The sequence below is a fragment of the Papio anubis genome, chromosome 6 (genome assembly GCF_008728515.1).
Source record: "Papio anubis isolate 15944 chromosome 6, Panubis1.0, whole genome shotgun sequence".
Taxonomy (NCBI): Eukaryota; Metazoa; Chordata; class Mammalia; order Primates; family Cercopithecidae; genus Papio; species Papio anubis.
Window position 1 is genome coordinate 26,636,577 of NC_044981.1, and position 144,179 is coordinate 26,780,755.

A 144,179-nucleotide genomic window follows, 5' to 3' on the forward strand; every position below is an offset into this window, starting at 1 on the left:
ATGCTTTTATCTAGAGGCATGTTTTTATCTAGAGGCATTTTTGTCTTCTATGAAATTTTTGTCCCAAGACAGGCAGGATTACATTTTTTTTTTTTAACAGATTGAGTTGGTGTAGTGTATTCTTGGTTATCAAAATACTCGCATAGCTTTGGGATTTTGAAAAATATTCATGATGTGTGAAAAATCATGATACATACTGTACGATCTCAGTCCCGTAAGATTGGATGTTGTGCCTACACACGCAAAGGACCTAGAAGAACATGTCAAACAATAAACTGCTTGTGATTGTGAATGACTTTGTTCTTTGCTTCTTGTGGTTTTCAGTTTCCTATAATGCACATATTAACATATTAACTTTTAAAAATACAGGTTGTTTTAAAAGCCTGTTTAAAAGAAAAAAGAAATCACTGGAAAAGGCATCCTTTTCTTTGTATATGCTTTTGTAGAACAGTTATGATTGGTTTGGGTGAATGTGTTTTTAATTTACATAAGTGGTACTATGTCATAGATCTCTTTCTTATTCCATTAGTACTGCAGTTTTGAGTTATGTTGCTGCGTGTACATCTAAACCAATTATTTTAATTGCTGCATAGAGGTCTGCAATGTGAAGTCACCTACTCTCCCACTTTGCCACTACAAATAAGGGTTCCATCAATGAACATCTTCGTACATTTCAATTATGAGGCTGTGTAAGATTTTCCTTGAGATACAGCAGGAACACATTGCAGGTCATGAGATCTGACAATCTACTAATTTTGCAGTTCAGAACAGGACCTGGGACCCAGGGAGCATGATGTAGACACACAGAAGTTCATGTTTAATGACATCTCCAGAAATATTCCTCAAATTCAAGTTTCCTGATGTTCAGCCTGATTATCTTGAGCATTAATAGCTACCATTAGAAACATGAATAGGCAATGTTTCTATTTTGAGCTCATAATTTACTGCAAAGCTTCAATCAAAAACCTCAGATGACTGGAATTTTCTCTTCATCATTCCTTTTTAAAAAAGAAATTCAATCTGATTACCAAGTTACCAAAGCAGAATATAGAGTGAATCTGTTTTATGATCATTGATATTCAAAATTTTTCTGCTAAAATTTCTCTCCTAAAACTCTCAAAATTCACAAAAAGATTCAAGCATGCACTAAAAGAAAAATGAATTGATATGTGTTAGAAAGATCATCATCAACAAGGCTAGAAAAGAATAAAGTTCCCCCTTATTGCCCAAGTATTCACTCCACATATTCACTCCATTTCTGCCTACCCTGACATTCTGATCAAACATGGCTTTGAATCCCTCCTTCAGAGGTGGCAACATAAGACAGAGGAAGAAATGGCAAATAGGTGTACCACCTAGGGTAGCAGAAAAAACACTTAAAGGTGCTTGGAAGGCCAGCAGATTAGTCAAATTCAATTCAGGCTGCCTAGGCCCATCTCTGGATGCTGCCACTTGTCACCTACTTACCTTCCAGGAAAGTGACTTTGCATCCTTGTGCCTCAGTGCCCTTCTCTTTAAAACAGAGGAAATAATTGCACCTTTCCTTATAACTATGCAGTAAGGATTACATGACTTGGAATATGTAAAAAGCTTAGAAGAGTATCTGGCAAATAACAAATGCCTGCTACATTGTATTTTTTTTTTCATAATTGAGTACCTGCTTGTATTAGGGTCCTTCAGAAATACCAAACTAATAGTCTATCTATCTATTAACTATGTATGTATGTATGTATGTATGTATGTATGTATCTATCTATCTATCTATCTATCTATCTATCTATCTATCTATGCCTGTCTATCGAGAGAGAGACAGTAATTTATGATAAAGAATTGGTTCACACAATTATGGAGGAGGCTGAGAAGTCCCACAGTCTGCCATTTGCTAGCTGGAGTCCCAGAAAAGCAGGTCATATAATTCAGTCTGGATCTGAAGGCCCGAAAGCCCCAGGAGTCAATGATGTAAATCCCAATCCCAATCCAAGAGCAGGAGGAAAAAAATGAGATGTCAAGCAGTGGGATAAGGGGAGAAGGGGCGAATTCCTCCTTCCTCAACCTTTGTTCTATTAAGGCCCTCAGCGAATGGGAGGGATCATACCAGGGAGGGCAATCTAGTTTACTGAGTCCCGATTCAAATGATAATCTCATCCAGAAACACCCTGAGATAAGTTCTCGCTCTGTCACCTAGGCTAGAGTGCAGTGGCGCAACCAGGGCTCACTGCAGCCTCGATCTTCTGGGCTTAAGCATTCCTCCCACCTCAGTCTCATGAGTAGCTGGGACTACAGGTGTGTACCACCACACCTAGCTAATTTTTTTTTTTTTTTTTTTTGTAGCGACATGAGGGTCTCACTATGTTGACCAGGCTGGTCTCAAACTCCTGGGCTCAAGCGATCCTCCTATCTTGGCCTCCTCCCAAAGTGCTGGGAGTACGGGCATGAGCCACCAAGCCCAGCCAGAAACAATGTGTAATCTGAGTATCTAATGGACCACTCTAATTGACACATAATATTAATCAACACACTGCTGTTGGCCAGGCCCTGTGCTGGTCTCTGGAGATACAGCAGTGAAGAAGACAGGCACAGCCCCTGCCTTGAGAAGTAAACAGGCTAGCTCAGATAGATATGAAGCAAGTAGATGAGCATTGCTGCTTAGAATGCAATGGGAAACACAGTCCCTTCTAGTTCCACCTGCCCATAGGAGAACCTCAGCAGCCGAGCTAGAGGCCCTACTTAATCCACAACTTGTAAATTCAAATGCTATCCAAACTGCTTCGGTAAGGCATTGTCTTTTTAAAAGAAAGCATGAAACACCTGACACTTATCAACTGCCAAGTCCAATGTTCTCTAGCTATCTCCAGACAAAAAACAGTTTTAAGACTTGCACATACCCTCACGTAACTACCTTCCACTTATCTGAACTGCGCATTCTCTTCCTCACCTTTAGTTACACAGTATTTCCTTTGCCCAGAGCGTCTATTCCACTCCTTCTCCCACATCTACCCTCTTGCCTTGATAAGTTCTGTGTCTCCCTCGTGGCTCAGTGCGGGTATCACTTCTTCCATAAAGTCTTCCTTCCACCTTCGCCCAATCAAGGTTTTTGTTTGTTTTTCTGCTTTGTTTTGAATTTTTCAGCCTCAACCTCCTGAGCTCCAGAGATCCTTCCGCTTCAGCCTCCCGAGTAGCTAGGGCTACAGGTACACACCATTATGCCAGGCTAATTTATTTTATTTTATGTAGAGATGGTGTCTTGCTGTGGACTATGTTGCCCAAGCTAGTCGTGAGCTCCTGGCTTCAAGTGATCCTCCTACCGTAGCATCCCAAAGTGCTGAGACTACAGAGGTGATCCCCACTGCACCCAGCCCCAACACAGGTTTGTTTCCAAATGTAACTGCAGGCCTGAGCAGTGGCCCACGCCTGTAATCCCAACACTCTGGAAGACCTAGGCCAGAGTATGGCTGGAGCCCAGGAGTTGGAGAAGAGCCTGGACAATATTATGAAACCTTATCTCTATAAACAAAACACAAAAATCACCTGGACGTGGTGGCAAACACGTAGTGGCACACACTGGTAGGCCTAGCTATTCAGGAGACTGAAGCAGGAGGATTTCTTGAGACCAGGAGTTCAAGACTGCAGTGAGTTAGGATTGTGCTATTGTACCCGAGCCTGGGCAACTGACCCAAACCCTGTCCCTAAAAAATAAATAAATAAATAAGCAAATGTGCGGCTGAGTGTAGTGGCTCATGCCTGTAATCCCAGCACTTTGGGAGGCCGAGGCAGGTGGATCACTTGAGGTCAGGAGTTCGAGACCAGCCTGGCCAACATGGGGAAGCCCGTCTCTACTAAAAATACAAAAAGTAGCCGGGCGTGGTGGTGGGTGCCTGTAGTACCAGCTACTCGGGAGGCTGAGGCAGGAGAATCGCTTGAACCTGGGAGACAGAGGTTGCAGTGAGTCGAGATCACGCCATTGCACTCCAGCCTGGGCAACAGAGAGAGACTCCATCTCTAAATAAATAAACAAATAAATAAGCAAATGTGGCTCAAAGCACCCTGTACTCCCAATGGTATTACATCCCACTATACTATAACTGCCATTAAATTGTTTTCCCCTCCCATTAGCCTCTTCACCCATGTGTGATCAGCATGGTAACTGCCACATAATTGGTCATTGACAAATAGCCACTCACTAGACAAACAAGCATCTGATTGCAAACCGTTTCCACTTTTACATATAAATTGTTTCCATGGTTTATCCATTTATGGAGAGCTAGGAAGACATAGGCTTTTGGGAAAGATGGTGAGACTCATCACCTGGAATATTCAATAGCTTCAGTAGCCAGTACCACTACTGCCAACTCAGTAGTACAGACCATGCAATCTGTTGAGGGCCACTTGGCTACAAGCCTCCTATGAAGGTATTTCTGGAGGTGACAGAGCAGGAGAGTGGAAATGAGGCAGGGTTGGTAAGGGAATGAATTAGTGATTTAGTGTTGACATCTGCACCAGTGATCCAGCCTGTCTTATCATTTGAGGGAAGTTTGTATCTGGGCCTAGGGAAAAAGAACAGAAGATGGAAGGCTCTAGTGAAAAAAAAAAGAGTCTGCCTTTCCATTGCTGCTTGATGTTTGTAAAGAAAAGTGGGGAATTGGCCGGGTGCGGTGGCTCAGGCCTGTAATCCCAGCACTTTGGGAGGCCAAGGAGGGCAGATCACTTGAGGTCAGGAGTTCGAGACCAGCCTGACCAACATGGTGAAACCCCATCTCTACCAAAAATACAAAAATTATCTGGGCATGATGGTGGGTGCCTGTAATCCCAACTACTCAGGTGGCTGAGGCAGGAGAATCACTTGAACCCTAGAGGCAGAGTTTGCAGTGAGCCGAGATCACACCATTGCATTCCAGCCTGGGTGACAGAGCGAGGCTCGGTCTCAAAAAAAAAAAACCACAAAAAAGAAAAGTGGGGAATTAAGCTGCAGAATGGGAGTAGAAAGTCTCCATAAAAGTAGAGTTGCTTCTGAGCTGTTCCTCCAAGTGTTGGGATTTTGTCTCCAGAGCTAGAACAGGAAATCATATTTCAAGCTTTGACAATCTACACAAAATAATATGCTCTGAAGGCAAAAGCCAAAGAAGTGGAACTTTCTGTGCCAGGTGAGCTGGGGGCTGGGTTTTGGGAGATGGGTAAGAGGGTTGGTAATAGTTACAGTGAACTTCCATTTTCTTGTGTTCCTATGTGGAGAACTTCTTCTAAGAGTAAAACTGACTTCTTTCCTACTTCTCAATTTCTCTTTCTTCCTCTTGGAGAATTTGGGAGAAGGCATCTCAACCCTTCCTGGACTTCTTCAGGTCAGCCTGTTCTAGTGGGCTCCATAAGCAAATGGAGGCTTCTCTCTGACAGCTTCTTTTCTCAAGTCTCGGTGACAAATATTTGTTTTTGCTTTGATTTGTTCCTTTCCAAAAAAACTCTGAGTACAATGCAATCTTTTAAAATAGCGAATCACAACTTGTTTTATGTGGCCAGATCTTACTGTCTGCTGTGAATTTTCAGAGATGCTACAGCTTTCTCAACAACAGATTATCAATCATTCCAAAGATTGACCTTCCAAAAACATTACCTGCAGATTCTAACAATGAATCTGTTTAGGATGTCCCCAGGAAAGAAAAAAGAATGACCAAAGATTGTGATGTTGCTTGTAGTTTAAATTTGGTGTTTACCTTCGGCTTTCCCTCGTTCTTCTCGTACATGTTGTAAGAATACAACATGTGGAAGAAAAATGTAAGAAAAACAAGAAATTCACAATTTCATTATTCTGAAAGAAAGCCAAATTGATGTTTGCTTTTTTCATAAACAAGTTGGTTTCACACCGGACGCATATAAAACACTTCGAAGGAGCCCCACAGCGGAAAATAACCTTCCACGTTACATTTCAACGGTTCCATGAGTACTTCGAAGGCAGGAAAACTACGACAGGCCCCGCTGGGATTCGAACCCAGGATCTCCTGTTTACTAGACAGGCGCTTTAACCAGCTAAGCCACGGAGCCACCATGCCTACTTTGCTGCAAATGAGCATAGAAAAGAGATGATCTTTGCCTTTGTTCTGTGCATTGATTTACTTTCTTGTTACTGAGGTTTGAAAGTACCCAGACACTTCTTCAGACACTGAAGATTAACCTTGGCTTCGCCCCAAAAGACCTAAGAAACCGCTCAGTTGCAGGATAACGAAGTTTTTCGCGCGGGGGAGGTGAGAGGTGAGGAAAACACTGGCGATAGCCTGACCCCCGCCCCGGGGCGAAACAGCAAGCAGCTCATCCTAACGTGGGTGGGTAAAGTATGACCTCGGGCTTCAGTGAGAAGAGGGTAGGAAAGCGGGTAGCCCGCCACCTTTACAGAACACTCCTCCGAGTCGTGTAATACATTTACACCAGAGCACTTACGGCACCAAGAACTGATCCTAGCAGGAAGCAAGCTATTTGTTTCTTATTTCATGGCTTTTAAATTAAACTAGAATTAGATTAAAATTCCAGTCATTCCTTACCCCATTTCTTTCCGTTAAAATTGGGCTCCCCCCACCTGCTTAAAGATAACTAATGGAGTTCCAGAGTTGCTTCTTCAAAACGCAAGATTTGGCCGGGCGCGGTGGCTCACGCCTGTAATCCCAGCACTTTGGGAGGCCGAGGCAGGTGGATCACGAGGTCAGCAGATCGAGGCCATCCTGGCTAACACGGTGAAACCCCGTCTCTACTAAAAATACAAAAAATTAGCCGGGCGTGGTGGTGGGCGCCTGTAGTCCCAGCTACTCGGGAGACTGAGGCAGGAGAATGGCGTGAACCCCGGAGGCGGAGCTTGCAGTGAGCCGAGATCGCGCCACTGCACTACAGCCTAGGCGACAAAGCGAGACTCCGCCTCAAAAAAAAAAAACAAAAACAAAAACAGAAAAAAAACAAAAAAACCCGGCAAGATTTAAGAATTAACAACTTAATCTTGGAAAGAGATAAAGAAGTTCCCTTCCCGGTATAGCTACACAGAAAGAGAAGCTTTCTTGTCCTGATACTTGACCAAAGGATCTGATTTGATGTGTCAAATTATCATTATATATATGTGTGTGTGTGTGTGTGTGTGTGTGTGTGTGTGTGTGTGTGTGTGTGTGTACATAGAGAGAGAAAAAAAAATTCTATATCGTCATGGGGGCTTATGTGTTCCCAACTTATTCTGTTCTCTATTAAAAATAAATCTGATCTTGGGAGTATAATTTGAACAAAGGGGTTTAATGAAATTCTGAAGAGTATCCAAATTGTTGGCACAGCTGTGAAAGTAACTTCCCAAATGAAACCTGTAATTATATTTGGCTTTTTTACTTGAAATCTGTTGTCCTGGTGATTATGCTGAAACAGACATTTCAGTATTTCTTAGCTGTATCAATATTTGGAGGATTTCTCTGTCACAATCTAAGGCAGACACTGGCATGTACCTTTGCCTATATATGTGATGGGGGGAACAGTAAAAGGCCACACCAACTAGAGTTTTCATTTTTATAAAAAGATGCAAGTCTATGAACTCAGCACTCACTTTGATTGAGACTCATGGAATAAGCACTTATTACTTCATTATTATACGATTAGCCATCATATTATGAGTGTGCTTGGAGCCAATATAATCATCATAAATAGCACAGTCACACCTAAAATGGCTTTAACCCAACTCTGGCAGGCACTAGACAGCAGAGCCAATAGTATTTTATTTTGGTTTTTCCTTTGACTGGCAGCTGACGAAGTTTGCACATAATTTCTAGGATGTCAAAGGAGTTGTTTAGCCAGAGATAAGCCTTGGAAGCAAATTGAGACTTTGAGCAATCATTTACAGAACTCTTGGTGTGAACCGTATCTTCTATTCAGTTCCCACTGTGATTAGGATGAACCGTGGAACTCTCACGTTGGCTCCGCTCCACACATCTGAAATTGGAGAGGATGCAGGTGGCTGTGTCACAGCCTGCTGACAGTCATGTAAAACAATGTGAGAGTGGCAGATGGTGCAGTTTTCCATATGCCTGGGAGTGAAACTGAAAAAAACTGTGCACTGAAACACAGAGGAGAAGAGTCCACCACTGTGATAGTTGTATGTGTCAACTTAGCTAGGCTATATAGTACCCAGTTATTCAATTAAACGCTAATCTACATGTTTCTGTGAAGTTATTTTGTAAATGTGGTCAACAATCAGTTAACCTTAAATAAAGATTTTCCTTTATGTAGATGGGCCTTATCCAGTTAAAAGGCTTTGAGAGCAAAACAAAGACTTCCCTAAGGAAGAAGAAATTCTGTTTCAAGACTTCAGCGTCAGTTTCTGCCTGAGTTTCCAGCCTGCCCTACAACCCTACAGGTTTCAGACTTGCCAGTCCTCACCCTAGATATATATAAATATATACCTAGATTTATATATCTGCACTGTTTCTCCGATATATGCTGAAGAAAAGACTGGAAGTTGAAACTGGAACTGTCAGAAAAGACGTAGAAAGATTTTCAAAAACAAAGCGAAAGCATTTTTTTTTTCTTTTTTTTTGAGACAGACTCTCGCTCTGTCGCCTAGGCTGGACTGCAGTAAGTGGCGCGATCTCGGCTCACTGCAACCTCCGCCTCCCGGATACAAGCAATTATCCTGCCTCTCGAGTAGCTGGGACCCACGCCAGGCTAATTTTTTGTGTTTTTAGTAGAGACGAGGGTTCACGATGTTGGCCAGGCTGGTCTCGATCTGCTGACCTCGTGATCCGCCCACCTCGGGCTCCCAAACTGCTGGGATTACAGGCATGAGCCGCCGCGCCCAGCCGAAAGCATTTCCTGTAGTGAATATAGCTAAGAAATTTGAGGTACCCAAGGGAGGTCTTCAAAGCCTGCAAAACACAGATAAATTTTTATAGACAAACACTGAGGAGAGTGAATGTGGACAGAGCCTACAACCAGCTGGGTTAAAGTCCATTTTTAAAGTGCTAGGTGGGACCTGTGACTTCCAGGGATACTCTAGCCCCACCAACATGGAGAAACCCCGTCTCTACTAAAAACACAAAATTAGCCGAACGTGGTGGCACATGCCTGTAATTTCAGCTACTTGAGAGGCTGAGGCATGAGAATCACTTGAACCCGGGAGGTAGAGGTTGCGGTGAGCCGAGATCGCGCCATTGCACTGCGGCCTGGGCAATAAGAGCAAAATTCTGTCTCAAAAAAAAAAAAAGTTTTGGTAACCTATTTTAACATAATTAGTTTTCTTTTGAAATCTTACATATTTATTTTTTCTTTCGTATATTCAGAAGTATTATTCTGAGATAGAGTCCAGAATCGCCAAGCTGTCCTTGGGGTCCATCGTACAAAACCTAACGAGAAGATCCCTATGCTACTGCCTAGGGAGGAATCCATAACCTAGGCCTACCTTAACGCTTATGCAGAAAGAGCAGAATATTTTTTGTAAGGGCTGTTGAAACCTTATGAACTGAAAACAAATATTTTCTAATCTCAATGTGTATATTCTCAATATCAGGCAGTTTTACTCCTGTGTAGTAGACCTCAACTTACTTAAAATGCTCACCAGGCGTGGGGATGATTTATTCTCAGAAATATGGACAAACCAAAACACACACATATGAGACGTTTGTTTGCTTCCAAAGTGAACAAGTGAACATTCATATGTGTGTCCGGGTTGATGCTCCTTATAAAGCTGTCAAATTCTGAGATCAAGGCCCTGCAGTAGAAGCAGCATGCAGTGAGGAGACCTAGCAGTTTTGCTTAGTAAAATATTTGAAGAAAAAAAAAAAAGAACCACAGAGAGACAAATAAAAACTCAGACCATGTCACTGTACAACGGCTTCCAGTTTCCTACAGAATACCAGCCAGAGTCCTTACAAGGGCCTGTAAAGTTGGCCAGAGTCCTTACAAGAGCCTATAAAGCCGGAGGTGGTCTCCCAGGATCTCCTATTCCTCTCCACTGAGCACCGGACTCCTCAACATAACTCCCAAGCCTGCTCCCACCTCCAGGCCTTTTTCCTAGCGATTTTTTCCCTGTTCCAGATCACTCTTTTCCCCTGATATCAGCATTTATCTCTCGTTCATCGCTTTCACTGCTGGCCTTTCCTATCCTCTTTCCCTGTTTTATTATTTTTTTTCTCCAATCGCTTATCACTATTATTTCGTTTATTTAGTGCTTTATTATCCGCTTCCGCCACTGCCATGTAATCTTAAGGGCAAGGGTCTCTCATGTTTTCTTCACCGTTATCTACAATGCCGTGAACACTAATACTGGTTGAATGAACGAACGTATTAATGGAGCGGTGATACTGGGGCAGAGAGGATGCAGGGCATGCTTTTCACCGCCATCTTTCAGCCGGCAGAGACAGACCGAGAAAGGAATGAAGGCTACGGGGTGTGTGCAGAAGTAGCCACCAGGGAGTCCGTGCGCTGCGAGCCTGGACCAGCGGGCTTACAGGCCGTCGCCCAGACATTACGGGTACAACCTAGTTTCTTATGAAATACCCTGCTATCGACCAACGTGTGGGGCCAGTGGCGCAATGGATAACGCGTCTGACTACGGATCAGAAGATTCCAGGTTCGACTCCTGGCTGGCTCGTATATATACAGGTTTATTTTTACAACTTTCCTATTCCGCCGGAGTAAGCGACTTCGTGCAAGGTAAATTTGCCTGGAAGTCTCAGAAGCGAGAGGGGCCGCTTTCGACAAGAGATGGGGTTATCATTTCTCTGGGGAGCAAATTCTGCCACTGACCACGTGGTAACGCCAACTACGTCATAGAAACGCTCGCCCTACCCAAGTCGTGCCCAGCCTCGCCTGACCATTTTGGCCGAAGAACGAAGGACCGTTCAGAGATATTAAAGTCTCTATCGTGTTCTTCCCTATTCAGTCGTTTGAAATGACTGCATGTGGCTTCAGTTTTAACACTGGGGAGGCTAGGTCTGAGCTGTTCATTGGTTTTTCTGGTTTGAGAGTTCAGTACAGAGACGCATGCGCACATCAGCAAAACTCGCACTTGAACGAAGAAACACCAAGTGTATTTACTATGCAGATAGAACTGCTTGCTCTGGGAAAACAGCCCACGGTGAGTTTCCGTAGTGTAGTGGTTATCACGTTCGCCTCACACGCGAAAGGTCCCCGGTTCGAAACCGGGCGGAAACAAGTTTTTTTTTTTTTTTTCCCCCTTCCTACTACGAAATTCTTACAGTCTGTATCTTTTAACGATTTTTCAGGCCATCATAAATTTCCTGTCTTCCTGTCTTACGAGGTCGGGGCAGCGGTGCTTAGGGCGGGCCTCAGAGGCTCACACACATACCGCCACGGGGAGAACCGGCTCTCTCCGGCTTGAACTCGGGGCGGCTCCCCGCCTGCAGCCCCGGAAGCGCATCCTCACCTTCCTTCGCCTTCCTGTTCCTGGCAGTGCCGGGCTCCCCTCGTCTTCTCTATCTTGGGGCTGGTGCTGGCCCTGCCCACGCCTAGGGCTCCGGCGCGTCAAGGGCCTCAGCTGGGATTCCCGCGCCCCTCGGACGGCCACGAAACTCGGGTAAGTGCCTCACAGACTTTAGTACGCTCCCCGGGAAAATGAGGGGCGGGGTGGGGGGTCCCGCCGCCCTCCATATACTTAGGACCCTCCTGCCAGCTGGCCCCGGTCATGATTAAGGGCCTTGGGCCCCGTGAGCCCCGCCTGTCTTCCCGTCTCCAGAGTAATCGCAGCATCTCTCCTGAGCTCCGAGTGTGAATCCCTGGGAAAAGCTGAATCCAGAGGTGGGGTCACAGAGAGCCGCAGGCCCGACAGGGATGAGAAGTCCTAATCGGCGCTCTAGGGCCAATAAAAGAAGGAAAGAAGGGGATTTGAAAGGATTGCTCCCGCAGGGCTGTGGCCTTGAAGAGGTGGTGACTGGCAGGTTGGACTGACCTGCCGTGGGCTCTCCTTTCCTACCCAATTTACCTTCGAGAAACCCTCGTTGAGGAGACACCCAAGGGCTGAGTCTTCCTCCACTTTGACCTTTCGCTATCCCATCACAAAGAAAAAATGGATCCCAAGCTTAAGAAATGGACCAGCACTTGTTTAGAATCAGGACTTGTGCCTTGGTGTTTGGCCTCTTACCTCTGCCTGCCACATGGCTTGCTTACAAGTTAATTGGATTAATCAAACGCTTTTATGAGAAAGTTTTGTTGTGCCACCTGGCAGCCTGGGGTGTACCCTCAGAGAGATTTCTTTCTTAGATGTATTACTACTTTTTCTAGGGATTAGCCAAGCCTAGCCTCTCAGATCACATTGCTGCAGGTTCCCTCAAATGACTGATAAGAATGCGATGTGTTTGTTTTTGTTTGTTTTTGAGACGGAGTCTCACTGTATCTCCCAGGCTGGAGTGTAATGGTGCGATCTCTCTCACTGCAACCTGCACCTCCCTCTACCTCCCGAGTTCAAGCGATTTTTGTGCCTCAGACTCCTGAGCAGCTGGGACTACAGGCGTGCAATACCACGTCCGGATAATTTTTGTATTTTAGTTAGAGACGGGGTTTCACCATATTGGCCAGGCTGGTCTCAGACTCCTGACCTCAAGTGATCCGCCTGCTTCGGCCTCCCAAAGTGAGATAACAGGCGTGAGCCACCGCGCCTGACCGAATGTGGTATTTTTATGACCACGACAAAAGAAGGGCTGCATTCTTTGGTGGGTCTGCAAAATTAAAAAATAAAAAGAAAGAAAGAAAGAAAGAAAAGGACAATGTTTAATGAGCTGTTTTCTTTTTACCATTTTCTTAAACAGGCTGCTTGGCTGGATGTTGACTTGAAAGGTCCATTCTTTGTTATCTTGCTGTTTCCCTTAACAAGACAACATCTTGGCTAGCAAGATAATATCTTGGTTAGCAAGACAATAAACTTGGCCATGTGCTCAACAGCAATCTGTCTAATACATTTTCATTTAAAATCCCCTCTCTACTACCCAGAAATATAAGCAAGTTATTGTGGTGCCCTGAAAGGGGGCAGAGGTTCCAGGGTCCTGGGAGATGACAAGAATTTATCCTCTTCATCTCTCTCTGATGCCAGCTAGCAGGAATACTTTAGCCTGGAAGCTGAGTGTGCCTCTAACCAACCTTTACAGATGGGTGACTGGTAGCTTATGGCTCACTCCTTCTCTTTAAACCAAATGCATTCTGGCAAGCTGCAACAGCAAACCTACCGTTTTAGACACCCTGCCTTTTCTCATCTTTCCTTTCTACCCCTGCATCTCCCAGTCTCTCTCACTTAACTCCCATGGAAACTCATGCTGCGTCTCTAATACTTTGGAAGATGAAGAACAAACAGGCCCTGGAGAGTGACTGACACCATGTGACCTCTTGCTTCTGTAGCACACAGCATCTTGCCTGTTAATCTTTTTATTTTTTATTTTTTATTGAGACAGAGTCTCGCTCTGTCACCCAGGCTGGAATGCAGTGGCTCAATCTTGGCTCACTGCAACCTCCGCCTCCCGGGCTCAAGTGATTCTCCTGCCTCAACCTCCCAAGTAGCTGGGACTATAGGCATGTGCCACCACACCCAGCTAATTTTTGCATTTTTAGTAGAGATGGGTTTCACCATGTTGGCCAGGCTGGTCTTGAACTCCTGACCTCAAGTGATCCACCTGCCTCCACCTCCCAAAGTGCTGGGATTACAGGCGTGAGCCACTGAGCCCAGCATTGCCTGTGATTTTTTATTGTATATTAATTATATCCTTTATTCTCTCCTTCCTAAGCTTGGTGTTCATAACTTTCTTCCACATCTTCCTTCCAACCCCCAAACATGATCTTTCCTTAAGTAAGAGGCAGGGAAGAAGAGGGGAGCCTTCTGATTTTGGGGTGGGATTGAGGCTAAAACCCAAATTAGAACTACCTCCCAGAAACACAGTTCTGTATCCATTGAAAGAGCAAAAAGATGCTGCTAAAATGTGCCTTGTGTTTGCTAGGGATGAGGTGAAAATGAGTATTGAATGAGGTGGCATTTTGGTCCATGGATTTGCTTGCTATGAAAGAGAAAAAACATGGAAAAATATATTTTGAGGGCTGGGTGAGACCCCCAAATTAATCTAATCCAAGATGTTTCCCTAGTCACTAAATTATTTATTTATTTATTTTTTAATAGAGTCTCACTCTATTGCCCAGGCTGGAGTGCAATGGCGCAGTCTCGGCTCACTGCAACCTCTGCCTCCCAGGTTCAAGCAGTTCTCCTGCCTCAGCATCCTGAGGAGCTGGGATTACAGGCACGTACCACCACCCCTGGCTAATTTTTGTATTTTTTAGTAGAGCCAGGGTTTCACCATGTTGGCCAGGCTGGTGTTGAACTCCTGACCTCGTGATCTTCCCACCTTGGCCTCCCAAAGTTCTGGGATCACAGGCGTGAGCCACCACGCTCTACCGAAGTCACTAAATTCTTACACTGTTCCCTCTTATGTTAGTCCGTTAGGGCTACCAAAACAAGGTACCACAGGCTGGGTGGCTTAAACAACAAAAATTAATTTTCTTTGACTTCTGGAGGGTAGAAGTCCAAGATCAAGATGTCGGCAGGTTTGGTTTCTTCTGAGGCCTCTCTTTGACTTGCAGATGGCTGCCTCCCACTATGTCCTTAGATGTGTTCCTCTATGTTGTCTGTATCCTAATCTCCCCTTCCTATAAGTACACCAGTCATTTGAATTAGGGCCCACCCATAAGACCCTATTTTGCTTTTTATTTCACTATTAGTTTTTTTTTTTTTAAGCTATTTCTGCCAGTTAATTTAAACATCATGATCTTTTTCTGATGATAAAAATGCAAGTCTTCATGCTAACAAAAGGATTGGAAGAAGGATGAAGCAGATGTTCCTTCTCTCCTACAGCAATCTCATTAAATGAGGAGTTAAATTGAGAACGTTCATGAGAATTTCAGTCCAGTTCTGTGCAATGAAGAGGAGTGATTCAAAACTTTCACTAACTTGCTCTGTTGTTTGTTAATACAATGTTATTGGAAGAGTTATTTTAACAAAGGGGAATTGTTATATTTCTAAAACTTTTTAAATTGTTGCCATGTCTTGGGAAAATAACTTCAGTATGTGTCTTGATAATTTCTTGCCCTGAGGATACCACTGAAAGTCATTTCTCTCTATTTCCAAAAGTTACACAGTTACTAGTAAGATTTATCTGCCAGTTAATATTCTTTTCTTCCACATGCATGAAGGAGTATTTGTAATGACTTTTATATTTTATCATTAACATTATTTTTTTGAACTCTTAAAATGTGTATTGTTTTTACATTAATAGACTTCCTTTTTTTAGAGCAATTTTTGGTTTACAGAAAATTGAACAGAGAGTTCCCACATACTTCCTTTCCCCCACCTCAGTTTCTCCTAAGTTATTAACAACTTGCACTGGTGTGGTACATTTGTTACAAATGATTAACTAATATTGACAGCTTATTATTAACTAAAATATATAGTTTACATCAGGGTTCACTCACTGTATGAAGTTCTGTGGGTTTTGTCAAATTCATAACATCTACCATTATATAACATATGCCATTACAGTAGCATACAAAAGAGTTTCATTTACCTAAAAATCCCTTCCGTGCCACCTCAGATAATTTCTTCTAAGTTAAAACCACTGTGTGGTGAGAGCTCCTTCCTTTTCAAACCTCCTTGTCCTTTATGGAAATGGTAAGGGCTTTTACCCATCTCTCTGGCCCCTTTTCATTATATGTGTATCTATCTCCTACATTTGTAAGTTCTCTATAGAGTCGGTGACCTGCTCTCCTAATCAGCTTCCTAAAGGTGAGTTTCAAGAATTAAATCGTTATTTATATACTCAGATACAGCATCCAGACAGTAGCCTATTTTTCCTGATTTTATTTTGTCACCTGCTGTATTTTGGCCTTTGACATGTGGAGATAATGGCCCCCCTACTTGGGATGGACTGCAATGGATCTAACTTGAAGAAAACTGAACGCAGGAAAAGAGGTTGTGTGAGCATTCCCACACCAGGAAATGGGCTGAGAAACAATTTTGAAGTGAGATGGAAGGGGAATGGTACGGGGTATCCATTCTTAGAGAAATGTGTGCTAGGCCAAAAGCTCACTCTTTGGTTAAACACTCTCATTCTCTGGTAACATAAAGGTCTCTAAAAATATATGCAGAATATTTGGGATAACCTTCTTTATTATTCATTGCCCAAGTTGGGTCACTTTTCAAAGTAAAAGGTAACATTATGAATAATTATACTAGGGCAACAGGTATAAATCAAGTCACCCTACTATTAGACCAAGTGATTTTCACTAGTTCCTTCATTGTAAGAGTAGCTCCTTTTGTTTCCTAAAAATTGTTAAAATGATTCCTTAATGTTGCATTTGAAAGAAAGGGAAAAGGACAAAAATTAGCAATAAATTTATGTAATGGCAAGGATTTCTTCAGAAGAGAGCAGGTCAGGTGTAGTTAGATCAGTAGAACTGTATGTCTCAGTGGCACCATTACTTTTTTATTTTATTTTATTTTTTGAGGCAGGCTCTCACTCTGTCCCCCAGGCTGGAGTGCAGTGGCACAATCTCGGCTCACTGCAACCTCTGCCTCCCGGTTTCAAGCAATTCTCAGGTGGATCACCTGAGGTCAGGAGTTTGAGACCAGCCTGGCCAGCATGGTGAAACCCCATCTCTAATAAAAATACAAAAATTAGCTGAGTGTGATGGTGGGCATCTGTAATCCCAGCTACCTGGGAGGCTGAGGCAGGAGAATTGCTTGAACCTGGGAGGCAGAGGTTGCAGTGAGATGCGATCACACCACTGTACTCCAGCCTGGGTGACAGAGGGAGACTCTGAGACTCCATCTAAAAAAACAAAACAAAACAAAAAAATTCAAAACTGGAGCAATTTGGAGATAAGATTAAAAAAATAATAATAACATTGTAGAATGGGGCCACTCACAAGGTTACAGAATTTCCCAGAAAATGTTTTCAAGGGTGGGGCAGAAGGTATGATAGACAAAAGCTTTAAAAAAGTTACACAGTGCCTGTGAGTGCCAGCCCTAGGCCTAAGTCCTAATTACCCAAACTCAGACTCTTCTCTATTTCCTACCTGTGTGGCTCTCAATCTGTGCTCTGGGCTACCCACATTTTTTAGTATTTTTATTAATTCTTGAGCAGGCACATACAATTTTTCTGTGTAAGACAGATAATACTCCACCCATGTGCTTCCCCTACAGCTTAAAGAAGAGAACTCAACGTCCCCTATCTCTGGACTAACCTACATGCCTTCTCCAACCACATCCCTTTCCCAACTCCCAAGAGATAACCACCGGCCAATTTTTATTTATCCCCTTTTTTTTTTTTCAAGTTTTGCTATATGTTTGTGGCCTCAACATGTCATAGTTTTACATGTGTAAATGGATCTATAGTGTACCTATTCTTCTGCAACTTGCTATTTTTGTTTGTCATTATATTCTTGAGATTGATCCTTGTTTTTGAACCTAGCTGTAATGTATTTGTTTCTGCTGCTGAATAGTATTCCCTTTTATAGATACTACCAAAATATATATATATCCCTTCTACTATTGAAGGACATTTGGCATTTGGGTGATTTACAGGTTTTTGAAATTACAGTGTTGCTGGAAACATTCTTGTGGAGATCTCCTGTCCACACCTCCAAGAATCCCTCTAAGTAAACACCTAGACATAAAATTGCTTTACATAATACCACTGTTTCCAGCGTGCTTTACAAATAACCACTGTTTCCTGAAGCAAATACACTAATTTGCACACACACACGGCAGTACGTAAGGGTTTTGATTGCTCCCTATCAGTTGAGTCCTTGATATTGTCAGACAACTTGGTTTTCTTCAATTTGATAGATATGAAATGTTATATCCTATGCTTTTAATATGTACTTCTTATCTATTTTTAGGTGCTTATTCCTCACTCATGCTTCCAAGAAGTACTTGTTAACATTTTTTGCCATAGTTTTAAAATTTTCATTTTGTCCTTTTCTCATGGATCTGTAGGAATGCTTTATGTATTCAGGATTCTATCATTTTGTCCATTATATGTGTTACACATATCTTTGCCGAGCTGGTAACTTATTGTTTTACTTTTACTGTGCTATCTTTTTTGATATACACAAATTATTAACAATATAGTCAAATTTGATTTTTAATGTTTACATTGGTCAGTCTTTCCCTTTGTGGTTTACACTTTTTGTGTCTTGTTAAAGACATCTTTCCAGGAGCAGTGTGAGGAGGACAGAAACACCCACCAGGACTGCTCAAGCCGCCTGCCAACACTGCTGCCACCATGCCGAAGAGAAAGGCAAAAGGAGATGCTAAAGGTGATAAAGCAAAGGTGAAGGATGAGCCACAGAGGAGATCAGCGCGGTTATCTGCTAAACCAGCTCCTCCAAAACCAGAGCCCAGGCCTAAAAAGGCCTCTGCAAAGAAGGGAGAGAAGCTTCCCAAAGGGAGAAAGGGGAAAGCAGATGCTGGCAAGGATGGGAACAACCCTGCAAAAAACCGAGATGCCTCTACACTCCAGTCCCAGAAAGCAGAAGGCACTGGGGATGCCAAGTGAAATGTACATTTTTGATAGCTCTGTCTTATAGTGATTCTACTGTTTGAAATACTATTTTTTTAAATCAAGTTTTATAAAACCGTAGAATTTTGGCTCTCTTTTTTAAGTTATGTTGTTAGCACATAGGACACTTCCTTGTTGTCTTTTGTGGAAAGGGCAAATACCACTAATAGGGTGTATCTCAGAAACTGAATTGAAATAGGGGAAAATAGGATTTTCTGTCCTGTTTGAAGATTATTCTTGATTCCCTTGATTCCCAGGAGAGATTCTCTGACATTCACATGTCAGCCACTTTGGCACAGAAGCCTTACAGTGTGGGGAACCAAAACTTCGTGTCTCCTCTTTCCCTGATGCCATCAGCATAGACTTGACTTCCTTAAACCAAGAGTCTTGATGTGGCCTTGGCAATCCTAAAATCAACTGTGTTAGGTAACAAAACTCAGGCTTTCTGTTGATAACATCGAGATGGTGTCACTCAAAAGAGCCAAGATTCCTGTTTTCAGTTTGTGGATCCATCCTGCTAGTTTTACTGTATTCCCTCCATGTCGAAGTGGGCCTGTGAAAAGCTCATACAGGCCTCATGTGAAGTGTCCACCCTTTCTGAAAATCTTTCTTGTTCAAAACAGCAACAACCTATGTTGTTAACTTTTACAGTGACTTTTAGAGGAGGGGAGTTTGGAAATTGTAAAATGTTATAGATTGTTGCCTATTTCCTGCTGAAAGTAAATGTTTTTAAAAAGTATCATATAAAGCTGAATACAAGTTAGTTTGGGGGGAGATCCTTTCCTACCCAAAGTCATAAATATATTCTTTACTGCCTTGTAGAAATTTTATACTTTTGCCTTTCACGTTTGTCTTTAGTCTGTCCTGAACTGATTTTTGTGAAAATTATGAGTTAGAAATTCAATTTAACATTTTTCATATTTCAAAGTGGTTGTCTCTGCACTATTTACTGAAAAGTTCATCCTTTCCCCAGTGATTTGTAACACTGCCTCTTTCATAAATTAAATTTTTGTGTACGTGTGTGGGTCTTTTGATGGTTTCTATTCTGACTGACATCAATTTGTCTAATCTTATAGCAGTACAATACAGTCCTGATTATTGCAACTTTAGGAAAAGGTCTGATAAAAACCAAGATGCCTCCACATTTTGTCATAATTTTAGCCAATTTCACCTCTGTGTCCAATATCACCACAAAATTTTTCTTCCTTGGAGTGTCTTGGCTATTCTTAGCCAACTGTTCCTCCATATTACTTCTTTTTTTTTTTTTTTTTGAGACGGAGTCTCGCTCTGTAGCCCGGGCTGGAGTGCAGTGGCCGGATCTCAGCTCACTGCAAGCTCCGCCTCCCAGGTTTACGCCATTCTCCTGCCTCAGCCTCCCGAGTAGCTGGGACTACAGGCACCCACCACCTCGCCCGGCTAGTTTTTTGTGTTTTTTTAGTAGAGACGGGGTTTCACGGTGTTCGCCAGGATGGTCTCGATCTCCTGACCTCGTGATCCGCCCGTCTCGGCCTCCCAAAGTGCTGGGATTACAGGCTTGAGCCACCGCGCCCGGCCTCCTCCATATTACTTCTAGAATTAGATCAACAATTTGTAAATCAAACAAACCCAAGAACATTGAAATTTTGATTGGATTTGTATTGAATTTATACATTAATCTGGTAAGCCAAGTCATCTTTACAATGTTGTCTTCCAATACATGAATATGGTTCAGCTCTCCATTTACTTAGGCCTTTGAAATATCTTTCAGTAAAGTTTATAATTTTCTCCATAAAGGTCTTCTTGTTAATATTTCCTGGGAACTTTATGCTTTTTAACACTACTTTCTATGGCATATTTTTAGTTATTACATTTTCTGGTTTTAGCTAATGTTGATTTCAATTTTTGTATCCAGCAACCTTGCTACCTTTCATTCTTGTATCTGCATATTCTTGTGGGGTTTTTGTTTTTTCCATAGACAACCATATATTCTGTGTATACAAACTATTTTGTTTCTTTTTAGTCCTTATACCTATAATTTCTTTTTCTAATGCTCAGTGTAGTCTAGGTGTTGGTGTCTGCTTTTTTTTTTTTTTTTCCCCCCCACCCAGAGCCTCACTCTGTCTCCCAGGCTGGAGTGCAGTGATGCGATCTCAGCTCGCCGCAACCTCCGCCTCCCGGGTTCAAGCGATTCTTCTGCCTCACCTTCCAAATACGTGGGACTGCAGGCGTGCACCACCACACCCGACTAATGTTTGTATTTTTAGTTAGTAGAGACGGAGTTTCACCATGTTGGCCATGCTGGTTTCGAACTCCTGACCTCAGGTGATCCACCCGCCTCAGCTTCCCAAAGTGCTGGGATTACAGACGTGCGCGACCATGCCCGGCCGCGTCTCTCCTTTTTTGTTTCTTTTTTTTGTTTGTTTTTTGAAATGGAGCCTCACTCTGTCACCCAGGCTGGAGTGCAGTGACGCGATCTCTGCTCACTGCAACCTCCGCCCCCGATTCTCCTGCCTCAGCCTCCCGAGTAGCTGGTATTACAGGCACCTACCACCAGGCCTGGCTAATTTTTTTATTTTTGTTGTTATTATTTGTATTTTTAGAAGAGACGGGTTTTTGCCATATTGGTCAGGCTGGTCTCAACCTCCTGGCCTCAAGTGAACAGCCCGCCTTGGCCTCCCAAAGTGCTGGGATTACAGGCATGAGCCACCATGCCCAGTGCCGTTAGAGTTTTGAGCAAAGAAATGGCACAGTCTAAGGTGTTTCATATATGCGTGTATGTGTATGGCTGCTGCATGAGCAATAGACTGTAAGCTGTCACAGCAATCTAGGCAAAACATGTTGATGATTTGTAACTAGTATGGAACCGTGAAGAGGTCTGAGAGAGTTGGCAGTAAATAATGCCAAGTTTGGATGATTGCTTAGCCTTTCTAAGCCACAGTTTCCTCTGTAGCAAAGCAAGAACTAATACTTATTTTGCAAGGTTTTGAAAAGAATTTGAGACACTTTATGGAAATGACTAATATTGCAGTTTACCTAATTAGCATATTGATGCATAAAGCTCTGTTGGAGATTTGAAAAAAAATTAATATTTCCCAGAATCTTACATCGCCACTGAAAAACAGAAGGAAAAAAGACGATTCGATTACTCCACAAAACTGAGGCCCCGGACACTCCATATGGAGCCCTTACTAAAACCAATAAGTAGCATATATAGTAAAATTGGAATTACATAATAGCATTTTTTCCTTTGTAATAGTGAATTGCTGGCATTTCTACTTTGTCATGCTGTATTACCATCCTTCATCTGCTCAACTATTCCCACTCCATTTTATTTGTTAAACAACACTTATCTGCACTTTATGCCTGACAACAGATTAGGATCAAGGATAAAAGAAATATTTCCTGTTCTCAGCTCAAAGTTGAATGAGAGCCGGGTGCAGTGGCTCACCCCTGTAATCTCAGCACTTTGGGAGGCCAAGGCAGGCAGATCATTGGAGGTCAAGAGTTCGAGACCAGCCTGACCAATATAGTCAAACTCTGTCTCCTACTACAAATACCAAAATATTAGCCAGGCATGGTGGCGCATCCCTGCAGTCCCAGCTACTCAGGAGGCTGAGACAGGAGAATTGCTTGAACAGGGGAGGCGGAGGTTGCAGTGAGCCGAGATGGCGCCATTGCACTCCAGCCTGGGTGACAGAGTGAAACTCCATCTCAAAAAAACAAAACAAAACAAAACAAAACGTTGAATGGGATAGAGAGATAGGTCACCATGCAGTAGTGTGCTCTCTGTTATAACACAGCAAGAGACCCAAACCCCGATGCCAGGGCATGAAGAGGCCTTAGGGAAGACTTCCTGTAGTATGTTGACACATGACCAACAAAATGAAAACAGAAAGGAGCTGGTCAAGCAAGAAGTGAGAAAAAGCCTTCTAGTAAGAACAATACGTTTACAAAGATGTTAAGAGAATGGTGCATAGATGTTTACTTTTATTCTTTTTTCCCCCTCTTGCTGTCATCTTAGGTGCACAGATGTTCAATAAATTATTGTTGGATCAAAAAATAATTAAGATGAATAACCAAATTATATCAGGTTTCCGACTATAATAAAAGAGAATTATTAAGTGTTGTTTGCCCAGCTGCCCAGTGATTTATATGAATAATTTTATTTCGAAAACTCTATGAGCTGAGTAGAATTGTTCTCATTAAACTTTACATTTAGACAAACATAAATTTAGACATATATCAGCCTGAGTGATCTAGAGTATTTTGTTTGTTTTGTTTTTTTGAGACGGAGTTCCACTCTTGTCGCCCAGGCTGGAGTGCAATGGCACAATCTCAGCTCACTGCAACCGCCGCCTCCCGGGTTCAAGCGATTCTCTTGCCTCAGCCTCCCGAGTAGCTGGAATTACAGGCGCCTGCCACCGTGCCCGGCTACTTTTTTGTGTTTGTTTTAGTAGAGACAGGGTTTCACCGTGTTTGCCAGGCTGGTCTCGAATTCCTGACCTCGTGATCCGCCCGCCTTGGCCTCCCAAAGTGCTGGGATTACAGGCGTGAGCCACCACGCCCGGCCTAGAACTTTTAATAACCAAATTTCTGACCCTCACATCTGAGGAACTGAGCATGGAAGAGTTGGAAAGAAGAGGAAGGGAAACTCATTTTTCTGTATCCGTCCTTGCACCACTACCTTCTTTTCTCAGTAGTAGTTGTGTTACAGGAAAGGGCCCCCGATCCAGACCCCAAGGGAGGGTTCTTGGCTTTCACGAAAGAAAGAATTCAGGGCGAGTGCGCAGTGCAAAGTAAGAGCAAGTTTAATAAGAAAGTTAAGTAGTGAAAGTACAGCTACTCCATAGACAAGAGTAGGGTGTTCCTGAAACACTGAGGAACGCATCCACCCTAGGTACAATACTTATATATATGGGGAGATGTGCTCTGCTACAAGGGTTTGTGATAAAGGATTAATTTTCTTATTATATTTTGTAAGAACCGATAATATTATATTTAAAGCAAATATTGTTCTCCAGATGTGGGGACATCTGGACACTCCCAAGTCTGGGTCTGTTTACTAAACATTATTAATTTGTTTCCTTAACCATAAATATCTAGAGGCTAGGAATGCCTGACTTTCTGGGAATGCAGCCCAGCAAAAGTTCCAGCCTCGTTTTCCTAGCCCTCACTCAAAATGGAGTCGCTCTGGTTCGAATGCCTCTGACACAGATACTGGTAAAATGTACCTCCCTCGGTTGCAGTGAGCCGTGATCGCTCCCCTGAACTCCATCCGGTCTGGGAGATAGAGTGAGACTCCGTTTCAAAAAACAAAAAAGAAAAAGAAAAAAAAATTACTTCCTGCTTCTCTCAAAACTCTCCAATGGCTTTCAGCCTGGGTCATCAACATGGCCTGGAAGAGCCCTACTCGGGGTACTCAAGAGCGCGGCCCAAGCGCCGCGACGCCCCGCCCCTCTGGCCGCTCTGCTCTGGGACGCACTTCCGACGCCCTCGAGGCCTGGGAGGTCAGCGCCTCTTGGTGTCGCCCTGCGGGGCCGGCTCTGGTTGGCTCACTGATTCCCAGTTGGGTAGGGGAGGCTTAGACTGAGCTCCCACCCGGAATTTCACCTTAGACCTTTAAAGACCTTGTTCCGGCCTCAGGAGCCAGCGCTAACCTCTAGTCCTCATTAGTGGAGTTGCGGCGGAAGGGGATGGCAGGCACCCGACAGTGGTCTCCTCAAAAATGGCGAGTTTCTGCGGGGATTCATCTTTTAGCTCCCAGGGAGCCCTCTGACCCCAACAGGAAGCCCATGGAGCCCTTTTCAAAAATTGTAGTTTTGAAAAATTAAAAAAATACACAGGATTTCAAAGAAAGCCAATTATACTACAAAACACTTATCAAACGATTAAAATAATTTCAGAGTAATGTGTGCTTCTCATTAAGGCATTAAATATTAAACTTCAAGACTCGTCTTATGACTGCTGTAATTTTGAAACAGTTGTCATGGGTATTTGTAACAAATGTATTTATATTGTATACAGAAATATGTGATTTTTCTTGGTGACAGAGTCACAGTTACTTCTCTTTCAATTGTATTAGCAAGTGAAAGATACGTTAAATTTCAGTTAGAATAGACTAGAATCAGAAATAATCAGAACGCAGTGTCTGTGGTAAAAGGAACAGTTCATGCAACTTTTGTTTCTGTTACTTATGTATGACTGACGATGTACACTAAACTTCAAATTGTAGGTCACTACCAAAAACATGAAAGCTACTGCCACTAGGCCCAAGTTCTGAGTGAGGAACCACGTCTGTTTACCTAGGCAGCCCCAGGGCTCAGCAAAACAGGGGATCAGAAAGGAGCACACTAATGGAGAAAACAGGGAGCCTTTGCATTTTTGTTGCTTTTCAAGAAAGAGTTTAACCTTTAACAACTTGTAACCACTGTTATTGCAACTTTATTCCTATTCCAGATGAAAAACTTTGTGCACTGAGGCTCCCTTTCCAAAAGGCCCATCTATTTTCTAAACAGCTCCTAGGTTATGAGATCTATGGTCAGCTCAAGAGTCCTTCATTTATTCGGGGATATCAGCCTGTGACTTGACCTTACCTTCCTCCCTCTAACTGCAGTAACCTCTCTCGCCTTGTCCGTAGTTTCCCTTCCGCTGTCTCAGTTACCTCCTTCAACCGTGGTCCAAAATATTAAATGAAACTTCCAGAAATAAAAAATGCATAAGTTTCAAATAACTCCCCTTTCTCAGTAGCGTCATGAAATCTCCCACCCGCCCGAGGATCATCACTTTGTTCAGAGTATCCACGGGGTATGCGCTCCCCACACGTTAATCACTTAGTACTCATCCTGGTTATCAGATCGAAAAAACATAGTATACTATGGTACTATCCGAGGTTTCAGGCATTCACTGGGTGTCTTGGAACATATCTCCCGTTGATAAAGAAAGAATACTGTACATATTGGGTTAAAAATGAAGAAATGGAAAGAAAAAAGGAGAAACACAGCGACACCTGAACAGGGATTTGAAACCTGGGCCCTCAAATTAAAAGTTCGTGGCCATACTGACTGAGCTACCAAGGTTCGTACAAAACGTCCAAACCACATCAACCCTGGTATATTAATCTATATATCTGACCTAGAACGTGATTGTAGAAGGTTCAGCTGTGATTTTAATAAGGTGCTGGTAATTTAGAAATTCTTGCTAATGACAGCACAGAAACTCAGCCACAACGAGGGTCCGTTTTAAGACCGAGGTCTAACCATATTACAAATTAATACTAATATCCTCTAAAATCTCCCACCCACCCACCTACCCATCCATTCCATTCATTCATCTACTCATCTATCTACTATCCATTCATCTATCTACCTACCTACCTAACTACCTATCTACCTATCTTTCTACACGCATATATATGTATTCATGTAATTCAGTCCAGTCACTAATCAGAATGCTCTCGGCTCTCAGTTCCTAGGGCTCCTAGATAAATATCCTTCAACCTTCCTCTCCAAACTTGAGCCCAAACAAAACATTTTCAAAAGTAGCCTGATCTGACGCTGGTGCACGTAAAGGGGAGTAATTGAATCACCTTTTCGGCGACATACTTAGGGAAGCTGATGTGAGACGAAGGATAGAGAAAACTGATTTAGCAGTGCTTGGTTTCACCTGCCTTGGTTTTCAGTGTTCAGTTTCTTTGAAAAAAGGAAAAAGAAATTAAAGAAGTTTGTAAAGAAGCGTCCTCACTCTCCTTTTTCTTCTCAGATTTCCAGGTAGTTATTAATAGTTCTATCCCTGGGTCTGTAGGTTAAGTATTTGACGAGTGTGTCTGATGCCTGGAAGGTTTTACACACTTTGAAAACTGATGGATGCTGCCCCATTAACCATTTCAGGATTTTGTTCGACAAATAAAAGAGAATTTAACTTCAGCAGTCAGCAAATCTTAGAATTTGGGGACCGAGACGGGGACGGGGGCAGATATGGGAGGACGAAGGCGCGGGGGTAGGGAACAGAAATCTCTTACAAACAACTAGGGAGAGCCACAAAGAACGGGCTTGCAAGGATGGGGATGTAGCTCAGTGGTAGAGCGCATGCTTCGCATGTATGAGGCCCCGGGTTCGATCCCCGGCATCTCCAAGTCCTTTTATCCTATCCGCCCAATACTATTAGAAAGTATATTTCAAAATGTCAAATAACTATATTTTGTATCCTCCACTTCTTTAACTTTTTATGGCGTTCTTTTAGCCACTGTGTGTAGAATTGTATATGGAGTACGGGGAACAAGGTTGCTTTGAGCTATTTTGAACTATGTGAAACAAATCGAATTGAGAACACAGGAAAACATGCCCAATGGAGAGATGACAGAAGAGGAGCAACCTGGAAAGTTGCCCGGAACCCATTAATGAGCCCTATTTGTGGTATATAGTTTGCCTTTAGGGCAAAAATAATCTTGGCTTGAGAACACGGAAAGGGGAGGGAGGACGGGCTATTGTTAGTCCTGTGCGTCATAGGATGATAAAAATAGGACAAATATCGGGAGAAGGATGAATCTCAGCTAGCTCAGCACGGGCGAATTTGACTGCTCTAGTGCACCATTCTCCCGTAGGGGAATAACGAAAACGAAAACAATCCGAAACACTGATGAAATTCTTAATGCAGTTTTTAAAACTTTCGAGACGTAGGTGGCCGGTTAGCTCAGTTGGTTAGAGCGTGGTGCTAATAACGCCAAGGTCGCGGGTTCGATCCCCGTACGGGCCACAGCTCTTTTCTTCCATCACGTAACTTACACAAAGATAAGGAAAAACCAGTTGTTTGAGGGCTGTTACTACAAGAAAGACTGTGCTAACCTCTACAACTAACGCTTTGCCAGAAGTCCAAACATTTGTAGTGAGTTCAGAGGTCCTGTTTTCTTAAGTCATGGTGCTGAAAATGTTTGCTCATGAGAAGCAGAAAAGCAGCAGGATATTTTACGAGATTTAAATTCAATATAGGGCAAAACAATGACACCAATTTGTTTAGTGCTCCAACACTGTCCTTGAAATAGTCTGAAAACAGATAAATCTTCACATACTGAAATGCGGGGCAAGTGTGAGAAGGCAGTGTTCATTATCTCTGATTGCCCAGTTAAGGATCCCTACTTGGGAAGCTCAAGACTCACACATCAAGACAGAAATTCCATTCCGAGAGAAACATTTTCTTGTTACTTTGATTTCCCAAGAAAGGACTAAGCCCCTTTCCAAAAATCTACCTTTTCCACATCAGCAACCTGGACCCTTTGGTCCAGGTTGGCCAACTCCAGGAATAACAGTTCAGTCCACTTCTTGATGTTAAATATCTCCCGTTCCTTGTACAACGAATGTCCTCTGTTTATTTAAGACCTCAAAGCTGTATATCCTGTCGAGTGAATTTTCACGTGTTTTACTATTTTCTATGGAAAATGCTGATCTCAAATCGCGAGCTCCACGTGGGCTTTGTTAGCCCCATACCTGTGGGTGAGCTCGAGCGCTTGTCAAAAACGAAACTTATTGGGCCTCGCCTCCAGACACTTTGACTCAGATTTGAGAAGGAACCCAGATTTCTGCGTTTTAAACAAACGCCACAGTTGTTTCTTTTAGAAAGGATGGGTCAAGAGCCCTTTGAGATAACAGTCCTTAGGATTGGATTGAGGGGAAATTCTGAGAGTCTCGTTGACCTGATAATTTTTTAATAAAGTTAATTAAAGGTATTATAAATTATAGTTGCATATAGCTACATGTACTTTTTTAAAAAATTAGTAAATATTAAACATATTTAAAAGAGGTCATGTTCAGGCGGCTCGTTGGTCTAGGGGTATGATTCTCGCTTAGGGTGCGAGAGGTCCCGGGTTCAAATCCCGGACGAGCCCAAGTTTTGTTTCTTGCTTTTTAATCTAGCTGCCTTCACCTAACCTTAGTCTCTAAGTTAAAACTTCCCAGTTAGAAGTGCCAGTAATCGGCCGGGCGCGGTGGCTCAAGCCTGTAATCCCAGCACTTTGGGAGGCCGAGACGGGCGGATCATGAGGTCAGGAGATCGAGACCATCCTGGCTAACACGGTGAAACCCCGCCTCTACTAAAAAATACAAAAAACTAGCCGGGCGAAGTGGCGGGCGCCTGTGGTCCCAGCTACTCGGGAGGCTGAGGCAGGAGAATGGCGTGAACCCGGGAGGCGGAGCTTGCAGTGAGCTGAGATCCGGCCACCGCACTCCAGCCTGGGCGACAGAGCCAGACTCAGTCTCAAAAAAAAAGTGCCAGTAATCGTGGCATCGATATGCATTCAAACCCAACAAGTGAGTTGCGATCTCTAGTTAAGGGCTTCTTTTTTTTTTTTTTTTTTTTTAGTTTTCCATCCGCTCTACAGACTTTTGCAAGGGCAAACGTTTCCGATCTTCTAGAACTTCCGACTCCACGATTGTGTTCATGTGAAATATGTTAGAAATAAAATGGCCACATCTTAATTCAATGCTGCTTATTATTGATTCATTACATCAAAGGATGGATTTAAATGGGAAGATTAAGAGTCAACGTGTCAGGAACCTTTGAGTTATTTCGACTTTCCTCATTGCTACAGCGTCAAGTACTACCTTGTCATACATATCAGGGTTCTGCTTTCTTCTGAGAAGGAGCATTTTTTCTCTCCTCCTGGAGCGTACGGTTGGTATACTCATTTGTCCGGAGCTGTGTGGCCCCGCCATAGCGATAATAATTGACAACTGATGCCTGAGCTCTATAAGTTTCTACTCTATGCCTCCTCCCTAGATTTACTTTCTTCCCTGTACTGATATCTCATACGCCAGTACAAAATGGCGCTCTTCCGGGTTCATCACCCATCTTCCCGCGCCCGGGAAGATGATCAACTTACAGCCCAGGCGCCATTCCGCGCCCAGAAAATTACCAACCCACGGCGCAGTCGCAACATGACTTCCGACCGAAGAAACCGATACCTACCTGGCCACGCCCACCGCAGGGCCACCGTCATCGCCCTGGCCCAACCTCCGCCCCTGCTGGTCTATATAAGGCATTAGGCTGCCACCAATAAACGAGACTTGATCAGGATACTGTCTTGTCTCCATTTCTCGTGTCTCTTGTCCCCCCCGAGTTCCCACTCCCTCTTCTAGGGTCTACGTTGACGATCCCGTGGGACGGGACACTCATTAAGTAGATTTTTTTTTTAATCTATTGTGCTGAATCTACTTTTGCGGTTGTCGGTAAACACAACATACAAAAATCACTGAATCCTATATTGTAGTGGTTGTCATATTCTTTATATTAAAATATAATTGCAACCCTGCCCCATTTTCTGTGTGTGCCTTGATTATGAAGGGCAACAAATGAGAAAACATACGAGTCCAGCAAAGGTGAGAGAACACCGCAGACATTTTCCAGAGGGCCATATCCACATAGCTTGGCAGGAGGGGCAAGAATTGATGGGTTATGAGAACGAGAGGAACGCCTCACTGGACCACGGAGAGGGTCCAAGATATTGTTTGGGCTGGAGGGCCTAAGGTCCTTGAGACTATGCTTGGAGCCACATTGGTAACCGGGTCTGGAGTTTTGGGAGTGCCCGTGCAGGAGTCACTCCGGTAAGCATCTAATGACACTGACTTTTAGGTTCTGGAAACATTCTGTGGTCTATCAACACAAATTGGTGAGAATGGGGAAAAGAGGGAAGATGTAGAGAAAGTGAGTGGAATGCATATTAATGATTCAGATAATGTTTATGTCCTTTGAGTTTCATTTCATCTTGCCTATAAAATCAACATAAACATAAAATCCACAATCCCAACTGTACAAAAGAAGTTATGTATACTCTTAGCCTATTGGGGAAGGCTCTTCATGAGCCCGGCTAGCTCAGTCGGTAGAGCATGAGACTCTTAATCTCAGGGTCGTGGGTTCGAGCCCCACGTTGGGCGCCTTGTTTTAATTCATCCTCAAATGTTTTCAGTTTCCTCATTGCTGTCCAAAAAAAAAGGGCATTATTAAAGCTCATCTACTCTGAAAGAATGTGATCGTGGTGACCATTTTAGCCTTACTGACTTGACTGACATATTCCAGCCTTCTCTGAAATTCTAGCTGAACTTAGTCTCAGCGCTCCCTGGTGTGGATACACTTTTCTCTCGCCTAGAGGTTTTGTAAAACCAGAGATACTTAAACATAGGTTATGTAGGTCGGTGGTAGGGCATGAGCTCTTGTATATTTAATAAGTTCCTGGGCTAATTCTGAAGCACAAATCCCAGCAAAAAAGGTTTATGAGGCAGGAAGAAGGATCCATGACTATGAGTTAAAAAAGCATACCATACACCTCTTCGTTGATTTCAAAAGCCCAGTTAGCCACATACTTTCCTCTCACTTCACTAACATAGTTCTCATCTCTTCAGGTGTCAGGGCAATATAAAGAAAATGTTCCAGCTCAGGTATCCAAGACTGGTTGTACATGTGAATCACCTGAGGCACTTCTAAAATTTTAGATTCCTGGGCCCTAACTCAGATTCACAGGATCTGAATCTCCAATGCTTTAGAAACCATTGTTTTATAAGGTCCTTTTTTTATTTTATGATACATATAGCAAGTTGGCTGCCTATTCAGTCTAGAATTCCACAGGCAATCAACGCCTTATGGAAAACACCACCATGTTTCTATAATAGATGTAAGGTATTCGCTTTTTGGGTTGAGAAACTTGATGTTACATGTTTTCCTGCCATTCCCAGTTCAAGGAAACTCCAGAAGGATGAGCTTCTGATTAATACATGTTTCCTACATAAATGAAAGATACTTATCCATTCATTCATTACACACGTTTATTGAGAACCATAGGTGTTAGGCATTGTTTTGGGTGTTAGAGATCCATGAGTGAACAAAACTAAGATTTCTGCCCCTCACATTCTATGGAGGGAGGCAAACAATAAGTATTAAGTATAAAAGTAACAAATAAAAAGGTAAGAAGAAAAAAAAGTCAGCTACGTAGGATGTTAGAACGTAATTGGAAGCGCTAGGAATGCTGTGGTGCATGTTGCAGTATTGGCTAGGGTAGTAGAGCTGGGCCTCATGGAGGTGACATTTGAGCAAAGACGGTCAAAAAATATTATCAAAAAGGGTTCCTGGACCAGGCGTGGTGGCTCACGCCTGCGATCTCAGCACTTTGGGAGGCCGAGGCGGGTGGATCACTTGAGGTCAACAGTTCCAGACTAGCCTGGCCAACACGGTGAAACCCGTCTCTACTAAAAGTACAAAAATTAGCCGGGCCTGGTGGTGCACGCCTGTAATCCCAGCTACTCTGGAAGCTGAGGCAGGAGAATGGCTTGAACCCGGGAGGCGGAGGTTGCGGTGAGCCGAGATGGCGCCACTGCACTCCAGCCTGGGCCACAAGAGGGAAACTCCCTCTCAAAAATAAAAATAAAAACATTAAAATAGGCCGGGCGCGGTGGCTCACGCCTATAATTCCCAGCACTTTGGGAGGCTGAGGCAGGCAGATCACCTGAGGTCGGGTGTTGGAGACCAGCCCGACTAACATGGCGAAACTCCGTCTCTACTAAAAATACAAAAAAAAAATTTGCGGGGTGTAGTGGCGCATGCCTGTAATCCCAGCTACTTGGGAGGCTGAGGCAGGAGAATCGCTTGAACCTGGGAGGCGGAGGTTGCGGTGAGCCGAGATTGCGCCATTGCACTCCAGCCTGGGCAACAGGAGCGAAACTCCGTCTCAAAAATAAAACAAAATAAATAAAAATAAAAGAGTTCCTAGCTGGGCGCGTAGCTCAGGCCTGTAATCCCAGCACTTTGGGAGGTCGAGGTGGGCGAATCACTTTAGATCAGGAGTTAGAAACCAGCCTGGCCAACACGGTGAAACCCCGTATCTACTAAAAATACAAAAATTAGCCGGGTGTGGTGGTGTGTGCCTGTAATCCCAGTTACTCAGGAGGCTGAGGCAGGAGAAACGCTTGAGCCCGGGAGGCGGAGGTTGCAGTGGGCGGAGATCTCACCACTGCACTCCAGCCTGGGAGACAGAGTGAGACTCAAAAAAGAAAGTTTCTAAGTAGAGGAATCAAGTAGAGCCTAAGGCAAAAGCACAGTCTGGTATACTATAGAAACAGCAGGGGGGCAGTGTGGCTGCAGCAGTATGAGAGAAGAATAGTGGGAAGGAAGTCAAAAAGATATGGAGCCTTCCGGGCTTTAAGGACTTTAGATTTAACTGAGAGATGGGAAGTCTGTGAAGGTTCTGAACAGAACAGTAACAGTGTTGCGGGAAGTCCGGGACCCCGAACGGAGAGACTGGCTGAAGCCGTGGCTGAAGAACATAAATTGTGAAGATTTCATGGACATTTATTAGTTCCCCAGATTAATACTTTTATAATTTCTTACGTGTGTCTTTACTGTAATCTCTGAACATAAATTGTGACGATTTCATGGACACTTATCACTTCCCCAATCAATACCCTTGTGTTTTCCTGTGCCTGTCTTTACTTTAATCTCTTAATCCCATCATCTTCTTCAGAAACTGAGGAGGATGAATGTTGCCTCAGGACCCTGTGATTGTGTCAACTGCACAAATTGTTTGTAGAGCATGTGTGTTTGAACAATATGAAATCTGGGCATCTTTTAAAAAAGAACAGGATAACAGCGATGTTCAGGGAACAAGAGAGGTAACTTTGAACTGGCCGCCGGTGAGTAGAACGGAACAGAGCTATATTTCTCCTCTTTCATAAGCAAATAGGAGAAATATCGCTGAATTATTTTTCTCAGCAAGGAACATCCCTGAGAAAGAGAAAGCGCCCTGAGGGTAGGTCTATAAACGGCCCCTTTAGAAGCGTGCCGTCTTTTATGGTCGAAGCCCAAGGGATGAAATAAGCCCCGGTCTCCTGTAGCTTTCCCAGGCTTATTAGGAGCAGGAAAATTCCCACCTAATAAATTTTGGTCAGACAGGTTGTCTGCTCTCAAACCCGGTTTCCTGATAAGATGTTATCAATGACAATGCGTGCCCGAAACTTCATTAGCAATTTTAATTTCGCCTCATCCGGTGGTCCTGTGATCTCGCCCTGCCTCCATTTGCCTTGTGATATTTTATTACCTTGTGAAGTATGTGATCTCTGTGACCCACACCCTATTCGTGCACTCCCGCCCCTTTTGAAAATCACTAATAAAAATTTGCTGGTTTTACAGCTCGGGGAACATCACGGAAACTGCCGACATGTGATGTCTCCTCCGGACACCCAGCTTTAAATTTCTCTCTCTCTTGTGCTCTTTCCCTTTATTTCTCAGCCCAGCCGAGACACTTAGGAAATAGAAAAGAACCCACGTTACACTTCGGGAGCGGGTTCTCCCGATGTAACAGAATCTAACTTACCTTTTAAAAAGATAATTTTAACTGTTGTGTTGAGAAAAGACCTTAGGGGGACAATGATAGAAACAAGGAAACCAATTAAGAGACTCCTGGTGACAAAAAGTATTAAGAAAGATCAGAGTACTAGCAGGGAAAGAGGAGAAGTGGGTGTATCTGGAAGGCTGAATCAGTAAGATTTCCTGGTAGATTTGAATGGGAATGAGAATAATAGTCAAGGATAACTTTAAGGGCAGAACACCAACCTTATACATCCATACCAACGAATAGAAGTGTTAAGTGGCCCAGTGTATTTTTTTAAAAATTGCCCTCAAACTTGGAAAGACTGAATTCACATAAAATGTTCTCTACTATTTAATCAGAGCAAAAGGGGTTCAATGATAACAAGAGTTATATCACTGTGAAGACTTGATATATCAGGTCTGCAGCCCACTGCGGCCCGGATGGATTGAATGACTTTAAGATTTGATGGATTTTATTTATTTGAAATGAAACGCCAGCGATTGATAATTTGATGACGAGATCCTGAGATCCGATCCTGCAAGCGCGGGTGCGCGCGCGTTCCTTCCGCGCCGCGCGCGCGCGCGCGCGCGCGCGCGCCGCGTGCGCCTCCTCTCTCCTCTTCTTCTTCTTTCTTTTTTTTTTTTTTGTAGATCTCCCTATGTTGCCCAGCCTGGTCTCAAATCCCTGGCTCAAGGAATCCTCCTGCCTCGTCCTCCCAAAATGCTAGGATTACAGGCATAAGGCATCACAGGCCCTTTTTTCTTTACTCAGTAACCTGAATATTAACAGTAATTTATCACCTGCTCCATGTGATGTTATATCCAGTTTTAAAACGATTCCATATTTTATTTACTTAGATAAATAGCACATAGAGTTGGGCACAGGAAATTACAAGTATTAAACTAGATGGGGACTGTCACAGTGTTTTACGTCTGTAATCTCAGCACTTTGGGAGGCCAAGGTGAGCAGATCACTTGAGCTCAGGAGTTCAAGACCAGCCTGGCCAACATGGCAAAACCCCATCTCTACAAAAAATACAAAAATTAGTTGGATGTAGTGGTGCTCATGTCAAGTTCCAGCTACTGGGGAGGCTGAGGTGGGAGGATCGCTTGAACACAGGTGGCAGAGGTAACAGTGAGCCATGATTGCACCACTACACTCCAGCCTGGGTGACAGAGTGAGACCCTGTCACTAAATAAATAAATAAACTAAGTAACTAACTAGATGGACTCCCTAGGATTTGGGTGTATTGTTGGTGTATACACCATGAAACTGAGAATTATGAGTTAACATAAAATGGATGAATTTGACCACAGTAACTTTTCTTCAGTACAGTGAGACTTGACTGTTCTCTAAGTCTACTTTAAGAAAGATACAGTGTCTTTCAAAACAATTGACAAACACATTTTTATTAAGCACCTTTTCATTGCTGGACATTTAATAAAAATATGAACATGATATAGTCCTTGCCTTCAAGAAAGCTGCCATCAAGACTACTTTCAGTGGTCGTTTCCATAGTTTGTTACCAGAAAAGTTTCTCTGAATGTATAAAGCACTGTAAGAAAAAAGAAAAATGAAAATTGCCATATATCTACTGGGTGAACTTGACTGATTTAACAAAAATTACATCCACAGCTATATTTTAATTGTCTGGCAATAGGAAATGAAGATGCAGTCAGGTGTGATGGCTCATGCCTGTAATTCCAGCACTTTGGGAGGTCAAGGCAGGAGGATTGCTTGAGGCTAGGAGTTCAAGACCAGCCTGGGCAACATAGAGAGACCCTGTCTCTATTTTTTTTTTTTTTTTTTAATTCTTTTTCAAAAAATACAAAAATTAGCTGGGTGTGGTGGTGCACACCTGTAGTCCCAGTTACTTGGGAGGCTGAGGTGGGAGGATCGCTTGAGCTCAGGAGGTTGAGGCTGCAGTGAGCTGTGATTGAGCCACTGCACTCCAGCCTTGATGACAGAGCAAGACCCTGTCTCAAAAAAATTAAATAAAATAAAAAAAGATAAAGCATGTGCATTGCTTTATGTTTCTGTAAATAATTCTAGGATTTGAGTGCTAGAAATAGCATCAAAAAAAGTTAGTGGGGCCAGGCGTGGTGGCTCATGCCTCTAATCCCAGCACTCTAAGATGCCGAGGCAGGTGGATCACCTGAGGTCAGGAGTTCCAGAGTAGCCTGGCCAACATAGTGAAACCGCATCTCTACTAAAAATACAAAAATTAGCAGGGCGAGATGGTGGGTGCCTGTAATCCCAGCTACTCGGGAAGCTAAGGCAGGAGAATAATTTGAACCCAGGAGGTAGAGATTGCAGTAAGCCGAGATCACGCCACTGCACTTTAACCTGGACAACAAGAGCAAAACTCTGTCTCAAAAAAAATAAATAAATAAAAATTAAAAAATAAAAAAAATAAATAAAATTAGCCTGCTGGGCATGATGGCTCACGCCTGTAATCCCAGCACTTTGAGAGGACAAGGCAGGTGCATCACCTGAGGTCAGGAGTTCGAGACCAGCCTGGCCAATATGGCAAAACCCTGTCTCTACCAAAAATACAAAAATTAGTTGGGTGTGGTGGCTCGCGCCTCTAATCCCAGCTACTTGGGAGGCTGAGGCACAAGAATTGCTTGAACCCAGGAGGCAGAGGTTGCAGTGAGCCGAAATTGCATCACTGCACTCCAGCCTGAGTGACAGAGTGAGACTCCGTCTCAAAAAAAAAAAGTTAGCCTTGTATGGATATATGATTTTAAATATAATCTTAAAAGCAATCTAAAATGAAAATTGAAAATATTTGGGCCATCTAATGTATTACAATATGAAATACTAGCATCATCTATGAAATACTTTAGCCAAAAATATTTTAAGTTGAATTGAATCAAGTTTCTAGACATACCTTCTAATGTATAGAACATAGAGGATCAAATGCAACAAAACTATGAATCAATGGTCTTTAAAAAGTCAACGTTATAAAAATATTGAGAGACTAAAGACATTACAACCACATGGAATGAGTGACTCTATACTGAATTCTATTCGAAAAAATAAATACATAAATATATTCTTGGGATAACTAGAGAAATTGGATCATAAGCCAGTTATTAGATACAATGAAATTACTGATACTTCTCCCAGGAGTGATAACAAGTTTATGATGTGTAGAATGCTCTTACATGTAGGAGTGCTTGCTGAAGTGTTTAAATGGTAAAGTCATCACATCTGTCACTTATTTTCAAACAGTTCAGCAAAAGAAATGTACATGCTGTATGTGTGCACACACAAGAAACAGAGATTGATTTAAAGCGAGTATGGCAAATACTAGCAATTGTTGATTGTGGAGTGTATATATTGTTCACTGCAATATTATATCAATTCCTTTTTGTAAATTTAAAACTTTTCGGCCGGGCACGGTGGCTCAGGCCTGTAATCCCAGCACTTTGGGAGGCCGAGACGGGCGGATCACGAGGTCAGGAGATCGATATCAGCCTGGCTAACATGGTGAAACCCCGTCCTACTAAAAAAATACAAAAAACTAGCCGGGCGAAGTGGCGGGCGCCTGTAGTCCCAGCTACTCCAGAGGCTGAGGCAGGAGAATGTCCTAAACCGGGGAGGCGGAGCTTGCAGTGAGCTGAGATCCAGCCACTGCACTCCAACCTGGGCAACAGAGTGAGACCCCATCTCAAAAAAAAAAAAAAAAAAAAAACTTTTCATAATAAAAAACTATAGAGAGAAAATAACCTCCTTCAAGAGTAACATATAAAAAACACGACACAACTAAAAACTGTAATAATTGTGTCCCTTTTGTAATTTCTGAGAAATCTCCAAACATTTTCTTCTATTCTTTTGTAAAGGAAGAAAGTTTAGGCAAGAGTTTATTTTAGGGACAAGCCTAAGAACATATCCTCTTTATTATTTCTGTTTTAATCCAAAGAGCTTCTTTAGATGTCAAAAGTCATGTAAAATTTGTGTATGGATGAGATTAGAGCAAGGCAAGTTCCTAGCTAATGATTCACATTAAGAGGCTGAACATACTGGGTTTGAAAATGGCTCAGGCTGGGCACTGTGACTCATTCCTGTAATCATAACACTTTGGGAAGTAAAGACCAGCCTGGCCAACATGGTGAAACCCAGTCTCTACAAAAAATACAACAACTAGCCAGGCATGGTGTCAGGTGCCTGTACTCCCAGGTAGTCGGGAGGCTGAGTAGGAGGATGGTTTAAGCCCCATGAGGCAGAACTTGCAGTGAGCCATGTCCATGCCACAGCACTCCTGTAGCAGGAGGAGTCATAGACAAAAATCCCTCAGACACCGGATTGTGGAAGGAAAGAGCTTCATTCAGCTGGGAGCATTGAAAGACTTACGTCCTAGAAACTGAGCTCTCTGAATAAGTAATTCCTGTCCTTTTTAAGGGCTCACAACTCTAAAGGGGCTGCGTGAAGTGGGGGTCGTGATCAATTGAGCAAGCAATGGGTACATGACTGGGGGCTACAATGCACCAGTAATCAGAATAAAACAGAACAGAACAGGGAGTTTCACGATGCTTCTTCATACAATGTCTAGAATCTATAGATACCACAAGCGGTGAGGTCAGGGGTTGAATTTTAACTACCAGGCCTGAAATGTGGCACTGGGCTGTCTGACTATGAATTTCACTTCTGTCTATTCTTTTAACTTCTACCTTTTCAGTAAACAAGAAATTAAGTATAAGACAATATAAGGAGTGGTCTCCTCTCTCCAATCTGGGAACAGAGCCAGACCCTGTCTCAAGAAAAAAAAGAGAAAGAAAAAACAAACAAAGAAAAGAAAATGGCTCAGTAATTGAATTGGGATTGTTGCAAAATTTGAGAAACTAGGTGTTAAAGCATATACAGTGGCAGCACATTGTATGCACTATATGTTAATAAATAATTACTTAATACTGGTGAGATTTGGCAGGGTAATGGGTATGTGTTAATTGAAAGAGGACACCAACATCTAAAAAAGGCAACGTTCTTACCAGCTGAGAGCTGAAAACACAGCTAATATTTAATTATTCATAGAAGGAAAATAAAATGAAGAAAAATCTCAACTGATCTATCTTCTAATGTTCTGAAATTTACAGCTCGTTGCTTAAAGTAGGCCTAGCAAAGAGAATGGAGTCAAAGCTCTTTTTTTTTTTAACCAAATAACGTCTATTAACATCTCAAAGAACTCTTGATACTCAAGGAACTAACATTTAGCAAAAATACATTTTAGAAAATATGGTTCTTTTCAAATGTAAATTATTGCAAGAGGCAAACAACCAGGAAATAAAAGACTGGAAGAACTGGTTAAAGACCCATCTAATGCCATAAAAGTTCACAAGACTACTTAAATATAAATAATAGTTTATTAACAATCTTGTACTTTTAAAATTCACATTGGTAATTCTAAAATGCTTTGAGTGACATCAGAATCACCTAAGATGTGGGAATGACAATCAATTAATTAATTTATAATTAATCTAAGAAAAGTTATATACATTTTAGAGACCAGGAAGACTAAAGTGGCTTCTGAATTACTGTGTTTATGAACCAAGAACTGGATTATGAAGACTTTTATAAAATCATCTTGAGGTAGGAAAAAAAACAACGTTCTGAGAGTACGATGCCCATTTTTGTGTGTGTTTACAATATTGTGATTGCTGTAATAATCAGGCAGTGAGAATACTAGCCCTTCATCTGATAAGCCACTGTAACCCTCAGGTCCTTATTAACCCTTTATAAAGCTGGTGATATGGTGTGGCTGTTTCACCACCCAAATCTCATTTTGAATTGTAGTTCCCAAAATCTCCATGTGTCATGGGAGGAACCCAGTGGGAGGTAACGAAATCATGGGGGTGGTTGCCCCTGTGCTATTCTCTTCATGGTAATTGCTCATGAGATCCAGTGGTTTTATAAGGGGTTTCCCCCTTCACTTGGTTCCCAGTCTCTCTCCTGCCGCCCTGTGAAAAGTAGGCACCCTTCTAGGGGCATGCATTATCACGTGAAAGTATACCAATGTTAAATGCAGAAACAATAGACTCTAAGGAGACTTCAGAAGGGAAAAACAGTAATATAAAAGAGGTCAGAGCCGGGCGTGGTGGCTCACGCCTGTAATCCCAGCACTTTGGGAGGCCGAGGCAGGTGGATCACGAGGTCAGGAGATTGAGATCATCCTGGCTAACACGGTGAAACGCCATCTTTACTAAAAGTACAAAAAAAAAAAAAATAGCTGGGTGTGGTAGCAGGTGCCTGTAGTCCCGGCTGCTCAGGAGGCTGAGGCAGGAGGATGGCGTGAACCCGGGAGGGGGAGCTTGCAGTGAGCCGAGATGGCGCCACTGCATTCCAGCCTGGGCGACAGAGCGAGACTCCGTCTCAAAAAAAAAAAGAAAAAAAAGAAAAGAAAAAGCGGTCAGAAAAGGGATACCTCTCATTGACATCTATTAGACAAGTACAGGACAAGATCTTGACAGGGAGTGGAGGGATATCCTGCCCTATCTCATTAGGGTTACTCTGTGAAGCAAGACCAGGAGTGGGGATAGGTCTGAAACAGCCATGTTGTAATAAGTCTTTCCAAGAAAACGTCACTACATTATTTTGGAGGACAGTATGAAAGGTAAGGTAGCAGAGAGAATTGGGGATAATCAGAAAATAGGCTATCTCAGTCAGCTTTCTTCCCATTTGTCTATGCCACAGAGTCTCCCTCTGTTGCCCAGGCTGGAGTACAGTGGCGCGATCTCGGCTCACCGCAGCCTCGACTTCCCAGTGAGGCAGGAAAATAGGATCTGGAAGCAGGGAACACAAGGCCAACTCACACTTCAGCTATAACAGGAAATATCCTCTCCCTAGGGCATACACGGAGTAAATGACTTTGTAACTTTACTTCATCCTCTTCATTTACATAGGGTGTACCCCAAGTAGACGGTATTTAAACTCACAAAAACTCTGTAACGGGGCCTTTGAGCCCCTATGCTCAGCCCCACTCCCACACTGTGGAGTGTACTTTCATTTTCAATAAAACCTTTCATTCTTTCCTTGCTCTGTTTGTGCGTTTTGTCCAATTCTTTGTTCAAGACACCAAGAACCTGGACACGCTCCACCATTAACACCAGGCTCTAGTGATCCTCCCATCTCAGCCTCCTGAGTAGCTGGAACTGTAGGCACGTGCCACCACGCCCAGCTAATTTTTGTATTTTTTGGAGAGACGAGGTTTTGCCATATTCCCCAGGGTTAAATTTTTTTAGTTTTATTTATTTATTTTTTTGAGATGGAGTCTCCCTCTGTTGCCCAGGCTGGAGGGCAGTGATGCGATGGGCTCAACTGCAACCTTCACCTCCTGGGTTAAAGCGATTCTCCTGCCTCAGACTCCTGAGCAGCTGGAATTATGGGCACACAACACCATGCCCGGCTAATTTTTGTATTTTTTAGCAGAGACAACGTTTCACTATGTTGCTGGTCTCGAACTCCTGACCTCAGGTGATCCACTGGCTTCGGCTTTCCAAAGTGTTGGGATTACAGGCATGAGCCACTGCACCCAGCCAAAAATTTCTTTATTAAGCATTAATAACTGTTATCATTTATTAAAACCCTGCCACAGTCAATCAAGGCCCTATACTATGTGCTCGAAGGCTAACTGAACACAAGACAGACCTCAGTTAGTGAAGGCTACATAAGTAATGCCTAAACATATCAGGTACTTTGAAATGTTAGATGTTTTCCTGACAGTTATCTAAAGTCTAGTAAAAGTTTACGGACTTTACCATTCACTTTTTCTACTTTCCTAGCTCTTTTGATTTTTACTTTTTAAAAATCTTACACTTCTAGTATAGAATACCTTTAACCAAAAGTCATGGGGGAAGGAGAAGTTATGAATCAATTAAAAAAAAAACTCAAGGGAAAAAAAAGGATAAAATTTTACTCTGAAAAGTTTCTAAAAATACAGATGTCTGCTGGTATGTATAAAGCATGTTTTAACCATCTTATGGCATTCTTCATGTTAGATATTTGCAATCAATCTATATAGCATACCAGGGGAGAAATTTATCTTAAAGCAGGGAAGTTGTTGGCAAGTATGATTAATTTAGCTTTGCCTTGTGTAATCATTTTTAGTATCTGTCAGTGTCCCAGCACATATTTCCTAATTTTCTTTTTCTTTTTTTTTTTTTTTGAGACGGAGTCTCGCTCTGCCGCCCAGGCTGGAGTGCAGTGGCCGGATCTCTGCTCACTGCAAGCTCCGCCTCCCGGGTTCACGCCATTCTCCTGCCTCAGCCTTCCGAGTAGCTGGGACTACAGGCGCCCGCCACCGCGCCCGGCTAGTTTTTTGTATTTTTTAGTAGAGACGGGGTTTCACCATGTTAGCCAGGATGGTCTCGATCTCCTGACCTCGTGATCCGCCCGTCTCGGCCTCCCAAAGTGCTGGGATTACAGGCTTGAGCCACCGCGCCCGGCCTCCCTAATTTTCATAATTGCTTGTGTCTAGAGTTCAGAGAGTTCCAGGACTTCTTCCAAAAGACATATGTTTACATAAGCAAAATACACTTTTATTACAGTATAGTGTAAATCACCAACCAGAAAGGTTCTACAAACTTAAATTCCAAGCATTCTGAATCAGACCTTTAAAGCCAAAAACCTTTATTTCCATAACTGACTCATGACCTACTCTTTGAGCTTTTAAATTTTGACAGCTTTTGAGGACAGAGGCTGTCTTGTTTCTGTGTGTTCCCAGAACTTAGCATAGGACCTGGAATAGTCAGTGATCAATACATGTCTGTGAATATACAGGTCACTGCTGTGTACATATTGCTTCCTTTTAGTACTTTTATTCTCAAAATTACAACAGCTGAAATGTTCACTCATTTGACTACCAAGATCAATGTAAAATACACAAATAAAAAAATCAAGTAACTTTTAGCTCTTGCTCACACATACATAATCCTAGGATGGATTCAAAATGTCTCTACTTAACTTTTGTCAGGAATCTATTCAAAATGTCACTACTAACTTTTGTCAAAAGTGATTCTGGGCAGGGTGCGGTGACTCACGCCAGTAATCCCAACACTTTGGAAGGCCAAGCTAGGAAGATTGCTTGAGCCCAGGAGTTCAAGACCAGCTTGGGCCACATAGTGAGACCCCATCTCTATTTTTTTTTTTTTTTAAAGTGATTCTGGCCAGACACAGTGGCTCACGCCTATAATCCCAGCACTTTGGGAGGCTGAGGTGGATTGATCACGAGGTCAGAATTTCGAGACCAGCCTGGCCAACATGGTGAACCCTGTCTCTACCAAAAATACAAAAATTAGCTGGGCACCGTGGCGGGCGCTTGTAATCCCAGCTGCTAGGGAGGCTGAGGCAGAAGAATTGTTTGAACTTGGGAGGCGGAGGTTGCAGTGAGCCAAGACTGGGCCACTGCACCACTCCAGCCTGGGTGACTGAGCAAGACTCCGTCTTGGGGGGAAAAAAAAAAGTGATTCTGATCAAAATTCCTATCTAAGCAAGGGCAACATAGTGAGACCTACGACTCAACATACTGAGTCTCTACAAAAATACAAAAACAAAATAAAACAGCCCATCAGTTGGGCATGATGATATGTGCCTTAATCCCAGCTGCTCAGGAGGCTGAGGGGAGAGGATCCCTTGAGACTTGGAGATCAATACTTCAGTGAGCTCTGATCCCACCACTGCACACCAGCCTGGACCACTGCACTCCAGAATTAACAACACAAAAAAAAAAAAAAAAAAAAAAAAAAAAAAATCCTCTGTAAGGACTATAACTCCATCTACGAGGCTTTCCTTAATTAATCTCAACCAAATCTGATCTCTTACATAGTCTAAATTCTTGTGTACTTAGGTTTTTTTGTGGTACTGTTTGGGACTTGTTTTATTTTTTTTTATTTATTTATTTTTTTGAGACGGAGTCTGGCTCTGTCACCCAGGCTGGAGTGCAGTGGCGCGATCTTGCAAGCTCCGCCTCCCGGGCTTACGCCATTCTCCTGCCTCAGCCTCCCGAGTAGCTGGGACCACAGGCGCCCGCCACCTCGCCCGGCTAGTTTTTTTTTTGTATTTTTTAGTAGAGACGGGGTTTCACCGTGTTCGCCAGGATGGTCTCGATCTCCTGACCTCGTGATCCGCCCGTCTTGGCCTCCCAAAGTGCTGGGATTACAGGCTTGAGCCACCGCGCCCGGCCTGGGACTTGTTTTAATGATTACGTTATTACTTGTATGCTTCCTATGGTGTTATTCTTGAATTCTTTATACTCTAATTTAACCAAAAATAAGGCCCAGCTAAAAGGCTTTCCAAGTACCCTCTGTGGGTTCCCCTGTTTGAGCCTGTGGGAGTAAGGCAGTAGACAGCACACTCTGAGAAATGTGCGCTATAAATTCTGTTTCATTTGATATTCACAACTATCCCCTTAGGATCTGTATTATCTTCATTATCATCATCCCCATTTTGCATAAGGCATGAGGAAGTTAGGGAAGTCATACTGCTTGTGGGACATAGATTCAAAAATGGACTAAGTGGCTAAAACACCTGTCTGTGTTCTTTCCATTACCTCTCACACACGAGTAAATAGCCCGTCATGTTGCTGTACCTTCTACTACCAGAATTCATATTTACTTTTAAATTGTGTTCAAAAGGGTCTATGTACACAATTAGTACAATACGTATTTACTCGTTTTAGGAAGTATTACAATACAGTTACTGTTGAAACACATGCCACAGAAATTGGTTCTTTACTCACTCCGGAAGGACCCAAGCGGCCTCCACTTGGGGTTCCTCCGGCTTTATGTGGCACTGCTGCACCACGTCCTCCCCTACACGTGGGGGTTGGTGGTCCGATTTCCTCACCCTCAACAGACCACGCGCTCGCAAAGAACCCAGGGCCTCTTCCACCAGCCCGCAGCCGGTACGCAGTAAACCTTTACCGAATGAATGAATGGAAAACTGCGAATTAACCGCATGTTACTTTGCAACATGGGCTGTATGTATGTATGTATGTGTGTATTTATATATTTTTTGAGACGGAGTCTCGCTCTGTCGCCCAGGCTGAATGCAGCGGCGCGATCTCGGCTCACTGCAAGCCCCGCCTCCTGGGTTCACGCCATTCTCCTGTCTCAGCCTCCCGAGTAGCTGGGACTACAGGCGCCCGCCACCAAGCCCGGCTAATTTTTTGTATTTTTAGTAGAGCGGGGGGTTTCACCGTGTTTGCCAGGATGGTCTCGATCTCCTGACCTCGTGATCCGCCCGCCTGGGCCTCCCAAAGTGCTGGGATTACAGGCGTGAGCCACCGCGCCTGGCCCGCATTTTTTTTTAAAGACACTTATTTCATCTATAAATACGCAGATGCACAGAGCGCCACTATACAACCTTTCATGTCACCCGCGGAGTTCTGCAGCCGTGACGGCAACTGCACCTGCGCACCTGGCAACACAAATAGGCCACACCCTCGCCACCATGTGACCTCCTCCCCATCACGGGACCCGTTGCTCCCCACGCTGGCCCAGGACCGCAAGTTCCCGGTTACCTTTATTTCGCTGGTTTTCCGAACCTCCAACGAAACGCACTCGCCGTCCGCTTGCTGTCCTCTTGCTTGCCGCTAGCTCCAGATGGCTACCATTCGGAAAATCAGCTCCGCTACCAAACACAAGTGGAAAGAAAGCGTAAGCGGGTGAAAAAGCTGAGAAAGTGGAAGAGGGCGACGGACCCCCAGCCCCTTAGCTCAAAATGACTACCCGGGAGCAGAGATACCCTTTGCGAAGCTTTCTTTTTCTTTGTGTGTCTATTCGTCAACGCAGGTGCCCCCCTCGCCACCGCCTCTTCACCTTTCCCTGTGCGAAAGGCTTTGTAGTCTTCCAATTAGCAAGTCAATGAAACCGGACGCCAGGGCACTCACCCTGGGCCCTGGCCTCTGGCGCTACTGATACTCTCCTCTCTTGCACTACCGCGGGAGTGAGGTGGGGGGGCTGGGAGAGGCAGGTGGGACTGGAGACTCATCTCCCACCTGCATCTAAGAAGACTATTTATGAAGGAGAACAAAGGAAAGCAAAACCTTTCCAGCTTCCCGTTTTCACATTGGGTTATATTTTGTTTTGAAAATGAACACATAGAAGACAATTTTAGCCATATATAGGATAATCATAATTCCTAACCTACAAGAATACAATTTGTCATGCCTGTCTCATAATCCCTCAAATCTAACGTTTGTTCCCATCACTTTCCGCTGTCCCTCAAGTTTCCTTCAGGCCTGTCTTCTCTGTCTGAATTGTCTGTAATTTGGCGCTGGAGAAATGAAGGAGTGGATCCTGCCTCAGGGCAGGTGTAGGATTACACACAAGTAGGGGCCCCAGTCCACAAGCAAAGGCAGGAAGGACTTGTGCTTGGAAGACTTCATAAATCACATTTATCTTACACTGGATGGTTCTGTTAGTAGGTCAGACTTTTAATATGAATGTTCACGCTCCTTCTTGTGAATCTATTTTAGGGGAAACCTAATTATTTTCTTTCACAATAAAGGGTTTGTTGGGAGAGTGGCAGAAAGGAGGAACTTTTTTTTTTTTTTTTTGAGATGGAATTTCGCTCTTGTTGCCCAGGCTGGAGTGCAATGGCCCGATCTCGGCTCACCGCAACCCCCGTCTCCCTGGTTTAAGCGATTCTCCTGCCTCAGCCTCCCGAGCAGATGGGATTACAGGCGCCCGCCAACATGCCCAGCTAATTTTTGTATTTTTAGTAGAGACAGGGTCTCGCTATGTTAGCCAGGCTGGTCTTGAACTCCTAACCTCGGGTAATCCACCCGCCTCGGCCTTCCAAAGTGCTGGGGATTACAGACGTGAGCCACCGCGCTCGGCCTGAACTTCTTTCAATGGTGCCAATCTTATGGACCTCAGACACCTCTCAGTGAGAACTTGCTAGCATTTTGTGTGGAGAACAGAACCGAGAGGACCAATCTGGACAAGGGGAGCCAATTAGAAAACTGCAGGCCCAGGATTATCTTATTTTCATTCTCTAGAGCAGAGTTGCAATAGAGCGCTATTGACATTTTGGACTAGATATTATAATTCTTTGTTGTAGGGGCTGTTCTATGCATTACAGGATGTTTACTAGCATTCCTGTTCTTTACCTACTATATTCCTCAGTCACAGCTATTTACCTACTATGTTCCTCAGTCATAACAATTAAAAATGTCTTCTTACATTGTCAGATGACCCTTGTGAGGGCAAAATTGCTCCATTAGATAAAGTACTGCTCCACGAGTATGTAGCATTGTTTTGGCTTACTATTTATTTTTGAGACAGGGTCTGGCTCTGTCGCTCAGGCTGCAGTGTGCAGTGAAACAATCATAGCTCACTGTGGCCTCAAACTCCTGGGCTCATGGGATCCTCCCTCTTCAGCCAGTCCCAGTAGCTGGGCCTACAGGCACCCGACCACTACTCCCGGCTAATTTTTGTATTTTTTGTAGAAACAGGATTTCACCACGTTGGCCATGGCTGATCTCGAACTGCTGATCTCAAGCGACTTACCTGCCTCAGGCTCCCAAACTACTGGTATTACAGGCCTGAGCCACCAAGCCCGGCCTAGTTTACTATTTATTGATTAGGGTATTTTTTCAGCTTTGTAAGGGACCGTCGTTAACTTGTAGACAACTGTGATGATGCAAATGAACTTCGTCTGATATTTAGTTATTTTCTGTCCTGTAGAAACAGTAACAGTTATATTGCCCTATGGGGCAGTTTCTAGTTCTCTATCTCACTTAGCAAAGTTAATTTACAGCATCACTTCTTTCAGTGACTATCAATAAATTCTTTGAATCGGTTTTACCATCTTGATGATTCCCTTATTAGTGAATTAAACCTTTGGCAAATGTTTATTTCATATTCGTATAATAATCATGCATTTAACCGTTTGAAAAGTGTATTTTGACCAAATGAATAATAGTAAATACATCTTTGAAACAGGATAACTTATTCAGTCCATTGAGGTTGGAGAGGAGATAAAACATTACATTTAATTCATCCAGACTCGCCCCACTCAAATAAATGTTTCATGGACTTGAGGAGATTAATGGCCAAGTTAAATGTGCTTTCAATTCTTGTTCAGAAAAGAAAAAAAAAAATCTGTGTGCCATAAAGGAGTGAACATTGGGCTCAATGGACTACTTGTACGAGAAGGATCATTTGCCCTGTGCACGTTGTATTACATGACAAGGTAATTATCTTTAATGGAACATGAAGAAGAATGAAACAGATTTCTTTTCCTTTTTCTTTCTTTCCTTTTTTTTTGTTTTTTTTTTTGTTTGTTTGTTTGTTTTTTTGTTTGTTTTTTTGAGAGGGAGTCTTGCTCTGTCCAGCAGCTGGAGTGCAATGGCAACATTTCTGCTCACTGCAACCTCTGCCTCCTGGGTTCCAGCGATTCCCCTGCCTCAGCCTCCCGAGTAGCTGGGATTACAGGCGACCACCACCATGCCCGGCTGATTTTTGTAGTTTTAACAGAGACGGGAGTTTCTCCATTTTGGCCAGGTTGGTCTGGAACTCCTGACCTCAAGTGATCTCCCCATCTCGGCCTGCCAAAGTCCTGGGATTACAGAGGTGAGTCAACATGCCAGGCCATAATGAAACAGATTTCCGATGCCAGATTCCACAAGTGGATTTCTTCGTTAATGAGGGAGGATAATTGCTATTCTGAGCTTCAGAGTCATAGAAAACTAGACAAGAACCTTACACTTTGCAAAACTAATATTTGAAATGATATTACCCTGTGTTAAAGTTGATTATTTAAAAACGTATCATTTTAGCACCCCCATGGATAGGTTTCTGCTGAGTTAAGAATTAATGTGATGGCCAGCTGCTGTGGGCTCACGCCTATGATGCTAGGATTTTGGGAGGCCAAAGCGGACGGATCACTTGAGGCCAAGAGTTCGAGACCAGATTGGCCAACATGGCAAAATCACATCTCTACTAAAAATACAAAAATTAGCCAGGCGTGGTGGCTTGCGCTTGTAATCCCAGCTGTTCGGAGACTGAGGCGGGAGAACGGGAGAATCGCTTGAACCTGGGAAGCGGAGGTTGCAGTGAGCCGATATCGCGCCACCGCACTCCGGTCCGGGCGACAGAGCGAGACTGTGTCTCAAAAAAAAAAAAAAAAAAAAAAAAAAAAAAAAAATAGTATGCTTTCGAAATTGCGTTATTTAGCCTGCTCTTCTTTCTCCTCCTCCTGTCAATTATCTCAATAAAATCTCATTAAAATTGCAGTGTTAAAATGTTTCAAATTCTATTTTTAGGTAGAGATTAAAATTGGTTATATAATGCATTCATCACAACAGAAGATGGTCATTGCTAAATTCTTATCAGTTCTTTGTGCCTCCTTAACATTTTATGTTTCTTTTTGTAAACTAGTGAGAGTGGTGCTCCTGTTTTCTCCCTGTTTCAGAGAAAAGGGCCTCTGAATATCAATCAATTCCGAAGGGGTACTGGATGTCAAAAGAATATCAACTGGATGTCAAATAGGTAAATAGGACGGCAAACGGCCACGATTGCCCAACCTCGCGCAGAGATGGCATCCCCAGCAGAGAGAGAAAGTTATGTGAATCCTTCGATAGCTCAGTTGGTAGAGCGGAGGACTGTAGTTGGATATTTCCGTAGACATCCTTAGGTCGCTGGTTCGAATCCGGCTCGAAGGAGTTCATTTTTTTTGCGTATAAGTTTTAAGATTCATTCTCAGAAATGAGTATTTCACTTATACATATCCTCGATGAGAATCTATTATAAAACTATTTTGGATGTGCAATGAATCTCTTTAATTTTTTATTATTCTCCGTAATAATTTTTAACACGCGCCATCAAGACTTCATCCCTTTAATTCATATAATCCAACTCTCTTAGAAGTCCTGGGCACTGAGGAAGTGAATCAGACACTGGTCCACTGGGCTAGAGATCCATAGAGGCCTCTCCACCCCTTAACCCCGGATCCACAGCCTGGGGAAAGGAGCGGCTGGTGGGAATTACTCGGAGCAACTGGTAATTGGTGGGGCACGCGCGTCCCCTGGTGTTCAAAGTTCTGAATCGTTGAGAGTTACATGCCGAACCACTAGCGTCTGAACCCTACACATCTGAAGCCGGGATGACATTCAAGGAGTCTATTCGCCCTTCTCCTTTTAATTGTCAAGGTGGTGGCTTTCGACCCTAGCTGAGAATATGTGGTAGATATTAGAATCACCTGGGGAGATTTTACAAAGCATCTATGCTTGGGTTTCTTTGGAGGTAAGATTCAGGTATTGTAGTTTCAAAAGCTCACCAGGTGACTTTCATGTACTGCAAGTTTTGAAAAACACTGGTAGAAGCGAATTATTTTAGAAGAAAATAATACATACGGGAAAAAATGGACAGGATTTCCTACCCACATAGGGAATTAGCTCACGAAGTAGAGATCTGGCATAACAGTGGTACATATTTGGTAATTTTGTGCCAATCTTATTACAATATATTAATCCCACTGTACCCCTTTGTGTCTGAAAATGTGATCCCAGGTACCTATGGTAGAGTTCTTAATGACAAATATCTTTGTCTAGATCAAAGTAAGGAAGCGTTTTCTGAGGAATTTGTGCCTGGCAATTTCTTGTACGTGCCTTCCCATGTTTCCAAACTTTTATTTTTTATGAAAATAATTCTCAAACTTGGATATGTATCAGAACCACGTGGAAAACTAATAAAAAAACACAGAAGCCCAGGCTTATTGAATTAGGGTGGTGGTTGGAGAGCCCTGCCCAAAACGCATTGGAAGCCACTCCTATCAACGGCTGGAGATGGATCTAAACTGATAGCTCCCCATGAACTTGCTTTTTGAAAGCTGGTTGGGGGCAAAAGAAAAATGGCCTTTTGTTTGTTTTTTGAGAGGGAGTCTCCCTCTGTCGCCCAGCCTGGAATGCAGTGGCTCCATCTCAGTTCACTGCAAGCTCCGCCTTCCGGGTTCAAGAGATTGTCCCGCCTCAGTCTCTCGAGTAGCTAGGATTACAGGCGTCCGCCACCACGCCGGGCTAATTTTTGTGTTTTTAGTAGAAACGGGGTTTCACCATGTTGGCCAGGCTGGTCTGGAACTCCTGACCTGAGGTGATCCACCCGCCTCGTCCTCCCAAAGTGCTAGAATTACAGGCGCGAGCCACCGCACCCAGCCAGAAAACAAAACAAAACAAAAAATAGGTATTTTGAAAGGTAATGTTTGAGCCTTGAATGCGACATTTATTAAATAGTCCTGAACTAAGCTTCTTGCCAAGGCACAATAGATTTTGGTCCAGATAGATTCTCTGTCACAATTCTCCCATATGCCAGCACTAGGAACAGCAGAAGACCCCCCACCACCCTCCGTCAAGTTATAGCAAGATGACTTCAGAAGAGGAAGAGTGAATGTCAAAACAAAACAAAACAAAACAAAAACCCTCAAACATACCTACATATGCTTTGGCCCTCCCTCATTTTATTTTATTTGTTTATTTTTTTTGAGACGGAGTCTCGCTCTGTCGCCCAGGCTGGAGTGCAGTGGCGCGATCTCAGCTCACTGCAACCTCTGCCTTCCGGTTTCAAGGCATTCTCCTGGCTCAGCCTCCCGAGTAGCTGGGATTACAGGCATGCGCCACCACGCCCGGCTAATTTTTGTTGGGATTTATGCACCACCAAGCCCGGCTAATTTTTGTATTTTTAGTAAAGACGGGGTTTCACAATGTTGCCAGGCTGGTCTCGAACTCCTGACCTCTGGATCATCCTGTCTCGGCCTCCCAAAGTGTTGGGATTACAGATGTGAGCCACCACGCCCCGCCCATCCATTTTATTGAGATAATGGGAGTGCATTTGTTACAGTTGTAACAACTTGAGGTGGTCCTCAATAGGTCGGACATGTAGGAAATAGATTCTAAGAATAAAAATGTAATTTTAAAAATCTTTTAAAATTTGTAATACAGGGCCAGGCGCGGTGGCCCACGCCTGTAATCCCAGCCCTGTGGGAGGCCAAGGCGGGTGGATCACTAGAGGTTAGGAGTTCAAGACCAGCCTGGCCAACATGGTGAAACCCCGTATCTACTAAAAATATTCCGGGTGTGGTGGCTCACAGCTGTAATCCCAGCTACTCCGGAGGCTGAGGCACAAGAATCGCTTGAACCCGGGAAGCGGAGGTTGCAGTGAGCCGAGATCGTGCCACTGCACTCCAGACTGGGCGACAGAGTAAGTGTCTCAAAAAAAAAAAAAAAAAAAAAGGAAAAGAAAAAGAAAAAGAAAAGAAAAAAATTTGTAATATGTCCTCAGTCTGTAATACATAAATGTAATACATAAATGATCGAAGTGCATAATAGATTTGCCAATGCACCTGGCAGAGATCAACGTTCAGAACTGAAAACCGTGAGAGAAATTCCAAAGAACCCAACTCTGTCTAGGATAGAACAGTCCGAGGACTAGATGGCGAGGGAATCTTGAGCTTGAAGGAAAGGCCACCCCCATTATGATATGGGAGTGTGTTGTTAGCTGTTTATGAGTCAGCAAGATATTCATGGAAAGATAGGAGTAAAGGCCAAAGGGTAAGGTGTGAGAGGAAACTACATAAAACTGGAGAATGCGGGCATCGATCCCGCTACCTCTCGCATGCTAAGCGAGCGCTCTACCATTTGAGCTAATTCCCCTCGCGGAAAAGTATGTTTTACATCCTTTACCCTCTTTGATATCTGGAAGTAATTCAGGACTCACTGCTATTTCAATTGACTTTTGTCATTAGCCAATAGGAAAAAAATGAAGAACTGTGTATCAATGGTGACTAAAGAGCCTCAGCATGACTTCCGCCCCTCAGCGCCATCTATAATCTGTTTTACCATGTCTGATCCCGTCGGGAGGAGACCACGGAGTGCAGGTGAACCAGGGAGTCAGGGTCCTTAGAAACAGCTGTCTTGGGGATCCGGGAAGAGGTTAACACTGGAATCACATCTACGGAAACCGGGAACTGGAAGCAAATTGAGGATGCAGCCAGAAGGGAAAATCAAGTTTTTCAAGCAATGAGGTTCGGCCTTGGCCTAACCAATAGTTTCTACCACTCTCCGCACCCCTAAAATTTTCATCTATTCATCTGGTTCCAGAAACAGATTATCCAGCGTCTTTATAGATCTACGAATGTCCCTTAAAGTCGGGAGCGGTTGTTCACGCCTGTAATCCGAGCACTTTGGGAGGCCGAGGCGGGTGGATCACTTGAGATGAGGAGTTTGAGACCAGCCTGCCAATATGGTGAAATCCCCGTCTCCACTAAAAACACAAAAAATTAGCCGGGCGTGGTGGCGCACGCCTGTAATCCCAGCTGCTCGGGAGGCTGAAGCAGGAGAATCGCTTGAACCCAGGAGGCAGAGCTTGCAATAAGCTGCGTTCGCACCACTGCATTCCAGCCTGGGCGACAGAGTAGTAAGACTCCCTCTCAAAAAGAAAAAGAAAAAAAATCCACTTTTTGTTTGGCTTTGTCACCGCCAGAGGACCTGTGGCCACGAGGGGGCGTGCGTCCCCTTTGATTTCTCTATTCTGGTTTCTGTAGTCCTGATTTCGATCAAGGGGTGTACAAATTATTTTTCTGAGGTAAATATTAGCAAGAGAAGCGAATATACTTATGGCTGCAGACTTAGAGGCAGAGTGTTTGCACAAAGACAAATGCTTTAGTTGCCACTTTTTCTTCTGGGCCTACTGAGTACCAGGTACTGTGCCAGGTGCTAGGTGCTAGGTACTGTTCAGCAGAAGCTAGTTGAGAAAAGGAGGATCCGTTGGGCATTGTTAGAGGCCCATCACTCTCAGAAAAGCCATACGAAAGCTGTCACCCAATATCTGCACCTTCAACTGCTTCTTTTCCAGAAATTCCATCATTAGAAACTTCCTTTTTTTATTTTCTAGTCTCAATGGAATTGGGGCAAGATGCTAAAAATTGAAAATGGAGAAGACAAAATGTCTTATTTAAGAAAGTGACTGGCCGGGCGCGGTGGCTCAAGCCTGTAATCCCAGCACTTTGGGAGGCCGAGGCGGGTGGATCACAAGGTCAGGAGATCGAGACTATCCCGGCTAACATGGTGAAACCCCGTCTCTACTAAAAATACAAAAAACTAGCCGGGCGCGGTAGCGGGCGCCTGTAGTCCCAGCTACTTGGGAGGCTGAGGCGGGAGAATGGCGTGAACCCGGGGGGCGGAGCTTGCAGTGAGCCGAGATCGCGCCACTGCACTCCAGCCTGGGAGACACAGTGAGACTCCGTCTCAAAAAAAAAAAAAAAGTGACTATGCTGCTCAGGACATAATAGGTCTTTTAAAGACCTTAAGACAACCTTTAGTACTTGCTCTTCTCTTTTGCTTTTTCATTGCAATCATGGCTGACAAAAAGTGGATAACTCTGTGGGAAGAAGACCTCCCAATTTCCTGTCCCCACCATTTTAGACAAGAGAGTTAAAAACTCAGATATTAGACAGGCGCAGTGGCTCACTCCTGTAATCCTAGCTCTTTGGGAGGCGGCTGGATCATTTGAGGTCAGGAGTTCGAGACCAGCCTGAGACCAACATGGCGAAACTCTGTCTCTACTAAAAATACAAAAATCAGCTGTGGGCCGTGGTGGGTGCCTGTAATCTCAGCTACTTGGGAGGCTGATGCAGGAGAATCGCTTGAACCTGAGAGGCAGAGGTTGCAGTGAGCAGAGATTGCACCACTGCCCTCCAGCCTGGGCGACAGAGAGAGACTCTCTCAATAAACAAACAAAAAACCAGATATTCTAAGTGTGTGTAGAAACCCACCATTCATCTCAGAACTTGGCTCAAAGTCAGCCTTGCTTTGAGGTTCACACCACCTAGGTGCTTTCTCCTTCCACCCTGGACAGAATTTATCCAGTCAGTTTGGCCTCCCCTTACTCTTTTCTGTTTATTTTCTATGACTCTGTTAGCAGCGCAGGCGTGGAAATGAGGTGAAAGAAAATTAGCCCAATCCCATAGTTCAGATCCATGGGTTGTGTGTTGGCAGGACTGCAAACTGGGAGCAATTGGTTTGCCTAGGGCTTTTGAATTGGGAGTTCTGGTTTCCAGCAACATTGGATTAGGTATCAAATTTTACAACTTCTAGCTTCCACAGAAGTAAATTAAGGTCAAGAAACCCCATCTCTACAAAAAGTACAAAAATTAGCTGGGCTTGGTAGCATGTGCCTGTAGTAGTCCCAGCTACTAGGGAAGCTGAGGTGGGAGGATCACTTGAGGAGGGTGAAGTTGCAGAACTGTGATCATGCCTCTGCACTCCAGCCTATGCGACAGAGTGACAGACTGAGACGCTTTCTCAAAAAAAAAAAAAAAAAAAGAATATCTTAAAGTTCACATGGAAGTTTTAACAGTTGTTAGCAGTAGTTAAACTATTGACTCTCAACTCCACACCCACTGCTATGGACTGAATTGTGTTTCCTTAAAATTCTGTGTTGAATCCTGAACCTTTAAAGTGACTTAGTTGGAGTAAGGAAGTAGTTTAGGTTAAATAAGGTCATAGGGATGGGCCTTGATCCCTAAGATTAGTTTCCTTATAAGAGGAGACAGGGTACTCAAACCATGTGAAGACACAGCAATAAGATGTCCATCTGCAAGCCAGGAAGTGAGCCCTTACCAAGAACCAAATCAGTTAGCAACTTAATCTTGGACTTCCCAGTCTCCAGAACTGTGAGAAAATAAATTTCTGTTGTTTTAAGCCACCTAGTCTGTGGTATTTTTGTCATAGCAGCCTGCTAGAGTTTGAATGTCTGTGTCCTTCCAAAATTCATTATACTGAAATCTAAGACCCAATATGATAGTGTTAAGATGTGGGGACTTTAGGAAGCCATTTGGCCATCAGAGCTATGCCATTTCTTTTTTGTGGGGGGGCCTTCTCTTTCTTCTGCCATTTGAGAACACAATGTTTCTTCCTTTTGCCCTCCATTTCTTCTGCCATGTGAGGACACAAACATAGGTGCTATCTTGGAAGCAGAAAGCAGGTCTCACCAGACACTGAATCTGCTGGTACCTTGATCTTGGATTTCCCAGCCTCCAGAACCGTGAGCAATACATTTCTACATTTTTTTTTTTTTTTTTGAGATGGAGTCTCGCTCTGTCACCCAGGCTGGAGTGCAGTGGTGCAACCTCGGCTCACTGCAGCCTCTGCCTCCCGGTGTCTCCTGCCTTAGCCTGCCCAGTAGCTGGGACTATAGGTGTGAGCCACCATACCCAGCTAATTTTTGTATTTTTAGTAGAGATGGGTTTTCACCACGTTGGCCAGGCTGGTTTTGAACTTCTGACCTCAAGTGATCCACCCACCATGGCCTCCTAAAGTGCTAGGATTACAGTTGTGAACCAGAGCACCTGGCCTCCACTCTTTATAAATTACCCAGTCTCAGGTATTTTGACACGCAGAACAAATGGATTCATCATACCGAATACTTCCAGTGTTCTGAAAAAACTGCGTTAAAACCGATTGTAGTTTAAAAAATGAGTATCAATATAATTAAAACTGAGTCTCCTTAATGCAACAAGACTTGAAGACCCAGAAACTTTCAGGACACATATTTAGGAATTCTAGAGAATGAAAAGCTGTGTGTCCTTCGATAGCTCGGTTGGTGGAGTGGAGGACTGTAGGTTCCTTTAAACTTAAGGCATCCTTAGGCCCCTGGTTCGAATCCAGCTCGGAGGATGTCAGTTTCTGAACTACAGGCTAATTAACGAACTTTACGAAAATAAGGCTCTAGACGGGAAAACGTATTAAGCTGCTCTTTAATCCCTTCTTTAATCCCCTTTGTGATACAGGAAGTAAGACTCTTAATCACATTGCAGTTTTACCACTTGACCCTATGGGTAAGCTTTGCCAAAAGGGAGGCTACAGACTCCAAGGCTGGAGGTGAGAAAGTGAACTTGTTTTCTTTCTGGGGCCTTCCTGTTTCTCTAGGTGTCACCCCAGTAACCCTAACAGAGACAACAACTTTGTAGCAGCCCCGTCTCGAAATTTCACTTCTTATTGGCATCTCTGTAGCTTTTCCGCGTGGTGTCCAAGGTACAGATAGGATACACAATAATGTCAAGAGAAGCTGTCCACATCCTAGGATCACTCCTCTCTAGCTGCTAGCTCTCTATTAGGTTAGAAACATTGAAAGTTATCATCTACTATTTTCTTAGTTACTCATGCAAGGGACTTAATTACGGAGTTCAATATCAACTGTATGCTATTAATATTTCTGACAAGAGGCACTGGCAGTTGCCACTTGAAGAAAAACTTGGGATTTTTCCTTTTAAAGCCTTTTCTTGCGAGATAGATTTCTGCCTTAGATATAAGGAAGCTGAGCAGACAACAATCTACACAGAACCTCTCTCTATGTTGGACAATTTGCTTTGAAAAAGGAATATTTATATTTCCATGTAAAGTTTTCAAGAGTTTTTGCTTCATTTTAACTGCTCCACCATGGTTATGTAATATACACTCAAATTTACACAAACACGCACAGACGACACTTCCACGTTTCAACACTACAGTTATGAATGTACACAATTTATCATTTGACTTTCAGAAAGGAGAACTGCAAGGATACCGGAATGCTTTGTTCACAACCCTGGGATCCTCATCAACCCAGTTGTCTGTATTTAGGGCAACCATAGCATTTATCAAGCAAATCCAGACACTTTTAAGAGAGAAAGGAGGAGTTAATCACACAAAACAGCAGGACAGAGGGCGTAATCTGGGAGATTGTGTATATCTAGGGGAGGAGGACGGGGGATTCCAGTAAGGTTTTTGGTTTGAGCTATACCTAAAAATCCTAATGTTTTCAATATAAAACTCAATGCCTTTTACATATTTATAACCATGAAGCCAATTACCTAGATCATTACACAGAATGATTCCGGTGTCTGAGAATACTGCTTTAAAGCTGATGGTAGTTTAAAAAATTAATATTAATATAATTAAAACCTAGTCTCCTAAATGGAACAAGACTTGAAAACCTAAGAACTTCCAGGACGCACATTATTTTGGGGCTTCTAGAGAGCACAGAACTATGCGTCTAGAGAACGAAAAACTTTGTGTCCTTCGATAGCTCAGTTGGTAGAGCGGAGGACTGTAGGTTCTTTAAATCAAGGTATCCTTAGGTCGCTGGTTCGAATCCGGCTCGAAGGACGGTAGTTTTGACCTACGGGTGAATGATTCCAGACATACATGATCTTTACGAAAATAAAGATCTAGACAAAAATATGTATCAGACGGCTCCTTAGGCTCAACCTTGCGCGAGTAGACAATTTTTGGTTACATGCGTAAAATATTTTAGGAATAAACCAGAAACGTGGTAGCTTCACCAAAGGGCGCCTGCGTAGATGAAAAGCAGTGTTTCCAGGAAGTCTGAGGCTTCACTTTTTCCTTGTGAAATCTGTACCTCGCAACACTTCACCTCCACTCCCTCCCTGAGTCTCCTCCTGGCTCTTGGTTTCTTCATGCCATTCTTATTTCCCGCTACTGATCATGAAATGCAGTTTTTATTCCCACTTCCCCTCCCCAGCCCCGACCCGAGTTGACGTTCCACCAGCAAACCACAGCCAACGCCCGCAATGGAGTTCAGTTAAGAAGGCGCGTGGGAGGTGTGGGGAATGCCAGGAGCACCCTGGCCCCAAGGTTTTCATTTCAGTTTTTATTGGAGGTTAGAATATACGAAGACTTTTGGGGTCCTCTATCTTGTTACTTTTCTTCTTCTCTCCTTCTGTTTCTCTGTGTGTGGGGTTTTTTGTTGTTGTTGTTGTTGTTGTTATTTTAGACAATCTCGCTCTGTCGCCTAGGCTGAAGGACTCACTGGACTTCCTGGGCTCAAATGATCCTCCCACCTCAGACTCCCGAGTAGCTGGGACTACAGGCTCGAGTCACCACCCCTAGCTATTTTTGGAGAGAGGAGGGGTGTGGTCGGAGAGTCTCGCTTTGTCGGCCAAACTAGTCTCGAACTGCTGGATTCAAGCGATCCGTCCGCCTCGGCCTCCCACAGTGCTGGGATTACATGAATGAGCCACCGTGCCTGGCCAATACTTTTTTATTCTTCCGGCACAGAAAATGAAGAATAAAATTTGAGAACTTTTTATTTTTAAATTTTTGGTTCAGGGGCTACATAGGCAGATTTGTTACGTGACTAAATTGCGTGTCGCTCGGTTTTGGTGTACGAACGCCCCCATCACCAAGGTAGTAATCATAGTACCCGATAGTTTTTCAACCCTCATCCTCCTTCCATCCTCCTGCCTCTAGTAGTTCCCAGGGTCTATTGTTCTCACCTTTGTGTCCATGTGTACTCAGTGTTTAGCTCCCTACTTATAAGTGAGAGAACATGAGGTATTTGGTTTTATGTTCCTGAGTTAATCCACTTAAACAATAGTGGCCTCCAGCTGCACCCATGTTGCTGCAAAGGACGTGATTTTGTACTTTTTCATGGCTGTGTAGTATTCCATGGTGTATATGTATCACGTTTTCTTTATTCCATCCTTAGTGGGTATGTAGGTTGATTCCATGTCTTGGCTATTGTGAATAGTGCTGCAACAAACATACTTATGCATGTGTCTTTTTGGTAGAATGATTTATTTTCCTTTGTGTATATACTCAGTAGTGGGACTGATGAGTCAAATGGTAATTCTAAGTTATTCGGGAAATTTCCAAACTGCTTTGCCCAGTAGCTGAATTAATTTACATTCCCACTGTTAGTGGGAATGTAAGCATTCCCTTTTCTCTGCCACCTTGCCATACATCTATTATTTTTGATGTTTTAATAACAGCCATTCTGACTGATGTGAAATGGTATCTCATTGAGGTTTGATTTGTGTTTCTCTAATTAGTGATGTTGAACATTTTTTATATATTTGTTGGCTGCATGTATGTCTTCTTTTGAAAAGTGTCTGTTCATGTCTCTTGCCCATTTTTTATTGGAGTTATTTGTTTTTTGCTCATGGAATTATTTAAGTTCCTTATGAATCCTTAGCATTAGAGCTATGTCGGATGCATAATTTGTGAATATTTTCTTCATTCTGTAGAATGTCTATTTACTCTGTTGACAGTTTTTTTGTTTGTTTGTTTTGTTTTGTTTGTTTTGACACAAGAGTCTCACTCTGTAGCCCAGGCTGGAGTGCAGTGGTGTGATCTCAGCACATCACAATTTTGGCCTTCCATATTCAAGTGATTCTCATGCCTCTGCCTCCTGAGTAGCTGGGACTACAGGTGTGTGCCACCATGCCTGGCTGATTTTTGTATTTTTAGTAGAGATGGGATTTCACCATATTGGCCAGGCTGGTTTCCAACTCCTAGCCTCAAGTAATCCACATGCTTCCACTTCCCAAAGTGTTAGGATTACAGATATGAGTGAGTGAACCAGGCCCCTTGATAGTTTCTTTTGCTGGGCAGAAGTTCAATTACATTCCCCTTAACAATTTTGGTTTTTGTTGCAAATGCTGTTGGAGACTTAGTCAGAAATTACTTGCCAAGGCTGATGTCCAGAATGGTATTTCATAAGTTTTCTTCTAGAATTTTTATAGTTTGACGTCTTACATTTAAATCTTGAGTTAATTTTTGTATATGGTGGAAGGTATGGGTCCAGTTTCAATCTTCTGCACATGGTTAGCCAGTTATTCCAGCACCATTTATTGAACACAGTCCATTCTCCATTGCTTGTTATTTTGTCAGCTTTGTCAAAGATCAGATGGTTATAGTTGTGGGACTTTATGTCTGGGTTCTCTATCCTGTTCCATAGGTTTATGTGTCTGTTTTTGTACCAGTACGATGCTGTTTTGGTTACCTGTAGCTTTGCAGTATAGTTTGAAGATGAGTAGTGTGATTCCTCTGGCTTTGTTCTTTTTGCTTAGTTTGCTTTGGCTATTTGGACTCTTTTTTATTTCATATGATTTTATTTTATTTATTTATTTGGAGATGGAGTCTCGCTCTGTCACCCAGGCTGGAGTGCAGTGGCATGATCTTGGCTCACTGAAATCTCCGCTTCCCGGGTTCAAGCGATTCTTGTGCCTCAGCCTCAGGAGTAGCTGGGATTACAGCTGTGAGCCACCACACCCGGAATATTTTTAGTAGATAACGGGGTTTCACCATGTTGGCCAGGCTGGTCTTGAACTCCTAATCTCTAGTGATCACTCGCCTCAGCCTCCCACAGGGCTGGGATTATAGGCGTGGGCCACCACACCTGGCCCTGTATTACAAATTTTAAAAGATTTTTTAAATTACATTTTTATTCTTAGAATCTATTTCCTCAGTCTCCCTAGTAGCTGGGATTACAGGCATGAACCACCACACCCAGCTGTTTTTTGTGTTTTTAGTAGGGATAGGGTTTCTCCATGTTGGTCAGGCTGGTCTCAAACTCCTGACCTCAGATGATTCGCCTGCCTTGGCCTCCCAAAGTGTTGGAATTACAGGCGTGAGCCACCATGCCTGGCTTGGATGCTTTTTATTTCTTTCTCTCGCCTTATTGCTCTGGCTAGGACTTCGAGGACTTTTTTCTTTATTCTGAGGGCAATAGTTAGGCTTTACAGCTGTTTATCAAATATAGTTACCCTCTTAGATTTGTTTTTTATAAAGCATCTAGTAGCACCATGAGAGTGGGGAATACTGTTGGAAAGAGGAAGGAAAAGGAGTTTGGGGGAAAGGGAGAGAGGTTATCTAAAAGGTTACATGAGAGATAGTGAAGGGTGATACTGATGTACTATGCTGGCAGCAGAAATGGAAACATTCATTTATAAACATTCTGGGTTTCTAAAAAGTGATTGTTACCACTCTCTTGCATAGTGGAAGATGCTTGTCTGAGTCCAGAGACTATTGTAGCCTCCCGAATAGAGGCTGTCAAGGAAGCAAAGGTCTGTCAAAAAGGGAGGTTCAGGATCAAGTGTGAATAGTGGATCTCTATTTGTATGCCAAGCTAATGGACAATTTACTTTGATTAAACAAGTTAGTAGAGGTACTGATTTTACAGATACTCTTACATAATCGTATTTGTCCTCCTGGGCACTAGATCCCATTCCATTCTCAAGGATGACACTCCAGCTGTTGTCCTGATTCTCATTCCTACATCATCTCCCCTACCCCTCACTTCCTGATATTTTATGTTCACGGCTGGCTTTATGCATATACAACCTGTGCAGCTGCACATGACTTTGTGTTCAGAAAGACCAGCTCTTGGTTTAATACTCTGTTGTTGCCATCTTGAGATTTATGATAATATAATCATTGAATTTGTGTTTTGAATGTGATGTCCAATAGGACAACGGAGCATTCACATGAACCGAGGAGACAGGTCAGGTGGCAGCCTCAATTCCTTGCCACCCTTTTCATATACAGCATTGGCAGTGCCCCATGAGCACAAAATTTGGGGGAACCATGATGCTAAGACTCAAAGCACATATAAACATGTTACCTCTGTGACTAAAAGAAGTGGAGGTGCTGACAGCCCCCAGAGGCCACAGTTTATGTTCAAACCAAAACTTGCTTAAGGGTGCAGAAAGAAGGCAATGGCAGGGTCTAAGGAACAGCCCATCATATCCTTGTTTATTGATGTTATATCCCTGCATAAGCTAATAACTTACACTGAAAATATTGACATAGGAGGAAATGGAAAGACAGGGCAACCCATAGTTCTTTTTCCTTTTAATCTTTCCTTATCAGTAAACCAAAGATAGTATTGGTAGAATATGTGTGAATTAATTAATGAGTTAGTTTTAGGCAGTGTTTCCACTGTTGGGGTAAGAACAAAATACATAGGCTTGTGTTGAGCTATTAAATATAAATTGTAGAATGTCAGTGATTCCAAATATGAATTAAATATCCTTGTATTTGCATTTAAAATTGGCATTGAACAACAAAGATTAACAGTAAAATTAATAATGTAAAAGTTAAGCTTTTACTTAGTTAGAATGATATTAAATAGCAAATAAAAGCACCATGATAAATCAAGAGAGAGACTGTGGAAAAAAGGAAAATGTTTTTATTTTAGTATATTTAATGAGACTCTCTTCCTGATGTTTTGTTTTGTTTTGTTTTGAGAGGGAGGGATGTGGGGGCAAGGAGGTCTCAATATGTTGCTCAGGCTGGACTTGAACTCCTGGGCTCCAGCGATCCTGCCTTAGCCTCTTGAGTAGCTGGGACTACAGGCACACACCACAGTGTCTGACATTTTCCAGATTTTTTTTTTTTTTTTTTTTTTTTTTTGAGACAGAGTCTCGCTGTCTCACCCAGGATGAAGTGTAGTGGTGCCATCTCGGCTCACTGCAACCTCTGCCTCCTGGGTTCAGGCGATTCTCCTGCCTCAGCCTCCAGAGGAGCTGGGATTATAGGCACCTGCCACCACACCTGGCTATTTTTATTTTTATTTTTTTTGTATTTTTAGTAGATACTGGGTTTCATCATATTGGACAGCCTGGTCTTGAACTCCTGACCTCTGGTGATCTGCCTGCCTCAGCGTCCCAAAGTGTTGGAATTACACTGCGACTGGCCGAAATTAACTGATGTTGAAATTAACTTTTCTTGACTCTTTAGCCACACCTGGCTAAATTTATTTTGTATTTTTAGTGGACACTGGGTTTCACCATGTTGGACAGGCTGGTCTTGAACTCCTGACCTCTGGTGATCTGCCTGCCTCAGCGTCGCAAAGTGTTGGAATTACACTGCAACTGGCCGAAATTAACTGATCTTGAAATTAACGTTTCTTGACTCTATCCGTTGATAGTGAAATAAACTTCTCCCTGATCTTTTCTTTTTTCTTTTTTTTTTTTTTTTTTGAGACGGAGTCTCGCTTGTCGCCCAGGCTGGAGTGCAGTGGCGCGATATCCGCTCACTGCAAGCCCCATCTCCCGGGTTCACGCCATTCTCCTGCCTCAGCCTCCCGAGGAGCTGGGACTACAGTACAGGCGCCCACCTCCACGCCCGGCTATATTTTTGTATTTTTGGATAGAGACGGGGTTTCACCGTGTTAGCCAGGATGGTCTCGATCTCCTGATATTGTGAGCTACCCGCCTTGGCCTCCCAAAGTGCTGGGATTACAGGTGTGAGCCACCGCGCCCGGCCTCCCTGATCTGGAAACAAACCTTTCTTTATTGTTTATCCTCTGGCAGCTACTGCTTCACACATCTTGAAAGAATGGTCCTCGGTCTTTCTTGTCTTTGCACTCAGTCTTTTCTTTTCTTTTCTCTTTTTTTTTTTTTTTTTGAGACAGGGTCTGGCTCTGTTACTCAGGCTGCACTGCAGTGGCATAATACCGGCTCACTGCAGCCTCAGCCTCCTCAGCTTAAGCTGTTCTCCCACTTCAACCTCCCAAGTAGCCAGGACTACAGGTGCGTGCCACCACACCTGTGGCTAATTTTTGTAGAGATAGGGTCTCTCCATGTTGCCCAGGCTGGTCTCCAACTCCTGGTCTCAAGCGAACCTCCCGACTTGGCCTCCCAAAGTGCTGGGATTACAGGCTTGAGCCACTGCATCCAGCCTGTCCTCTGTGTTAAACTTACTCCAATTTGTCTCTCATCTCTACATAAATGGCTCTTTTCAAAGTTCCCATGGACCTCACTGTTGCTAATCTAATGTTCAATTCTCTGCCTTCTCTTACATGGTTCATCAGTAGCAGCATTAGATTGGGACGCTCAATTCTTCTTGGTATATTTTCTTCATTTGGCTTCTGGGGTATCACACTCTCTTTGAGTTACTCCTTCCTCATTGAGAGCTTCTTCCTAGTCTTCTTTACTGGTTCTTCCTCTTCTCGCTGACTCCTTAATATTGTTTTTCTCCCCAGGCTTTAGTTCTTAGTCCTCTTCTGTTATCTGTTTACACCCAATTCTTTGAGAGTCTCCTCCAGGGTCATGAACTTAAGCCTGTTTCTGTGCAGATAACTCAGATTATTATATCTCCAGCCCAGAGAGTTTTGGCGGTTATGCATAAAGCTACTATAAATATTCACATAGTGTTATGGCAAATATATGTATAATTTCATTTTTAAAAACTGACAGTGTTTTTCAAGGTGGAACAGTTTTTATTCCCACCAGCAATATATGAGAATTTCAGTTATTTCACATCATCATCAGTACTTGGCACTGTTAATTTCTCACCTTTTTTTTTTTTTTTTTTAACTTTAGCCATTCTCTTAGGTGTGTAAAGTATCTCATTGTGGCTTTAATTTGCATCTCCCTAATGAATAGTGATGTTGAATATCTTTTTATGCTTATTGGCCATCAGTACAGCTTCTTTTGTAAAATATCTGTCCAAATCATTTGTCCATTTAAAAAAATGTATTGTCTGGTCTTATTATTGAGTTGCAAGAGTATGTTATATGTTCTGGTTACAAGTCCTTCATCAGGGAAGTGTTTTCCAAGTATCTTTTTCTAATCTGTGACTTGACTTTTTTTTTTTTTTTTTTCTTTTGGTAGAGACAGGATTTCGCTGTGTTGCCCAGGCTGATCTTGAACTCCTGGACTCAAGCGATCTGCCGGCCTCAGCCTTCCCAAGGGCTGGGATTACAGGCGTGAGCTACCATGCCTGGCCTGTCTTTTCTTTCTTTTTTTTTTTTTTTTTTTTTTGAGAGGGAGTCTCGCTCTGTCGCCCAGGCTGGAGTGCAGTGGCCGGATCTCAGCTCACTGCAAGCTCCGCCTCCCGGGTTCCCGCCATTCTCCTGCCTCAGCCTCCCGAGTAGCTGGGACTACAGGCGCCCACAACCGCGCCCGGCTAATTTTTTGTATTTTTAGTAGAGACGAGGTTTCACCGTGGTCTCGATCTCCTGACCTTGTGATCCGCCCGCCTCGGCCTCCCAAAGTGCTGGGATTACAGGCGTGAGCCACCGCGCCCGGCCCTGACTGTCTTTTCTTAACAGTATATTTTAAGGAACAGATTTTTTGTTAAACTGTGATGAAATTCAACTTATTTTTTCCTTTATGGTTTATGCTTTTATGTCCCATTTAAAATCTTTTTGCTTAACCTAAAGTCACAAAGAGTTTCTTCTACATTTTCTTCTAGAGGTTTTGTGTTCTAGTCCCTGCATTTAAGTCTTTGATTCATTTTGAATTAATGTTTGTACATTGTGTGATATAAGGATCTAAGTTCATTTATTTGCATATGGATATTCAGTTTTTGCAGAATCATTTTGCAAAGTTATCTTTTTCTTATAGAATTACCTTGGCACTTCTGTCAAAAATCAATTAATCATAATCATGTAAGTTTATCTCTAGACAGGGTCATGCTCTGTTGCCTAGGCTGGAGTGCAGTTCTTCCATCATAGCTTACTGCAGGTTGGAACTCCTGGGTTCAAGCCATTACAGGCATGACACCAGGCCTAGCCTCCCATGTTGTTTCTTCTTCTTTCTTCCTTCCTTCTTTCTTCTTCTCCTCCTCCTCCTCTTCCTCCTCCTTCTCTTTTCCTCCTTCTCCTCTCCTCCTCCTCCTCCTTCTCCTCCTCTCCCCTCCTCCTCCTTCTCCTTCTTCCTCTTCTTCTTTTTCTATTTTGGCCTTACTGAATCACCATGTTTCTTTTATACTTAATTTCTTCCCCTATCTTCTACCCCAGCAGCAACTATGGATATTTTCTGTCCCTATAGTTTTGCATTTGCAAGAATTTCATAGGAATACCATAGTATGTAGCCTTTTGTATCTGGCCTTTTAAATTCAGCATAATGCAGATGAGTTTCATCCCTGTTGTTACATTTACCAATAGTTTGTTCCTTTTTATTCCATAGGAATATCACAGTGGTCTGTAAGCTTCAAGAGAAGTTAAAACCATCTAGGTAGGACTCAATTCACAAGTTGAAAAGGTACTAAAGCAATAGAGAAGGTACAGGGTGAGATTGTAATCAAGTGATGATGATACATCTCCAAGAATTATTTCAGAGAGTTAGATTTATCCATAAACCCATTTTGAACTTGTGTCTGCAAGAGGGAATAGAATGGTCATTCTGACACCAGATTCTGTAAGAAGAGGAAGAAGGAAGTCTTCCCACAAAGTGATACAGATATCTAGTGCGGAAAGGTCCTAATTACTTGTTCTTGTATTCCCAGGAGGCAAATCTTGGGGATTATCAGGGGAAAGAGCATTTCAGGCAAATGAAATTCCAACTTCAACAGCCCTGAGGTGAGATTCTCATGCTAGGATTAGTTTATAGGTAAAGAAAATAATTGATGAGATTAGCAATTGGAGTTCTTCCTGATCAAAATCAACTCTATAGTACCATGTCACTGGGAGGTATGAGGCTCTGGGAGCTTGTGAGCATAGCAGTAACTGATGAGAAACATACTGAGCATTTTTTTTCAGTATGTTTGCTGCCCTCTGTGAAAATTAGTGAAGCTTTTATTCGAGAAACCATGCGAACTGAGATCCTGGGGTTTGGTGGTGAAATGGCAGGGTTGGTCAACTGCTTTTACATCTGGTGTCCAAGGCTCAGGTAAGTACACTTCATATGGGCAGAGACCATCTCATACAGAATCTGCTCATTTCTCTTCTCTGGCTTCTCGCATTTTCCCCTGCTAGGCTACATTATTGAAAAGGAATTTACCAGACCGTATATTCTTAGTTTCTCATGACAATGAATTGAATAACTGAATTACATATTAGTTATGTTGCTGCAGATATTTCCCACGGGAAACGCTGGAGAGGATCTTTTGGGGAAAAAAACATATTTTTGTCAAGATTACAATTATGGAGAACTTTAATAAGTGATGATCTTTCATAGATAAATTCACCAGAACTCCTTTCCATAAATTTCACAATTTATAATTTCCATATACTTTTAATAATTTTATAAAAAAGTCTCTCCAGACACCTTCCCATTTTTGCCATTGGTGTTCATTTCTGTCTTAGGCACCGGGAAGCTGAATACCATCATAGGCATTTATTAGCTAAGCATGACAGCATACCTGTGTGAAAACTGTCAGAATCAAAATGGAGTCACTATTGTTAAAACACACAAACACACAAACTAACTAAAAACGCTGATTAATAGAGCTGGAAAAGGCCATGCTTGATAACAAAAACTATCACAAAAGACTGCAAAAACCATAACCTTGCACAGGCCATCACAATCCTACAAAAAAAATACTTCTATAAGGACATCTGCCCCACAACTGCCTGTCCAACCTCGGACTAGCTTCCTCTCTACGATCCATCTTTGTAGCACATGATAATTACTTCAACACAGTTATATAATCCTTCTCATTTTATCCCTTAAAAATCTTTGTCGCTGGGCTCGGTGGCTCATGCCTGTAATCCCAGCACTTTAGGAGGCCGAGGTGGGTGGATCATGAGGTCAGGAGTTTGAGACCAGCCTGGCCAACATGGTGAAACCCCGTCTCTACTAAAAATACAAAAATTAGCCGGGTGTGGTGGCGGGCATCTGTAATTCTAGGTACTCGGGAGATTGAGGCAGGAGAATTGCTTGAACCCGGAAGGCGGAGGTTGCAGTGAGCCAAGATCGTTGCACTCCAGCCTGGGTGACAGAGCCAGACTCCAACTCAAAAACACCTTTTTCTTCTTTTACCTCCCTGAATATACATAGTTTCCTATGGCACTCGTTTTTTCTTTGCAATGCTCTATTCCCAAATAAACATCATTTTCTTTCAGAGAGCTTCTCTTTGTTATTTAGGTTGACACCTGTAAATAGAATGTCATATTTCTTTTTTAAATTGTGGGGGGAGGGAGAAGTGTTGTGTTTCATTTATTTGTCCCATTACAATTGTGCAATATCATATGAGCCGCTGAATTCCTAAACATAAGTACACACACAACGCACTTCCTGTCTCATGTTTTGTGTCTCGAACACAAATTACAAATTATACAAATTGTGCAATTTTCCTTGCCCTTCAGAAAGGAGAATCTCAATGTTTCCAAAATGAACTGGGCAGTAACTCCGCTTCAAGGTGGTAGGTCCCCCCTTTTCAACCCAGTTGTGTAAGATAAACTTGTCTTTATTATTCACTTCCTAAAGAGAAAGGAGGTGCTAAGCAGACAGCACAGCTGGACAACACGTGCAATAAGGGCAATGGTCCTATCTACTCTATCTAAGGGAGCAGTACACGGAATACTCGTGGGGGTTTTTTTTTTTCTGATTTTTTTTGGACCTATGTGAAATTTTAAATGTTCAAGGGAATTGTTCATACAATTGTATAGTCACTATCCCTACTCAGATGAGAACATTTTAGAACATTTTGGAACATTTCTAATATCCTCGAAACTTTCCTCACGTTTCCCTATATTTTCAAAATGAACAAGAATACAGGATAGTCAAAAGCAATAGGTAAATTCTGAAGTATCCAAATAACATGCAACAACATCCTTCGATAGCTCAGCTGGTAGAGCGGAGGACTGTAGGGGTTTGAATATAGTCATCCTTAGGTCGCTGGTTCGAGTCCGGCTCGGAGGAGTTCCCTTTTAAAAGGGTCTCTCCTGGGCCTGAAATAAAGAAACTTGAAGAACGCAGTGTGCAGCTTGCTATACATGAATTTGTAAGACGCTCAGAGAAGGAAAATAATCCACCTTTAAAATTGCTAACAAGGGTTGCTTCACGGACAGTCGAGTGAGACTCAATTTTCACCAAGTTGAGGAGGGATCATGAGGAATGTGGGGAACGGGATTTTGATATCCCTCCCCTCTTCAAAAAAGGAGCAGTGTACACCTGACAGAAAGTTCTCTTCAATAAAGTTAATGAAACAGGCGTATTTGAATTCGAAGAATCTATTATTAGACTTTTAGACACTCCATGAAAGAGTGTGGGCCCTGTTACTTTAGAAATATACTTGGGGACTGGCAAAAACTGTCATCTCTGATTTTAATAGTGGACACATTTACTCCCTGCTTCCATTCTCTGGGCTACTCTGCGCTCTTGGAGCGAGATGGGAAATTTTGTCAGGCCGCAGCAAGGGCGGATTTATACTGATGGTCCTCAAACTTGCCCCGGGCTGCTTCCAGAAAGCTAATCGGATTATTTGTACTCGGTTCCCAGCAATATCCTTTGCAGTCAGCTTGTCGCTGGCGCGGATCTCAAGAACTGAAACGCCTTAAGGGTGGGGACGGCGCCCCCTGCTGGTCGCGCCCTCGGGCGACGGTAAGAGATTGAGGACTCGAGCCCGCGCGGGGAAAACGGTTATGGGCTTGGCTTAGGGATGGTTCGCAGGTCGCCTGGTAGGAGCAGGACCGCCGAGGCCTTGTCCGTTCTGTGGTTACGTAGGTCATAGAAGGAAAACTGGTTTGTGATCTGATGGGGAATCTGTGAGGACAGACCCAGGGAGGGCAGAACTAAGCGCACCGCCGGGGGGGTCGCCAGAATTGGAGGCGTGTGCGCCTCTGACAAGTATTTGCAACGTAAGTATGCATATGGATAATGTATCAATACACATGTGTAATAGATGCCAAACAAATTATTCAAATAATTGTCACACATTTAAATTTTCAGACATTCACAAAATCAAATGTAAAATATTAAACTGAAAGTTCGCAATTTAAATTTTCAAAAATTAAATCTAATTTCCAAAATTAACCGTTTTCAAAATTAAATTTTAAAATATTCAAAATTCCAAGGTAAATTTCCAGAAATAATTAAAACTTCAAAACTCAAATCTTTTAAATGAAATGTATAAACTTTAAAAGGTGAGTCATTCCTCAGCTGGAATCGCACCCAGGGCCCTCGAATAAAATGCTATTTTGATCGCTAGAACACACAGAAACTTCCCTAAAACTGCTCTACAAAATTCCCTAAAAACCCGGCATCAACCCGCCTTTAGCGGCGTTCTATAGGGTAGGTTATATCTGGGGATCTGCCTTTTCTGGTTCTGCCTGTCCTGAGTTGGAGATGTGACGGGGAATCTGTGAACCTAAAACAAGCTTCCTATCCCGCTTCCACGCTCTGAATCTGGCTTTCCACCTGACACCCCACTTCCGCCCTCTCCCCTCGGCCTTCCCCTGGACCCGACTGCATCGCCAATCATATCCTTTCATTTGTCATCACCGCCTTGGCCCCGCCCCCTCGTCTCAGGCCGTCGCACACGTTTTGCGTCAGTAGGCAAGGCACTTTACGGCCTTCGTGCCGCTCAAGTCAGTCAACATGGAGGCAGAGGAATCGGAGAAGGCCGCAACGGAGCACGAGCCGCTGAAAGGGACAGAACAGACACTAGACGCGGAGGAGGAGCAGGAGGAATCCGACGCAGCGGCCTGTGGCCGCAATAAGCGGGTAGTGCCAGGTATTGTGTACCTGGGCCATATCCCGCCGCGCTTCCGTCCCCTGCACGTCCGTAACCTTCTCAGCGCCTATGGCGAGGTCGGACGCGTCTTCTTTCAGGCTGAGGGTAAGTATGCAGACCCTGACGGTGAAAGGAGGAGGTTGTCGCTCGCTGGCGGGGTGCAAGCATGGATGTCCTGTTGCTTCGCTGCGCGAGACTGAGGCACGAGTTGTTGGATTTTGGGGGTGGGGAGTGCGGTGCTCGGCTCCTGGCTGGTGAATCAGTCTGTGAGGATGCTGGGGTGGGTGGGCGGAGGGGATATGGGGAGAGTGGGTAGCGCAGTGCGTCTGGTGGTTCTGTAGTTCTCGGATTGTTACTATTCGTGTTCTTATCCCGGCCCTGCTCACCTCTCTTTCCGGATCTGTTTACTGGTTTGTTACATGAGTACAACAGAGTAAAAGCCTCGTTAGCTTTTCTACAAAACTGAACATACCCCTTTAGCATCGCGGCCTAGGTCAAGAAACTGATCAACCGCCTTTCCTCTTTCCACCCTCAATTTTACATTGAGGTTGGGGACTTGCGCGGGTGTTAAATAGCGTTCAAAGCCGGCCAGATTAAGGAGTGGACAATTAAGGAAAGAATTGAGTTAGCTAGAGGAAAGGGTGCAATTTACAGTTCCCTCCCTCCTGGGCAAAAACTCTCAGGTGGGACTCCCGCTGGCAGATGTGAAGAACGATGCGGGCAATGGGAAGTGGTTTTGAGTGAGTGCTGCATAGTCCCTGACGGGTCTTTTTGTCTTTGGCGCTCAGATCGGTTCGTGAGACGCAAGAAGAAAGCAGCAGCAGCTGCGGGAGGGAAAAAGCGGTCCTACAGCAAGGACTACACCGAGGGATGGGTGGAGTTCCGTGACAAGCGCATAGCCAAGCGCGTGGCGGCCAGTCTACACAACACGCCTATGGGTGCCCGCAGGCGCAGCCCCTTCCGTTATGATCTTTGGAACCTCAAGGTGAGGAGATAGATCTTTCTGCCACACCTCTCACCCTCCCTTCTCCCCAGCTCTGGCCCAAGTATACCCATGGCTTCTCATTGGTCTTGTCCCCCTGTCTCATCTTTCTCCCTAATCTGCACTATCCTGATCTTTTCTTATTTTCTGCCCACAGTACTTGCACCGTTTCACCTGGTCCCACCTTAGCGAGCACCTTGCCTTTGAGCGCCAGGTGCGCAGGCAGCGCCTGAGAGCGGAGGTTGCTCAGGCCAAGCGTGAGACCGACTTCTATCTTCAAAGTGTGGAACGGGGACAACGCTTTCTTGCGGCCGATGGGGACCCTGCTCGCCCAGATGGCTCCTGGACATTTGCGCAACGTCCTACTGAGCAGGAACTGAGGGCCCGGAAAGCAGCACGGCCAGGGGGTCGTGAACGGGCTCGCCTGGCGACTGCCCAGGACAAGGCCCGCTCCAACAAAGGGCTCCTGGCCAGGATCTTTGGAGCCCCACCACCCTCAGAGAGCATGGAGGGACCTTCCCTTGTCAGGGACTCCTGAGGGCCAGGGTGGCCCCTTCCAGCTCCTAGCCCTGCTCTGCTTCCTGTCTACCTCATAGTAGAATGATCGTGACTATCCAGGCAAACATTTTACTGTGTTTCTCAGACCAAGTGTCTCTGCTAAGGGCCCAAACGTGCAAGTTTTGATGGCTTCCACTATCCTCACTCCGAACTCCTGTATATGCCTGGCTGAGTCACCTAATTCATACTGTCATACTAGCATGATTATGACTATTGCATATGCTTGTTTTGTTTGACTCTTGGCTGCCAACGTCTATAGGGTCCCCTAAAAATCCCACGTCCTGCCCCCAGGAAGGGGCCTTTATTTCCAACTAGGGGGATAATGCCTAGTCCCGGCAATCTTTCTCTGTTTAGCAGTCACAGGTGAGGGTGGTATTAGTATCTTTTTTATGTAGAAAAAATTGACAGTTAATGGCGTGGACTGAGTTGGGAAGAAATACATTTCCTAATGTATTTATAGAAAATAAAAATATTTTTATATGCCTTTTTATTTTTGTTGGGGAGGGTCATTGGACAAGTTCCAGCTTTCATCTCCTTGTGTTCACCTTCATCTCCTGATCTTAGAGCCCCCCCGCCCCCGCCACCCACCTTACTGTTTAACCTGGATTTTTTTTCTATTTAATTTCTGTCTAATAGCCCAGTTTATCAATTAGTTATCTTAAGTGAGCATTTTCTAAGCCATTGTTTGAGGAAACAGTGACAATAGGTAATAACACATCTTAGTATTAAGAGTTTTACAGGCCACTAGTATAAGATAGGCATCGTGGTAGATGCATATACGGGATGGAATGGGGGCCACGGCATGTCATAGAGCCCCTCTCAAGGGGGACCTGATTGATGATCACAGTCTTCAGTGGTGAGTCAGTCCTCACCAAGTTTTCCAGGTCATTCCTACAAAATAACTGTAAGAATAATAAAGGAGAAGTTTGAAAGAGTCTGGAGTGCTCCCACAATTGCAAACAATGCTTCCTGGGTGGAGTGTTGAGTTGGAACCATTGTAAAGGTGGGCAAAGCCTAGTAGAGAACCAGTGCGCCTCAGGTGCACTTGTATATAGTGGGGCTGAGGCAAAGGAGCCCTGTAGGCTTCAAAGAATCAGTGTAAGCTACTAAAAGGAACTGAAAACCTAGGTGTCACAATAAACAGTCTACACAGTTTCATGTAGACAAAAATTCTGATCATTTTCCAGGCTGTTTCAGGAAGTGGTAGATGATTATGATTAGTATTTTGCTTGTGCTGTTTGTTTTTGTTTTTTGTCTGTCAATGTGATGATCTGTGTTTTATGGGGTAGAGTGGATTTGTCTACTTTGGCTGTAAAATATCCTAACCACATTATGATCTTGATAGGTGCACTTTACTGGGTAGAGTAAAAAGGACCACACAGTAAAGCTTGGTATAACATTTCTCACAACCCACATACCTCTTATACTTGGCACACAAACTACATTTCCACTTAGAAACTTTCATCTTGTTTCTCTTTTTATTTCTTGTGGGTTTGTTTCATGTGAATTGTTTCCTCAGGTCATTGATGTCTTCAAGTGAAACAGAAAAATCCAGAATCTGAATTTGACAGGCTGGCATATTTATTCAGAATTCCAAGTGCCCATTGCTACTTCTGCTAGATAAAGAGATACCAACGTGAAGAAGAAACTTTCCTTCCAGTTGCTAACAGCTTAGAAAGTACAGTAGACATACTGGGGTTTTATTTAAGACTTTCTTGAATGAAGAAAGAAATTGCATTCCCAGGGTGGACAGACAGCATTAGATAACAGTATGTTCAAGGGTTGGTATTTCAGGCTTCATCTCCAAAACAGTTCGGTACAAAGAGCTCACACCTGCGGCCAGGCAAGCTGATTAAGTCACAGGTGGAGTGAGGACTGAGAATAAGTGGGTGGAATAAAATATCCTAGGGTCTTTCACCTTGACTTTAAGCCTATTGAGGGTAGGAAAATAATTTTTTTACATCCACAATTTTCTTTCTTTTTAAACAGCACTTTGTTTTTTTATATGAAGTAACTCATTTAATCCACAACTATATAATATTGTTATCCCCTCCATTAAAACTGAGCTCAGAGATATGACTCAATTTGCCTCTTAATATTTTATCCTTTGTTCCCCACCTTTGCCCCAGCTTTTCCCAGTGTGCATATAGTGAATGCTTATTACATGAAACTCATGAGAAATGCACGTCATAAACTAGAGAATGAAGTGTACCTGCAAATATGAGTGGACTTATTTTATCTAAGACCAAGAGTAGCAAACGGAGTAATAATTCTCAGTCATGATTCTGTGGTTGCAGTGTATACTCTGATTCAACTTAGTTTCACTCCTGTCTGAGAAGCTGGGACTCTGCATTTGATGGCAATGGAGTGGGCTGATTTCTTTCCAAATAAGTTGAGGTGGGACTCCTGGTAGAATAAGAGGGCTTTAATAGGGTATGTCTGGGTGCCTAAAAACTGCCTTTTTTTTTTTTTTTTTTTTTCCAGAAGCAGGGTCTCTCTATGTTGCTCAGGCTGGTCTTGAGCTCCTGGGCTCAAGCGATCCTCCCTCCTCGGCCTCCCAAAGTGCTGGGATTACAGGCATGAGCCACCATGCCCTGCCCTAAAAACGTTCAAAAGTCGTACTTAGAGCTACTCTCAAATTACTTTTCTTGTGATTCCTCATAAAACCTTTCTCCCTGAAATTTGTCTTGTTACATCACAGTAGAATTATGAGGGGAAAATCCTTTGGTGGAAGTCTAGGGACATGCTCAGCTCCCCAGGAGGCTTTATATGAATTTTAGCGAATTGCTTAAGATCCAATATTAGATCTGCTGTTCCCCACCCACCCCCCTTTTATTTTTTGAGACAGAGTCTCACTTTGTCACCCAGGTTGGAGTGTAGTGGCACGATCCTGGCTCACTGCAGCCTCCATCTTCTGGCCTCAAGCGATCCTCCCACCTCAGTTTCCTGAGTAGCTGGGACCACAGGCATGCACCATCATGCCCAGCTAATTTTTAAAATATTTTTTCTAGAGATGAGGTCTCACTGTGTTGCCCAGGCTACTCTCGAACTCCTGTTCTCAAGCAGTCCACCCACCTTGGCCTCCCAAAGTGCTGAGATTACAGCTACAGCGCTCAGCGCCCATCTTGAAATCAATACCTGACAGAATATTAAAGAAAATGAAAATTGGCTGGGTGTGGTGGCTCACGCCTGTAATCCCAACACTTTGGGAGGCCGAGCCGGGTGCATCACTTGAGGTCAGGAGTTCGAGACCAGCGTGGGCAACATGGTGAAATGCTGTTTCTACTAAAAATACAAAAATTAGCCGAGTGTAATGGTGGGTGCCTGTAATCCCAGCTGCGCGGGAGCCTAAGGCAGGAGAATCGCTGCTTGAACCCGGGAGGCAGAAGTTTCAGTGAGTCGAGATTAAAAATCAATCTTCTGTCACCAGGGCCATTGAAACCACACTTTTTTCGCACCCCTTGTTAACTGGAGACACGAAGGCGGGCTGAGGGGAGAGACCATCAGAAACCTGGCAATGTCTTTTGTAGCTGCGTGGTGTGTGTCCAGCCACCTTCAGCAATTATTGTAGTGGCCAGTCTGTGGCTGACCTGGGCTATCAGGGTTAGCACACTCCAATGAGGTCCCCCAGCACGGTGGCTGTAAATGAATTCAGAGAACTTCTTTTTGTTTTTCACCTTTGCCTCCAATTCCAATGTGTCAATTATCATTGATTATTTAATCAGGACTTTATGGATGGATGTGCAGCTTCTTCTAATCTTTTTTTCTTTTAAGTGTTTAAAAGAATAATGCTGACATGAGTCAATTTTAGTTGTACAAATATACCTATTGTGTAAAAATTGTCAGAAGCGAAATTGCAGAGTCTAAGAGAGACCATCTTTGGTATTCATTTTGTCAGCAAGAAAAAAATAGAGAGTCTGGTAATTTAGGAAAATACCAGTCACAGGAAGCCTGTAGATATCCTAGCTAGAGGTCTCCACCCCTTTCATTCATGGTCTATTGTGACGTCCAAAGCCTGACCCAAGGAACTGATTCAGGTAGAGGCAACACCAGCTCAGTGTAGAGGGCCAGCTCTGCAAGACCTTGGCTGAGTGACTTCTGCTGCTTTTTGCTGTGGGGACTCTACTGGATAGACTAGCACATTGAGAGAGATGGAGTTTGGAAACAAAATAAGTGGTTCAGAACAATGGGATTTCTTTCAGATCTACTGGCATTTAGAAGGAGCTTGGTAAATTTAATCAAGAAACAAGGAAATGAAGATACCCAAGGATCATCAGGGGAAGAATAATGGTTGGATTTTCATTTAATTTGCCAGACACAATCCCTGAAGTAAGAAAATACCATTTCTCACGAAATTCCGGCACCAGAGTTTCAAACCACCAACCCTACGGTTAACAGCTGAACGCACTAACCAATTGTGCCACAGAAATGAATGTGGTGGAAAATCTCCATTCCAACAAGGTTATTTTACTTTTTTTCAGTCTAAACTATACGTTAGAAAGGAGGCTTCTTCTCCGTGTATTGGAAAAATGTTTTCCCATTTTTTGACTTTCATTGTTCCTATGTTAATGTATTTTAAAAACAGAGGTTTATAGGCTTGGCACGGTGGCTCACGCTGTAATCCCAGCACTGTGGAAGTCTGAGGCGGGTGGATCACGAGGTCAGGAGTTCCAGACCAGCCTGGCCAACATGGTGAAATGTGTCTCTACTAAAAATACAAAAATTAGCTGGGCATGGTGGCGGGCACCTGTAACCCCAGCTACTTGGGAGGCTGAGGCAGGAGAATTGCTTGAACCCGGGAAGCAGAGGTTGCAGTGAGCTGAGATCATACCACTGTACTCTAGCCTGGGTGACAGAGCAAGACTCCATCTCAAAAAACAACAACAGCAACAACAAAACACAGAGGTTTGTAATAATACAGATATTATTCTTAGAGAGGAACATCAAAGTGTTAATTGGGTGGAGAGCAGGACGCCGGATAGCTGCGTTTTTCAAAATAAGTATGAGTAGAATCAAAGGAGAGACATCAGACTCAATTTATTTTCGGTTCAATAAGGAAGTTTTCACTGATAGTTCAGTTGAGAGAGAAGCCACTGGAAGGCTGTTGCATGGAAGAAAATATATTAAATGAGAAAGACACCAGCAAGAGCAGAGGGGAAAATCATTTAATGCAAAATCTGATACAAATATTAAGGGATAGTACAGTAATTTAAGGGGCCAAACCCCAGGGCACGAAACCAGAAACTGCTGTACATTAGTGCTTGGCCACCAAACTGCGAGCCTGAAATTGCGATCATACCTTGTATTTGTTTTTTAAAGAGTAAGTTGGTGACAGATTTTATTTCATTTCTTTTCTGCCTGTCTTCCTGCTTCCTCTTTTTCTTTCTGCCTTCGTCTAATTCTCCAGTATGTATACCTTCTAATAATTTTCTTCTGGGTTTTATTCTGAATATTATGATTTTCTAAATTTGTGCCTGTTTTTCTCATTTTCTTAAGCATATGTGGGTTGACCTTGGAAGTATGATGATGGGTAGGAGATGGGTGAATGTGGTGATATTCACTACCCTATTTGTCCTTCTAGTCCTTTCAGTGACATTTAAGCCCAGGAGTCAGATTACATTAGGATGATTTCCTCAACTTGGAACTGTTGATTCTTGGATGTCCTCTATTCATTTAGTCTCCCAACTAACAGTTATTGAGTGTCTGCTAAAAGCTAGGCACAGTTCTAGGCATTTGAATACATCAACAGTATGCAGCAGAGACTAGGGTGGATTTTTCAAGCTGGGGAGAAACACACAATAAACACAAAAAAGTAAATTGTATATATTTGAAGATAATAAGTTCTATGGAGCAAAGAAAAAGTCAAGCAGGGTAAGGGGACCAGGGAGTGGGAGGTATGTGGTTTGCAATATTAAACAGGCAAGTTAGGGTGGCCTCTTTGTTTATGATGTTTTGGAATGGCTTGTTGGAGTTTTGATATATCCATCTTTGTCTTTAAAAGATGTCTCTCTGAGAATCTAGGCTGAAACAGACAAAAGAGACTGGATAGATCTTTCAATAGCAATTATGAGGAGTTTTGAGAGGAGGTGCTCCCTGGGATTGGATAAAGATACCAGTTAGGAAGGATGTAAATGCCTATTATTTAGGAATAGACAAACCTCCTAATCTATTTTACAACCATGAATTATGTGTTGGCCATTTTCAGAGATTTGGGTAGGGGGCTCAATGTAGAATGCCCTTTTCTATGGATCATTATATTCCATGCCAATGGGTCTCTTGGCTAAGGATTCAATGGTGCATGTGCAAGAAATGCTACTGATAAGTAATATTAGATCAAGTTTCTCAAGAGTGGCTAAAGCTGAGCAATCTCGCCACTATACTTGGAAAGGATAATATGGATGGTGTAAATTAGAATTGTATATAAGTAATAAGTTAGAATATGGACGGTTTTTTTTTTCCTTTTTTTTTTTTTTGGAAATGGACATTCTTTCATGATTCATCAAAAGAATCATTGAAGAAACTGATTCATCATGCTACCTCAAGTGTTTCTTGAAAACCTGTTGAAGGAAAAAGAAATTAAATATGCTGAATTGGCTGAAAAAATATAGAAGAAGCACTTTCAGATCATATTAATATATACAAACTGGAAATAATCTATGCACACAGAAAACACCCAATTTGAAGTGACTTTTAAAGTCTTCAGCCGAGTTAGAGGCATGACAACAGAATGAAATGAAAGTCTGGACAATGTTGGCTCCACTTAATATGGAGAAGAAAAACTTCCCAACATAGATGATGATCTGAGCCATGCACATGAAAGTTGCATTTCTACAGAAAATGGGCCAAATATCTTACAGAAAATCCTGAAAGTGCTGTTTGTTCTTCACAAAGCCAGATGAGTTCCCATGAGGAAAAATTATGATAACTGGAGGTCATCGACTCTGGTTGCTGAGAAAAACTTAGCTACATAAGAAATTTAAAATAAGCCAGGCACGGTGGCTCATGCCTGTAATCCCAGCACTTGGGGAGGCTAAGGTGGGAGGATTGCTTGAAGCCGGAGTTCAGAACCATCCTGGCCAACATAGTGAGACCTCATCTCTATTTTTTAAAAAATGAAAAATTTGTTGTATGCATTTTATATTTATTTTATATCTTATATATAAAGGAAAATAAAATGCATACAGCAAACAAAGTATATGGAAGCCAAGATCATATGCAGCTTTTGGGAAGAGGATCCATATGCTCCTGTTCTAACAGGGCCACTTTGGAAAGGCCCAGGACAATAGGTTTCCCTGGAATATCAGATCACCAAGGAAGGTTAAGCTAGGTGGGCTCAGAAATCTAGGATCCATAGTTATCCTGTGAGGACCTGAAGAAACTTAGGATAAAAGACAAATTATTTCCCTAGAACAATTCCATTCTGATCCAGATCTTGGTCCAAAAAGCCTTTTGACTTTGATAGACTTGCTGAATCTGAAGACTTCAGAAGTTTCAGTACACCTTAAATGGAAATGAAGTCCAATAGAAATACTACAAAGATGTACCTGATGAGAACAAGTGACTTGTCTCCACCACCTGAAAGTGGAACAGCTGGCTCAAGCATAGTTCTGCCATCTCACAGTCAGAGTCCCAAACATTCTTATGAACTCCAGGGGCATTTCACATTCCAAAGACTTCCATTTGCTCGCCCTTCTTTGGAGAGTATATACGGATGTTCCCCAAGTGCTTGTTCTCTTAAGTGATTTCCAGGACCTAACACACTCTCCATTTACAATGTCAAGTTATTCTCTCCTAATTGCTGTATTCCTCCCCTCCACTCCCATTTGAAAACCCTGAAGGTAGATGTGACCTGCACTTAGGGTTAGTTGAGCTTTCATATAAAACTCAATCCAAAGATCTGAAACCATAGTAAGGAATTCTTCAGTCCCTTGTGTCAACTAATTCTGAATTATCTGTTATTTAATGCAAATAATCTTAGTTAAGTAGTTACAAAATTGGATCACATGGAAGCCTGATAGAATTTTAAATCTTAGTGCTTCCACTATATCCTAGAAGAGATAGTATAAGTATAGTAATTGTTATTACCTAGTCTTCTATAACAAAAACTTGAGTGGAAGTCTGACATGAGCAGTTTAGCATTTGGAGAAATTTGGAAGTGCAAAGGCCATTTTTCTATGTCATAAATTGTGTTTATTATAATTCTTAGACAAATGTTAAAATAACTTGTTTACTAATACAATTTAATTTTTTTTAAAAATTATCTGTATATTGTCAAAATTAGCATGATAATTTGGGATACGGGAAGAAACATTGAGGACCATGGGGTAAAGTAATGTGTTGCTGGTTTTAGGGCTGTTTGAGGGAATGAGAAGTATATATTTACATGAGCACTACATATTCCAGTAACTGAGGCAGATCTAGAGTCCAGGTTTTCTGACGTTCAGATTTGGATCTTAAGCACAGGGAAAAAGGAATTTTATAAGAAATTTTAAATCATTTCCTAATTTCTATTCAATTTACTTTGCAACAAACATGTAAAGGTATAATTTTACCTCTGCAATAGGTCTGGAAATAATAACACTTAAAACTTCTTGCAGTGGGGTAACTTGTAGTACAGAAACTCACATAAACACACAAATTCAATATAAAAATGATGCCAGTTATCATATGTGCCAGTTATCAAACGATTGTGTCCCAGCCCTGAATTCACCCTCAAGTACTCCAGGCTTTGAGATGCGGGGCTTGGGCTCTGCAAAACATTTTCTCTTTTGCTTGCGGTTCTCTGTTAGATTCTGACACTAGAGGGCCCCAGGAGCCTGTTGGTTCTCTGTTACTTTATTACAGGGCAACAGCCCTTCACCCTGGCAGTGATAGAACAGTTTGTTCCACTTTCCAGATTTTGAAAAGTGCCTGCAGACCTAGGCTCATTGCACCTTCAGCGGTGCCAGCGTCATCTAGGAAGTGTCTCCTTCTCAGATACTGAGTCTCAGCTCCACAAGACCCCAGTCCTAGGAGCTCCTGAGGTACTGACAGCAGCTAGGATGCACTTTCTCTTCAGAGCTCTAAGCCCCCATGCCGGGATCTCTCTTCTCACTTTCCAGTTTCTGATACCAACTCCTTTCCTTTATTCCCCACCATAGTGGGTGGGAGCTGTTTGCTGCAGTTTTCAACTCTGTGTTACCTTTTTGTGTTTTAGATTTCTAAAACCTGAGCAAACAATTCCCTGTATGAACTTCATGGTGAAATGCCTCCCGTGGTTTTTGAATTGCTGACTAATTTATTTCTCCTTGATGTCTATCCGAATCTTGCCCACCCTTTCAGGCCCAAGTCTTTCCCCACGGTTTTTCTCTTTGCAGACTGGATGAATCTCCAGGTCCTCCAAATGACTACATTATATCATGCACACCTCAGTTATCGACCTCTGGGTAGTTATTTTAGTATTCATGCTTTATTACAGACTTCTAGGTTTTTATAGTCATATTGAAGACATGGTATTTTGTTATTAGCTAGCATATATGCTCTTCAGGGACAGAGAACAAACCTCAATGTTCTTGGGATGTTTTTCGTGTTTTTTTGGAAAATCAAAATGGTAAAAGTGAAAATAAATATGCCCCATCCAAACTTAGAATTTTCATTGGTTACAGAGCTGAGATGATCCAGGAAGCTGCCACCTAGCTAACAAGCCTGTCCTATTTGGGAGAGTATGGGCATGGGGGATAATTCTACGTTAGGAGAAAGGTCTTTAAGCGTTAAAAAGACAATTAGGCTGATCATGGCGGCAAACACCTGTAATCCCAGCACTTTGGGAGGCCAAGGCGGGCAGATCGCTTGAGGTCAGGAGTTCAAAACCAGCCTGGCCAACATGGTGAAACCCCATCTCTACTAAAAATACAAAAAACAAACAATAAAAAATAGCAAGGCATGATGGCACATGCCTGTAATCCCAGCTACTCAGGAGACTGAGGCAGGAGAATCACTTGAACCTGGGAGGTAGAGTGAGCCGAGATTGCGCCACTGCACTCCAGCCTGGGCAACAGATCAAGACTCTATCTCAAAACAAAACAAAACAAAAGACAATTATTCCAAAGTATGTTCATTAATTCAGAATTCTTAACACACACTAGGGGTGACATAGACTGTACTGAGGTCAAAAAGATGGACAAGAACCAAGAGAAGAAAGAAGCAAGGGTCAGCCATGCCCCTATTCCTTCCCTGTTTCCTCTGCTTCCTAAGTCCTCACTGATGAAAATCAATGCGTGGTTTGACAGTTCAGAAATTAGTATTTGAAGACATAAAATGGTGCTGCTTTCTTTATCCTGAAAACTTGGCCCCAGAATATGTTAAGCAGTAAAGTTCAGTTCTTACCAACATACCATCTTTGGTAGACAGAATGACCCCCTCAAAGATATCTAAATCTTAATCCCTGTAACTTGTGAATATGCTGCATTTCATGGCAAAATAGACATTGCAAATGTAACTAACATTGTGAATCTTATAATAGGAAGATCATCTTGGATTTCTGGGTGGGCCTAGTCACATGAACCCTTATAAGTGGAGAACTTTCTCTGAATTCAGAAAGATGCAGAAGGAAGAGAAACCAGATATTTGAAATAAGAAAAAGACTTGACAAGCCATTGCTGGCTTTAAGATAAAGGAGTCCATGAGTCAAGGACCTTAGTTCTAAGAACACTAGAAACTGAAAAATGCAAGCAATCTGAATGATCTTGGAAGCAAAATTTTTTACAAGCCTCCAAATAAGAGTCCAGCCCAGCCAACACCTTGACTTTGGCCTCATGAGGTCCTGAGCAGTTGGAACACTCTGTGCCCAGACTCCTGGCTCAAAGTACTGTGAAATAAGAAATGGGTGGTGTTTTAAGCTGCCGAGCTTGAGGTGATTTATCATGGAGGCAGAGTAAAACTAATTTATCATCTTTCATGCAAGTCAATTCCTCCTCCAACTCAAAGAGCAAATATACACAAATGTCAGACAAAGGCACAAGAGAAAGGCTTTTCATAAGCAAACCAGGGGAGACAGAGATTAGTCTAGTAAAACAAATGGGGAAGGAAGGGGAGATGACAGCTGTAAGTAGCAATGGGCATTCAGCCCACTCCAACATTGTAGGAAAACTGCCTAAGAGGTTCTTTCTCAAGGAGCAAGGAATCTGACTGATGTTTTCCAGGCTAACAGTCTTTTTTTTTTTTTTTTTTTTGAGGCGGAGTCTGGCTCTGTCGCCCAGGCTGGAGTGCAGTGGCCGGATCTCAGCTCACTGCAAGCTCCGCCTCCCGGGTTTACGCCGTTCTCCTGCCTCAGCCTCCGGAGTAGCTGGGACTACAGGCACCCGCCACCTCACCCGGCTAGTTTTTTGTATTTCTTAGTAGAGATGGGGTTTCACAGTGTTAGCCAGGATGGTCTCGATCTCCTGACCTCGTGATCCGCCCGTCTCGGCCTCCCAAAGTGCTGGGATTACAGGCTTGAGCCACCGCGCTCGGCCCCAGGCTAACAGTCTTAAACCTCTAGGTGTTTAGGGCTAAATGGGCAGAGAGAGGATGGGGATGGAACATCATTTTTCTTTTCTTTTTTTTTTTATTTTTTGAGATGGAGTTTCTCTCTTGTTGCCCAGGCTGGAGTGCAATGGCGCGATCTCGGCTCACTCTCTGCATCCCGGGTTCAAGTGATTCTCCTGCCTTGGCCTCCTGGGTAGCTGGGATTACAGGCATGTGCCACCACGTCCACCTAATTTTGCATTTTTAGTGGAGACAGGGTTTCTCCATGTTGGTGAGGCTGGTCTCAAACTCCCGACCTCAGGTGATCCACCCACCTCAGCCTCCCAAAGTGTTGGGATTATAGGGTGAACCACCGCGCTCAGCCTGAGCATCATCTTTCTAAGGGACAGTGCAGACTTGGTGGGAGGAAGTGATTCAGCAGGAGCAGCATCCACGGTGTCTCTCAGGGGATGATCAGTATTTCCCAAGGATAAGCTAGATTCAAGATTTTCTTAGAAAGAGCTCCTCCAAGGACTGTGTATGAGCAACTAATGAAAAGTGAACAAACAGGCTCCCTATGAAGCAAGAGAGGGCCATGCCTGGTGGCTCACACTTGTAATCCCTGCACTTTGGGAGGCCAAGGTGGGCGGATCACTGGAGGCCAGGAGTTTGAGACCAGCCTGGCCAATCTGGCAAAACCCCATCAAAAAAAGCCAGAGGAAGAAAACCACACTTTACAGCCAGACCAAGGAAGGGAAATACTAAAGGCAAATGCAGTTTCCCATCCCCAAGATGCAAATGAAGAAAGACTATCTTCCTTATTTTTCAGGCAAGCATATTCCCAGGGAAAAGCAGGAAGGTAAGACTCCTATCTGAGCTCACATATTGAAAAGAGAAATGTTGGCCAGGTGCGGTGGCTCACGCCTGTAATCCCAGCACTTTGGGAAGCTGAGCTGGGCAGATCACTTGAGGTCAGGAGTTTGAGACCAGCCTGGCAAACATAGTGAAATTCCTCTCTACTAAAAATACAAAATTAGCCGGGTGTGGTGGCGGGTGCTTGTAGTCCCAGCTATTCGGGAGACTGAGGCAGGAGAATCACTTGAACCTGGGAGGCAGAGACTGCAGTGAGCTGAGATTGCACCACTGCACTCCAACCTGAGTGGCAGAGGGATGCTGTCTCAAAAAATAAAAAATAAATAAAGATAAAAAATAAAATAAAAAGAGAAATGTCAATAGCATGGGCAGAAAAGTTGTGGAACTTTTCCAAAGGTTGTTGCTTCTGGGCTTGCAGTTGCTGAGCTCTTGTCTTATATCCCAAACTGATGGAAAATGAAGGTGATGATGCTCTGACGGGTTCTTCTCCCACTGAACCCTAGTTAGGGAGCATTGACTCCCTAGGGGCACTTCTGCTGCTTAACAGGCCCACTCTAAGCAGGACACTCTGACTGAGGCAGCAGTTAAGAGGTTTTGTTTTGTTTTGTTTTTTTGTTTTTGTTTTTTGAGACGGAGTCTTGCTCTGTCACCCAGGCTGGAGTGCAGTGGCGCAATCTCGGCTCACTGCAACCTCCGCCTCCTGGGTTCAGGCCATTCTCCTGCCTCAGCCGCCCGAGTAGCTGGGACTATAGGCGCTCGCCACTATGCCCGGCTAATTTTTTGTATTCTTTAGTAGAGACGGAGTTTCACTGTGTTAGCCAGGATGGTCTCGATCTCCTGATCTCGTAATTCGCCTGCCTCGGCCTCCTAAAGTGCTGGGATTACAGGCGTGAGCCACAGCGCTCGGGGGAAGTGAAGAGGTTTTGAAACCCAGGCTTACTCTGTGGTGCTGTCTCCTTTGAAGGGAAATCATGTGCCCTGAATAAAGGATCCTGGGTGTTCAGGACCATATATACCCCAAAGGGCTGACGGCACCAGTGGTCCTACTAGGGCCTGCTTCAAAGATGAATGTTTCAGAAACGGAATTCCTGACTGAGCTAGACAGACCTATCCTAGAGTACCAGTGCCTTAGGATTGGCATTTCTCCAAAAGGAAGGCTCATGGGACTGTGCTACCAAATGCTGAGCCACTGGCCTCACTGTCAGGTGACTGTTTGGCAGGTCCCAAGTAGCCTTCTTTCTTTCAGACTGGGCTTCTATACTAGTCTAAATATAGGTGGATCAGAAGATCCAAAAGGATCTGTATGTGTAGGAGAACTAAGGGTTGGGATGCTTACAGGAATTGGTTTAGAGCAGGTATGGTTGGGGGGGCTTGGCAGACCTGTCAGTCTGAGGGGTCAGAGGTGGCTTGGTGGGGTCAGTGATGGGTAATGTGGTAGAAGCAGGAGTCAACCAGGAGTAAGTGACTGTTGGCCTCAAGTCTGAAGAGATGCCTGGAAGTGTCTCTGAGTTCCAGGACACCAAAGGGGTCAGCAAGTTGGATGTTTCCTAAGGCAAAGCAGCCACACAGGTTATCCCTCCAGTGGATTATAGGAAGGCCAGTGGGCCTGGGATATTCTGCATCACTTTCAAGCTCTCCAGCTTGGATTAGTGCTCACAAATGGAAGGGTAGTTGGAAATGGAGCAGTCCCAGCAGCAGGTAGGGTGACAGAAAGGACGGGTTGAGTGGCAGGCACAATCTCAGGGACAGTCATTGGTGGCCTCAGTCTGCTCCTTTATGACTTTGTTGATCTACCAGAGTGCAGCTTTCTTGTCCAAGTTTTCTGCAGTGACTGCATAACCAAGTTGGGGCTTTGAGGACAGGATAAGCTCCCCCCATGGCTTAGAAGGCAGTAGCAAAGTTTTGCCTTCATGGGGCCCAGAACTAACAGATGTGGTTGATGTATTCCTTGAGTTTTGTTTTGTTTTCTTCTGTGAGAGAGTGTCTTCAGCCTGAACCTCATTGTTTAATCCCCATACAGCAAAATGTGGACAGCTGTTTTTCTGTGCCCTTTTTTTTTCTTTCAGAGGGAGTCTTGCTCTGATGCCAGTCTGGAGTACAGTGGCACGATATCATCTCGCTGCAACCTCAGCCTCCCGTGTTCAAGCTCTTCTGCGCCTTTTTTAGGGGAAGAAGATACTGAGTACTTTAGACATCAGGAGCAGATCAGGAGGGATGGCAAACTGCAAACTGGGACCTCCTCTCTTCCCTGCCTTTGAAGTTTCCAGTAGAGCTGTAGGAGCTGCCAATGTCATTTCTGTTGGAGCTGAGGGGACCACTTGTGAATATACTGGTCAAAGGGTTCTTGGAGGGATGATGAGACTTCTTACTGCAGTGGTCATCTGAACTCTGGGAATGGAGGTTTGTCTTCAAGGGACTCAGGCACCAAATAAACGGAGACTCCATTGGCCATCACAGTTGAACACCAAATATCTGGTCTCCTGGAGATTTGTTTTCCTGTCCTGGCTCAGAGAATATTGGGTCTTCCACTTTCATTTTTTTTTGCATTCTCCGAGGGCCTCGGTTTGATCTCTGTGCCACAAGGGTGTGGAAGCTTTAAGGGTGCTTAGCTCAAAGTGGGCTTTGGTACTGGAAACTGGCTCACTTGGATGAGGTCGGGGGAAGCAATCTTGATGGTCACCAGACTCTTTCAGGGTGACCTGCTGGCTAATCTGTGGAAAGGAATGGGGCGAAACACATCAATGTGTTGAACACTGCAAGGTCTGAAAGAGCGGGCGTCTGGAGAGCTTCTCCAAAAGCTCCTGGTCCCCCTAGGAAGGCGGCGGCGAGGGATCAGCCTTTTCCGCGTATAACTACCTTTAGTGAGTGATGTGGCTGGACCTGGGCTTTCGAGCTGGGTACTGCCTCCAAGGAGTTTAGTTGGCTGCCGATGAGACCCCGCGCAAAGCGCAGTGTTCTGGTGACAGGTGGCCGTCAGGGACGAATGATGTGCACGGGTCGTCCGGGGCCCTGGAGCCCTTCTAGACAGCTGATTCCCTAACCTGGCGAGCCAGCGTCCAGCACATGGGCACTAGGGACCACCGAGGTATAGCGACAGCCCCAGAGAGCTTCCCCAGCCCCAGTTCTGCCACCGCCGACCCCTCCAGTTTCTCTTCCAGCCACTTCATTTATCACTTGCCTTAGCGAGGGCTTGGGAGACACCAAAGGAAAATAAATCCTGGAATGAGCCCGGGCATCAGGACTGATAGGTCCACCCGGCAGCCTTATCTCCCGCTACTGCTTAACTGCTGGAGATCTCAGCTTTGGGTTCCCGGGCACACGGGACCCCTCCCTCCGCTCTGTCCGGACCCTAAAGGCAAGTTCCCGGGGAAGGTTCCTTAACGAACAGCGGGCCTCGGGGTAGCCGGGTTGCCAGTCCAAGAATCTTCTCATTCACCTGCGCAGGGCCGCGGGACCTCACCCTTCCAGTGTGGTGCCAAGATCCAGACTGCCTGACGTGTTTTCGTGCCCCCGGGCGGTGTGTTTAATCGGTGCTTAGTTTTTACTCTCTAGTTTGAGGACCCGGCGACAGGGCTCTAGTCCCTCTTCCTGCAGCTGCGGGTGACAGACATTGGCTCTTTGGGAATCGCAGCGCGCCAGCCCAGGAGCGCCACGCCGTCTGGGAACTGTGGGGCAGTGGTCCCTCGGGGCGGACAGAGTTTGGGTCCAGGGGGCTCGCGTTGTCTGATCCCGGCTTGAAGGGTCAGTTTGAAGACAGTCTGTTTACCTTTCCACCCACTCCGGGCCCTGGTGCGGGTAGAAGGCCACGGGCTGAGAATTTGCTGGGAGAGATCGGGAAGAAGTGTGGGAGGGCTGACTGCCTCCCATTCCTCTTTCTCTGACTTCGCGGGCGGCACTACTTCCCTTTCCCGAATTCCGAGGGCCCCTCTTCAGGTCAAATGCTGGCCGCCGCCCTTCCTAGACTACCCGAGAAATTCTGACTGTGAGCGCCAGACAGCGGCGTGGTAGCGGCCTTCCCGGGAACTGCCCCTCGGGAGAGGAAGGAACGGGCGGGGAGACGCCCTCGGTCCCTCTCATTCCCTGAGTTCCTGCGGCGGCCCCTCTCCTGGAGCTTGAGACCTCAGGGACTGAGGGTCGCAGGGAGCCTGGGACACAGCAGGCAGATGGTGCGGAAGGTGCCACCTTCATTCTAAGTCTCTAGGGGCTCTGGTTTTTCCTGCCAACTGCCCATCTCTGGTGATCTCGGGAGGAAAGGGCCAAATGGCAAATTCTCTCGCAGGAAAATTCAAGTTTCCAGGGTTTTTGCCCCACAGGTCTTTAGAGACTTTTCAGTGGGTGAATCTTCCGGGGTCCCTCTTTCTTCATCTCTCTCTCACCTACGACAACTTCAGATTGTGCACCAAGGATGGGAGGGAAGTTATCAGGAAAGGACAAGATTATATTTAGAATTCACTGGGGAGGTGGTGATTCTGAAGACAAACCATGGGATCTTGGTCCTGTGCTTCTCAAGAGTCAGGTGTGGAACTGCTTTTGCTCTTGCTTCTGGCAATGACCTCCCATAGGATCTGCATCTCCAGCCTCTCCAAACTCCAACTCATCCTACACGGGACATCAAACCTACCTTTATACTGCCCAAGGATAAAAAATTGTTTTCTCAAGGGCTCCTCAACCTTTGGGTACAAAATGAGTTCTCACTAAAGCTAATAGGGATATTCTCAACTCACAGGCCCCAGGGAGCAGCAGGGGGTGAGGAAGGATCTAGCAGCAGGCCATCAACACCAGGCTTGATGGAGGTCTGGCAGGAGACACCTCAGTGCTGGACGTCTGGATGAGGCACCAAGACCTCAGCACAGATCTGGGGTGTGTTCACAGTGGGCTTCTTTATTAGAGTGGAGAGTGGAAAATGGAAACAATGGAAATATCCAAAAAAATTGGACTGTCTAATTAATTCAGATAAAGACATGTGATGGGAAAACAGACAAGATAGACTGTGTGTGTGAGTGTCATGTATCTTGTTCCTGATACACAGTATATTATGTAAATCATACTTCTATTTATATTTTGAATTAGCTATTGATATATATAGAGAGATGTGTTTACAAAGGCATATAAATCAATTGAAAGGATATAGACTGAACTGTAATAAAGTGATTAACTCTGGTGTGGGACTGGATTGGCAGGAATGGCAATGTTATAGTGGTATATTGTTTCAAATTTTCTACTTGTATTATATGTTTCTAGTAACAAAACAGTGAACATAATTATAATTTTATTTATTTTTTTATTCAGCTATTTTTGAGACAGAGTTTTACTCTTGTTGCCCAGGCTGGAGTGCAATGATGTGATCTCAGCTCACCACAACCTCTGCCTCCCGGGTTCAAGCGATTCTCCTGCCTCAGCCTCCCGAGTAGCTGGGATTACAGGCATGTGCCACCATGTCTAGCTAATTTTGTATTTTTAGTAGAGACGGGGGTTTCTCCATGTTGGTCAGGCTGGTCTTGAGCTCCCAACCTTAGGTGATCCACCCGTCTTGCCCTCTCAAAGTGCTGGGATTCCAGCACTTTGGATCCCAAAGTGGGCGGATCACGAGGTCAGGAGTTCGAAACCAGCCTGGCCAATATGGTGACACCCCATCTCTGCTAAAAATGCAAAAATTAGCTGGGCGTGGTGGTGTGCGCCTGTAGTCTCAGCTACTCGGGAGACTGAGGCAGAAGGATCGCTTGAACCTGGGAGGTGGAGGTTGCAGTGAGCCATGATCGTGCCACTGCATTCCAGCCTGGGTGACAGAGCAAGACTCTGTTTCAAAAACAAAAAACAAAAAACAAAAAAAACAAAAACAAAAAAAACAAAAAAAGGATGCTTTCAAAATTATACATGTTGTGCAGATGTTTAATGCTCAGTTCAAAGATGAACAACAGAGAGCATGTACCTGGCCTTATTTCTCCTGGTTTTCAAGGAATCTGGATTTTTCTATTCTTTAAAAAGAAAATGGACCAAAAAATAGTAAAGTATAACTTTTTGCCATAGAAAAGACAACAAGCAAAGAAATACAAAGTCACAGATTCAGAAGACACTTGCTCATTAGCAGCTTTGTCTTTTAGCAGACTCTACAGCCATAATTCTTGATTCAGATATGCATTTTTATTGAAGATTACCTTTTTTTTTTAAACATACTAACTGAATCACAGGCCGTTTACAGTCAAAGAGGTAGCAGTGGGTAAACAGATGACACTGGAAAACAGTACAGATCACAAACAGTTCAGGGATGAAACTCTGAATGCAGCATCTTCAGTGAAACTTGAAAGGGTCTTTTTGAACATACACTGTTATGTCAATGTGGGCAATTGATTTTTGATAAAGGTGCAAAGGAAATTCCATGGCGAAAAAATAAAGTATTTTGTTGTTGTTGTTTGTTTTTTTGAGACAGGGTCACATTCTCTCACTCAGCCTGGAGTGCAGTGGCATGATCATGGCTCACTGCAGCCTCCATATCCTGGACTCAAGTGATCCTCCCACCTCAGCCTCCCAAGTAGCAGGGACTTACAGATGTGCACCACCATGCCGGGCTAATTTTCACTTTTTGTAAAGATGGGGTCTCATTATGTTGTCCAGGCTAGTTTCAAACTCCTGAGCTCAAGCACCCTCCTGCCTTCATCTCCCAAAGTGTTGGGATCACAGGCATGAACCACTGCACCTCACATAAAGTATTTTTAACAAGTGCTGTTGAAAGAATTCAGCATCCGTATGTAAAAATAACAAGCCTCCACCAAAATTTCATGCTGTATACAAAATTTCACTTAATATGGATCATAGACCTAAATGTAAAATCTAAATTAGCTATTAAAACTTTTAGAAGAAAGCATGAGAAGAATTTTGTGACCTGACATTAGGCAAAGACTTCTTAGATATTAGATACTAAGACTGGCCTAACATTTCTTTGGAGGAATGTTTATTCAAGTCTATTGCCCATTTTAAAATTAGTTGTTTTTGCTACTGAGTTGTAGGAGTTCTTTATACATTTTGGATATTAATCTCTTATCAGAGATATGATTTGCAAATATCTTCTACCATTCTGTAGGTTGTCTTTTACTTTCTATGATAGTGTACTGTGATACACAAAGTTATTAATTTTGATGAAGTCCAATTTATTTATTTATTTGGTTACCTGTACTTTTGGTGTCTGACATATTTATGACATCATTGTCAAATCCAATGTCATAAAGATTTCCCCCAATTCTTTTTCTAAAAGTTTCATAGTTTTAGCTCTTGAGTTTAATTTTTGTGTATGATACAAAGTAAGGGTCTAACCTGAATCTTTCACATTGTGAACAAATGTGAACCTGAAAGAGCCAACCTTTAAGATGGACCTTAAGTGGCTAATTGGGCCTAGATTTAAAATAGAGCCAAGTGGCATTTTATTGACTAGAGGTCACACCAGTACGCTGAGATTCCTTGAAAACGCTCTCTCTGTTTAACTTAGGAACTTTCAGAGCTCATCTGAGTCAACAATCAGAGCTAACCGGTACCAACCAATCAGGGCTCAGCTGTATTGATGAATCAGAACTCAGCTGCATCAACCCATGGGAACTAAAGCAAATTTCAATCTTTAATTTGCATAAAGGGACTAATTGGGAACCTCAGCGGGAACGTCTGCTATAAAACCCTCTCTTTGTCCTCTGGAACACACCTTTGTTTTTGAAGGCTTCTCCCCGTTTGCAAACTTTTCACTGGACAAAGGTCATTTTCCTGTAAATTTCTTTTCAGAGAACTTTTGTTCACAATATGTGGGTCTCTAGCATCATTTCGGAAAAGGCTCTCCTCTCCCCCATTGAATTGTCTTGCCATCCTATCAAAAATGAGTCATGTATCTGAGGATTTATTTCTGGACACTATTCTATTCCATGGACCTGTATGTCAGTCCTATCCAGTTTTAATTACTGGAGTGTCATAGTAAGTTTCAGTCAGGTCAGGAAGTTTGAATCCTCTAATTTTATTCTTATTTTTCAAGATTGGTTTGGCTATTAATGGCTCCTTGCAATTCCACATGCACTTGAGAATTTGCTTTTCCATTTAGGTGAAAAGGGCTGTTGGATTTTTAGTAGAGATTGCATTAAATCTGTAGATCAGTTTGGGTAGTATTAGTAGTGGAATATTAAGTATTCCTATCCATGAATGTGGGATGTCTTTCCATTTATTTAGGTTTTTAATTTTTTTCAGCAACATTTTGTAGTTTTCAGTATACCTGTCCTTCAGCTTCTTGGTTAGATTTATTCCTAAGCAGTTAATTATTTTAGATGTTATTACAAATGGACTTGGTTGTTAATTTCCCCTTTCTGATTATTCACTGCTGTTCTGTATTAACACAACTGATTTGTGTGTGTTGATCTTGAAAACTGAAACTTTGCTAAATTAGTTTAGTAGCTTGAGTAGCCTTTTGTGGATTTTTTGAGATTTTCTTCATAGAGGATTCTGTTATCTGTGAATAGAGATGGTTTTTACCTTTTCCTTTCCAATTTGGATGCCTTTTGTTTCTTCTTCTTATAATTTCTTCTATTATTAACATATTATATTAGTATAATCATTTGTTACAATCGATGAACTATTGTTACATTATTAGTTATCACATTATTATTAACTAATATATGTAGCATTCATATTTCCTTATTTACCTAATGTCTTTTTTTAAGTTCCAGGATCCAGTCCAAGGTACCACATTTAGTTGTCATATCTCCTTAGGATCCTCTTGGCTATGCCAGTTTCTCATACACATATTTTTAGTTTTGATGCCCTGAATCCAGGATCCACTGGGACCTGATCATCTTCATTCCTCAAAACTGTAGGAATGAAGATGATCAGGTCCCAGTGGATCCTGGATTCAAAGTCCAGAGTACTAATCATTACACCAAGAGGTCTGTCAAATTTACTAATTGTTACTTTTATGGATTGTACTTTTGGTATCAAGTCTAAGAACTCTTAGTTTAGCACTAGATCTCAACGTTTTTCTTCTGTTATTTTTTTTTCACAAGTTTAATAATTTTACTTAAAGAATATTACACTTAATTCAAAAGCCCACCAACAAAAGGCCAGCAGGGAGCACACTTACAATTAAACAAAATTAGGTTTATTTAGCTTCCTGTGGTAAACCAGAATGCACCCCAGAGGAACCTGCAGAAATCAGTAAGGAAGAGATGGGAAGTTCATTTTTTTTAGAAAAATAGGGTTTGGCCAGTACTGGCTGTCTTCACCTCCAGTTGAAAACACTGATTTAGCTGTTTGCTGATTTAGCTTCTGGAAGAGGTTCAAATACCAATGAATATGTCAGTTTTGGCTTAGCTTGCTCGATAGTTTTAGCTTTTATTTTCTGGTATGAACCTTGAACAAATAAAATTAAATCAAGGTTATCCAAAGGAGCTTCCAAGAGAACTATAAGGGGAATGGGTAGTTCACAAACGTAAGTTAAAATATTGTGTGGGCCTGGAGCAGTGGCTCATGTCTGTAATCCCAGCACTTTGGGAGGCTGAAGCAGGTGGATGGCTCGAGCCTAGGAGTTCGAGACCAGTCTGGGCAACATGGCGAAACCCCATCTCTACAAAAAATTAAAACAAAAAAAAAATTGAGCCAGGTGTGGTGGCGCATACCTGTAGGCCCAGCTACCCAGGAGGCTGAGGATCACTTGAACCCTGGAGGCAGAGGCTACGGTGAGCCATATTCATACCACTGCACTCCAGTCTGGGCAAAAGATAGGGACTTTGTTTAATAAAAAAGAAATGAGGAAAGAAAGAAAGGAAGGAAGGAAGGAAGGAAGGAAGGAAGGAAAGGAAAGAAGGAAAGAAGGAAGGAAGGAAGAAAGGAAGGAGGGAGGGAAGGAAGGAAGGAAGGAAAGAAAAGAAGGAAAGAAGAAAGGAAGGAAGGAAGGAAAGAAAAGAAGGGGAAGGGAAGAAGGAAAGAAGGAAGGGGAAATCAGATAAGGGGAAGTGTTACTAGATTAAGGGTATTATAAAGATGAATAGTGGACATGTAAAGATGAAACAGATAGGAGGCATAACATCTTCGGAGTCTTTAATTTTTCTCACAGAGTATAATATGAATACCACTTAATGATGAAGGTATTTAAGGCCAGAGACAAAATCTTTTTTGCAATCAATTTGTTGACAGTTATTGTGTCATTCTTTATATCTGAAAATCAGTATTTTTAAGGATACAACTGTTTCAGCAACCATTAAAATATTATATTTTGACTTCATTTTTTAATAAAATTTAAAAATGTTAATTAATAGACTTTATTTTTTCCTTTTTTTTTTTTTTGAGATGGCGTTTCACTCTTTTTGACCAGGCTGGAGTGCAATGGTGTGATCTCGGCTTACCACAACCTCCGCCTCCCGGGTTCAAGCGATTCTCCTGCCTCAGCCTCCCCAGTAGCTGGGATCACAGGCATGTGCCACCACGTCCAGCTAATTTTGTATTTTCAGTAGAGACGGGGTTTCTCCATGTTGGTCAGGTTGGTCTCAAACTCCCAACCTCAGGTGATCTGCCTGCCTCAGCCTCCCAAAGTGCTGGGATTACAGGAGTAATCCTTGCCAATAGACTTAATTTCTTTAAAGTACTTTTAGGTTTATAGAAAACTTGTGCAGAAAGTACAGAGAGATTCTATATGCCCCCACACCACCCCCACAGTTTCTTCTATTAATATATTACATTTGTGTGATATATTTATTACAACTGATGAGCCAAGATTGATACATCATTATTTAACTGAAGCCCATAGTTCCCATTAGGGTTCAGTCTTCGTGTTGTACATTATAGGGGTTTTAACAAATGTATAATGTAATATATCTACCATTACAGTATCATAAAAATAGTTTCACTGACCTAAAAATTCCCAGTGCTCTATCTATTGGTCCCTCCCCCAGCTCACCCCCATTCTGGAAAACATTGATCTTTTTACTGTCTTCTAATAGTTTTATCCTTTTCAGAATGTCATATGGTTGAAAGTATATAGTATGTAGCCCCTTAAGATTGGCTTCATACACTTAGAAGAATGCTTTTAAGGTTCCTCCATGTCTTTTTTGTGAATTGATAGCTCATTCCTTTTTATTGCTGAATAATATTCCATTGTATAGATGTACCACAGTTTATCCATTTGCCTAGTGAAGGACTTCTTGGTTACTTCCAAGTTTTGACAATTATCAATAAAGCTGCTATAAACATCTGTGTGTAGGTTATTGTGTGGACATGTTTTTAACTCATTTGGGTAAATATTAAGGAACAGGATGGCTGCATCATATGTTATGTTTAGCTTTAGAAGAAACTGCAAAAATGTCTTCCAAAGTGGCTGTATCAGATGGCTTTTTCCCATCAGCAATGAATGAGAATTTCTACTGTTGCATATCTTGGCCAGCATTTATTTGGTGGTGTCAGTGTTTTGGATTTTTGACATTCTAATAGTGTGTAATGCTATTTCATTGTTGGTTTAATTTTCAGTTCCCTAAGGGCATACAATGTTGAGTATCTTTTCATATGGTAATTTGTCATTTGTATATCTTTTTGGTGAGGTGTCTGTTTAGATCTTTCGCCATTTTAAAAATTGGGTTGTTCTCTTAGTGAGTTTCTAAAGCCTTCTTTGTATTTTGAATACAAGTTCTTTATTGATACATGGTTTGCCAGTATTTTCTCTCACTTGTCTTTTCATTCTTCTAACATGATCTTTCACAGAGAAGTTTTCAGGGAGTTCAACTTACCAGTTATGTCTTTCATGGATTGTGCTTTTGGTGTTGTATCTAAAACAATCACCATTGCCCGGGCGTGGTGGCTCACACCTCTAATCCCAGCACTTTGGGAGGCTGAGGGAAGTGGATCACCTGAGGTCAGGAGTTTGAGACCAGCCTGACCAACATGGTGAAATCCCATCTCTACTAAAAATACAAAATTAGCCGTGCATGGTGGCACATGCCTGTAATCCCAGCTACTGAGGAGGCTGAGGCAGGAGAACTGCTTGAACCTGGGAGGCAGAGGTTGCAGTGAGTCGAGATGGCACCATTCCACCAGGTGGAACCGAGGTTCCAGCCTGGGCAACAAGAGCAAAACTCCTTAAAAAATAAATAAATAAATAAAATAAAATCAAGGGTCCCTAGACTTTCTCCTACATCATCTTGTAGAAGTTTTATAGTTTTGTGTTTTACAGATTAGGCCTATAATCCATTTTGACTTAAATTTTGTGAAAGTTGTAAGGTCTGTGTCTAGATTTCATTCCCCTCCAGTAACTCTCCTATCATTATTTTGGATATTTCTTTTGTACTTCTGCAGTATCAAATCTCCTTTTCCCTCTATCTCATATCTTCTTGTGGTTTGGTTTCCTCACTCAATTCAATGGATCATACCACTCAATATTTTTCTTGGCCAGGCGCAGTGGCTCACTCCTGTAATCCCATCAAATTGGGAGGCCGAGGCGGGTGGATCACCTTAGGTCAGGAGTTCAAGACGAGCCTGGCCAAAATGGTGAAACCCCGTCCCTACTAAAAATACAAAAAATTAGCTGGGCGTGGTGGCACATGCCTGTAATCCCAGCTACTTGGGAGGCTGAGGCACGGGATTCACTTGAACTCGGGAGGTAGAGGTTGCAGTGAGCCCAGATTGTGCCATTGTACTCTAGTCTGGGCCACAAGAAAGAAACTCTGTCAGAAAAATAAAATATATATATATGTATATATGTATATGTGTGTATATATATATTTTACTGAAATATATATATATATATTTTTTTTTCTCTGAGAAAATGTGCATTTGGGATAGATTTTTTGGACCTTAAATGTATTTTTGTCACCCTCATTTTTTTTTTTTTTTTGAGACAGGATTTCACTCTGTCATCCAGGCTGGAGTGCAGTGGTGCCATCTCAGTTCACTGCAACCTCCGCCTCTCAGGTTCAAGCGATTTTCCTGCCTCAGCCTCCCAAGTAGTTGGGATTACAGGTACGCACCACTACAATCGGCAAGTTTTTGTATTTTTAGTAGAGACAGGATTTCACCATGTTGGCCAGGCTGGTCTCAAACTCCCGATGTCAGGTGATCCGCCCGCCTTGGCCTCCTAAGGTGCTGGAATTACAGATGTGAGTCACCGTGCCCGGCCTACCCTCACATTTAATTAAAAATCTGATGGGTTAAGGAATTGTAGGCCACAAAACATTTTACTTCTGTATTTTAAAGGCATGACCATTGCTTTATAGTTTTCAATGTTGCCATAAGAAGAAAATTTTCATTCCTAAGTTTTGGTATATTATCTGTATCTTTCTGTGAGGAAGTGAATAAAATCTACTCTTCATCGTAGTGTTCTGAATTTCAAGATGACATGCCTGAATTGGGTCCATTTTATCCATATTTCTGGGATATTAACAGGTCTTTTTTTTTTCTTTTTTGAGACAGAATCTCACTCTATCACCCAGGCTGGAGTGCATGGCTCACTGCAGCCTTGATCTCCTGGGCTCAGGTAATCTTCTCACCTCAGTCTCCCGAGTAGTTGGGACTACAGGTGTGTGCCACCATGTCCAGCTAACTATTGTATTTTTAATAGAGATGGGATTTCGCCATGTTGCCCAGGCTGGTCTGGAACTCTTGACATCAAGTGATTCACTCGCTTCAGCCTCCCAAAGTGCTAGAATTACAGACGTGAGCTATCGCACCCAGTCTATTGGCAGGTCTTTTCAATTTGAAAACCTATATTCTTTAGGGTTAAGATTTCTTTTATCTAATGAACTATTTTCTCTGTTTTCAAATACTTTGGCATTGGAGATTCCTGGGCTGTTCCTCTAACATTCTTTTTTTCTCTTATTATCAAAATTCTTTTCGTCTGAAACCTCATTTTTATTTTCCAAACATTTACTGAATTTTTCATTTTTGCTATCATATTTTTAATATCAACATCTTTTCCTTGTTTCACTTATGCATAACTTTTATTAATTGTTGTGTGCATACTGATAACTTTCTCCTTAATATTCTGTCATCCATGGTTCTCTCTCCGATTCATTTATTTCAGATTTTTTTTTCAGCTGCCTGGTGTTTCTTATCTGATCTATCCATGTTTAAAAATCATAGGCTAAAAACTGGCAGCAGGCCAGGCATGGTGGCTCATGCCTGTCCTGTAATTCTAGATCTTTGGGAGGCCGAGGCGGGTGGATCACTTGAGGTCGGGAGTTCACGACCAGCCTGGCCAATATGGGGAAACCTCGTCTCTACTAAGAATACAAAAATTAGCCAGGCATGATAGCGCAGCCCTGAAATCCCAGCTAGTCTCGGAGGCTGACACAGGAGAACTGCTTGAGCCCAGTAGGCGGAGGTTGCAGTGAGCAGAGATCATGCCACTGTACTCCAGCCAGGACGACAGAGCGAGACTCCATCTCAAACAAAACAAAACAAAAACCGGCAACATTTAAAATGTAGTGGGGGCTTGTTGACAGTGATCTTCACTAGAAGATAATGTGGCAGGGCTATGTTTTCAGCATTGATGATGTTCGTTTTCTTTACATCTCTCCTCTTCACTTGGTCAGATTTACCAAGTAGAACTCTTTCAATGACATGCCTGGAAGGTAAGGACCGCCTAGCCTGAAATCTGGCAGTAGAGTTGGATAAGACTGCCAAGATTTTGTAGCTAGCATGAATAAATTTGTGTGATAATTCTATTTCAATCTTCCCACTCCATGCTACCCATCACATCATCTGTGCCTTGCGTCCTTCATTCAAGATACTGTTTCATCCTCTTTCTGCCACGGTTGGAAAGACAGAGAGCTTTTATACATTCTTTCTTATTTTAGCCCTTCACCAATTATCCCTCAGATCCAGAAGTACCTATGGTCACAAATTTCTGAATCTTTAGAAAATTCTGTGGTGTAACTTAGGTTGATTTTTAGCTTTCCCCACTGCAAACTTAAAACTCAGTTTTCTCTTTTCAATATAAAATATTTTTTAATGTAAAATATTATCTGATTCATTTGTTCTTGTCTTTTATGGCAATACAGTTGACCTTTGAACCACACTGGTTTGAATTACCAAGGTCCATTGTTCTGTGACTTTTTCCCTACTAAACGCAAATAGAAAATATAGTATTTGTGGGATGTGAAACCTGCCAACAGGGAGGGCTGACTTTTAGACTCTGGTTCTGTGGGGCTGACTGCTGGACTTGAGTAAGTCCAGATTTCGGTATATCATAGAGTCCTGGAAACAATTTGCTGTGCATACTGAGAGATGGCTGTACTTTTTTTTTTCTTCAAAATCAATTTTTGTGTCCCATTTGTTTAGAAGCTCTATATTCTATATATATTACTTTTTGCATTTGTCATAAAACTTTAGCATCCATAATTAAACAATCAAAATTAATCAACATGTTTATAATTCTCCCAACAATAGAATGACACTAGAACACTTTTATAACTTTCGTCTCAAATTTTGTGATATTATTGTTCAATAGGCTGTTCACTCTGTGTAAATCACTTACCATTATTGTTTCATATACTGTATATTTGTTAATATACACCTACCTAGTGATACCATCTCTCCTCATCATTTCAGCATTTTTCTTTCTTGGAAACATATATATAAGTGCAAACTGAGATTGTGCAACTGTATTTTTACATCTTACCAAATATTACTTAATATTTTTATGTGCATATATATCAAATGTCTGTGGAAGGACACATGACAATGTGATAACACTGTCTTTGGAAAGGAATTAAGTGACTAGATTTAAGTAAGGATGATCAAAAGAGACTTTTTTTTTTTTGAGACGGAGTCTCGCTGTGTCGCCCGGGCTGGAGAGCAGTGGCACGATCTCGGCTCACTGCAAGCTCCGCCTCCCGGGTTCACGCCATTCTCCTGCCTCAGCCTCCCGAGTAGCTGGGACTACAGGCGCCCACCACCACGCCCGGCTAATTTGTTTTTTTTTAAGTAGAGATGGGCTTTCACCGTGTTAGCCAGGATGGTCTCGATCTCCTGCCCTCGTGATCCACCCACCTCGGGATTACAAAGTGCTGGGATTACATGCTTGAGCCACCGCACCCGGCAAAAGAGACGTTTTTAAATGTAATGTTTCAAAATTTTTAACCTTTATATGTTGAGATAAATGTGGATTCACATGCAGTTGTAAGAAAGCATACAGAGAAATCCCAGTTTCTTCCAGTGGCAACTAGTATTTTGCAAAACTAGTGCAATCATACAACCTGGATATTGACCATGATACAGCCAAGCTACAGAACATTTCTATCACATGGATCCATCATGTACCCTTGGATAATTACACCCACCTCACTCCCCAACCCTTATACACGACAACCACTAAGCTGTTCTCCATTTCTATAATTTATCATTTTAAGAATCTTATAAATGGAATCATACAGTATATAACCTTTAGTATTGGATTTTTTCACTCAGAATAATTATTTTAATTTTCTTACCAGTAGACATTATTTTCCTGCTTGAGGAGTTATGATTCATTTTTCTAAGGACAAGACAATATGGATGATCAGGGTTTTTTTTTGTTTGAGATGGAGTTTCGCTCTTGTTGCCCAGGCTGGAGTGCAACGGAGTGATCTCAGCTCACCACAACCTCTGCCTCCCAGGTTCAAGCGATTCTCCTGCCTCAGCCGCCCAAGTAGTTGGGATTACAGGCATGTGCCACCACATCCGCCTACTTTTATATTCTTAGTGGAGACGGAGTTTCTCCATGTTGGTCAGGCTGGCCTCGAATTCCTGACCTCAGGTGATCCACCCCCCTCGGGGTCTCAAAGTGCTGGGATTATAGGTTTGCACCACTGCATCTGGCCTGGATGATCAGGTTTTATTCTTTATCAGTTGAGATAATTGTATTTTTAATTGAATTAATTATGATTATTGAGCTGCATTCTTTTTGGTTGTTTTCTCATTTTCTCAAAGCAGATGCCCAAAATCTGTGGAGGTGGTTGTCATTGCGAAGAAGTACCACAGGGCTTAATGAGGTAAAGTTCACCCCTATGAACTTCTTGGTATTCAAAAACACAGGTTCAGTTTTTGAAAAATAACCTAGACTGAAGGAAACAATCATATTGAGCCCACAGGAAAAAATGAAGCACAGGGTCAAAATGATGGTCTCTTTAGTTGCTTTTATCACAGGGCTTTTTTTCTGGGGGAAGGAGTTTCACTCCTGTTGCCCAGGCTGGAGTGCAATGGTGCGATCTCGGCTCACTGCAATCTCTGCCTCCCGGGTTCAGGTGATTATCCTGCCTCAGCCTCCCGAGTAGCTGGGATACAGGCATGCGCCACCACACTCGGCTAGTTTTGTATTTTCAGTAGAGATGGGGCTTCTCCATGTTGGTCAGGTTGGTCTCGAACTCCCGACCTCAGGTGATCTGCCTGCCTTAGCCTCCCAAAGTGCTGGGATTACAGGCATGAGCCACTGTGCCCAGCCCCAGGGTTCATTTTGATTTAGGGGCCTGACCTGTGAAGGTGCTGTATTTGCTTGTGGTGTCTGCAGAGGGGAAGCATCATATACCCACTCATCCAGCACATAAAACCCAGGAGGGGAAATGTCATGAATGTGAAATGCCATGAGAAAGAACCACCTAATAAAAGTATCCGTTAGCAAAACAGAGCAAGATTTCACAATGTATCTGGATAGAGTCTCATTCTTGAGGGCTGTAATTGAGATAAAATTAAGTTAGAAAATATGAGTAAATTAAGAATTCAAAGAAAAAGGAGTAAAGGTCACACAATGGTTTTCTGGTTTTGAACACTGATCAATAGGGGTTACAAAGGCCAATGATGATGGCATAAAGAATGCTTAAGTGGCTTGTCTAACAGATGGAAAGGTCACGTGACACTGTGTAGCTATTTGTCTTAAAAATAACATAATTTATGAGAGTTCTCAGGACCACAGCTCAAGAATCCTTAGGGATTCCTATAATACAAGCCACTAACATGTGGACCAAGGAGAAATGGGTTATTAGTAGACATATGGGCCTCTGCTTGAGACTCACAATGAAAATATGAGCATAGCTCACAAAGAGAATGGCATTCCCCATGGCATCAAGTCTAGCTTAAAAAAGAAAAGCGGCCAGGTGCAGTGGCTTAGTCCTGTAATCCCAGCACTTTGGAAGGCGGAGGTGGGTGGATCACTTCAGCTTGGGCTCAGGAGTTCAAGTCCAGCTGGACAACACAGCGAAAACCCTGTCTCTACAAAAATTAGCTGGGCATGGTGACTCGTCCCTGTAGTCCCAGCTACTCAGGAGGCTGAGGTGGGAGAATGGCTGCAGCCTGGGAGATAAAAGTTGCAGTAAGCAGAGAGAGCACAGAGGTGGAGTACTGCACCACTGTACTCCAGCCTGGGCAACAGAGACACACCTTGTCTCAAAAAAAATAAATAAAATAAAATAAGTAAAACAATTCCCAGGATGCCATGTGTTGAAATCATTCCAACACTTTATAAGTGGCATAATTGCTTTTTTAAAATTCTGCAGTTTAGTGGTTATTACCTGTGAGGACTAAACTCCAATTTTTTATCCTGCCTAAATTCCTATCTAAGGGGTTTGGAGAGTCTTGCCCTGAAAATCATAAATTCTCATCAGATGGGATTTATTTAACCCTATATATTGTGACTTACTTTCCAAACTGACTCTGCTGGTTAACTTCTAGGTTCTTGTCACTTTGGAGTCTCATGCATTTGAGTTCAGTTGGAACTGAGCTAAGTGTGTATGTTGCAATGGTATTTGTATTATTTAACAGCATTTGCAACCCACCTCCATTTCCTAAATCCATTTGTCATGCTCTTAGACTGATCTGTGTTCTCGCATCTGGGAAAGGAGATAGCAGAAAGTAGCAAAATGGGTACTGTTTTTGTTTTGTTTTGTTTTGTTTTGAAGCTCTTGAGTTTCAGAAGCAGAACCTATTACAGCAATGAAGGGACCACAGTCAGTACTCTTAAGGGAAAATAATCATACAGCTCAATCTTTATGCCATTCGGCTTGAGGTTTTTTTTTTGGAGACAGGGTCTGGCTGTGTCACCCAGGCTGGTGCAGTGGCACAACCTCAGCTTTCCGCAGCCTCTACCTCCTGGGCACAAGTGATCCTGCCACCTCAGCCTCCAGAGTAGCTGGGACTACAGGTGTGAACCATCATGCCTGGCTAATTTTTGTAGACAAGGTCTTGCCACGTTACCCAGCCTGGTCTCAAACTCCTGAGCTCAAGCAATCTGCCTGCCTCCAATTCCCAAAGTGCTGGGTTACATACAGGTGTGAATCACTGTGTTTGGCTTCATTCTGCTTGAGTCTATCTACGTGTTTGCATCAAGTGTCTTAGATACATAAATGTCCCCACTTAAAAATCTTAATTATTTTTTCCTGCTTTTCCTATTAACTGTCCTGTCTAGGGGACTATCTTTTTAATTAGCTTTTTCAAAGAATAGTAAGGTGTTGGTTTTATTGATTCTCTGCATTATCTGTTATTTTCTATTAACTTTCCTCTCTAGGGGACTATCTTTTTAAGTAGCTTTTTCAAAGAATAATAAGGTGTTGGCCAGGATGGTCTCCATCTCTTGACCTCATGATCCGCCCACCAAGGCCTCCCAAAGTGCTGGGATTACAGGCATGAGCCATCGCACCTGGCCTACCCCAACTTTTTAAGTTTCCTTTGCCAGATGGAAAGATTCCCTCTGCAAGTGTTAACTGCTTTCAGCCTCTCTCACTCATTTAAAATCCAAATCCCTGCCTGGGTAAAGTGACGACACAAGCTGATGTTTCAGGGAGAAAGAAGCTTCAATTGCACTATGAGTTTCTTTTCTCAATAAACAACGTAAAGACTATTTCAGGAAACACTTGTGGTGTGTGTGCTGGATAGTACTTTTCCCTTTCTACTTCACCAGAGACACATTTCTCTTTCAGTTACTTCTGGGGGTCACAGTTATTATTTTTCCCAGAAATATTTCTCACAACAATCCACTTCAATGTTGGGAGTAATAATCACTTTAAGTTAGAAAAATAAGCATGAAGGCTGCAAGTCTTGTTCTACCTACACAACTCTATATGAATCTCAGGAGGAAAAACCAAACTTAAAGCTGTACCTTTTCCCTTCCCTGTTTCATCCACATCATACCTCCTTCTTATCCTCCTCTCACAATGAAAGCCACTTAAAACTCTGGGATCTATTCTGTTGGTAGAGCAGACATAAACTAAGACAAACTTTATAATGGTGGGTAAATCAGAGCAACTATTTTTATACCATCTCCATCCCACTCTAATTCAACAAGCGATAAGACAAAGGAGGAAGAATTGGAACCAAATGTGGATCTCACTGGGAATTATAAATTTAAAATTTTCCCTAATTTCGAGGGTGTTACTCACACAAAAAAACCATAGATGGTTTTGCTGCTAATGAATTTCAGTAGGGCCCCAAACATGGTCAGTTCAAACTATCAGCCCCATTTATGGAATACAGTGCAGAGGTTCCAACAGGATCCAATGTCCACAGCAGAGCATAGACAATATTCCTTCTGTTCCTCTCTGCCTCAGCATCCAAAATTGCTGGAATTACGAGATGGTCCAATGGTTATCTCTACCTCCAGGTCTAAGTATCACATTATTAACCACTTTATTCTAATGCAAGTGTAGAGGAAATGCTGTTTCTCTCAGTACAGTGCAGACAGAAATGGAGTTTTTCAGAACAAATGTTTATTTAAGAATTAAGGGCAAACAAAAACATTAAAGCATAGGAATACATCAACCGAATACAAGTTGTCTTGTTTGGTCTGAAATCTTGAAAAAGTTAATCTAACTACTTACCTGAGGTAGATTTAGGTTGGCACTGCTTCAAGGGAACCTCCATCCATCCCAGAAGTTACCATCTAGTTTTGGTTACAGGCTCCCAAGTGGTCCTCTCCAACCTCAGGTTATGCTATATGAATAATACCAAAACCTTTTTTCTCCCATGGTTAAAAGTCCTCAGTCTTGTTTCATACTCCCAAAGTTCTCTGTTTGAGGGATGGTCCATCATTAATTTACTTAAAAACCAGAGACAACTACCAGTAAGATCAGTAAAAGAGGGTCAAGTCATTGCCCTGTTAATGATACCAACTTTGACCCCTTCTCCATGTTCTCTCTAATGACTAACAAGTAGCCATAAGGACTACTTTTCATCACCACCATGCCTCACACCCAATACTATTTTAAGTATATTACAAATGTCAAACACATACTAGTGATAGGCATGATTTTCACCAAAGAGAAAAAAATACATCTTGTGTGTCTTACCATACTGGGCATTTTTCATGGTACAAGAGCTATTTCTAAAAATTACAAAAACATGTCAGATCAAATAAACTTCCAGGATCTTTTTCTAAAAGAAAGAAAAATACCCTAGAATCCTTATTATCACTATAAGCTATATTCACTGGTCCTAATATTATCATGATCATCAACCAGCCATTAGGATCAAAGCTTAGAGTCATACACAAGGTAGCAGTGTAGCAGTTAGCCAACTCCAAGAATCCAAATGGCAATACTCTCTGAAGCTCAGGGATCTGCTAGGACAAATCAAACCAAAATCAGAGGATTTGGACTAGTAACAAAATTTCTATTCACTAGTCTACAAAGTCCCAAATACTACAGGAATCTGAAGTATTGGTATTACACGTCTTTGAATCTGAGGGAAGAAAAAAACTGAGATGTGACCATTGATAGATCTCTGGATTAATTATAGTATTTCTGGAGATCATTAAAGACAATCCTAATTATACTTTTAAATTGGAAACAAGTACTTATCCTTAAGCCTCTGATGAATCCGCCAACTACTTTTCCCTTCTAGTATTTAGAATTCTGCATTCCACGCCAAATATATACCTTATAATGTGGTGATTGCAATCCTTTCCCTGGGATTAAAAGGTATTTTCTCTTTCCTTGGCAGAACTGAAATAAATGAAAGATGTATCATTATGGGTCTTGATTTGCTATAAACAGCAGGAAAATGGAGTGAAAAGAACACTAGGTTTGGAGTTAGGACACTCAAAATAAAAAAAAAGCCTTACTCTTATATTAATAATGCATCATTATGTGATTTTTTACTCTATGCCTACTGAGGCTTAAACTTTTCTTTCAGTCTTCCTGTAGCCATTTTACTAGGAGTTGACTGTGGGTATCTATTGCTGAAAGAGATGATCAGTGAAGTCACAAAAATATGGACACTAAAACCATCATAACCATTATATGAAATTTGCACTTTGAGTTAAAAAGAAATGAATTTCTAAACTTGAAATTTCAAATACCAGCAAAAACTTGAAAGATATTTTAGGGGAAAAAACTTTTGAGAGTATGCCTCAACTGACACTAAGTAAAAAGCTGAGTATGTCTCTCTTTATAAGATTGGTCCTGCAAAGGGAAAACTATTGGGAGAGTTTTGATCTAGGATAGCTACTCCCTAGCTTCTTAGTTCATTTCACTGCCACCAAAAGGCTGCCATGTTACTATCAACACTCTAGTCCCGTCCTAGACAAGCATAAAAATATCAACCAAGGCAAAGTCAATATACTCCTTTCCCCCAACAGTAACACATGCCACACCTTCTATCATAAGGTTACAGTCCTTTCCTTTATTGGATTTCTGAAATTTTTAAAAAGTAAAAGTAAAGCAATCATTAAGTGGTTCAGATAAAAGAAAAGCATCTTTACCTGAGTTAACCATCAGGTCTACTCTGACCCGCCCTAGCTTCTCCCAGAACAAGATTCGGGGTATCTAAAAAACTATTTTCATACTGATTTCATGTAAAGTCCTCTCTATCATATGAGTCAACTAACTATGAGAACAGTTCTTCTCATACATATTATATGTATATAGATTCTCACCCACAAGTAAATCTCTCACTGCAGAACAGGTTTTTGGGGGCCCAATAAGACAGGAGCTTCTACCAAAGGTTTTTTCAGACTCAAGGTAAGTATGGGTTTTTTCACTTATGTGAGTTCCCTGATGTACCACAAGAGTTGATCACTAACAAGCACTCTTCATTCAGACACTTGTAGTCTTTCCTCAGATTGGGTTTTTTTTTGGGAGTGCAAACCCAAGTAAGGCTCTCCAATGAATGTTTTTGCCATACTTAAGACAAATATACAATTTTTCACCAGTATGGCTTCTCTGATGGGTAAGTCAGAGTTCTGTTAGAAGCTTTTTCCACACTTGCTGGGGCTTCTCCCCAGGGTGGGTTTTCTGAGATCCAATGAGATGTTCATACTGTCTGCAGCACGACTGACACTGAAGGCATTTAAAAAGTTGTTCTCCGGTGTGAATTCTCTTGTAATGAGAAGGGCTGAGCATTGCTAGAAAGCTCTCTCACACTCAGTGCATTTGTAAGGTTTCCCACTTGTATGAATCCTCTTGTGAGGGATCAAATTTGAGCTCAGATAGAAAGTTTTCAAAAACTCTGGGCATCTGAAGTTTTCTCATTGGAGTGAGGATGTGGTGTTCTGTGAGGGCAGCTCTCTGGGCAAAGAATTTCTCCTACTTCCAATTGCAGGCTCTCTGGTCTCCACTGAATTCTGAGCTCTCAGCAAAGTCTGAGATTTGTCTTCATCTTAATGAGTTCTCTGATACGTAAATAATTTTTAAGATTGGTATTACAGCTTCTTGTCTGGTCAAGACATCTGTGAGGCTTCTGATGCATGGGGAGGGCTAAGCTCAAGACCTTTTTCACTCACATTACAGATAAATGGTTTTTCACCAATGTGTACTGTCTGATGTTGAAGAAGGGCTGAGCTCTGGTGGAAGCTTTTATCACATACGGTGTATTTGTAGTGTAGCTCCTCTGTTTGAGTTCTCATTTTCTGTTGGGCAACAAAGTCCATACCTAGGAGGAAGCCACTCTCACACGTAGACCACTGATGTGGTTTCTCTTCCATGTGAATTCTCTGATGTACAATAAGATCTGAGCTACAGTTAAAACTTTTCTCATACTCAAGGCATTTAAAAGTGTGAGTGTGAGTTGCCTGGTGCCTAATTAGGTTGGCACTCCGAGTAAAACTTCTCATACATTCCAGGCATTTATACGGCTTCTCACCTGTGTGGACTCTCTGGTGTACGATAAGGTCTGATTTCTGGCCAAAGCATTTTTCACAGGCACCACACTTATAGGGCTTCTCCCCAGTATGAACTCTTTTATGTACAATGAAGGCTGAACGGTGTCGGTAACTTTTCTCACACTTATTACATTTGTAGGGCCTTTCCCCAGTGTGAGTTCTCTGGTGGCTAATAAGATCTGATTTCCCACTGAAAGCTTTTTCACACTCGAGACACTTAAATGGTTTCTCACCTGTGTGAGTTCTTCGGTGCCTTATGAGGTTTGTACTTCTACTGAAGCATTTGTCACACTCACTACATAGATACGGTTTCTCGCCAGTATGGCTTCGCTGGTGGACGAGCAGATCAGAACTCTGACCAAAATTCTTGCCACAAATGTCACATGTATAGAATTTTTTACCTGCGTGTGTTCTCTGATGTCCTGAAAGCGCTAAGTGGTGCCAAAAGCTCTTCTCACATTTGCTACATTTATAAGGTTTCTCGTAATTGTGGATCCTCTGGTGTGAAATAAGATCTGAGCTTTGGACAAAGGTTTTCTCACACATATCACATTTATAAGGTTTCTCCCCAGTATGGGTTCTCTCACACATAATAAGAGCTAAGTTTTCACAGAAGTTTTGCTTGCATTCAAGGCACTGGTATATATGACCATCTATTTGAGTAATCTCATGCACATGAATAAAAATCTTTTTACCCTTCTGAGGGCATACATTATATATTTTCCTTTTTTGAGTTCTCTGATTACATCTCTCTTCTGAAGTGTACATTTTCTATGGCTCTCTCCTAGGGAGTTTTCCACTGGTCTTCTTGACCCATCATTGCCCTCACAGTCATTTTCTTGATAAAAACTTGGAGGATACATCTGTTTCAGGCCTTTCAGTCATGAGCCTCTACAAGTTTCCAGCATCATATACGTTAATTCCTTACTTGACATTTCCAACCCTGTGAGACAAAGTAGAAATATTATTTATATTCCTACAACTAAGAAAAGAATTCTCAAAATTAAAATCACTGCAGAAAAGACAAACTCTGTATCAGAGGCCCTAAGTCTTCTAGGTTTTATATGGCTTGAAATCAGTTATTTGCTTTTACTCTTTGCTAATATAAAACTGATCAGCAATACATATGGGAAACTACAAGTAAGAACTCTTTCCTCTATGAATCTGGGTAATTTTAAAACAAGAGCTCTTCATCTTTCTTTGCTTCAGCTGAGAAATCAAGACAAGACTAATAATTATTATGCCTGCTCATGAAGAAAGCAAATCAAAAGGGACCGTCAATGAGTATCTCTGGAGTCCTTTCTGCAGAAAGCTTGGAAGAAAGTAGTTAATGATCATTAGAATTCCCAGTGACCAGAGAGAAAAGTAAGGTTTCTATGACTCTATCTTCTTAGTGGTGATATTAGGCAAGTTTCTTAACCACTGTGTGCTTTGTTTCCTCATCTGTAAAGTGGATTAATAATAGAAACTACCTTACACGGTCCCGTAGAACATTAAATCACTACGAATCTCCTGGTAAGCCCTCTGTTTTGGCTCTTACTGTCACTATTATTATGACAAAGGGGCTTAAGATTCTGCTTTGATATGATTATATAAGCACATAACTTGCTCAAAAAGAAAAATCCTGACTGATTATAGATAAAAGTCTAGGCTTGGAACATAGATTTATAACAGATGTTTCTTCACATGGTGAAAAGCTGTAAAAAAAAGTTGTTTTCCTCCTCATTCTATGGTTTAGAGGTATGCATACATACAGAAATGCCTAAAGGATCAAGTATCTTAAAAAGAGTTAGGTTGATTCAAGAGAGTTCAGAGGGAGTAATGAGTCAATGCATTTATCAACTACCAAAAATAGACTAAATAACATAAATAAAAGGAAGAAAAGAAGCCATTTTCCATATCCTTCACACTTAACTCTCTTCAGTGATCTTTTCATATGTTTGAACCTCTCCCTCATACATTCAGAACCCCCCATCCATCACCTAAAGAGTATGACCTGATAATTTTGCTTCCTATTTTACTAAGAAAATGGAAGCAAGCAAGCAAAACACCACCACATACACAAAACCAAAATCCTTTCCACATGCTCCCACCACATCAAACAACCTCTTTTAAGTGTGGTCATATACTGCATCTTTCCTTCTGCTACCATAAATGACAAACTTCCCTTGCTCAACCTAAAGATAGCCTTTCCATCTGTATACCCACTTTGTTCACAAGGACCTCACTCTAGCAATTCCACCCTCCCTTTCCTGCATTATCAATTTATTCCTTCCTATTGGACCATTCCAATATTATTTCTCTTCTCAAAAACAAAAGCACAATCAACCAGAAAAGCCTCTCAACTGCTTCACACTCAGGCTGTTCTCCCATTTCTCTGTTCCTCTCCGCAGTAAAACTCTTTGAAATAAATACACCTGTTCATTGTCTCCAATTTTTGTATTCCAAGATTTCTGGAACATACTCCAATTAAACATTCAACCCTCACCACTTCACCAAAACCACTCCTGTTAGAAACCTACAAGCTCTTAAGAAATCTGACTCCTAGTTACTACTCCAATCCATTTCTCTGCTCTTCCTCTACTTACTCATTGCACTCCAGTCACCCTGAGTTTTTGTTGTTGTTCAAATAAGACAGACTCACTCCCATTTCAGGGTCTTTAGCCTTGGTATCTCTTCCTGGCTGAAGGGTTCTTCTTCAAGGAATCTTCAAGGCTCTCTCTCTCACCTCATTCAGATCTTTGCTCAATTGGCATATTCTCAGTGAAGTCATTTCCAACCACCCTGTTCTAAACTGTACCACACCTCCATCCCAGCTGACTCACACAAACAATACTCCTCTCCTTTTCGATTTTGTTTTTCTCCAGAGAATGTAAGCCCCTAAAAGACAGGGATTTTTGGCTCACTTCATTCACAGTTGTTTCCCCAGCACTTAGAACAGTGCCTGGCACACAGTAGGTACTCAAACCTAGAAGAGGAGTTCTTACTTGGTATCCACAGATTCCTAGGTAATTTTTGAAACCTTTGAAACTGCAAAATGTTCAGTATATGTGTACTTTTCTGGGGAGAAGGTACACAGTTCCTTAAATTATCAAAAAGGTCCAGTATCCAATAAACTAGATATTAGATTGGAACCTATTTGTAAAGGAAATGATATTAAAGCTCACCGAATACAGCAAATTACTAAGTGTAATGGGACCAGAACACAAATAACACTTGCACTCAGAGAAAACAGGAAGTCAAAAGGATCTAAAAGACATGGTAGTAACATGGTTACCGCTGGGTAATGAGATGATAGATAACATTCTGTTTCATCAATTTGTTAACCACAGTTTTCCAATTTCCATTCAGCAATTTGTATGCTTTCCTTGCGAAAGGCACAGAGGCTGCTACTTTTACTTACTTTTATTGTAGTAAGTAAAAGTTATTTATAAATATAAAAAGATATACCAAGATTTCAAATGTCAACTCAGAACTGTTCTAAAATTTAAAGGGATAGGAGAAAAAACTGAATGAGGTGGGAGTAGCGCAGTATCTTCAGAGTCAAAACACAGATCCACAAGAAATGTAGTATTGTGACCACAGAGGGACATAATGGGAGAAAAATGCACTGCAAGGCTAACAAGAATGGGGAAGTCAAAACTGAAGCAGACAAGCTAAACAAAACAGACATGTTTATGCTAAATACAGTGATTAAAATTCTACATTTCAAATATGTGGCGGAAAGAGAGATCAGACTGTTACTGTGTCTATGTAGAAAAAGGAAGACATAAGAAACTCCATTTTGATCTGTACTAAGAAAAATTCTTCTGCCTTGAGATGCTGTTAATCTGTAACTCTAGTCCCAACCCTGTGCTCGCAGAAACATGTGCTATATTGACTCAAGGTTTAAGGGATTTAGGGCTGTGCAGGATGTGCCTTAGTAAAAATGTGTTTGGAGGCAGTATGCTTGGTAAGAGTCATCGCTATTCTCCATTCTCCAGTACCCAGGGACACAATGCACTGTGGAAGGCTGCAGGGACCGCTGCCCAAGAAAGCCTGGGTATTGTCCAAGGTTTCTTCCCACTGAGACAGCCTGAGATATGGCCTCGTGGGAAGGGAGAGACCTTACTGTCCCCCAGCCCAACACCCGTAAAGGGTCTGTGCTGAGGAGGATTAGTGAAAGAAGAAGGTCTCTTTGCAGTTGAGATAAGAGTAAGGCATCTGTCTCCTGCTTGTCCCTGGGAATGGAATGTCTCGGTGTAAAACCCGATCGTACATTCTATTTACTGAGATAGGAGAAAACCGCCTTATGGCTGGAAGTGAGACATGCTGGCGGCAATACTGCTCTTTACTGCACCGAGATGTCTGTGTAAAGTCAAACATAAATCTGGCCTATGTGCACATCCAGGCACACCACCTTTCCTTAAACTTATTTATAACACAGAGTCCTCTGCTCACATGTTTTCCTGCTGACCCTCTCCCCACCATTACCCTATAGTCCTGCCAATCCCCCTCACCAAGATAGTAGAGATAGTGATCAATAAATACTGAGGGAACTCAGATACCAGTGCCGGTGCAGGTCCTCACTTGCTGAGCTCCGGTCCCCTGGGCCCACTTTTCTTCCTCTATACTTTGTCTCTGTGTCTTATCTTTTCTCAGTCTCTTGTCTCTACCTTGTGAGAAATACCCACAGGTGTGGAGGGGCAGGCCCCCTTCACAAATATTTGAGCATATCTCTATGATCTATGAATTGTCCTGGAAATTACTTTTTTCTGGTCCAAATTACATCTTTCAGGTGACTTTCACAGTATCACAGAACTCCTTAGACTATAAGACCAGAGTATATTCTGTCACTGTCACAATCTCAATCCTCAAAGCCTAAAGTATCACAAGCATTACTCCTATTTTATTAAACTGAGTTTACAGAGCTAAATGGCAAGTATCTGCTTTTGCCTTATAGTCAAAGGAAGTGAGCAAAGGACTTACACTGGGGCTGGATGCAAGATGTACTCCACCTATCGCCTGCCTCATCTCAGTTAATGGCAAATTCATCCTTTATTTCTTCAGGCTAAAATCTTGGAGTCATCCTGTACTCTTCTTTCTCATACCTCACAATCAAGCCATCAACAAATTTGTTGGCTCCATTTCAAAACACATCCAGAGTCTAACCACTTCTCACCAGCTTCTGTTGTTACATTCCGGTCCAAACCACTCTTTATTTCTTACTTTTACAATAGCCCAACAGGTCCACTTGAGCTGCCCTGCTAGCCTGTCACTGCCTCTCTGACACCCTTTTATATTATTCTTCTCTTTGCATGTTCTAATCCAGCCGCAATGGCTTCCTAGCTGTTCCTCATCCAGATATACTCCCCTTAGGGCCTTTGCGCTTTCTTTCTTCTGCCTACAGCTTTCTTCCTCCAGATGTGTGCACAAATTTCTTTTAATTCCTTCAAAGACTATTTTTTTCAGATGTCATTTCTGAGGAAGGCCTTTCCTAATCACTCTGTTTAAAGTTGTGAATAGTCTTCATGCCCCAACATTCACTATTCCCCTTTTCTGCTTTACTTTTCTTCATGGCACTCAAAACCTTTTAACAGACTACATAATTCACTTTATTCAGTTTATTGTCTATTGCTAAAATATGACAAGCATATCTGTTTCGTTTGATGATCTTTCCCTACCATATAAAGTAATGCCAGGTACAAAGTTGGTGCTTAACAAGCATCTGCTAAGTGCATGAATGAATTCTCATTGAAATTCTATTTCTCTACTTGTCTGATAAAAGGACTGAATGTCACAAAGAATGGGAGGTACTCTGATGAGATGGAGACTGGGAAAGAGAAGGGACACTTCAAAATACTGAAGTAACTGTAGCTTACCTAGAATCCAGACGGAAGAAAACATACATTCTTGATCCTGAGAATTTGATTTCTCAAGGAAGATAGCATTCTGTAAAACACAAAGCCAAGAAAAGGATAGAAAGCCATAAATGAGAGAATTTAGCACTAGATCATTTACACTCAAAGGACTTAACAATGGGTAAACTACAGTTAAAAAGAACAGATGGGTTTTCTTATCTAATCCCTTAAATTCAATTCTGTAGAGTCTTAAATCATCCCATATGACTCCTTAGAATCTATAACCCATCTGCACAATCTATAGCTTCCTTTGCAACTATAACAACATTGCAGCAAAGGGCTCCTAACACTAAATCTTGGTGGTATCTTGAAAACACTAAGCCATTATCTTCCCCACAGGAACTCAGGCTGTCCTGATCCAAAGTATAATAGAGACTACAAAGTATTTTTGGGATTATAACAAAATTACCACCTTACTACCACTGGAACCCACGTAATTATCACAATTTTGGTTATTCAAAATTTATAACACCCTAAGTTGCTTTATATTTCAACCACAAACAACCCAGGAGGTGGTCAATTAGGGGCACAAAAAGAAGTTAGAGAGTCCACACTTAGCCGCTGATATCTTTCTCTAGAAGTTTTAACCTGCCTTATCCTTAGGTTAATGGGACTTTCATTTCCCTCAACAACCTTCCTGCTACTGAGGATCAGAAGCAAAAATGGAACTACTTGGACCTATAGGGCCATAGAGCTGAGGCTCTCTATGACACTTAGCTCATAGCTGCTAGTATTCAAATGACGTTTTATGGCTCTAGTTCCAGGTAAGATGGAGTAAACACATGTCACCAATGTTATCCTACTGAACCCAACTAAGAAGTCTGGACAGAACGTATGGCCCAGTTATTTGACAACTCTGAAAAGCACATAGCATGCAAGTCAGGAAAGACCAGAAATTTAAATGCCATTCAACCAGCAGTGATTTTACTTCCTTTTTTTTTCCCCCCTTTTGGTCCTCTTCAGTATCCTGGGGCCTAAACTCAATGTAGCCCTAAATACAGAAATGAGAAAAAGCTGTAAAACATAATTGTCAACTGAGACTTTTCAGAAAACCTATAAGCTTCCACATCATTTATTTATTTATTTTTATTTTAAGTTCCAGGATACCTGTGCGGGATGTGCAGGTTTGCTACATAGGTAAACGTGTGCCTATGTAAATGTGTGCTGTACCTATCAACCCATCACCTAGTTATTAAGCCCAGCATGCATTAGCTATTTTTCCTGATGTTCTCCCTGCCCCCACACCTTGCTACAGTCCCAGTGTGTGTTGTTCCTCTCCCTGTGTCTATGTTTGGATTGTTTGGCTCCCACTTGTAAGTGAGAACATGCAGTGTTTGCACACCAATTATTTAAAATTGGCCATGGAAGTCAATGGACAGAAAACTGACTTAAATATGAAAAAAAAAAAAAAAAAAGGAAAATATCTCTAGAGGAAATATAAAGAACGTGGTAATAAAACACAGTCAGAGGGGATAATGGTGGCTACAGAAATCCAAATCTCTCAATACATCCTTTTAAAGCAGTAAGAAAAAGATGAACAAATGTACTATACAAAGCCCACACTGTCACCAAATCCCATATAGCTGTCTCTCACATTCTAGCCATAAGCTATCAATGAGAGCAAGGACAATCTGAGAATGTGGGGTAAAGAGAAGAGAGCTAGCAGTGGGCAAGATTGACCTAAAATTTATTGCCAGAAAGAAAAACCCACTCTAAGTACAAAAAACTTTATCACAAATAAGTATGTAAAAAAACAAAACAAAACAAAACAAAAAGCCATTTAGGGTTCAATAATATCTGCAGTTTCAGGTATACACCAGGAGTCCTGGAACATATCCCCCACGAATAAGGTGGGATTACAATGTTGTATTAATGGCAGGTGAGAGTTAAAAGATACTATTAAACTAAAAAATCATCTGAAGCTAAAATGGCCTTTTAGAAAAGAAAAATTTTAAAAACCTTAAAAATCAAATAATTAAAGGTTAAATATAGAAATTTATTTTTTTAATGGACTAAAGGCATTAAAAAAGATCTAAGTACGGACGGGTGCAGTGGCTTATGCATGTAATCCCAGCACTTTGGGAGGCCGAGGCAGGTGGATCATCTGAGGGTGGGAGTTCGAGACCAGCCTGACCAACATGGAGAAACTCTGTTTCTACTAAAAATACAAAATTAGCCGGGCATAGTGGTGCATGCCCGTAATCCCAGCTACTCGGGAGGCTGAGGCAGCAGAATCACATGAACCCTGGAGGCGGAGGTTGCGGTGATCCGAGATCATGCCATTGCACTCTAGCCTGGGCAACAAGAGCAAAACTCCACCTCAAAAAAAAATAAATAAATAAAATAAATCTAAGTACAAAAGTAGCTAATGTAACAAAAATCAAACATTCAAAACAGAAAGTCATGAAAGAGCTATGAAAACCTATCATGTAGAAAAACATGTAATAAAATACAGTTATAACAAATAATATGACATTGTTAAAACCAAACATCAACTATATCAATAAATATAAGTGAGCTTAACACGCCTATTAAAAGAAATTTTCATTTTGGCTCACAAGCAAGACCTAACTGTATGCTATATACAAGAGACACCTAAACCAAAGTGATTCAGGCAGGCTAAAAGTAAGCAGGTGGGAAAGGGAACACTAGGCAAACAGAAACAATAAAAGTAGAGCTTTTGATCCTGATATCAGGCAAAGTAGAGTTCAAGCCAAAAGCATTAAACATAAGAATACTTTCTAAATTACACTAAAGTCATGGTTATTTATGTATCACATTACACAGAAGGCACATTTACAAAGGAAAAACAGAGACACAGATACAAAGAAACAGAGGTAAAGTACTAATAATAGGAAAGCTTAATATACCACTCTCAATAAAAGACATACAAACTGGACCAAGAAGAAGTAATGATGCAGAAGGCCTAAATAACCTAATTAATAAGTAAATCTTATTTATATTAAACTGTATGCCATGATAAGTACACATTCTTTTCAACCACATATGAATCATCCACAAAAATCTGTCATATATTATGTAACAAAGAAAGCATCATTAATTCTCATAAAGAAACATTATAAGAAACAATCTGCAGTAAAACTAGAAATTTATTAAAATATCAAATAACAAAAGGTCCTTTCAAATCGGGGGAAAATAAACCATTAAAAAACTCTTCAGTAAAAAGGGCAATGAAAAATACAACAAAATTTCTAAGTATTCATAATTGAAAATATTATATTTACAATCTATGGGATAAATTTAAAGTAGTTTATGCCTATATTTCTTTAATCAATAAAAACAGAAGAATTAAACTGAACAAGTTAAATTCTTAGATCAAAAGCTAATAAAATAAATTTCAATTGAGCCCAGGAGTTCAAGACCAGCCTGGGCAACATAGCAAGATCCTGTCTCTATCATTTTTTTAAATGGGAAAAAAATCAAAATAATAACAAAAATAGATAAAAGGAGAAATCAATGAACTAGAGAATACAAAAACAGTAAATCTAATGATAAATCAAAATCATACTTATTTTGTAAAACTTAAAGAAACAGATAAACCACTAGGTAACTTAAAGAAGAAAAAAAGGGAGAAAGCACACATTTACAAAATAAGAAATGACAAGGAAGAATAACCACCGAACAGAAAACACACACATACATTAAACCACTTTGTAAATCTCTATATAAATAAATATGATTAACTATGAAATAAGTGTTTCTTTATGAAACACAATTTATTAGAGTTGACTCCACTAAAGACATAAAGTTTTAAAACACCAATTTGCAGAGAATAAATAGAAAAAGTTATAAAGGAACCATTCCATAAAAAGCACTAGGCCTACATTGTTTCACAAAAGAATTCTACAAATCTAAACAGACCAAATAAACACAATGCTTCATACATATTTTCCAGAGCACTGAAAATAAAGAACAACTTCCTAATTATTTTTGTGAAACAAGAATAGCACTGATAACTAAACTGATGAAAAGAGTATAAAAACTATTAATGTCCAATATTGCTTTTTTTTTTTTTTTTTTTTAAAGAGTTGGGGTCTTGCTCTGATGCCTGGGCTGGAGAAGAGTGGCCCAATCATAGCCCACTGTAGCCTCAAACTCCTAGGCTCAAGCAATTCTCCTGGCTCAGCCTCCTGAATAGCTGGGACTATAGATACACACCACCATGCCTGGCTAACATTTTTTATTAATGTGAGAAATACTAATAAAAATCGGTATCACATAAAGAAAATAATATACCATGACCAAGTGGAATTTTTTGCAAAACTGGGTCAAAATTAAGACTATCTTTCAATATGAGGAAATCCACTAAATATAATACCCCATATAGACCTATGGAGAAAAATAATGTAATTATCTCCATAGACGGTGAAAGAACTTGCAACAGAAATCAGCATCTATTCTGGATAAAAACACTCAAGAAAGTGGGAATTAACAGATACTTCCTTTTAATATCATAAAACATACATTCTTTCATCCAATACCTTAAGTTAGAAAAACTATAATAACTTTTACTAAGATCAGGAACAAGGCAAGGATGGCCAATACTCCTCTTTTCAGTCACTGACCTGGAAGTATTAATCAATGCAATTAGAAAAATCAATTAGAGGTGTGAAAGAAGTAAAACTATCTCTATTGGAGGTGATTTAATAGTATAATTAGAAAACCCTACAAAGGACCAATGCTAAAACTAATTCAAATGATAAAGGAATTCAGTATGACAGCAGGATATAAAATTTACCACATAGAAATCACCAGTTTTTAAAATAAACATAAATAATACCTAATTGGAACACACAATGATAGAGAACAACCTTTGTATAACAGCAGCAATATAAAACTACTTAGAAATAAATAAAAATAGGCCGGTGGTGGCTCAAGCCGCAATCCCAGCACTTTGGGAGGCCGAGATGGGGGATCCGAGGTGGAAGATCCCGAGACATCCTGGCTAACACGGGTGAAACCCCGTCTCTAGAATACAAAAATAGCTGAGTGAGGTGGGCTGAGCGCCTATGATCCCAGCTCCTCGGGAGAGCTGAGGCAGAGGAAGAATGCGTGAACCCGGAGAGTGGAGCTTGTAGTGAGCTGAGATCCGACCACTGCACTCCAGCCCTGGGCCTGAGAGACTCCGTCTCAAAAAAGAAATAAATAAAAAATAGCCATGCCCAATAAACCATAGGAAAACTTTCTCCCTCCTAACACCCAAAAATAGACTTGAAAAAATGGAAGGACATCCTTTGTTGTTGTATAGAACAATTCAATATTATGAAGATGTTCCCTCCTAAGACTTATAAACAATGCAATCTCAATAAAAATAACAAGCTTATTTATGAAACTAGACTAAGGAGAGGCAAACTATGGCTCACAGGCCAATTCTGGCTTGCCACATGTTTTTTTCAAATAAAATTTTACTGAAATAGGGTCATACTTATTCATTAATGTATTGAAAGGCAGAATTGAATAGTTACAATAGAGACCAGATAGCCACCAAAGCCTAAATAAAATACTTTCTGGCCCTTTACAGAAAAATCTCCAATGCCTAAGCTATACAGTTGCTACTCAAGTTCACTTTGAAAAGACCAACAAGGACAGCCAGGAAGCAATGAAAAGACAGACTATGAAGGGTAACTAAACCCATGAGACATTAAAATAAACTCTAAAGCTTCTAATATTAAAACAACAGAGTTTCAAAACACAATTAGATAAAGAGACAAATAGAACAGAAAATCCAGAAATAGACACAAACACATATAGAAATTTAGTATGCAATAAAAATGACATCTCAAATCACCAGGGCAAAAATGGACTTTTAAATAAACGATGGTAAAACATCAAGGTAGCCACATGAAAATAGGTACAATTTCATCTATACCTCATACAACTCCCAATTGGTTAGGGATCTAAATGTATACATGGAAACGATAAGCTACTGTAAGAAAACTAAAGTAAATTCTACTTTAATCTCAGGGTACCAAAAATTTTCTATCTGTAAGACTAATCATTTGACTAAAAATAAAAACTTTTTTTTTAAGTTTTCTTTTTTCTATTTTATTTTATATTTTTTGAGACTGAGTTTTGCTCTTGTTGCCCAGACTGGAGTGCAATGGCGTGATCTTGGCTCACTGCACACTCTGCCTCCTGAGTTCAAGTGATTCTCCCACCTCAACCTCCTGAGTAGCTGGGAATGCAGGCATGAGCCACCATGCCTGGCTAATTTTGTATTTTTAGTAGAGACGGGGTTTCTCCATGTTGGTCAGGTTGATCTCAAACTTCCGACCTCAGGTGATCTGCCCGCCTCAGCCTCCCAAAGTGCTGGGATTACAGGAGCGAGCCACCGTGCCGGCCAAAAACATTTTATATATATAAAAAATGAACAAAGTCAACAGTCAATGGGCAAACTGAGATAAAATATTTGTAACAATATTTGAGATACAGGAACAATATACCTAATATATAAAGATCTCTTAAAAATTGATGGAAAATAAAAATCTGATACAAAAATAAGCAAAAGACAATTCTCACACACAAAAAATATAAAAATGTCCCTTAAACATATGAGAAGCTGTTCAATCTCACAATTAGAGAAATGCAAATTAAAATACATGACATTATTAGGAACAGAGAGAAACTTCTTCAAGTTGATAACAACATCTACAAGAAAACCACTGCTAACATCATACTTAATGGTGAAAACTTAGAAGCTTTCAGCTAACATCAGAAACAAGGTAAGAATGTTCTCTCTCACCACTGCTTTTCAACATCATACTGGAACAGACAGATAATGCTGTAAGACAAGAAAAAGAAATAAAAGGTATACAGATTAGGAAGGAAGAAATAAAACTGTGTTTGTAAGTGACATGACCACATATGTAAAAATCTGAAAAAATAATCAACAAAAAACTCCTGGAACTAAGAAGTGATTACAGTTAAGGTTGCACAATACAGGGTAAATATACAAATCAATTATTTTCCTCTATGCCAGCAATGAACAAGTGAAATTTGAAATTAAAAACATAATACCATTTACATTAACACTCTAAAAAATGAAACATCTTAAGTATAAATCTAACCAAATATGTTCATAATTTATGCAAAGAAAATTTAAAAACTCTAATAAAAGAAATAAAAAAGAAAACTAAATAAATGGAGGGATATTCCACATTCATGGATAAGAAGATTCAATATTGTCAAACAGTCAGTTCTTCCCAACTTGTACTACAGATTCAACACAATCCCAGCAAATTATCTTGTAAATATTGACATATTGATACAAAGTTTATATGAAGAGGTAAAAGACCTAGATTAGCTATCATAATGCTGAAGGGGAAGAACAAAGTTGGAGCGTTGATGTTACCTCTAAGTTCAACACTTACTATATACTACTTGAAGTTACAACACTAAAGATACAGTAATCAAGAAAGTGTGGTAATGGTGAAAGAACAGACAAATAGATAAATGGAACAGAAGAGAGTCCAAAAATATACCCATATATATAGAATCAGCTGACCTATGATAAAGGAACAAAGGCAATAGATACAATGCAGAAAAAGATAGTCTTTTCAACAAATGGCGCTGAAGTAACTAGACATTCACATGCAAAAAAAAAAAGAAGAAAATCCTGTCATTTGCATCAACATAAATGAAGTTGGAGGACATTAAGTGAAATAAGACAGACACAGAAACATGAATACCACGTAATCTCACTTACATACAGAGTATAAAACAGTCTAACTGATAGAAACAGATGGTAAAATGGTGGCTACCAGGGGAGAGGTAGCGGGGTTGGGAAGATATTGGTCAAAGGATACAAAATTTCAGTTAAACAGGAGGAATAAGTTCTAGAGTTCTACTCTAGGTAAGTTCTAGAGTTCTACATCATGGTGACTACAGCTAGTAAAAATACACTGCATATTTGAAAATTGCTGAGAGTAGATTTTATGTTCTCACCACAAGAAATGGTATGTGAGGTAATATATGTTAAATAGCTTGATTTAGCTATTCCACAATGTATACATATAAATACATACATATTTTACTTCTCAATTAAAAAAAATTTACAAACCCCAAATGAATCAGATACCTAAGTATAAAACACAAAACTATAAAACTTCTAGAGGATAACATAGGAGAAAATCTAGACGACCTCGGGTATAGCAATGATTTTATTTTTTTGGAATGGGGGTCTCGCTCTGTGACCCAGGCTGGAGTGCAGTGGTGCGATCTCAACTTACTGCAACCTCTGCCTCCCAGAATCAAGTGGTCCTCCCACCTCAGCCTCCTGAGTAGCTGGGACCACAGGCATATGTCACTAGTCCAGGCTATTTTTTTCTATTTTTGGTAGAGACAAGGGTTTTACCATGTTGCCCAAGTTGGTATTGAACTCCTGAGCCCAAGTGATCTGCCTACCTTGGCCTCCAATAGTGCTAGGATTACAGGCGTGAGCCACCACGCCTGTGCTGGCAATACTTCTTAGATACAACATCAAAGGCATGATCCATGGAGGAAAATTGACAAGCTGGACTTTAAAATTAAAAATGTCTGCTCTATGAAACAAACTGTCTAGAGAATGAGAAGACAAGTCACAGACTGGGAGAAAATATTTGCAGAAGACACATCTGATTAAAGACTGTTATTCCCAACATTTTAAAATCTCCCAAATATACAAAAATATACATATACCTTAAAACTCAACAAAAAAAAAAAACCAGTTTAAAAAATTGGCAAGTCGAGCCAGGCGTGGTGGCTCACGCCTGCAATCCCAGCACTTTGGGAGGCTGAGGCAGGTGGTTCACCTGAGGTCAGGAGTTCAAGATCAGCCTGGCCAATATAGTGAAACCCCGTCTCTACTAAAAATACAAAAAATTAGCTGAGCCTGGTGGCAGGAGCCTGTAATCCCAGCTACGAGGGAGGCTGAGGCAGCAGAATCGCTTGAACCTGGGAGGCAGAGGCTGCAGTGAGCCGAGATGGTACCACTGCCCTCCAGCCTGGGCAACAAGAGTGAAACTCTGTCTCAAAAAAAAAAAAAAAAAAAAATTATAGATACCCCATAGAATGTACAATATAAAGAGTGAACCCTAATGTAACCTATGGAGTTTGGGTGACAATGATGTATCAACTTAAGTTCATTGATTGTAAGAAATGTATCACTCTGTTGAAGATATTAACAGTGGGGGATGCTGTGTGTGCTGTGTGTGTGGTATGTGCATGTGTCAGGGTAAAGGGAGTGGTAGGGGACATACAGGTACTCTCGGTATTTTTTGCTCAATTTTCCTATGAACCTAACAGTTCTCTAAAAAGTAAAGTCTATAAAAATGAAATAATTTTTTAAATGTACATGAAATACCAGTTCTCACCAATTAAATCTGCATACATTAAAAGGTATGACAATGCATTTTGTGGTCAACACTGTAAGGAAACAGACACACTCATATGTTGCTGGGGGGGATGCAAATTGGTAAGTCTATATAAAAATGAAGTAATTTTTTAAAAGTACATGAAATACCAGTTCTCACCAATTAAATCAGCATACATTAAAAGGTATGACAATGCATTTCGTTGTCAACACTGTAAGGAAACAGACAAACTCTGTTGCTGGAGAGAATGCATATTGGTACAATCTCTTCCGCAGGGGAATGTGGCAGTATGTAACAAAACTAGATATACATTTACTTTTGACTCAGCAATCCCATTTCTAGAAATGGACTCTGAAGATTCAACTCCAATAACATGAAAATATAAAGCATAATATTACTCACTGTAGTAATGTTTGTAATGGAAAAATATTTAAAATAACTTAAATATCTGTACATAAAAAAATGGTGAATAAACTATGGTACATCCACATATAATGGAGTACTATGTCACTGTAAAAGAGAATGTGGAACATCTTTATCAACTGATGTGGAGTGATTTCCAAGATAAATTATAAATTTTACAAAGCAAACTGTAAAAAAGTATGTTGTATTTTATGTAAGAAAGTAGAAATAAAAATATGTATTTCTCCACTTGCCCCAAAAAACAAGAAAGTAATGAGATTGGTTATCATTACAAGGCAGATAAAAATGGAACTGGGGGCACAGGAAAACAGAATTGGGTGGAGGAGGAAGAGTCATGTTTCTCTAAGAATATGAAGACACAACACACATATTTTTACTTTTAGAATTTTGTTATATTTTACATATTCAATAAATGAATGAACTAATGAACTAAATAGTCAAGATGGAGGAGAAAAGCATAAAAACAAACGTACCTGTGTTTCAAATAAATAACAACTATGCAGAAGAGGAAAAAAAAACTCTTTAACACAGTATTGGGACTATGTATATTCAATCTCAAGATAAAAATAACTCAAATCAGTAGAGGTTTTCTCCCCTGTCGGGATAAGGATACACTACTTAATGTGTATCCTAGGACTGCATAAATAAGTAAATATACTATGGATAATGTCACCTAGATTCCTCATTGTCAATGAAGAAGGCTAAAAATATAGAAAAGAGAAAGGCTAGAATCAACTCTGTAGTGTTTAACTGGAATTAGAAGTATCAGTATAAGTCAAGATTTTAAGGTTTATATAGAGAATAAAGAAATGTATGTATGTGTGAAATTGTGTGTGTGTATTTTTTTTTTTCCTAGTAATGTTTGCTGAGAAGTCACAGAAACAATAAAATCCTAGTAGTAATGAGTATACCAAGCATTCAGATATGGGTTTCTAAATACCATTCTCCATTGAAAAGAATCAAGACTCTTTGGAGAAATGGCTGTTTCCAGGGTTTGGAAAGTGTAAGATGAGCCTGGACTATCCTGATGTGTCAGAAAGTAAGGAAGTGCTCAAAAAGTGGTGCAATATGCCAGAAGGACCCATAATTCAGGATGGAAGGACTGCCACTGTACAAATCTGGAACAAGTAGAACACTGAAATAAGTAATAACAGTAATAAATTAGTCACACAATAAGAATCCATGAATTTGTACTCATTTAAAAAAAAGTGTATAGAAGGGAAAGCTTTTTTGCATTAGAAAAGCAAACAAATATAGAAGAAATGATGGAATTAAAAACTTCATGTTCAATCAAGAGTACTGTGCAAAAATCTAGTGGATGAAAAATTTTTTGAGAATCAAGATATTTACATAATCTGAAAATATCTCCCCACTAGATATTTAATAATTATAAATACAAAAAGAGTAACTTCATAGTATAGAAACCTGGAAGACGCCACCTTAACCAAGTGGTACTTCAACTAAAGTGAATATGACCAGTAATGAGCTAAAACATCATGTGCCTCCTAATATGATGCAAAGAGAAAAACATAACATCACTTCTGAGGTATCTTGCCAAAAATGTCTAACCTGAATCTGATCACGAGGGAACATCAGAGAAACCCAAACTGAGGGAAACTACCAAATAAATGGCCTAAATATTCAAAAACTGTCAAAGTTATGAAAGACAAAGTCTGAAAATATATTCACAATAGAGACAATATTATAATTAAATTAAATGACTGATGCTGAATTAGATCTTGGCCCACAAAAAACATTTTTCTCTTTTTGTCTTAAACAACATGAGTGGAGCAATTGGCTAAGTTCAAACAAGGTCTGGAGATTAGATAACAGTACTTATTCTATGAATGTTAATTTCCTGACTCTGATAATGGTAACGATAATTTCTAGAGAATATCCTTGTTTTTAGGAAATATACAATTGAGTATTTAGGACAGGCTTTCTCAACCAGGGTTCTAGAAAAGAAGTCCCCACAGAAAATGAATCTGAATGACTGTTTTCTCAGTTCTCCTAAGGATGGCATGTAGCTAGTAGTACTGTACATGCATATGGAGATGTTGATTCTTATTTCTTCTGTTGGAGAAGAGGCACGATGTCTACAGCTTACTCTCAAATGGTTCAGGAAAAAAATCTATATATACGTATATGCGTATTGCTATGCTTTGAATGTGTCCTCCAAAGTTAATGCATTGGAAACCTGATCCCCAATGCAGTGACGCTGGGAAACGGGTACTAATGGGAGGTATGTGGGTAACAGGGGCACCACCCTCATAGACTAATGCCATTATTTCAGGAGTCAGTTCCTCATAAAAAGATGAGTTTGGTCCCTTTCTGAGCACTCTTGCTTGCTCTCACTCTCTCTTTGCCCCTTTGCCATGAAATGACACAGAAAGAAGGCTCTCACTAGATGCCAGTCCCTGTCTTGGACTTTCGAATCTCCAGAATCATAAGCCAATAAATTTCTGTTCATTACAAATTACTCAAGTCTATTGTATTCTGTTATAGCAGCCCAAAACAGACTAAAACGTTTGTTTAATAGAGTCAAAATCCTAAAGCAAACATGGTAAACTGTTATTTAGAGCATATGGGTGAAGGGTATATGGGAGTTCTTTGTATCATTTTGCAATTTTTGTATGTCTGTACTTATTCAAAATTAAAAAGTATTTTATTTTGGTTTTCAAAAAACATGGTGGCTAAAGGTTGGTTTATTTTGGTGGTTAATACTGACAGTTTAAGCTCTGTATGCAGATTTTGGTTCAAATTCCCACTCTACTCCTTTGTAGCTGTGGTGAGTAACTTAATTTCCTTTAACTTCAACTTTCTCTTTTTTCCTCACAGAGTTGCTATGAGAACCAAGACACTGCCGGTACTAAGCTCAATGTGTAGGTCTCAGTAGATGCTTAATAAATGGTAGATTCTACTATTTTCTTAATTCTACCTTCACATGCACAGAACCACTAACATGTATTAAGCCCATTTTCTATGCCTGATTCTTGTGCAAAGCCTTGTTCAAAACCCACTTAAAATAACTAATAAAACAATTTGGCCAGTTAATGATAAATATGAAGATTATGCAAAAACTAGAAAAAATTTATGGAGCAATATTAGAAGGAAAAAGAAGAATTCCAACTCAGAATCACAATTAAGTAAAGATATGCAGGGATACAGACAAATAGCTGTAAGATGGGGGGTTCATTAAAGGTTTTGTCTTTTAAAATTTGTACTATTGTTAAGCTCAATAGGAGAATACAGTGAAAATAAAGGATTCTTAGTTTTGTCACAGCCAAGCAAATCATTTACATTTTTCCCTAAAGTTATCAGTCCAAGGTGTCTTATTTGTGCTAAACAACCAATGAAGTGTGGGGCATTAAGAAGAAAAAGAAAAAAAAAACTGAATAAATAAGGAAATAATTTTCCTATTTATATCCAAGTTTTTTTTTAGATGTCAACACCTTAAAAAGTAAGTGTGGGTGCCAAACCTCAAAACAGATCATAAGGCCGGGCGCGGTGGCTCACGTCTGTAATCCCAGCACTTTGGGAGGCCAAGGTGGGTGGATCACAAGGTCAGGAGATCCAGACCAACCTGGCTAACACGGTGAAACCCACTCTTCACTAAAAAATACCAAAAAATTAGCCGGGCATGGTGGCAGGTGCCTGAAGTCCCAGCTACTCGGGAGGCTGAGGCAGGAAAACGGTGTGAACCCAGAAGGCGGAGCTTGCAGTGAGCTGGTATCGTGCCACTGCACTCTAGCCTGGGTGACAAAGCGAAGACTCCGTCTCAAAAAAAAAAAGATCATGACACTTCCCTAATTTCAAATACTGTTTCCTATCACACTCAGAATAAAATCCAAAGTTTTTACTGCCCTACATAATGTGGTACCTCTGCGTATCTTCAGCCTCACAGGCCACCTCCGAGCTTTTTGCACCTGTTCCTTCTGCCTAGAATGCTCTTTCCCATGCAGCTTACTCCTTTATTGGACTCAAGTCTCTGCTTGAAGACTACTTCCTCAAAAAGCAGCACACCCTGACTACCTTATCTAAAATTTAGCCTGTGTTGCTTTATCCCATTTTATTTCTCTCCATAGCACTTATCACCATTCAACTTTGTGGTACACATTTTATATTTGTTCATTTGTTTGTCTTTTTACTAAAATATAACTTCTATTAGGGTTAGGACTTAGTCTTTTGCTTACTGTAATATCCCTAGTACCTAGAGTACATTTGTTGAATAAATGAAAAGTGTGAACAAATACCAGAACAAAAAGGCAATCATCATCCTTGGACCCCCAGTAGCAATATAACAGACTAGACCAGTAGCCCTGGCTGGTTCATCTAGCAAGCCCAAATACATCTTTCAAGTCTTAGCTCCAGGGTACCCTCCTTTAGGATGCTTCTCTTGCCGCATCCTAGGAAGAGACTAGTACTCTTTCATGCCTAGGGTCGAAGTGAAAGGAATAAACTGGAAGACAACAAAAGTCCAAGCAGACAGGCTAATTCATACAACTTGAGAGTTCATGGTTATCCTTAAAAGGTATATGGGACCAAGAGACAAAGTTAGTAAAGAATTATTTAAAAACTAGATGGTGTTTATAGGCCTTAGGCTTGGAAATTTCTCATTTATTTTTCATTGATTACATAGATTATCTCATTTAGTCCTCCCAAGGATCCTATAAAATAGGTATTAATACCAATGTTTGGATCTTACAGATGGAAAACCTGATGCTTACGGCAGTTAGATAATCACCCAACAACTTACAAATAGTAAGTAGCAGAGTCAGGATTTAAATACCTATCTTCTGACTCCAGAGCCTACCTAAGCATTAGGCATACTACCCTCTTTGTGTTACAAATCAATCAAAAAGCAATTACTGCAAGCCTAATGTGTATATGCATGCATGTTGAAAAGGAGTAGAAAATAGCCTTAAGTTGGTAGGATAGGGCCCAGTTTTATCACTCTGCTATCTTAGGAGCTAAGAAAGGGCCATTCTCTTTTTCCATATATCTTCTCCCATACTTTCCTTTCACCCTGCCCCACCCCACGCCCCCATCCACATTTATACAGAAACAGAGCCTGGTATGCCACTTACCATAACAAGAAAGACTCAAGACCATCTTCCTTTTGGTTTCAAAAGGTCTCTAGTCCAGAACTATTCACAACACTCAATTCTTCTCTCTCCTAGAGGAAAAATAAATAATGTAGACGATGACCTTGTGAAATTTATAATTCATAATTTTTCTAGAGCTGGCCTAGAAAACTGGTCTGATTTCCTCTCCATTCCAGTGAGCATCCTTCAACCATAGCTTATCTCTTCCTATCTTTGCTTACATTGTTTCTCCCGCAGGAAGTACCTGCCACGGGTAGCCATCAGTTCCGACTAACTCTAGACAAAATGTCAGGAGTCTTTCTGAATAATTACTAACTGCAACTTCGTAACAAAGCCCTAAGCCTCGTTTTTCGTTTGTTTTTTCTCCTTCTGCTAATTGTTTTTGTATGTATTATCTCAGCTTCTAAGATCAAAGACCCATTCGTCTACAAACCCCAAAGTGCACGCGATAAGTGTATATAATATAAAGTTATATGTAATTCCGTTTTCCAAAAAGAAATGGTTATAGGAAGATTAAACAAACCAGATTTTTCTGCAGATAGATTCAACTGCAACATAATTAATTCCTGCACTGAAGATGAGAAAAATCCACTCAACGTCCTTTTTTTCCTCGATATATATGAAAGATATATTTTGCTTTGAAAAGTGCCTTGCCGTGTTTACTATTATTATCTCTAGGAACTACCGTACTAAGGTTCTCTTCTTTCAACTTTTCATTGACCATCTTTCAGTCCTCCGTCCGCCGTCAGGGGGGACCAGACCATGCTCAGTGTCCAGGAACAGGGGCTGGTCCCACTCGACTGTGGCCCTGGGTCTTGAGTCCCGCCGCGCACCCTTCCCACCCCTGGGCCCCGCAGGCCGCGCTTACCCTGCAGCCGCCGGCGCCGCCCCTAGGCCTGGGGACAGCACTTCCGGTTACTCTCCGGACACTCGAATCTGGGCTTCCTGGCAGCCGCAGACTCTGCGGTAGTGGATCTAAGAGCCAGGCATCGGGAAGGAAAGAAAAGCAAACCCGGGACGGACGAGAGCTAGGAGCAACTCCCTTCGTGCGCCTAGACTAAGGGAGTTGAGCCCAGGCCGCCCACAGAACGCTTTAACAGAGCGCTTTAAGGGCCCACAAGGCCGGTTACGCAAACCCTTTCAAGCTGGCTGGGAAGAGGCCGGCGCAGCCCCACCCCCGCAAGTCACATGATCACCCCGGTCCGGCTATTAGGGCGTTTCAACCCCGGCCCCTGGGCCAATAGGAGCCGAGTCTTCGGAAAGGGGCGGGGCCCGGGGCGCCTGCGCTCTGGGAGCCCTCGGCGCTTTGGTGGGAGGCGGTCTTGGTCGCGCAGTGGAAGGCCGGCTGTGGGGGTAGGCAATCACTGCCACCTTGTCTAACAAGAAACGGCACCAACAGCGTTGCAGTTTATGTTACAGTTTTCCCAAGGCTGTTAACTGAGGTCTCAAACCAGGAGTAGAGTCACAAAGATTAGATGCCACTGACCCTGAGAAAAGCACCTGGAAAGATCTGGAAGAGATAGAAGATTCTGAAGCACAGTGGCAGCTTTGTCATCCACGAAGATGTGGCCAGCGAGATGGAAGAAATGCTTTTAAAAGTGGTGGACTTGTGTGGGTGGAGAAAACTGCAGCGAGAGAAAGTACTGTGGGAGGTTCCCCAGTCCTTGCTGATTATGTTTCTGATTTGGAATCAGCTAAGAGTAAATCACCTAGTGGTGGGCTGGAGCAGAACCCACAGTTCTTTAGCTTGAACACTGGGTATTCTCCCAGCTCAGTTGTTCAATTAAAAACAAACAAACAAACAGTTTTTAAATGTCCTCAGCTATCAAAGGGGAAAGGTGAGTAGTAGGAATATGGAAAACCAAACCCTGGGCAGCCTGGCCAAGGACTTGGATTGTGAGCCGATTGCTGGGGTTTAGTAATTGAGGAGCGCAGCCTCTGGGGCACGTGTTCAGTATTAACTAATCATGTTCCTACTATTGGAATTCTTCCTCAGAGGGGCTGCAGCTTATTCTACTTTCATGTTTATTTTTAATGAAACTTCCAATGCCCAAATGTTCCACTCAGGGTGGTCTTAACATTTTAAATAATAACATTTTGAGTGTGTAGCATGTATCAAACACTGTTCTAATAACTTTACACTATTATCTCATTCAGTTGTAACAAAAATTGTGTGAGATATGTATTCTTTTAGGAGGAAACTGGTGCACAAAGAGATTAAGTAGCTTGCCCAGGATCACATATTACTAACTGATAAAGCTGTAATGTGAACAGCCTGATGCCAGATTCTGTGCTTGCAATCACTATACTTATGGCTACCTCAATAGTGGTGAGTGTATTGTGGAAAAGTATTGGAATAAAAATTAAGCAAGTTGGATTCTGATCTCTGCACTGTGTATAACAAGGTCTGAATATGTGTAGAATTCAACTGTTCAACCTTTTCTTTCAGGAGACATTGGCCCAAAGTACTGTTTTTATTCATTGTTTTATTCAGTTAAACATTTATTGAACACCTCCAATTAACAGGACACTATAGGCCGGGCGCGGTGGCTCACGCCTGTAATCCCAGCACTTTGGAAGGCTGAGGGGGGTGGATCACCTGAGGTCGGGAGTTTGAGACCAGCCTGACCAACATGGTGAAACCCCGTCTCTACTAAAAATACAAAATTAGCCGGGCGTGGTGGCGCATGCCTGTAATCCCAGCTACTCGGGAGCTGAGACAGGACAATCGCCAGAACCTGGGAGGTGAAGGTTATGGTGAGCCAAGATTGCGCTACTGCACTCCAGCCTGGGCAACAAGAGTGAAACTCTGTCTAAAAAAACAAACAAACAAACAAACAAACAGGACACTATGCTGTGTATTAGGAATTTAAAGATTTAAAGGCCAGTGAGACTCAGTACCATTCCTTTAATGGCTCACAGTCTGGTATGGAGACGGCAAGGGTTTTAAGTGGTGTGGTAGAGGTAGAAGTTATATAAGGTAATCTGGGGGCATAGAAGTGAATCACTTTGTAAGAACTTTGAGAGTCAGAAAAGACTCTGTAGGATATGAGACGTAAGGTGAGACTCGAAGGAATAGAAGCAGGGAGTTGGCTGAAGATGAACCTGAAATGAAAGATGGAAAATAAGTACAGAGACATTTGAATGTGATTTCAGTTAGTGGAATTTATCTTATATGAAATAGGAAGCAATTCTTGGAATTTCAAGCTGTGGAAATAGCACAATTATCCCCAAACTTAAAATCTTTAGAAAGATTATTTTTAGTTTTAAGTATGGAGATAAAGAATAAGAAGGAGCAGCCAGCAAATTATGAGGAAAACAAAAGTGGATTATGACAACCAAGGGAGGAGAGTTTGAGTGAAGAGGTTTTTGACCAGGCATTGTGGCACATGCCTGTAGCCCCAGCTACTTGGTTGACATAGGTGGGGGAAATCACTTGAGCCCAGGAGTTCAAGACCAAGCTTGGGTAACATACTTGTGGCTCAGAAGAGGATCTGGCTTTGAGGATAGAGATGAAGGGTAGGGAAAGACTATTGTGACTAGAGTTGAGCAAATGGGAAATTGTGAACCGCCGTACCTGGAAAGGTGCATTTCAGTATCTTGTTTCCTAGAAGCCAGTAGGTCTGAAACTTTTTTCTGAGATTATCCACTGGAAAGTAGATTGGTCCTATGGAGAGTGTATGTATCTAGAGTTGGCAAATTTAGAAAGAAAATAGTACAGGAAACCCAGTTACATTTGAATTTTAGATAAACAATAGATTAAAACAAAGTTTTAGAGTTTTTATAGGGACATTTTACACTAAAAATGGTTCATTGTTTATCCGAAATTTAAATGTAACTGGGCATCCTGTATTGTATCTGCAACCATATAAGTAGCCTTTGTATGGAAACAGATATTCTGTGGAAGCAGTTCGTTTATAAGGTAGAATTTGTGATAAGATGAGGCAGCAAATTGCAGTTTCCTAGGATTTCTCCTTTTGGGGTTTATAAGGTAGAATTTTATTTGATAAGATAAAAATTTGACAAATTGCAGTTTCCTAGGATTTCTCCTTTTGGGGTTTATAAGGTAGAATTTGTGATAAGATGAGGCAGCAAATTGCAGTTTCCTAGGATTTCTCCTTTTGGGGGTTAGATCATGTGAGTGATTGAACTAATGTGATAAGATCTGATTATGAGAGAGAGAGATTGAGTTATATCTTTAGTTTGGTCAAATATTTGGTAGGAATAAGGATGTGGTGATTTGGGAAAGAAGAAATATAAGTTTAGGACTAATGTCAAGTAGAAAGATAAGAGATTGGAGATCCAGGGAAAAGGAGCAGGATCAGGGGACAGCATAGGTTTAGTGTATGAACCATATTGAGATGGAAAGGTAAATTTGAGTAGAAAGTGACATCAAATAGGTTACTTGTATGATCAATTAACATTGGTTGGATGAACATGATGAGGCAAGCAAGTCAGAGGCATGGAGGGTGTGAATTGGGGTTGGATAAAGTATGGGGAGTTGATGAGTTGTAGAGGAAAGTGATCAATGGATTTGAGACTGAGGAGGTTTTTTTTGGAAGGTATAGATACATTGGAATTCTATTTGAAAGCCTTTGTAATTCTTTTTAGACATCATGCAGTCTTTTTATTTTTCTAAATCATCTTCCAAAGTGATTTACACACTAAAAAGGAAGACTTTAGGCCATGCAATAAAGGACAGACAGATGACCTGAAGGACAGGACATAATCAAGATTTAAGTGGAAATTCCCAAGATACTTAAGGAAACAACTGGGGCTAGAGGAGGGCTAAAGAATACTATGGCAGGTTTTGGCCATGTTAGAATTTTTCCTGCCCAAATCTAAGCTGAATGTTTCCAGCAAGGATCTCTGAAGAGGAGAAAGGCCTCTTCTGTGTCTCCATGGCAGGCATATTTGCGATTTTTGGGATCCTGATGCATGCACTGTTGCAGATTTACAGGAGTCAGACCCAAAATCAACTGTTAGTGCCCCCAGTTTGTCCTCATATGCTCCAGCTTGTTTCTGAGAATTCTGGTGATTGTTCCATACCTGTTAATCCAACCAGATTTTAACTTAGTACAGAAGAGGTGTTCAATCCATGTCATCTCCTCTTTTTTTCCTTTTCTTCTTCTTCTTTTTTTTTTTTTTCTTTTTGAGACGGAGTTTCACTCTGTTACCCAGGCTGGAGTGCAGTGGCATGATGTCAGCTCACTGCAACCTCCGCCTCCCACGTTCAAGCAGTTCTGCTGCCTCAGCCTCCCAAGTAGCTGTGACTACAGACACATGCCACCAAGCCCAGCTAATTTTTTTATTTTAGTAGAGTTGGGGTTTCACCATGTTGGCCAGGCTGGTCTTGAACTCTGGACCTCAAGAGATCCGCCTGCCTCAGCCTCCCAAAGTGTTGGGATTACAGGCGTGAGCCACTGCGCCTGGACTTTTTTTTTTTTTTTTGAGATGGAGTCTTGCTCTATCACCCAGGCTGGAGTGCAGTGGTGCAACCTCAACTCACTGCAACCTCCACCTCCTGAGTTTGAGTGATTCTTCTGCCTCAGGCTCCCGAGTAGCTGGGACCACAGGCATGTACCACCATGCCTGGCTAATTTTTATATTTTTAGTAGACACAGGGTTTCACCAGGTCTTAAACACCCGACCTTAGGTGGTCTGCCCGCCTCAGCCTCTCCAAGTGCTGGGATTACAGGTGTGAGCCACCGCGTCCGGCCCATCTCTTCTTAATTTACCTTTTCTCTTATACATTGAATCTATCTGGCTATTCACCATTATTCCTTCTCCTGAATAATGCCTGGTCGCCTTTTTGTGTTTTCTGTCCAGCTCTCCAGCTTATCTGTTTTACAGTGCTCTACTTTGTCTTTCCATCTTGACTGTTACAAGTTCATAAGACAATACCTCCTTGAGCTGGGGTAAGAATGAAATGCAGTAATTAATGCAAAGTGACCATCATAGTGCCTCGGCTTTTAATAGGTACTCATTAAAATATTAGTTCTAGGTCTGGCATGGTGGCTCACACCTGTAATCCCGGCACTTTGGGAGGCCAAGGTGGTGGATTGCTTGAGCTCAGGAGTTTGAGACCAACTCAAGACCAGCTTAGGCAATGTGGTGAAACCCCATCTTCACCTAAAATACAAAAATTAGTCGAATGTAGTGGCACACACTTGTGGTCCCAGAAACTCAGGAGGTTGAGGTGGGAGGATCCCTGAAGTCCTCTGGCAAGTTGAGGCTGCAGTGAGCTGAGATTGTGCCACTACATTTCAGCCTGGGTGACAGAGTAAGACCCTGTCTCAAAAAAAGAAAAAAAGTCTTTAAAGCAGGGGTCCTCAGCCCCTGGGCCACATACAAGTTAGTTGCTTATTCAGAACTGGGCTATACAGTAGGAGGTGAGTGACGGGCAAGCGAGTGAAGCTTCCATCTGTATTTACAGCTGTTCCCCATCACGCGCCTTACCTCTTAAGGTCCACCTCCTGTCAGATCAGCAGCGGCATTGCACCCAGGCTGGAGTGCAATGGTGCGATCTCGGCTCACTGCAACCTCCACCTCCCGGGTTCAAGCGATTCTCCTGCCTCGGCCTCCTGAGTAGCTGGGATTACAGGCACACACCACCATGCCTGGCTAATTTTTATATTTTTAGTAGAGATGGGGTTTCCCCATGTTGGTCAGGCTGGCAGTATTTTTTTGTTTGCTTGTTTGTTTTTTAATGGGTTACCTGTCCAGGTGACATCAGCTGGTCCCTCAAAATACAGGGTCTAAAAAATACACCAAACACCAATCTTAGGCTTTACAGTAGTGATATTATCTATAGGAGCAACTGAGGAGGCTACAAATCTTGTGACTTCCAGGTACATTATTCCTGAGCCATAATTTTAACCTTATGCCTAATTTGTTAGTTTTACAAAGGTAGTTTCAGTCCCTTAGCAGCGAGGGGTTACTTTTGGGAAGCAACTGTTATCATCTTTGTTTTAAAATTAAACTATGAATTCCTCCATAGTTAGCTTGGCCTATGCCCAGGAATGAACAAGAACAGTTTGTGAAGTTAGAAGCAAGATAGTCAGCTATGTTAGATTTTTCTCACAGTCATAATTTTTGCAAAGATGGTTTCAATTCCGCCCATTTTTGTATAGAAAATGCATGCTTATGTGTACCAGGATACACATTCAGGAATGTTTAGAGTGGCATCATTTGTAATAACTGAAGGATAGATACAAATATAATAGCTATCAATGGCAATATGGTTATACACACTGTGATATGTTCATACATGGAAGTCTGTATTGCAATGAACAATATCAGGCAAGTGGTCACCCAACAACATAGATGGAATTTAAAAACATAATGAAAAGTTGATATAAAAGAAGCCAGACCTAATAATATCCTACATGATTCCATGTGTATAAATATTGAAAACATGTATGTATACATACATACATACATAAGAGTTTGGAAAAAGAAGACTTGCTGAGTCTTCTGGCCTTCATCTTTCTCCCATGCTGGATGCTCCCTGCCCTCAAACATTGAACTTCAAGTTCTTCAGTTTTTGGACTCTTGGATTTACACCAGTGGTTTGTCAGGGCCTCTTGAGCCTTTGGCCACAGACTAAAGGCTGCACTGTCGGCTTCCTTACTTTTGAGGTTTTGGGACTTGGACTGGCTTCCCTGCTCTTCAGCTTGCAGACGGCCTATTGTGGGACTTCAACTTCCGACTGTGTGAGTCAATACTTCTTAATGAACTCCCCTTCCTATACACATCTATCCTGTTAGTTCTGTCCTTCTAGAGAACCCTGACTAATACAGATCTAGGTGTACATACAAACAGATTTTGTGTACATACATACATACATGCATACATACATACACATATACAGCATACATACACCCCTACACATGCATGTGTGCACACATAAATGTACACTGGCATGCAGGAATACACATGTCCATACATACGTGTGCACATGCACACACATGCCTACACACATACATGCGCATACACACAAATATGTGTGCAAATACATGCATGTACACACATACATAAATAACATATGTGTGCATAGATGCACGTACACACATGCACACACACGTGCACACACATATGTCCATACACACATAATGGACGTATACATATGTACATACATGTAGGCACACGTGAGCACAATGTATACATGTATGCATATGTATATGTGCATACACATGCACACAATCATACATGTGTATACACACATGCATAAATACACACCTGTATACACACATGTATACATGTTTAAACACATACATGCAAACGTACATGTGCACATTTATATATACACGAATACCTACACACAAACATGCAAAAATTCTGTGCACACACATACATGGACACACATGCATGCATGCACACACACACATATGCATGTGTGCCTGCAGACATGCATATGCAGACACATGTATACACACATGCATACACGCAGATGCACGTGCACATGGGTGCACACACGTGTACATGCACACACAAGTATAATGCACATATGTGTTCACATGTACATGCGAGCATTATGCATGTGTAGATACATGTCTACAAGCATGATACATGCACACATACATGCACACACATGTATAGTGCACATATGCATGCACGTGTACATACATTTAGACATACATGTAGATGCATATGTACATGCATGTATACATGTGCATATACATCTACACATGCATGGACCCACACATGCATGTACACCTGCATACTGTGCACACAATACATGTATACAGATACATGTGTGCATACACGTGTACACACATGCATGCATACACACATGCATTTGTAGATACATGTGCACATGTGTGTACACACAGACATACACATATGCATCCACACATACACGTATACACATGAGGTGGCACATTCAGCTTTCAGGAGGACAATCAGGGACTCTGTCACCTTGACAACTTTAGCCTCGCCTTCTTCTAGTCATCTTGCCAGAACACCTGTGCCCATGTTTTCCTAACACTGTCATCAGAGTACTTTTACCATCAAGGCATCTGGGGGTTAGGAGAGCTTTTTGCACAGAAGGCTACTTGGCTTCGTTGGAAAACTGATGATACATGAGGACTGGGGTGGTCAATCCCTCACAGGTTTCTTCATATGAAAAATGAGGACTGTGGGATTCTCTGGCTGGATCTCAGCACCTAGAGGTGGATCCGGGCAATAGGAGCTGCTCAGCAAGTATTAGCTACTGCTTTGGTTGCCTTCTCCCTGTGGAAAACTGGCCTCTTACATTGAATTTGTATCATAGGCACTCATGAGGGGCTTGACTGTATCAATATCTGATGACAGATTTTAGTGCAGTTCTGTTGTCGTGCTGATTTGCTCATTTGGGAGATAGCATCCAGCTTCTTGTGAACATTAAAATGAAATAAAATAGATTATGGAGGAAAAGAATACAGATACATACTAAGGTATTATTTTCCAGACAAAATGGATTTGGATAAAAGAATCTAATTAAGAATTTGTGCATGATTCTTTTAAAATTCCTTTGAGTCCTTTTTTTTTTTTTTGGCCTGTTTTTCAAGTCTCTGATTTTTGTCACCCTTCTCCCATCAGGTCAGAGAGATAGCCAGTGGTCAGAAGGAATCTTCCAGCAACGACCATAGCACTTTCTCCTGCCTGCAGATACATCTTTTTATTCAGCCATTATGGGAAGTAGCAGCACCATCCAGTTCTCAGAGAGCAAGCTCTGGGATAACTGAGCTAACCCCAGTTGCTAATCTAAGATAATCCCAGTTACCCCAGTGGATTTACAGATTGAGGTTAAAACCTAGCAGGGTTCTCTTCCTGGAAAGGACAGCCTTCCCTCTAAGGTTTCAGATAGACCCTGGGTGAGGAAAGGGCCCTAAATGGCTTGAAAAATTGAATGCCCTTTAGGCAAAGCAGGAAGCCCTGCTATGGAAGAGCATCATTTGAACATAAATCAGGTTATCAGTACAGAGTGTTCAGGAGGTCAAGATGGTTAAGCAGAGAGCCTGACCAGAATGTCCGTGGTGGAGAGAAACAATCTTGTTGGGAGAAAGATGACAATAATTGGAGACTTAGAATAAAGGCTGAAAATGATTCAAAGAAACTGCAAAAAGAATAAGGCATAAATCGTTTACTATATTATATGGTGCAAATCTCACCTTGTATTCTATTCCTCCACAATCTTTATTTCATTTTGATGTTCAAAGAGACTTGTGGTGCCAATTAAATGAACAACACAGCTAGTGACAACAGAAATGCACTAAGAAAAAGTCCCTCATCAGCTCTTGAAAGCAGGTTCCTTAAAGGTGAACAATATTCCACATACAAGGACTTTTTCAGCACCAAACATTAGAAATGGAACTGAATGTTTATTATTCTTTATATAAGTTGGTTGATATGACTTTTCAGCTTCCCTCAGTATCATTATCCAAATTTTGTAGATGACACTAAAGCTCAGAGGAGTTAAACAATTTTCCTCAAATCACATAGCTTTAAATGGGAAAACCAGATATGAAAAGCAGATTTCTTTCTAAATTAAAAAAAAATAAAATAAAAAACCCATGAACTCTTGCTTTACCTTAGCACATAGTCTCGCCATCTGTTTTCTCCACACCAGGTCATTCATGTAACATTTACTCACATAACAAACACAAATAAATGAGTGGATTCATTCATCAGATATTAATTCAGAATCTCTTTTGTGTCTACAATACTAGGCTCCAGCCTTCCCAGTGTCTTTGTCTCCTTTCCCTCAAATCTCCCCACCCAAGGTCTTGACAAATCCTGTAGATCCCTCCTACACAAAGTCTCCAGAATTTTTTCTTCCTTTTCACTCACCTCTGTTGTCATCCATGCTACGGTGTTTAAGGAGGATGTATTCTGCGCCATGAAGTGTGACGGGCACAGGCGATGCAGAAACAGTCCTGCTATCCACCTCAGGAGCTGACACAATAAATGAGGGTAAACCTCAATCCTTTAATATCTTTGTGACTTCTTTCCCCTTAAATCCAATTCCTGTTTTCTTAGTTCAAGCTCTGACATTCAAAACTAAACACTTTTCTCTAACATGTTGCTTTAATTATTTAAGCCTTTTGCCTAGGACTTTTTCAATTTCTCTTAAGTTTTCATAAAACTCTCCCACTCTCCCAACATATCTCTAAGTGACCAGACTTTTCAATCACTGCTTCCCTCAATGTGTATTTCACACACACACACACACACACACACACACACACACACACACACACACACACACTCTCTCTCTCTCTCTCTCTCTCTCTCTCCACTTAAATTGAACAGGTTTATTTATTTACACAGGAATTCCTACAAACAGCCCGGTTTTCTCCAACGTATGTCCACTCCTTCTCTTCATAGCTCAATTTTAATTCTTACACTCTGATATTTTATATATTCTTACACTCTGATATGATCTTGTCTCTTATTCTTTATGGCTCTGCTCTGTAATTTTGTTGTTGTTGTTCTGACATATAGTTGGACGTGTAACTTGTACATGACACACCTTAGCAAGGAGGCAACCCATATCTCAGATGTAAGTGAAAGAAGCACTCTCCTGGGGTTTCCTAGGGGAGTGGTCAGCATGCTGGCCTCATTCCTGAAAGGGCCTAGTTATGAAAACATCAGGAGCTTTTTGCCTTCCAGAAATCTGTACCATCTCACAACCCCCAAACAGTCTCAGCCACAAGGAACAAGTGATAATGCCATCCCACCTTTATAACCACACACACAACACACACACTCATACAAAATCATTTAATCATTTTAAATTATTTAATCATTTTTTAAAAATCAGTGACACTTTAGCTGGGCAGGTCTAGGCAGGTCCTCCTTTGCTGGGACATGCCTTTTTCTGTCCTGGAATACCCTAAACTTGATATTGTGGTAGCACGAGTTTTCCCTTTGTGACTTTATCCTTCTTCCCTTTTCTCCTCCTTCTTTGCAGGGAATGAGTAGACACTGCACTGTTGCCCTGGCCCATCAATGAAAAGATCTACTCTTAGTAGAGCCCTGCTTTTGCGCTGAAGTCCCTGAAATCACCTGTGTTCCATGCCACCCACTAAGGATAAATAAAGCTCCCCTGATGTGGGGAATTAGCTCAAGTGGTAGAGCGCTTGCTTAGCATGCAAGAGGTAGTGGGATCGATGCCCACATTCTCCAAGCTTTATTATTTAGGTCTCCAAACCCGAGTCAGTGTCTGAGAGCAGGATACTGCTTTAGTTCAAGACATAGGAGCAGCAACAATACAGGACTGGTGACGGCTCCCTCCTGGCATTCAGTAAAGTGTAGATCTACCGTGTAATTAATTTTCTGTTTCTTTGAGGAGTTGTGAAACCAAGGGACATATACAATTGCTCTTTTCTCCCTGTTTCTGCCTGCAGCTTGAATGTGAGACAATTGTGAAAAGTGCCGCTTGGGTAAATACAGCCCCGGCTTTCTGGTGAGAGGACTGAAACTAGGATGTGTCAGGTAACTAGAATGTGCCTGGACAGATACTGTAGAAAGCAAACCCATAAAGTTGTTCATGAGCTTGTGGACGCACCTGTCAGCTGTGAATAAGTGGCTCTAATCCCAAACAACTTACCAAAAAAGAGCCTGAGAGCTGAACTGAGCAATGACACACTTCCCAGTCCTCACTGACCATTGCGTTGCACACACTCCAGAGATCTCTGAACAGTAGTGTCAAGGCTTTGTAAATAGAGTTATCTTTGAAACAGCAACACATGGAAGGCTGGTTGGTACTTGGAACTTGAACACAAGGCTATTGTGTGCCTGCGAAAACAAAAATGGCAATATTATCCTTAAGATTTCAACAAGACACAGTGTCTCATCACATAATCCAAAGAAGTCCAGGTTACAACCCCAAAATATTCAGCATATGAAAAAACAGGGAGATCTTAATTCACATGGCAAAGAGAATCCTTGACAATACTGAGAGGACACAGGTGTTAAATCATCTGACACATACATTAAGCAGTTATTTTAACAATGCTCCTAGAATTATGGGATAGCATTCGTGAAGTGAATGGGAAGTCTCAGCAAATATTTGGAATATATAAACACCAATTTTAACTGAAGAATTAAAAAAATGTATTAAAACTCTTAGGAGAAATAAAAAGCTTAATTGGATGATCTCAATAACAGAATGCGGAAGACTAAGGAAAAAGTCAGTGAACTTGAAAACAGAACAAGAATACCTACACAATCTGAACTATAGAGAGAAAGGAAGATTTTATTTGTCCCTGAACAGAGGCTCAGGGAAAAATAAAAAATAACAAATCCAATATTCACATTATTGTAATCTGGAAAGAAGAGGACAAAGAGGTTTTTGTGGGATAAAACTTTGAAGAATTAATGGCTGAAAATGTATCAAATTTGTCAAAAGATATAAACCAGATTTTTAAAGTTCAGTAAATGTCAAGCACGATAAACCCAAAGAAACCCATAGCAAGACATATCATAAACTGCTGAAAACTAAGAAAATACAAAACAATTTTGAAAGCAGCCAAAGGGAAATGAAAGTGAAAATACCATATGAATGAGTGTAGATTTCTCATCAGGAACCACAGGGGCCAGAAAAAATGTCATAACATTCAGTAAGTACCAAAAGAAAAAGACATATCAACCCAGAATGCTATGTGGAGCAAAAGTGTCTTCCAGGCATAAAGGCAAATAAATGCATTCTCATCGGAAGGTAAATAAATACATTCTCAATCCTAGCAAGACTGCTGGAAAAGAATTAGCAAAGATTTGAGATAAGAAAAGTGATACCAGAAGGAAACTTAGAACATCATCAATGAAGGAACAAAAGCAGAAATAGAAAATGTCTGGGTAGACCTAACAGACTGTTATTCTGCCCTTGAGATCATTAAGGTATGTTTGATGATTGAAAACAAAAATTGTAAATTTCTCTGATGCAGTTGTCATTGTATCTAGATGTACTACATACATAAGATAAAAGGGTAAGTGTAATGTGTCTAACTCTTCATGAAGTTTCTATATTCAATTTGAATGGTGAAAAATTGATTCTCAGTATATTGTAAAAGGTTATATATGTATATGGCAAACCCTAGACCACTTACTAACAAGATTTAAATAAACCAAAACAAGATAGAAAGAGGAACATAGATGAGTTAAAACAAAGGGAAAAAAGGTTAATAAATTATTAAATAATACACCTATCTAAAAACTTATCTGTAATAACATTACATGTAAATAATCTAAATCCATTAATTAAAAACTAGAGATCATCAGAATGTGTTAAAAATAAATATGCTCACTAAAGAAAGCCACCTGCAATACACTTATATATAAGAATAAAAGTTATACAAGAGATTGAAAGA

General features: G+C 41.8%; 3 protein-coding genes and 12 non-coding genes across 18 annotated transcripts; 12 read left to right on the plus strand and 3 right to left on the minus strand.

The window, feature by feature from the left end:
- Nucleotides 1–5,959: 5,959 nt before the first annotated feature.
- TRNAT-AGU lies at nt 5,960–6,033 on the minus strand. Its single transcript has one exon. It is a non-coding gene; the product is annotated as a tRNA-Thr (tRNA).
- Nucleotides 6,034–10,524: 4,491 nt separating this feature from the next.
- Nucleotides 10,525–10,597, plus strand: TRNAR-ACG. Its single transcript has one exon. It is a non-coding gene; the product is annotated as a tRNA-Arg (tRNA).
- A 405-nt stretch (nt 10,598–11,002) lies between these two features.
- HMGN4 (high mobility group nucleosomal binding domain 4) lies at nt 11,003–19,577 on the plus strand. The gene is made up of 2 exons (XM_003897192.5): nt 11,003–11,542; nt 18,202–19,577. The coding sequence occupies exon 2, from the start codon at nt 18,282–18,284 to the stop codon at nt 18,552–18,554; it is 273 nt and encodes a 90-aa protein (XP_003897241.1). The 5' UTR covers nt 11,003–11,542; nt 18,202–18,281; the 3' UTR covers nt 18,555–19,577.
- TRNAV-CAC lies at nt 11,088–11,160 on the plus strand. The gene has a single exon. It is a non-coding gene; the product is annotated as a tRNA-Val (tRNA).
- A 7,017-nt stretch (nt 19,578–26,594) lies between the features above and the next one.
- TRNAA-CGC lies at nt 26,595–26,666 on the plus strand. The gene has a single exon. It is a non-coding gene; the product is annotated as a tRNA-Ala (tRNA).
- Nucleotides 26,667–27,213: 547 nt separating this feature from the next.
- On the plus strand, nt 27,214–27,287 carry TRNAI-AAU. The gene has a single exon. It is a non-coding gene; the product is annotated as a tRNA-Ile (tRNA).
- A 1,054-nt stretch (nt 27,288–28,341) lies between these two features.
- On the plus strand, nt 28,342–28,413 carry TRNAP-AGG. Its single transcript has one exon. It is a non-coding gene; the product is annotated as a tRNA-Pro (tRNA).
- A 1,971-nt stretch (nt 28,414–30,384) lies between these two features.
- TRNAK-CUU lies at nt 30,385–30,457 on the plus strand. The gene has a single exon. It is a non-coding gene; the product is annotated as a tRNA-Lys (tRNA).
- Nucleotides 30,458–49,455: 18,998 nt separating this feature from the next.
- TRNAY-GUA lies at nt 49,456–49,546 on the plus strand. The gene is given in 2 exon segments: nt 49,456–49,492; nt 49,511–49,546. It is a non-coding gene; the product is annotated as a tRNA-Tyr (tRNA).
- A 2,909-nt stretch (nt 49,547–52,455) lies between these two features.
- Nucleotides 52,456–52,528, minus strand: TRNAA-AGC. The gene has a single exon. It is a non-coding gene; the product is annotated as a tRNA-Ala (tRNA).
- A 5,403-nt stretch (nt 52,529–57,931) lies between these two features.
- Nucleotides 57,932–58,021, plus strand: TRNAY-GUA. The gene is given in 2 exon segments: nt 57,932–57,968; nt 57,986–58,021. It is a non-coding gene; the product is annotated as a tRNA-Tyr (tRNA).
- Nucleotides 58,022–69,160: 11,139 nt separating this feature from the next.
- Nucleotides 69,161–69,249, plus strand: TRNAY-GUA. Its single transcript is given in 2 exon segments — nt 69,161–69,197; nt 69,214–69,249. It is a non-coding gene; the product is annotated as a tRNA-Tyr (tRNA).
- A 1,677-nt stretch (nt 69,250–70,926) lies between these two features.
- Nucleotides 70,927–72,582, plus strand: ABT1 (activator of basal transcription 1). The gene is made up of 3 exons (NM_001168935.1): nt 70,927–71,167; nt 71,851–72,047; nt 72,202–72,582. Exons 1-3 carry the CDS (start codon nt 70,927–70,929, stop codon nt 72,580–72,582), a joined length of 819 nt encoding a protein of 272 aa, NP_001162406.1.
- Nucleotides 72,583–105,615: 33,033 nt separating this feature from the next.
- Nucleotides 105,616–131,008, minus strand: ZNF322 (zinc finger protein 322). Of its 4 annotated transcripts, XR_645826.3 has the most exons (6): nt 130,694–131,008; nt 129,808–129,896; nt 121,690–121,728; nt 114,888–114,957; nt 107,803–109,969; nt 105,616–106,870 (listed from the first exon to the last, which is right to left on the minus strand). XR_645826.3 is itself a non-coding variant. In XM_009204606.3 (5 exons), exon 5 carries the CDS (start codon nt 109,792–109,794, stop codon nt 108,586–108,588), a length of 1,209 nt encoding a protein of 402 aa, XP_009202870.1. In that variant the 5' UTR covers nt 109,795–109,969; nt 114,888–114,957; nt 121,690–121,728; nt 129,808–129,896; nt 130,694–131,008; the 3' UTR covers nt 105,616–108,585. The 4 variants fall into 4 exon arrangements, 3 of the variants coding, with proteins under 3 accessions (XP_009202870.1, XP_003897246.1, XP_009202871.1); XM_009204606.3 differs by having other exon boundaries at nt 105,616–109,969; XM_003897197.3 differs by lacking the exon at nt 121,690–121,728 and having other exon boundaries at nt 105,616–109,969.
- A 10,915-nt stretch (nt 131,009–141,923) lies between these two features.
- Nucleotides 141,924–141,996, plus strand: TRNAA-AGC. The gene has a single exon. It is a non-coding gene; the product is annotated as a tRNA-Ala (tRNA).
- Nucleotides 141,997–144,179: the final 2,183 nt, after the last annotated feature.

Excerpts from the sequence above, each read along its gene's own strand:
- HMGN4 (XM_003897192.5), top strand. The coding sequence starts at position 18,282 with ATGCCGAAGAGAAAGGCAAAAGGAGATGCTAAAGGTGATAAAGCAAAG.
- ABT1 (NM_001168935.1), top strand. The coding sequence starts at position 70,927 with ATGGAGGCAGAGGAATCGGAGAAGGCCGCAACGGAGCACGAGCCGCTG. Across the intron at positions 71,168-71,850 it reads CGTCTTCTTTCAGGCTGAGG|ATCGGTTCGTGAGACGCAAG; the intron begins GTAAGTATGCAG and ends TTTGGCGCTCAG. Across the intron at positions 72,048-72,201 it reads ATGATCTTTGGAACCTCAAG|TACTTGCACCGTTTCACCTG; the intron begins GTGAGGAGATAG and ends TTCTGCCCACAG.
- ZNF322 (XM_003897197.3), bottom strand. The coding sequence starts at position 109,794 with ATGTACACTTCAGAAGAGAGATGTAATCAGAGAACTCAAAAAAGGAAA.